The sequence below is a fragment of the Lasioglossum baleicum genome, chromosome 8 (genome assembly GCF_051020765.1).
Source record: "Lasioglossum baleicum chromosome 8, iyLasBale1, whole genome shotgun sequence".
Classification (NCBI taxonomy): domain Eukaryota; kingdom Metazoa; phylum Arthropoda; class Insecta; order Hymenoptera; family Halictidae; genus Lasioglossum; species Lasioglossum baleicum.
Genome location: NC_134936.1, coordinates 560,975 through 705,153, shown reverse-complemented (window position 1 = coordinate 705,153; position 144,179 = coordinate 560,975). Strand labels below are relative to the sequence as shown.

General features: G+C 42.7%; 3 protein-coding genes and 1 pseudogene across 3 annotated transcripts; 2 read left to right on the top strand and 2 right to left on the bottom strand.

The window, feature by feature from the left end:
• The first annotated feature begins 11,375 nt into the window (after positions 1-11,375).
• Positions 11,376-34,651, top strand: LOC143211615 (dynein axonemal heavy chain 5-like). The gene is made up of 6 exons (XM_076429447.1): positions 11,376-11,738; positions 13,157-13,351; positions 15,195-15,333; positions 18,241-18,517; positions 33,988-34,429; positions 34,553-34,651. The coding sequence occupies exons 1-6, from the start codon at positions 11,403-11,405 to the stop codon at positions 34,649-34,651; spliced, it is 1,488 nt and encodes a 495-aa protein (XP_076285562.1). The 5' UTR covers positions 11,376-11,402.
• LOC143211219 (histone-lysine N-methyltransferase SETMAR pseudogene) lies at positions 11,890-12,971 on the bottom strand (annotated as a pseudogene).
• A 1,301-nt stretch (positions 34,652-35,952) lies between the features above and the next one.
• On the top strand, positions 35,953-80,326 carry LOC143211614 (dynein axonemal heavy chain 5-like). Its single transcript, XM_076429446.1, has 7 exons — positions 35,953-37,334; positions 37,907-41,484; positions 41,719-41,945; positions 43,936-44,247; positions 48,902-49,353; positions 56,351-56,645; positions 79,936-80,326. Exons 1-7 carry the CDS (start codon positions 35,953-35,955, stop codon positions 80,320-80,322), a joined length of 6,633 nt encoding a protein of 2,210 aa, XP_076285561.1. The 3' UTR covers positions 80,323-80,326.
• Positions 80,327-134,266: 53,940 nt separating this feature from the next.
• Positions 134,267-137,434, bottom strand: LOC143211223 (uncharacterized). Its single transcript, XM_076428689.1, has 2 exons — positions 135,218-137,434; positions 134,267-135,111 (listed from the first exon to the last, which is right to left on the bottom strand). Exons 1-2 carry the CDS (start codon positions 136,890-136,892, stop codon positions 134,729-134,731), a joined length of 2,058 nt encoding a protein of 685 aa, XP_076284804.1. The 5' UTR covers positions 136,893-137,434; the 3' UTR covers positions 134,267-134,728.
• Positions 137,435-144,179: the final 6,745 nt, after the last annotated feature.

Genomic DNA, 144,179 nt, shown 5'->3' with positions numbered 1-144,179 from the left:
ATGTCGTCCACCGATTTTTTAAACATTTTCACCTCGCTGGGGCCCCAAATGAGAACCAAGGTATGCATGCGTTTGTCACTTGATACGAGACTGTCACGCGCTTGTGTGACGTACGCAACGTATACTTTTGTTAGAAGTGTTGCAGCATTTTAGGCGGATTTTTAATTGTTAATAACTAAATAACGAAGCCGAAATCGCAATTTTTTTATTCTTCATTTTCGTCTTATATTATCGTCGAGAACCACCCCTTAAATTTTCTCCCACCTGTAGGTAAACACCCTATATATATACATGCATATACATTAGGGTGGACCTTAGTTGCTCTTGTGCAAAATTTTTTTAAAATTCATTTGATGCGACCCTTGCAATCTGTTCTACTCGGTAAAAAACTAATTCCCTCCAAATTTCAAGTCGATCGGACAAAGGGAAGACGTGTCGCAACGAGTTTGTTTATGCAAAAAATTTTAATTTTGCGAAAAATGAAAAAGTACACATTTTTTCAATCCCACTGGTCATTAAACACTATTTTAATGTAATATTCTTATTATATCAAAGCAAAAATTAAATTGTTTAATGAATTTGTTTAAGCAAAATTTTTAATATTTATTTTTTAAATATAAAATTTGATCTCACATTAATATAAGGAAAAGTAGAAAAAGACAGTTAAATACTTATAATTAAATATTTTATTTATAGGCCTAATTATAATAAGAGTATAAATAATTTTTAAAAATCTGTACTTAATGTTGTTTTATCAATTTTTGGGTATTTTTCCCTATAATCGGTTACAATTTGTAATATGAATTGTTTTTCTTCTTCGTTTTTGCATAACGTTAAATTATAATCTTTCATTAATTTTACTGCTCTTTCTGCAACGTCATTCACAACTTCTAATTTTGTTATAATACCTATCGCTTCGGTATAATTATTATTAGTTTCCCATAGTGCTGGATCAATTAAAAGAAAATCTGAATTTATATTGAACCGTTTGAAAACATTATTTGATTCAGATGATACGAAATGTTGTATTTCCAAATTCGCAAAATTTTTAATTTCTATAGTCGTTGTCATGTATCTCTTATAATTATTATTATTGTTTACATTTTGTAGTGCTTGCACCATCGATCTTTTTGTTTCTACTGAAACTTCTTTATCAAAAAACGATAGCGCCGCATTCTCCGGTGACAAGTACCATAAATGGTTCACAATTTTTTTTAATGCCACATCGCTTATTTCTTCGTTAACATTTTTATAATGAATTATATTTTTGATGAATTCTAGATCTACACGTGGCGCCATAGCAGCCATTGGGGGGGGGGTCAACTCGCCCTTTTTCCCTCTGTTCCAATAGAAATAATTTATCTTCTTCGATTTTTATCATTTCTAAAGCATTCGCATGGGCGATGTCAAATAAATCGTCCAACGAATCTTTGAATTCTTGTTCCCGCTGTATTTGGATTGCAGTTCGACGATTGACAGATTTATATAATGTTCTCCATTTCTGATAAAGAGACTTCAACTTGTCAATGCTATCCGACGTCTTCTTCACTGGTATTCGTGCTTTCTCCCAAAATATTTCAGTTTCTTTTATAACTAGAGTAGCACTTGCTTTAAGGTCCAGCTTTACTTTTCTCATATTATATAAAAGAACTCGTAACACTTGTCCGTTACTCGGCAATTTTGCACCAATAATTTGTTGTTCGTAGTAGTCCAATATAAACAATTGATCACTACTTCTTGTCTCCATTTTTGCTCACTGTCACACTAACAAATTTCGATACTTCGTGATGCGAATACCTCGAACTCTCGACGTAAAATGAGGTTTCTTTTACTAAGGGACTAAGGGACTAGGAAGCAGGTATAAAACTGGAAATAGAAGGATAGCTCTTTGGAAGGGGTACTGGTTATACCGTTGGCAGCTGCAGCGGCCAGAGCCGAGCGGTTCCCGAGCGTACATAGACAATACAACGACGCGACCGTTTGGCGCGCTCATAGCTCTACTCCGTAATGTAATAAACCAAAAAATTGACAATATTGTTGAAACTTTCAAGTAAAATTTCTTATTATACAACCAAAAGATGATATTTTTATGTTATAACAGTAACTCTTATCATTAAAACATAAAATTTGAGTTGCATGTAAAATTAAAGGGAAATTACTGAAATTTTCAAACTTCAAACCGATTGCGACACCCTTTCCTGTTGTCCAATTGAGTTCTTCTTTTGCAGAACTTATTTTTTTTGGATCTGGAACAGATCTAGGGGGTTCCATAAAAAAAATCAGATGGTCGAAAAATAAGGTCCACCCTAATATACATACATATATATATACTACACATTCTTTCTAATATAATATAATATGCACATATAAAACATATAATGTATAATATTTTATTCATTCTTGTTTTCGGCCTTCCTTTTCCGTCCGTACCTCTCCCATTCCCCTCCTTTCATTCACATTCTCTCTCCAATCTTCCACCTTCCTCATCCACTCTTCCCCATTTCCCTCGTCATCCAACACCTCACACATTCTCTCCTGCCATCCATTCTCCTCGTCCACTCTCATGCACACTTCCCACACATGGTCCCACGTCTCTTTTTCCCATCCACACACTCTACACACTCTCAGCTCATCCTCCAACCAGTATCTATCCCCCCTCATTTCATTTCCTAATCTGAATTTTGCCACCCTTTGCCATCTGCTCTCCCCCCATCCCTTTTTCAAATAACCCGGTAACCCCTCTCCCTTTACCATCCCATACCATTTATTAGATCTTGAGTTTGCTATTCTTTCCCATCTTTCCTCTTTTTGCCTTTTCTTTTCCCTTTTTATAATTTCCTCGCTTATCTTTTCTTTTCTCTCCTCTAACCACTTGTTCATCTCCTCCGTATCCCACCCCCTTTCTTCAAAGAAGTCCCCTCGCTCCTTTTCCCATCCATCCCTTATCCCTCCCTTTCTGTCTCTTCTCCTAATCTCTCCCCAACATATCCTTGCCAACTCCCCCCCTTTTCCCTCCGCTAGCTTTTTCTCGTAACCCCACGCCCTCAATCCCGCCCTTCCTCTTAACAGTTCCCTTTGCAGCTCCTCCCTTACCATGTATCCCGGTGTTGTCCTCCCCACCCCTAATACCCATTTTAGGTACCTCTCCTGTAACTTTTCGATGCCTTCCCTCTCTTTCCACCCCCATATTTCTACCCCATAATTAATTACCGCCCATACTAATTTATCAAATAGCCAAATTCTCCTACCCCAGTCCTTTCCAAATCTTCTTTTTCCTATTCCCCATACTTGTCCCATTATCGCTGCCCCTTTCCTTATCCTGTCCTCCACATGTGCCTTTTGCCCACCATCCCTAGATAATGTGTACCCTAGGTACCTATATTCCCCTACCTTTCAATCGCTTTGCCCTTCCACCTCCATGTCACTTTTTTCCATCTCCCCCCACCCTTTCTACATCTCATCACCTTCGATTTCTCCGCATTCAGTTGCAACTTTTTCCCATCTAAATATCTTTCTAATGTTCTTATCATCCCCCTCATCCCTTCCTCATCCTCTGCCAACATGGCTATATCGTCTGCGTATGCCAACGTGTATACCTTTCTATCCCCTAACCTTACTCCCCCCATCTTCCCTTTTCTAGTTCCTCATCTATGTCTGCCATCAATAAGGTAAACAACAGTGGGCTCAGCGGACACCCTTGTCTGACCCCCTTTCCGTCCAAAAACTTTCCCCTTCCTCCTCCCCCACTCTCACTTTATTTTTCGTTTCTCTTAACATTTCCTGGCATCTCCCCACCAGCCCTTCTCTCACCCCCCTTTTTCTCATCGCCCTTACTAAGGTCTCCCTATCCACGGAGTCAAACGCCGCTTTCAGATCTATAAATAATATTGCTAGCCTCCCTTTTTTCCGCTTCACCTGCCTGTTTATCAGATAATTTAAAACATATATGTTGTCTATACAACCTAACCCCTTCGTGAAACCTGTCTGACTTGCAGGCAGCATCCTTTTTTCCTCCACCTCTTCCCTCAATCTTTCTGCCAGTACCGCTGCATAAATCTTGTATGCCGTTTGCGTGAGAGTCACTCCTCTATAATTCTTTACTTCCCTACTGTCTCCCTTCTTGGCTATTGGTACTACAATACCCTCTGTCCAGTCCTCCGGCCATCCCTCCCCCTTCCAAACCTTATTACATATATTCCATATCCCCTCCTCTAACTCTTTCCCTCCATGCCTCCACACTTCATTTGGAATCCCGTCCCCCCCGGCTGCTTTCCCTTCCTTTAATCCCTTTATTACCCTGGCTACCTCCCACTTTTTAATTTCCTCCTCTTCATCCTTCCCTCTTCTATCGACTCCCCCTATTCTCACCCTCCATGATACTCCTCCTAATACATTTTTAAAGTGATTGTCCCATTCGTCCATCTTTATTCCTTCCTCTATTCTCTTTTCCCTTCTCCTTTCCCTATTCACTACTTTCCATACCTGTCTCTCTGTTCTTATATTCTCTACCTCTCTCTCCCATTTTTCCCTCTCTATTCTCTTCTTCTCCTCGCACAACATTCTATATGCCCTCTTCCTTTCTTTATATTTCTTACCCTCCCCCCCTTCTTTTTCCATTCCCTCAATTCCTCCCTCACCTTCCTTTTTTCTTCTATGCATTCCTCATCCCACCAACCTCTTCTCCTACCTTTTTCTTTTTTCCCCATGGCCCCCACTGTCTCTTTTATTTTTTCCCTTAGTCCTTTCCATTCTTCTTCTACTCCCCCCTCCCCCTGCCCTCTCTCCCCAAATCTTTCTCTGAATTCTTTCCCCTCTTCTTCTGTCCAGTACCCCCTTATTTTCCCACTCCCTCCCCAATCTTTCCTCTTCTTCCCCCCTCTTTTCCCTTTCATCCACACTATCAGTGGTAGATGATCTGAGTCCACCCTTTCCCCTATCTCCAACCTTTCTACCCCTTCTCTTGTTCCCTCATTCCCTAACACATAATCTATTACTGAATTCCCTCTCGCCCCTACATAAGTCCACTCCCCCTCTTCATCCCCTTTCACATTCCCATTCAAAATCCCCCATCCTCTCTCTCCTATATACCTGCATAGATTCTTTCCTTCCCCGTTTACCTTCTCATCTTTAGACTTCCTACTCCCCCTCCCCTCTTTCTCCTCTTCCTCCTCTCCTACTTCCCCCCTTCCCTTCCCGTCCTCGCATTAAAATCCCCCCCTATAATCACCTTTTCGCCTGTTTCCCTGCCCTCCATCCAATCACTTAATTGCTCTAGCTTCTTTTCCAAGTCTCCATTTACATAAACTCCTATCACCTCCCACCATTCTTCTTCTAACTTCACCTTAACTGTCATTAACCCCTCTCTTATTCCCCCTTCTTCTCTTTCTATTTCTATCTCTTTTCTCACTCCCATTAACATACCCCCTTTTGCCCTCCCCCTTTTTTCTACTCTCTTCGCCCATTGTGTTTCCCATATATATCCTCTTGGAAACCTATTCTTTATCTGTTTCCACCCCTTTTCTTCTACCCATGTTTCCATTAATACAATTACATCCCATTCCTCCAAATCTTTCCAGAATTCTGCATCCTTATTCCCCATCCCTGCCACATTCCAAAACACTAACTTGTACCCTGTGCTTTTTCTCTTTCCCCCTCCCCTCTCTCCCTCCCATTTCCCTTCCCCCTTCCCCGTTTCCCTGCTCTTCAAACCAATCTTCCTCTATTTCATTCCATCTCTTCATCCTTCCATTCACTCACATTTTCATGTATCCCACCTGTACGTTCTTTCCTTTCACTCTCTCATTCTGCGCTTCCCTTTCTATATTCAACCTGGCCCTCCTTTCTTCCTCCGTTAGGTCGTCATCTAACCATTCTTTCCTACCTTTCAAATTTCCCTTTCTTTGCATTACTTTCCTTTTTTGTTCCATATCTACCATTTTGACCCTTACCATCCCATTCCCATCCTTGCCTACCTTCCCTAACTTCCCTATCTCTTTTATTCCCTCATCTTTGACTCCCATTGATTCCCATACCTTTTTTACTTCTTCTTTCAAATCTTTTCCTTCTATCTGTATCCTTCTAATTATTATATTATTCCTCTTCTCCTCTCTTTCTCTCCTATCTTGCATGATTTCTATTCTCCTAATTCTCCTCCTATTGTCTTCTCCTAATCCTCCTCCTATCCCTCTTTCGCTATCTTTATTTCCCTCTTCTTTTTTCCCCCTCGTCATTTCTTCTATTCTCCCCTCTACTTTTTCTACCCTTCCCTCTATGCTTCCTATCCATTCCTTTATCTTTTCCCTATTTGCTGCCTCTTCCTCCCTTCTCTCCTCCCTCCACTTCTCCCTTTCCCTTCTCCATTCCTCTATCAACCTTTTCCCTTCCTCTCTCTCCCCCTTCACCTCTTCCCTCAATCTCCTCATCTCCCCCATTAACCCTCTTAACATTTCCTCTATTCCCTTAAATGCCCCTTCCTCTTCCCTTTTGTCTTTTTGTGGTGACCTTTTTGTCGTATCACTTCTTTTGAAAACCGCTTTCTCATCCTCCCCCTTACCTTCTACTTCCCCTATCCCCCTTTTCCTCCCCACGCTGTCTATACTTTCACTGCTAAACCACCGCTCTATGTTAGCGTCCTTCCTAATCTTCCCTATTCTACCTTTCTTTTCTTTATCTACCTCCCTCACCTCCCCCTTGTCTTCCCCTCTTCTCTCATTCATTTTCTTCTATGGTTCTTTCTTTTTCTCCTCCTATTCCTTTTCAAACTTCCCGCTTCCTATTCTATCTGTCCCCTAGTATCTCTATCTCCCTCTAGGTAGCGCCACCTTCACTCCTGTTCTCTTTTCCCGCGCCCACCTGTCAATTGCCACGCGAACCTAACCTCTTACCCCCACTCACTTTTCCCTTCCCTACTACTCTTTCTCCGACTCCCTCACCCTTGGCCCTTTCTCTCCCGCCTATCCCTACACCCTACTCACCCCTCCCCACACTTTTCTCCACTCACACTCTTTTCACTCCACTCTTACACACGGAAATCTCGCTCAATCAATTATGCTCATCAACCTCTCATACGACCGGAAACGGAAGTCTGGAACCTTTAATAGCAACAGCAATTTTCATTGTGACTAATAAGTCACCCTCAATAACGTCATCTAATAGTTTCATTTAAGATTGCAATGTAAAAGAAAATTTCTATACTTTCCTTTGGCACAGCACAATTATTAAAAAAAAATCCTATTATTCCGGTAGGTAAAGTGTTAATTACAAAGTTAAATTATGCCCCAAATCTTACTACTGCTTTAAGAATATTGCTAACGATACCAATAACTGTAGCAAGTGGCGAAAGGAGTTTCACTAAATTAAAATTAATTGAGAACTTTTTACGTTCGACTACTACACAAAATCGTCTTAATGGTTTGGCCATTTTGGCAATTGAGCATGAAATTGCTGATCAAGTAAATTTAAAAGATGTAATAAATAAGTTTGCGGAACTGAAAGTAAGAGAAAAAAGTTTTTGTGATTTTAGCGTAGTTGATGTTAGCTTGTTTTATTTTCAAAATAATGGCATTTTGATTGTTTGTGCAATAATACACATTTTTAATAGCATTTATAAATGTAAAAAATTATATGGTTAACAATTTGTGGCTAGGTACAGATAATTCTTAATTAATTTCTACTGTTTTGCACTGCTTGATTATCAATGTTATGTTATGTTATATGTTTCTTTCTAAAACATGCTCTTTTATTAAAATTTAAATGAAATGATTTTATTTTTATTGAAAAAAGTATGTACCTTTATTTTTTAAATATACAGGGTGTCTCAAAATTAGGTCCGGAGCCGAAAATGGGAGGTTCCTGGGATCATTTCAAGCGACATTTTCCTTTGAAAAAATGTCGTCCGCGGCTTCGTTAACGAGTTATTAACGAAAAACACGGACCAATCAGAGCGCGAGCTAGACGCGTGCAGCCCGGCGCGCCGGCAGCCGAGTGTCGGTGGCACGCCGCGATGTCATAACGAACAAGAGTTTCTCGATTATGTGAATGCTCTCCGATTTCAATGAGCTTTGGATATGTGGTCAAGATCATTATTCTGAACAACATTTCTCTTTAGACTTTTTGGCGATCGGCTTTGGTTTACGATATTATTGTAAAAATTTGTAATTGTAAATCGATCGATGTACTATTTCCTATCCGATTTCGATAATCTTTGGATATGTTGTCAATACCATGATTCTGAACAACATTTCCCTTTACAGTTTCTGTCGATCGGCTTTGGTTTACGATATTGTGGAAAAATTTGTAATTGTAAATCGATCGATGTACTATTTCCTGTCTGATTTCGATAAGCTTTGGATATGTTGTCAAGACCATGATTCTGAACAACATTTCCCTTGACGGTTTTTGTCGGTCGGCTTTAGTTTACGATATTATTGTAAAAATTTGTAATTGTAATTCGATCGATGTACATACTATCTCCTCGCCGATTTCGATGAGCTTTATTTCAAAGGAAAAAGATATTTAAAACATCGAATTTATAACATATTTCAAAGTCATCGAAATCGGTGAGGACCAACATCATCGGCAACTTTACCCGAACGATAGAAGAAGCACAAACTTATTGAATTAAAAACTCACTTATTCAGCCGTAAATCCATTTGACTACCACATACAACCACCACACTTTTACATAATTGTTGAACTCGTAGCACACTTTTATAACTCGTATCGATATCGAACGAAATTACTTACTCCGACGCAGAAAGAGTTCGATGCTCTTCGCAATGCCGCGCGAAACTGTGCTCTCCCAGCGTACAATGTATTCGATGAAGGCGTCGTTTAAAACAAATGAAATCGTTCCCAAGGAGATATTGATTTTTCGAGAATCATATGGCATTGATTTTTCGAGAATCATATGATTCTCACAAACACCGATTCGAAGATTATGTAAAAGTGTGGTGGTTGTATGTGGTAGTCAAATGGATTTACGGCTGAATAAGTGAGTTTTTAATTCAATAAGTTTGTGCTTCTTCTATCGTTCGGGTAAAGTTGCCGATGATGTGGGTCCTCACCGATTTCGATGACTTTGAAATATGTTATAAATTCGATGTTTTAAATATCTTTTTCCTTTGAAATGAAGCTCATCGACATCGGCGAGGAGATAGAATGTACATCGATCGATTTACAATTACAAATTTTTACAATAATATCGTAAACTAAAGCCGACCGACAAAAACCGTCAAGGGAAATGTTGTTCAGAATCATGGTCTTGACAACATATCCAAATATTATCGAAATCGGACAGGAAATAGTACATCGATCGATTTACAATTACAAATTTTTACAATAATATCGTAAACCAAAGCCGATCGACAGAAACTGTAAAGGGAAATGTTGTTCAGAATCATGGTATTGACAACATATCCAAAGATTATCGAAATCGGATAGGAAATAGTACATCGATCGATTTACAATTACAAATTTTTACAATAATATCGTAAACCAAAGCCGATCGCCAAAAAGTCTAAAGAGAAATGTTGTTCAGAATAATGATCTTGACCACATATCCAAAGCTCATTGAAATCGGAGAGCATTCACATAATCGAGAAACTCTTGTTCGTTATGACATCGCGGCGTGCCACCGACACTCGGCTGCCGGCGCGCCGGGCTGCACGCGTCTAGCTCGCGCTCTGATTGGTCCGTGTTTTTCGTTAATAACTCGTTAACGAAGCCGCGGACGACATTTTTTCAAAGGAAAATGTCGCTTGAAATGATCTCAGGAACCTCCCATTTTCGGCTCCGGACCTAATTTTGAGACACCCTGTATATGTACAAGACCACCCGTCCAGGAGTGTTAACTTCCTAGATAACCATATTCAATAAAAATGTTTGGAATAAAAGTTGCAGGGATTAATGGAGGACATATGTCCATGACCTTGTAATTGACCTTCGGATCCATTTTCAAGGTTAATTGGAGGTCAGTACGTGTTTTTAAAATGGAAACCCTTACTTTTGACTACGGATTCTGAAAGAGCTCGAAATTTCACGTTCAGATATGTACTTGTGTCATAGATTAAAATGGCTGCTAGAGGCCATTCAGAGGTCAAATCACTTTTTGGTGGTAAATAAAAGATGACAATAAATACTGGCATCGAGATTGGACAAGGCTTCTGATTCATAAACGTGTCTCCGACGTTAAGCTTGTTCTCCATTTCCAAGGTCATTGAAAGGTCGATTACTGGAACACAACTGCCTGGTGGACGAACATTTACGAATGTTATTGTTCGGGTCTAGTATTCTATAGCAACTCGAGGTCAAGCATAGAGACCGAATATAACGTAAATCGACCTTTCAAGACAAGTATATGAATCAGAAGCCTCGTCCAATCTTGATGCCAGTATTTACTGTCATCTTTTATTTACCACCAAACAATGATTTGACCTCTGAATGGCCTCTAGCAGTCATTTTAATCTATGACACAAGTACATATCTGAACGTGAAATTTCGAGCTCTTTCAGAATCCGTAGTCAAAAGTAGTTGTTCCCATTTTAAAAACACGTACTGACCTCCAATTAACTTTGAAAATGGATCCGAAGGTCAATTACAAGGTCATGGACATATGCCCTCCACTAATCGCTGCAACTTTTATTGCAAACATTTTTACCGAATATAATTGTCTCGGAAGTGTTAACACCCCTGGATGGATGGTCTTGGACAGACTGTATAGTCTTAAGGGGCGGCAATTTGTCTTTTTGTCCGGGGCGACGTAACCGCTAGAGCGGACGCTGCTACAACAGATAGACTTGCGAAGAATTCATTCTTTTGCGAATGAAATTTTCATAACCGAATTAACAAATGTTCAGAAATTCTTCGCAAATCGCTCTGTTGTAACAGCTACAGTAAAATCGCGATTACTATCCCTGAGGGTCTCCACGATCACTCTCCCTTGCCTACCCCTTCCACTGGGGGGCACACCCCGAGTTGGGCCAAGAACCTCGAATTGCCTTGATCCCCGAGCAGTGTAAACATGGTGCGTAATCCGATACCGGGTCGATTATATTGGTGTGAACCACTACTAATCCAATTACAAAACCTCTTTACTTTTCATTATTCTTTTATGGGACTTTGACAAACTTATTTATGGTATTTTTCTAATTAAAATGACACTATAAACACTACATAATTTCTAGTGTATTTAGTGGTTTAATTGACGGTATGGCTGTAGCTCTGTTAATTTGCAAAATTCTAGTCTAATTCTTTGAGAACATAATTTTCGAGATGTTAAGTTGTTTATTTAAACATGTGCTATATATACCATATGTTAAATTATATGATAAATGGTAAGTTATATAAATATAGTTTTCATTCGGTTTTCTAGGTGTTATATTACCCTGGCTCAAGCTTTGTCGATGTCAATGGGTGGTTCACCATGTGGTCCAGCCGGAACCGGAAAAACGGAGACCGTCAAGGACATGGGGAAAACGCTAGCGAAATACGTGGTGGTTTTCAACTGTTCCGATCAAATGGATTACAGGGGATTAGGACGAATTTACAAAGGCTTAGCGCAAAGTGGCTCCTGGGGTTGTTTCGACGAGTTCAATAGAATCGAACTACCGGTTCTGTCTGTTGCCGCTCAACAAGTCGCCGTTGTTCTTGCCGCGAAGAAGGAAAAGAAAAAGCAATTTATCTTTACAGATGGTGATCTGATAGACATGTGCCCTGAACTTGGAATTTTCATAACTATGGTAATCAAAAATCGATACAAAACATAGGGTATAATAATAACCCACTAAAGTTTCTTAGTTACCTTGTCTATGTTTTATTAGGTTGGAAAGAAAGTTCTGGCGGTTTTTAACTATTAAATTTAAATGCACATATCTCGGCTCAACCGAAACTTTATGGATCAAAATAAAGACCCTTGCAATCAATGCACTTTTGCCAACGAGAAACAAGTTTTGTCATTCCGATTGAATAAAATTCTGGAGTTCTGGACGCGACAAATTCGCTGAATGTCGTTTCAGCATCTCTCTGAGATTTGAAACATTTTTCACGCAAGAAGTTGTCGAGGTGCTTAAAAAAGTAGTAATCGGTGGGCGAGAGATCTGGTGAGTATGGTGGATGAGGTAGACTTTCGTAGCCCAATTCGTTCAACTTTTGAAGGGTCGGCCAGGTGACGTGTGGTCGGGCGTTGTCGTGGAGAAGGATAGGACCATTTCTATTGACCAGTCCTGGACACAAACGTTTTTCGTGCATTTCGTCAATTTCGTCAGTACTTTTCAGCTGTAATGGTTTCACCAGGATTCAGGAAGCTGTGATGAATCAAACCGACCACAGACCACCAAACTGTCACCATGACCCTCTTTCGTCGTGGTCTAACCGCTGAGCCGATCGTTTCTTATTGTCATAAAGAATCCATTTTTCATCGCACGTTACAATTCGTCTGAGAAATGCATCATTTTTATTGAGCAAGAGAAGGGCAGACGACACTTCAAAGCTACGATTTTGTTGATGTTCGTTTAATTCGTGCGACAATCATTTATCAAGCTTTTCTGTTTCTCCAATTTTCTGTAGATGGTTGCAGATTGTTGTATGCGTTACGCCCAGTTCAGAAGCAAGCTCCCGAACGTTTGTACGAGGATTGGCTTCAACTAGGGCCCTCAGGTCATCATCTTCAAGGCTCTCGTCACCGCTTCGAAATTTTTTAAACCTCCTTTGTGTAGTTCGTTCGTTAGTGGTCCCAAGGCCAAACGCCTCGTTGATATCGTGAGCAGTTTCGACAGCTTTCCGACCTAGTTTGAACTGGAATAGGAAAATTGTTCGAATCTGCTTCTTGTCCATGTTGTTTTCAATACCCTGAGAAATCGGGGAAACTAACTCGCAAATAAAATTAATAACACATTTTCATAGAGCCCAAAATGCACTAAAATTATATACAAAGTCAATGCAATGTAACACCAACTCAATCGAAAATAGACCATTTAAAATCAAAATAACAAAAACCGTCAGAACTTTCTTTCCAACCTAATATAATAACATAAGGTTTAATGACTCCTTAACAAAGCCGCGGAGAACATTTTCGCAAAGAAAAAAGTTACTCAAAATGATCTGAGGAAACACCTCTTTAATAGAATGAAATAATAAAATGAATAAATGTGTCTTATAGAATCCTGGATATGCTGGCAGGAAAGAACTACCGGAGAACCTGAAAATTCAATTTCGAACGGTCGCCATGATGGTGCCCGACAGACAAATTATTATTCGAGTGAAATTGGCCAGCTGCGGTTTCTTGGAAAACATTACTTTGGCCCGGAAATTTTACACCTTGTATAAACTATGCGAAGAGCAACTTACCAAACAGGTCATTTAAAAAAGAAATATAGTTTTGTTCCAACATAAGGCGAAGGCTTGGAACCGGCTTTCACCGTATTTTGGATCCGAGCATCTATGCAGCTTGACGTTGTTCTCGCATGGACGGAAAGTGAACATGGCCCCTTACCCTTCTGCCCCTCGCCCAACTTGTCTGTCGAGTCCGCCCCACTCTTCCCACTAACACTGAAGCGTACCACGTGGAACAAGGTAAGTTAGCGGTACGCGTCAGTGTTAGTGGAAAGAGTGGGGCGGACTCACAGCAGACAAACTGGGCAAGGGCGAAAGGGTAAGGGGTCTGGCGAGACACACATATGGCAACAGTGTCGCCAGTTGAGAGCCAAACGGCTCTCACACATTCTCCTCCTTTTCCCCTTTCATTATCCCATTCCAGCACCATTTTTCCCCGTGTGAAAATCCGTTTTGATACCTTGGCATCCTGGCGGATGACCAAGGTTATGTGTGACTCTCTTCGGGTGGGGGTCAACTCGCGAAAGCTACATGGGAAGCGCCTGAATCACGCGAGTACAGATCACTTCCCACCTTTCATGCACCCCGCGGGGGAGCATGATCCTAATCTAATTGGGACACCGGACGGAGGGACCGCCCTTGTCCCCATCCGTGAAGCCTTCGAATTGAGCTTCCCGAGCTCCAGCTCGGCCCACTCACAGCTCCCGGTACCGTCGTGCCCCGCTCGGGGCGGGAGACCCGAAAGTCCCCGCCCCGGCCAGGGCAACAGGGTGCCGACGCCGGTAAGGGAGGGTCGTCGAAGGCATATCCGGACACCCCGACGCTTCCCACCCCACCACCGGGGTCAGCTCATCCCCCGGCCCATCCCATTCCAACACCATGCGCACACTCCAACGCCCCTCACTAAGACCGTAGACCAGGCCTGGGCCAGTGTGCCTAGACGGGATACGTTTTTTCGCGCATGCGCGTCCAAAACAGTAACGTATCTATGATGAAGCAATGATGTAGCAGAGCCCTGAGGCAGCTATATCGGCGGGAATGTGCCGGTATAATTGATGGGACGCACAGTGGTCCAAATGGACGACTTAGGAGTGCAAAAATCAAAGAACCAAACATGTAGTAGGCTCCATGGAGATCATATCAATTTCTTAAAATTCTGCATGGCGCTCAAAGTGCCACATTTCCTCGAGAAGCGTACTTTACTGAGGCTGAAAACACTGGCCTGGGCGCGGTTGGCTCGCGGAACAGATGTTTCTGCTTCTCCTCTTCGCTTGGTCGGCAAGTCAGTCCACACCACGACCACTCCGACACTTCCTTTAGCCCTTAGCCTTAGCACGAGCTTCGGGCAAGGGTCTTATGTGCCTGTACATGTTTACATAGTAGTGGTGAGCATCGTGGGGGTGCTCGTGCTGAGGCTAAGACTAAGGCTAAGGGAAGAGTCGGAGTGGCCGTGGTGGAGACTTACTTGCCGACCAAGCGAAGAGGAGAATCAGCAACATGTGTTCCGCGAGCCAACCGCGCCCAGGCCGTAGACCACGGTCGTATGCAGTAGACTGGACTGATCATCAGAGAGGGGGTACTGGTATTCCCCTCGATTTTCTCGACCTGGTGACACTGTACGGCAACCCTGATGAGCACATTTTCCGACGAAATTGGACGTACCGGCACCAACGCATGCCTCCCGAGGCGCGCGAAACGCTCGTGCGTGTGTGCCGAAGTCGGACGTCGATGAAGTCGGATCCACTGTGCGCGTACCCTAAGCCGCGTCCTTATTTCGAAAGAAACATCGTCGTCTTATATCGGAACAAAACTGTATACACAGTACTATTGCTATAATATATAACATATCGTTTCTGTGTGCGAAGGTTCATTACGATTTTGGTCTGAGGAATATACTGTCAGTCTTGAGAACTCTGGGAGCATCAAAGAGAGTCAACTCCAAAGACTCGGAAAGCACAATCGTCATGCGAGTGTTGAGAGACATGAATCTTTCTAAATTGATAGGTAATACTACCACAGACGAGATATAGGAATAGACCTGACACCTTATGGGACTTGGTGTCCATAGGAATCTGAAGTACCGACACCTTAAAATGCCAGTGATAGCAATAATTTTCTTTAAATTATATCCATAATTTGCTATTAACCCGGCTATAAATATTGTGCCCCTAGAAATAATAATAATACATCTCTCTAATTCTATGTATAGAGCAGTATAGAGGTGTTGACACTGAATGGTAACGGGGTGTTAGCACAGACGAGATATAGGAAATGGGGCGTTAGCGCACCGATACCGACGGACACCAAAATGCATTAGGTGTCAGATCTATTCCTATATCTCGTCGGTGATACTACTATTACAATAAATTATTTACCGTCGATTATTTTGTATCCTTTAAGGAGGTACTCTGCGGAGCACGAGAGATAACTAGCTGGAAGGGAACCGGGAAAGAGCCTGACCATTCAGATTGCTTTTGTGTTCCTCTTGGCCCGTTCCCCTCCCACTAGTTTCCTCTCGTGCACTAGACAGTATGTATTTTTCCAGCTATTGTACCTTTTGCATGGGATTTTGCAAACATGTTTACTGGTATTTGAAGCACGTGTCTGATTTTTTTGTAAGCACTGCTGTGGAGATGAGAGAGAAAACAGGGTCTCACTCTGGTCATACATATATACGATGAGCTTTCGATTTTGAAAGACTACTCCTGAATTTTCGTATGCGGGTCATTGCATGCCAAATCGATCACTTTTTGCAGGCACTATCGTCGATTTTGTTCTAACTGAAATATGTTGTAGTCCATGTGAAATTAGGGGGCGTTTAAGTCATCATTTTGCCGGATTCGAATTTTTTTAGAAATGGCAGGCCTTCAAAGTTTTCAATTTTTGCCCATTTCGGCGAAAACGGGCCTCACTTACGAATTTTTATATCAGGAACTGTTTCTCCGATTGAGCTACATTCTTTTGTGTTTTATTTGAAAAGGATTGGTCTATAACAAAATAATTTTTTCAACTTTGACAATCAACTTGATAATGTCGAAAAATTGAAATAAATTATTTTTTTACGTTTTTTTCGAAGATGGACGGCAGTAATTTAAATTTTGAAAAAATATGTTTATATTCCTTGAAGTTTCCCCTTTAAAATGAACCCTTGAAAAAAATGGAGCCATAAAAATTGGCGTCACAATGAGCTGGTAAAGTATGCCGTGCCACTGCTATTATGGTCATTGTCTATACCGCTGGTCTCGAGAAAATACCAACAGACTGTATAGACTAAATAACCCTATTTATACCTGGAGAACAATATTAATAACCACCCTTGGCCAACAACACCTTTTTAATCATGATTTCATTTATACATATTAGTTTTTATACGAATTTTATATATTCTACAAAAAAGGTGTCGTTGCTCAATGGAAACCACGAGAAGGTGGTGGTTTTCATCCATGGGGAAGGGATAAGGAGGGTTTATGGTAAGAGGTATGGATAGGATCATTGTGTGGGGTGGACTTAATGATTATGGAAAAAATAGAAGAAAAACTATTTCTTATATTTTTCCATCAAAATCGATTAACATACACACGAGCGATTAAAAGTGGTGAAAGTCGTAGTTCCACACGACTTTCGATCAGTTTCTGCTTAAAATCCACAGAATCGTACATCCTTCGATGCGTGTCGTTTTTTCCTGCGTCAACCGATTTCGATGAAACTTTCAGAGCATGTGTATAACTAATATAGATCTACAAAACATATATTTCAAATTTTCACACATTAAGGGCCCAAATAAAAAAGTTTTTAGAAATGCCGTCTGTATAATATTTTTGCATGTAACCTTGTAAATCAGTCGGATATACTTACTCGCGACGGACGAGTTTCGAAGGCTACGGTCCCCTCGACCCAGCCGCGTGTCTCGCTCCCTGTGGCGGCCCTAATTCGGACGTCCTCAGGCGCGTTCCGTAGTCCCTATCAGGGTTGCCATCTGCGAGTCTCGCCAGGCCCCTTAAACTTCCTTAGTGGAAAGAGTGGGGGAAGCCAAGGCGGGCTTCGCTGCGCAGCTGGATGAGGGGCGGCAGGGTAAGGGGCCTGGCGAGACTAGAATATGGTAACCCTGGTCCCTATTCGTGTTGCCCTCTTTCCCCGCTCAGATCCTTCCCCCACTCTTAGACTTCATCGTTATAATGTATAGCAGTGGGAAGCTCCCACCACGAGAGCCGCGTGCCGCGCGACGCACGACGCGATGCACACGCATACATTATAGCCGTCGAATCTTGTCCCTGTTCCCTCCCGCGCCAGCACTGCCACCGCTGCCGCCCCACTCACTAACTCTACGGCTGTACGTAGTAGTGGGAAGAGGTTCGATGGTGGGGGATCTTGCTGTTGTCGGAGGAAAATAGGTTGGAACTGCCTGGCCTAGGAGAACTAGGGCCGCCACGCGGAGCGAGACGCGCAGGCCGGGTCGAGGGGGCATAACCTTCGAAACTCGGCCGCCACGAGTAAGTAAATCCGAGCGCTGTTGTAAATTATAATTTTTGGAAAATCTTTTTTGCACATCATTTCATAAACCAATACTTCTAATCTGTACAATACAAATCATTGGGGAAGCGAGTACTAGCGGGAAAGACCCCTTGACTATCCGTCCATCTCGTGGCGAGCGCAGGAATGTCAAACGCCACACACGTTTCAGCCTCTGTATCGGCGCAAAGGGTGGCTACTTCGAAACTCATAAATATATGAATACTAAAAGACTATGTTATTGTTGTCATTATTTGTTTTAAAAATTCGTCAATTTGACAGAATTATAATAAGAAACGTTTAACTCCGTTATTCCTATTCACCTTGTAGTTTCTTTTGTAAAAACCTACTGGTAAATTTATGCTTGTAAATGAGTTACTGATTATCCGTTAATATTTACAGACGAAGATGAACCACTATTCATCTCTCTAGTAGCGGATCTGTTTCCGAACCAAGCCCTCGAAAAAACTGCTTATCCAGAATTAGAAGAAGCAATCAACCTACAAGTTGACGAGGCTGGATTAATCTATCATCCACCGTGGGTATTAAAATTAATACAATTGTACGAGACTCAGAGGGTGAGGCATGGAATAATGACCCTGGGTCCAACCGGTGCTGGGAAAACAACATGTATACAAACTCTGATGAAAGCATTAACGCAGTGTGGTGATGCCCATAGGTATCTCCATTAGTATATGTCCATATATCCATTAGTATCTTATACATCCGCAGAACTTGATCGAATTGTCAAATATAAGTTAACATATCATCTGAAACGAGTTTCTCCAAACAACCAAAAATTTTAAGTTAAGTGATACGGTGCGACAAATTATTTTTATTACCTCCTGATTAATTTAAGGCTAAAAAGCCTATTTCCGACTGAACTCCGCCTGAGAAAATCAAGTTCTAATCTTAGGAATCCACTGGTTCAAAAGTTATGCGTATTTAAAGTTCAGCGATTATGGCCATTTTTGACAGGTAGGGCGGCACCATGTTGGTATTTAGTTAGCGTCGCGCGTCTTCTAACGAGCGGAGCCGCCAATTGGCAGCACAAGTACGTGGTGATTAGAGTGATTAGAGTGATGAATGCTAATATTTATCGTTCCATTTCATTTGATGTTTTACCATTGCGTCAACTTGACACACGATAGACACATTAAGGGGGTAGTATAGGCTGGATTTGTAACTAGAAAGGAACTAGAATCTTACTAGAAAAATGGCTCGAAACATGGGTTTGCGCGCTGTCGGTTTTCGTCCTTATTTCAGAAAATTTTGGGCTGAGTGAGGGCTTATTCTAAAGAGGAAGGTTAAACACACTGCGCCCTGGTTACGAGGTTAACGAGATTATGTTTATAACTAATAATATGAGGGCCCAAAGTAGAGAAAAAATCTAGGAAAAAAACCAGCACATTTCAATGCATTTTTCTGTCTCCAAAAGACTTTTTGACTTATGAGATGACCAGGGCGCAGTGCGTTGAACCTTCCTCTTTAGAATGAGCCCTCACCAAGCCCAAACTTTGCTCAAATAAGGACAAAAACCGACAGCGCGCAGATCCATGTTTCGGACCCAAAATCTAGTAAGATCCTAGTAAATAGCAAATATCTAGCAAATAACTAGAATCTTACCAGATTTTCGATCGAAAAAGTGGGTTTGCGCGCTGTCGGTTTTTGTCCTTATTTGAGCTAATTGTGGGCTGGGTGAGGGCTCATTCTAAAGAGGAAGGTTCAACGCACTGCGCCCTGGTCATCTCATAAGTCAAACAGTCTTTTGGAGACAGAAAAGTGCATTGAAATCTGCTGGTTTTTTTCCTAGATTTTTTCTCTACTTTGGGCCCTCATATTATTAGTTATAAATATAATCTCGTTAACCTCGTGACCAGGGCGCAGTGTGTTTAACCTTCCTCTTTAGAATAAGCCCTCACTCAGCCCAAAATTTGCTGAAATAAGGACGAAAACCGACAGCGCGCAAACCCACGTTTCGAGCCATTTTTCTAGTAAAATTGTAGTAATTTTCTAGTTACAAATAGAGCCTATACTACCCCCTTAAGTTGCAAAAATTGGGAATAAATGAGGGTCAATGTCATTTTACCTTTGCATTAGACAAAATTCGGCAAATTTTTATTTAAATACTAGACGGGAGTTGTTGCTCGCTCGCTTTGCGAGCTCGATTAGCCAATATTTGTGAATATCCGCGTCCGCTATATTAATACCGCCCCCGCAACACCTTACTTGCGAGAAACTCGCTACGTCGCGTTGTCCATCTGGCGGTGACCGCGGTAGTGATGCCGTCGTGGCCCTCTCGCAGCGGTCGTGGTGTAAGTAGTCTCATTTTTTCCCGAATTTTCATGTTTCCGGGCAACTTTTCCAATTTTTTTAATCTAAAAACCTGATTCGGACTACAACAAACATTTTTAAAAAAAATTAGCCAAATCGGTGCAGTCGTCCTCCCGTGATGTTGTGACCAACGAACAGCATTTGATTTTTATTATATAGATTGTAATAAATAATGAGTAATGAGCAATGAATAATAAATAAACGTGTGATTGTAATTAAAAGTCATTCAAATAATGCCAAAAGTGATCTATTTATTATTTCTTATTTGCAAATAAAAGATTATTTCTTATTTGGATTGAGGTGGAAATGAAATAAATAGTTTTTTTGGGTTTTCTCTTATTTCTTGTATTTTGCACTGTCACGTTGCCCTTTTTCGTCGGGTTGTAAGACCCGAGAAAATGACCAACTTCGGGCTATACTGGCACTGAGACCGGGCCAGTGATGACAGATGTGGGGAGTCACGGTGAAATGATGTACCCACCAGTGTGGCCATTTCCCCCTCCAGGCTCTCCACCTTGTCCCCTTCCACTATCCTATTCCACCGTTCAGTCCCTTCGCGCACCCGCAACGTGTCTTCCATTCGCCTCACTCTGCCTCACTCTATTCTCGTCGCGCAATGTGTCACATATTACTCTGGTCATCAGACAGGGGGTACTTGTATTCCCCCCGATTCCTTTTCGATTACCCCTGTCTGGACACACTGGTACCCACTGTCTGATGACGGGGAATGAGCGGGGCGAATGGGAGACACGTTGCACGTGCGCGACGGGGACCGTGGAGTGTGCGTCTGCGTACGGTGCTGGAATCGAATAGTGGAAGTTTAGCCGAGTACGCGCGGTCTGCCCGAGACAAAGCGAGATTCGAAGGTCCGACGATTTCACGAAAATAATAACCGTTCAGGTGCCAGGCACCGCGAGGGCGTCACACGAAACGCGATACGATTCTCGGGTTCGGAGAAGCCGAGCTCGGTATACAGGGTGGGGCACCTAACACTTACACCGAAAATATCTCCGTTATTTTTAGTAATACACGAAAATGTTTCAGGCAGAAAACCGATTTTTTTAATTGGAACGACGTATAACATTATAGCTAATGAAAAGACAAATGCGAAGGAGTTATTCTTCAAAAAGCATAACTTAACGTACGATGACCATGTTCGTACTTAACGTAGTTTACCAGGATTCCGTTGATGTAAACACTCTATTTCATTATTTACATTTGTTTTTGGTTTATTTCGTACACGTTTTTTCTTCTTTACACGTCCAGTTTCTCAAAAGATCAGAATATATTCTTGCACATTGTAATTGAGTTTTGTTTACATTCGCAGTAGACGATTACAATATCACATTTTTCACCGATCGAATACGACATTTCGGAACTGACGAGGCGATCTCGCATATCGAGAACGCCGGATCGCAACGAGTTTTTGTGTGGACATAGCTTACGCACCCTCATGAACTATCCAATCGGTCTTAACCGCCAACGCGAACCCGTTTTCGAGAAAATCGATTTTGAAATGCGACATGTGCATTATATTCCATGAGTGAAAACCTCTTGTCACAGCGGTCAGGGGCCGAGCGGGTTCAGCGAATATCTACCACGAGATTGGTCGGGGTTCGTGTCCCGTGTCAGCATTTGTTATAATTTTTTTTCACTTCCTTTTTCATTTTTCTATACGTGCTCTTCAATATTTCAAATTTCAATTTCAACATCAATTTCAACTCTTCGATTTCAACTTCAATTTTTCAATTTCAACTTCGTCTTCAATTTCCATTTCAACTTCAATTATTCAATTTCGACCTCAAATTCACACATCAACTCTTCAATTTTTCAAATTTCAATTTCAATTTCAACTTCTACGATTTCAACTTCAATTTCAACTCGTCCATTTCAACTTCAATTTTTATTATTTTTATAGTGTTTTAATTGCAATTGTTATTTTTATTACACTTTTTATGTCAATTTCACATGCGTTCTTCCGATAAAGCTAGGTTTAACTTTGAAAAATTTGAGAAATTGAAGTTGAGATCGAAGAGTTGAAATTGAAAAATTGAATTTAAAATGGAAATTGGAGTTGAAATTTGAAAAATTGAAGTTGAAATCGAAGAGTTTAAATTGAAGTCGAAGTTGAAATAGAAGAGTTGAAATGGAAATTGAAGACGAAGTTGAAATTGAAAAATTGAAGTTGAAATCGAAGAGTTGAAATTGAAATTTGAAAAATTGAAAAGCATGTAGAAAAATAAAAAAGAAAGTGAAAAAAAATATTTATAAAAAATGCCGACACGGGACACGAACCTCTTTTTTTAAAATTTTTATTTGCTTAGGAAAATCAATATATACATCAGGCTCAAATAAAACTACTAAAAACAACCTTAAAATAACTCAGTCATCTTATAAAGTAGGAACTTCTTTGGTTCATCGCTTCATAACAGTATTAATGGGGGGATTGTACAATATCGGGGGTTATTCGACATAGTAAACAAGGTTGAATTGTCGAGCGGTAGTTATATCACAGGTGAAAAAAGTTTTTTAAAAACAAAAAACCCTGATTTAGTATTTAATGCAGGCGTGGGCACGGGTGGAGCCCCTCAAACGCCTGCTTCCCCCACCAAGCTTCCTTTCGGTGGCGCTCCTCGTGGCTCCGATGCACGAGGCCTGCGCACTGCTTGCGACAAGCGAAACGCGTCCTTCCTACAATGTCCTGCATAGTAACGACGGATGCTGGTGGGGGACAGTGGGCGCTACGGTGGGGACAGTTTTGCCTCAATTGAGGCAAAATTGCCCACGCCTGATCTAATGTGTGTGTGTATACAGGGTGTTTAGCTACAGGTGGGAGAAAATTTAAGGGGTGGTTCTCGACGATAATATACTAAGACGAAAATGAAGAATAAAAAAATTGCGATTTCGACTTCGTTATTTAGTTATTAACAATTAAAAATCCGCCTAAAATGCTGCAACACTTCTAACAAAAGTGTACGTTGCGTACGTCACACAGGCGCGCGACAGTCTCGTATCAAGTGACAAACGCATGCATACCTTGGTTCTCATTTGGGACTCCAGCGAGGTGAAAATGTTTAAAAAATCGTTAGACGACATTGAACCTACCTACTCGTTAAAATCCACAAGGGCATTTCTAATATCCGCCCTATGGAATTATCGAGTAGAAGGGGTCAATGCTCTTTCACTTTTAAATTCTTACACATATCCACAAATTCTTATCCTCCACTATAATTGTTCATAACACCGTACTTAATATACTGGAATAAACGCTCTAGCACTATTTACAATATCATACACACGCACTACGAGTTTACAGAGAGTACAAGTTTACTGAGGGGAATGTGAGGAGAATGTAAAGTACTGGTAATCCTTTAATGTTGAAACACTGCACATCCGTCACAATACAACTACATTTACTAAAATTAGTATACTCCTCTACTTGCATTTTTAAAGCATTAAATAAATCTATTTCTTTAGTGGTGCTATGGAAAGGGACTAATGCAAGTAGCTTTCATGCACAGAAAAATCAAATTGCACCATACGCACAAAAATTGCTAACTGAGCAACATCGGTTACATCCGTGCTTTCATCCAAACAAAGCGAAAAATACGCACAAGTTTGGATTAAAGTACGGAGCTTGTTTTTTAAATAACTGTCAATATCTACGAAACGTCTGGATACCGTGCGTCGAGACAGTGGAACAGTTTTAAATTGTGCAACAGCCGCATCATTGCCAAAAGATTTGGCCATTTCAATAGCACAATTTTTTATAAATTCCCAATCTGAAAATATTTCTTCGCGCGACCGATTTCCCAAACAACTTTATAAGACGCAATTTTGCTCTCGGAGTCGAAATTCTCGATTGACCCATCGTTTTGTCTTTTAAATGCCTCAAGTAACTGCTTTCTTTCTACTCTGGAATAACTCTTGTATTCATCATCATGCCTTGCAAAATAGTGACGAGAAAGATTACAACCTTTCTTGTCCTTTAAAACGGATTTACAAATGATGCATTTTGCATTATTGTCGGCTTGTCTAACAAACAAAAGGTCAAGCTCGACATCTAATTTTGAAAAAATGTATTTAACAGCAGTTACTTTAGGCATTGTAAAAATTTAGGCAGTACAACTAAATACAAAATACAAAATTATAAAAAAATGCGAGACTATACAAACCAATTTCTACACACAAAAACTACTATAGTATTGTAACGTCCTAACGTCCGTCACCGGACTCCCTCCTTATATTTGCATCACAAGCAAATATATAATTAATTAACATTAATATCTGAGAAGACTCTCATTTGACGTCATCACTTTGGAATGTGATCTCGTCAAGCCCCAGTGATTTTGGAAATAACAATTTCAAGGCCTGCTCACTCAAGCATACGATTCTATTGTTTCCCCCACGGATCCACTGTCTGCTCTCTCAACCATGAAATTCCTCCTATTGTCTTCCCACCACAAATCCACTTGGCAACAGGCCCATAAAAGCCAGGATCGGAGAGCAGAGCGGCATTAGTATTTCGGGAGTTTTCGACAAATATTCAAAATCTTCAGTCAGTAGTAGTCATTCGGTCGAGATAGTCAATCGAGAACAGTTAGTTGAAAATAGTCAGCCGAGAACAGTGTCTCATCAATATAGTTCGAATTATTCAATATCCCGTTGCATTTCTAATCTACGTTTACAACGGTCCAGTACCCACAGAACAGTTCTCATTGATGAACAAATCGGGACGCTATAAATTATTTATAGTTAATACCCGTGGTCTGAGAGAACGCTTCTTTTCATCAAAATTCTCCTCTACGATTCACGTGCGGTTCATACAACGATTTACTTATCAAAGTGGCGTGTGCGTGTGCGACGAGGATAGTGTGCGAGTGAGAGTGAAAATCGCGTATCTATAAGGACCCGACATACTTTTCTCCACCGAATTAGGCGGACTTGGTCTAGCCGTTCGGGCACCCTCCTCATTCACGGTCAGGCGGACTTGGTCTAGCTGTCCGAGAATTCCTAAATCCCGACTCAAAACCTCAACGATCGAATCATCGAATTCAATTAAAATCTCACTCGGACCGGATCTGCGTGGTACGCTCCCCCGTCACCGCGAGTCGCGAACAAAAAGTCGAGAGCGCGAAATCAAATCCTTACCAGTATCCTTCCAACGCCCGACCTCGGACGTTACAGCATAAATAAAAAAAGCACAATACTACGTCTGGCCAAAGCAATAACTATGGGAGAAATTTCGCGGGTGCGAACAAGTGAGTGGGGACATAAAGAATAGCATCTATTTCCCTTTTTGTCTTTCATATGCATTCAAATGCGCGCGCCTACGGCGCACGTTGCCTCCTCGCGGCCACGAGGATGCGAGACCTGCGCACACGATGCTCCTCGCTTCCTCGAGGCCGCGATACACGAAGCCTTCGCGAGATATGCGCACTGCTCGCTACGGGCGAAGCGCGTTCTTTCTCCATGGTAACGGTGGATGCTGGTGGGAGACAGTGGGCGCTACGGTGGGGACGGTTTTGCTTCAATTGAGGCAAAATTGCCCACGCCTGACGTAGATGAATGCTTATGGGGTGATATATATCCCGATTGGAGGCTTTCTTGTATGTCAGGTGGGTTGATATTCATTAGGTCAGTAAGGATTTTATTCTCTGTGTTTGGTATGCTAGCAAAGTAATCTCGTATTAATTTGAGGATGTGGTTGTCAATGCGGGGGATGTCTGCTAGGTTGTATAAAGTTTTGTTATTGATGAAATAGTTGTTATCTGTTTTTCTGTATATGTGTAAAGCGGCTCTGAGGCACTTCCTTTCAGATTTGCGAACTTTTTCCATGGTTACTGCGTTCAAGTTCCACCATATGGGGGCAGCGTAGGTTATTATCGGTCTTACCAGTATGAGATACCGAATTATTTTCGCTTTGTGTGATAGGGATTTGTGGAAGAAAAGTCTGCTGTGTTTTCTGAAGATATTGGTGGCTTTCTGCAATTGTGTGTTTATGTGTATGTTGTACTTAAGGAGATAGTCTAGGTGTACGCCTAAGTATCTGACGCTTTTCTTATGTTGGATAATGAATGTGCTATTGTTGTTCTGTATTGTAATGCGGAAGTTGTTGATGTGGAATCGCTTGGAGCTGTTAAGGAATCTGAGTGGTTTGTGGAAGAGGATGGTTTCACATTTGGATGGGTTTATTTTTAGGTCTTGTACGATATCAGGGTGACTGTCTGCTGTTAGTATTATGAGGTCATCTGCATATGTGGCTGAGTGTGTATTATTGTTAGTGTTGAGATGGAATAGGTTTGTGATGTTGTGGGTGAAAACCTTGTGTGAGACCTTCCTTTATTATGAATGTTATAGTTGAGAGTAGATCTCCGTTCCAAGTGACAAAGCGCCTATTTGTGACCATTCTCCAAATTATTTCGATGAGGTCAGTGGGAAAGTTGAGTTCTTTTAGCGTGTATATTAATCCGTTTATCCATATAGAATCGAAGGCTTTTTCTATGTCTATGAGGCAGGCTCCAACTATTTTGTTATTGTGCACATGGGTGGTGATGTCGTTTGCGATTTTGTGAATTACGTGGATGGTTGAGTGTTTGTGTTTAAACCCAAATTGAGTATCCGGGATAATTTTGTTGTCTGTAGTGTGCTGGATGATAGAGTTGTGTTTGATGGCTTCAAAGACTTTGCTTATGGCCGGGGTGAGGCTAAAATGGGTCTATAGCTGGAGACATCTTCTGGGGGTTTTCCTTTCTTTAGAATTGCGAGGACTTTAGCAGTTTTCCAGCTTTCACGAAAGTATCTGTTGTTTATACAGTTCTTGAATAGAATTGTGCATGCAGTTATGGGTTTTGTGGGCATATGTTTGAGTACTATTGGGGGTATGTCGTCAAGACCTGAGGAACATTTATTTTGGAGATATTTGAGGATGTAATTGGTGCCAAAAGTGCTACAGAAAAGTGAGTTCTCTGGGTTGTTAGGGTTAGTTCCGTTGTTGGAGTCTGAGAAAGATGTGATGGTTGTATTTCTGCTAAGGTTATTTTTGAACGTGTTGATTAGTTTGGTTGCTTCCTCGTCTACAGTTTTTTAGGTGGTGTGGAGGTGTTGGTGTATCGTGGGGAATTGATCTTTTCGTAGTATGGTCCGATTGTGTTAAGGATGTCTATGGGGTCTTGAATAAAGTACTTGTTATCGCGATTTACAAGATTTTCTTTTTGAAAATTGCATCTATTTAAAAGGTTTATATCTTTGTTTTGTCCATCAATTTTTAGTTGCTGTTTGGGTCCGAAGAACTTGTTTATCTTGGGGAAGAAGGATTGTGATTTTTTGTAGTCTATGGATTTGATTAACGAGTTCCAGTATATTGTGTAGGATTTGGCATATACAAGTTTTAATGAGTAGTTAATATTTGATAGTATTTCTTTGAGGAATGCTATATTGAGATGGAGTGTGTTGTTTTGATTGTGTTTATATAATCTGTGTGTGTAGGGAGGTTAATATAAAGGATTTGTATTTGTGAAGTTTTTTGATTTTAGTGGTGGTGTAGTTGAGTATGTTATGAGTAGGCTTATATTTAGGAACTACCTGTGATACAGCGTGTTTGATTGCTGTCTCTATTTCGGTGAGGTAATTTTCAATTTCTTCTGTTGATAAGTTTCTGTTGCGAGGTATGTCCAGGTTGAAGTTCTTGTCCAGTTTTTTGCTAAACTGTTTCCACTTCGTCTTTTTGTAGGTGTATCTGCGATTTTCTTCTGGGTTGATAGTTTCAGCGTTGCTGGGTAGGTTTACTGTGAACACCAGTGCCACGGGACACGAACCCTGACCAATCTCGTGGTAGACATTCGATGAACCCGCTCGGCCCCCGACCGCTGTGACAAGAGGTTTTCACTCATGGAATATAACGCACAGGTCGCATTTCAAAATCGATTTTCTCGAAAACGGGTTTGCGTTGGCGGCTAAAACCAATTGGATAGTTCATGAGGGTGCGTAAGCTATGTCCACTAGGGTGGACCTAAGCTATACTTGGCGAAAAATTTTTATCGAGATACAAAGCACGACGCCCCCCAGAATGGTTCTCTTTGGTGAGAAAAAAATTTGGGCAAAGTTTGAGATCGATCGAAAAAAAGGATCACGTGGCGCATTTAAATTGAAAATTTTGAAAATTTTGAAATTCATCGTAATTATAAAGTATTGTAACGTCGTACCAACGTGTTGAGTTGGCTTTGCTCGAACGAGCAAATTCTCGCCGTATATACATATATGTAATGGTATATATATCCCCTTCATAAAGTCCAAACCGAAAATCGCGTTTAAAATTTGTATACGATGATATGTATATATATGTATCTTACGTGTATATATATTATACATATCCCCGCGAGCGCGAACGTAGGGAATCGGAAAAGACGCAATAGCCACCGGTACAAGCGAACGCCAGCATGGCAACCGCGAGTACAGGTGTACGTACACCTAAACCGTCGTCCCGTTTAAACAGCGAAAAGTATACATTGACGACAACATATTCGTCCGTACCTCGTACGAGTTAGACAAAGGACTTCACGGTTCACCGAATCCCTATGGTCCGCGCTCTCATTATAAATAAGACGAAATCGCGCGAATCGCCCTCTTCTAGTTCAGACCCTCTTCTAGTTCAGACTCTCTTCTAGTTCAGACTCTCTTCTAGTTCCGAATTTCATACAGTTCAGACTCTCTTCCAGTTTCGGAATTCTGACTATCCAGTTCTCTTGCGTCTTCCAGTTCAGTACAGTTCAATCATTTTCTCGCGTTTTCGGACTCTATTTCAGATCACTCACGATACTCAGGTCGTATTGCACCTTACCATTTCTATACTATTTCATTATATTCATATATCATTTGATTCCAAATTGTTATCAGAGCTTGCTCGTAGATTATTATTACATATTTACAGTTATTATTCTTGGCTATTTTGTTGTACGAGGTTACTCGTAAACCATTACTATTATTTTGTTCATACGAGCTTGCTCGCATTATTATTCAAATTACAATTGTTGTTTTGTGCTATTCTGTTGTACGAGCTTGCTCGTAAGTTATTAATCACTATTTCTGTGCTATTTTGCTTGTACGAGCTCGCTCGTGAATATTTGATTATTATTCATTGCTACTTTGTTTTGTACGAGCTCGCTAGCACTTTTATTATAAATTTATAATTACTATTCTGTGCTATATCTTTTGTCCGAGTTTGCTCGCATCTTTCTTTACATACAGGGTGTTTACCTACAGGTGGGAGAAAATTTAAAGGGGTGGTTCTCGACGATAATATAAGACGAAAATGAAGAATAAAAAAATTGCGATTTCGGCTTCGTTATTTAGTTATTAACAATTAAAAATTCGCCTAAAATGCTGCAACACTTCTAACAAAAGTATACGTTGCGTACGTCAGACAGGCGCGCGACAGTCTCGTATCAAGTGACAAACGCATGCATACCTTGGTTCTCACAAATATCCACAAATCCTTATCCTGTACTATAATTGTTCATAACACCGTACTTAGTATACTGGAATAAACGCTCTAGCACTATTTACAATATCATACACACGCACTACGAGTTTACAGAGAGTACAAGTTTACTGAGGGGAATGAGGAGAATGTAAAGAACTGGTATAATCCTTTAATGTTGAAACACTGCACTTTATTGAACTTGATCTACGTCGCGAGAGACTCGCTCACAGACGAAACGGACATCTTGAGGTCGTGTGTGATTTCTGCGAACGGATATCTCCGACGCGTGCGAGACGAATCGTCCGTACAAGCTAGCATCCGTATGCACACTGATTCGAGAGAGCTGATGAGGTCGATGCCAGATCGATAAAACAAATGAAGATCTACAGCAAACTACCGCCCAAACATCGCGCGTTGCTATACCAATACATTGTCTATCCTGTTTTCACGAATTTCGTGATTCTTTCTCATTCTGTCTGTGACCGCGAAATATCTCATGTGTGTGCATTGACTACATTAGCTGTCTTGAATCAGTGTGCATACGGATACTAGCTTGTACGGACGATTCTTCTCGCACGCGTCGGAGATTTCCGTTCGCAGAAATCACATACGACCTCAAGATGTCCGTTTCGTCTGTGAGCGAGTCTCTCGCGACGTAGATCAAGTTCAATAAAGTGCAGTGTTTCAACATTAAAGGATTATACCAGTTCTTTACATTCTCCTCATTCCCCTCAGTAAACTTGTACTCTCTGTAAACTCGTAGTGCGTGTGTATGATATTGTAAATAGTGCTAGAGCGTTTATTCCAGTATACTAAGTACGGTGTTATGAACAATTATAGTACAGGATAAGGATTTGTGGATATTTGTGAGAACCAAGGTATGCATGCGTTTGTCACTTGATACGAGACTGTCGCGCGCCTGTCTGACGTACGCAACGTATACTTTTGTTAGAAGTGTTGCAGCATTTTAGGCGAATTTTTAATTGTTAATAACTAAATAACGAAGCCGAAATCGCAATTTTTTTATTCTTCATTTCCGTCTTATATTATCGTCGAGAACCACCCCTTAAATTTTCTCCCACCTGTAGGTAAACACCCTGTATATTATTGTACATCTATTTTTGGCAATTATATTCTATTCTTCTAAATCTATTCTTTCCAATTTCATTTAGCATTTTCCTTGGTTCTCCATATCATATATGCCACATCGCGCCGATTGGAGTTACCGCTATCATTAAAAGTGTTGTTCCCAGTGACCGTTTAAAGTGTTCGCGAAAGTGTGCGTGCGTGTGGTGTTCCATCGGGTCTGTTCGAATTCAATCTACTCCTCAAATTCCTCAGACTCCCTATAGGCGCTCCTCTTACCGAAAATTGGTGTTTTAATCGTGTACGTCTGAGCCCAGAGGGTGCTCGGTACCGAGAGAACACTAATTCCCTTCGATCGAAATCTCCTGTCACAAATCGAGCAAACCCACGCGTTCGGACGAGTTGCACACACCCACGTAGTGACACTTCGACCACTGGGAACCATCACTACTACCGCGACGCGTGTTAGTTCTACGCGGTGTTCACGACGGACGACGTCCGTCTCGGTTCGCATTTATCCTCGTCTCCGCCCTTTTAACAACAAACACCGGTATCGGGTCCCTGATCAGACGTGGACGTTACGCGCCACGTGGATCTAAGATCGTCCTAATAAATTACTCGGTTGCGTCCCCGTCCGGCCCGCTCCATTCCGTCGGACCGTTCCCGACCCGGGACGTAACAGTATTATATATAGTTGGATTTGTAATTTTTTAAAAAATAAGAATATGGAAAAATTATATGACCTTAATTTTAAAAAAATAACGATGACCTTGAAATTTCGAAAATTTGATTTTTTAAAAAAAAATTTTTTGTGCCATTATATTTACCATATTGAACAGTGCAACTTTTTCCTCTGACATTTTTTGGTATAACCACAAATAACAGAGATATGTAATTTTGTATTGTACTATTGTACTATACATGTGAATGAATATTTTGAATATATTCTATAGAATAGAGTAATAAGGAACTATTTCTTATATTCTAATGTAAGACTATCCGCTTTTAGGATGGGAAGGACAGAGCGGGGCACCAAATTATACGCCGATCAACGGTGAAGCCGCTCGCCAAGAATGCATTTTATTAAATGAACAGACAAACAATACAAAACCTAGAGAGAGAATCCAAATTTGATAACAGTCACTGGAAGAACGGGTCCTCAGACCCGAAGTGGCTGTAAGGACCCGCGCTGTCAGCGTATTTTATGACGCTACCCCTCTGGGTTTTTCCTGAGAGGGAGGTAGCTGTGTGGTTCGCCTGTGCTGCGGACCCTCGACGTTCGATTTACATGTTTTTCGTTATTATCGTTTTCGTTGCGTCAGGATATTGCTGGCGGTAATCTTTTACCATTTGCAGTACCAACTGCTTTTCTTCTTCATTGCGAGCTAAAATTGGATTATAATCCTGCATTAGCTTAACGGCTCTTTCTGCCGAATCATTGACCACAGTTAAAGCCTTAACTATATCTAAACCTAGTTTGTAAGATTCTTCATCTTGCCAAACTATTGGATCTTTTTTTAAAAATTCTGTCAATATATTAAATCTACTAAAAAATTTTCGACTTTCGTCTGATATAAAACCTGAAATGTCCTCTTGCATGTGATCGGCCACATTAGTTGGTAAAATGACAAATTTTTTATAATCATCGCCGCTACTAAAAGATCACTAATTGATCAAGAAACTCTTGTTCCTGTTGATCTTGTATCTGGGATCGTCGTTTACAACTCTTTTGTAAGACCTTCCACTTGTGGTATAATGACTCCAATTTCTCGACGCAGCGACTGTTTAACTGAACTGGAATTCTGGCCTTTTCCCACAACACCTCCACTTCTTTAACAACAAGGTGTGCACTAGACCGAAGGTTAAATTACACTTTCCGCAAATTATAAAATAGCACTCCTAAAACTTGTCGTTTCGATGGCATTAGCGTCAATTATCTGATTTTCATCATGTTCTAATAAGAACAGTTTTTCGCGACTTCTACTCTCCATTGGGCTTCTCAATTTATATAGAAATTGAGTAGTCTTCCTGTATGACTACTGTAACGTCTCGCGTCTGCCAAATCTGGATTGAACGACGATGATCACGAGTCCGATTTTGTAAGTTGAGGTGATAGTTGATCAAAGACAACACTTGAGGTTGTATGTTCGCTTACTCGATACTGATGATTACAGTTCGTTAGCTCAGACAGATCTAATCGGTGGTTCTCAGATACATCTAAATCTTACTACGGTGTGGATGTCGTTTGTTTGAAAAAGCGTGATGATTGGTTGATGGAGTTGAAAGTAATTGGTGGAAAAACTTGTAAGGATAGGAGTAGGAATAGGAGTGGGAGTTTAAGTACGGGTTGTTATAAAATTTATAACGAGGGTTTACATCTGTTTCCCGGGTGTGCGCTTATGAATTTCAAGATAGGTAAAATTGTAAAAAAGTGGACTTAAGGTCCACGGGGTACATCTGGAGGTAACGTAATAAATTATATTCGGTCATAGGTAATAAATGGATATGTTTAAATATCTGTTATTTGTGGTTCTACGAAAAAATGTCAGAGAAAAAAAGTTGCATTGTTTAATATGGTAAATATAATGGCACAAAATATTTTTTTTAAAAATCATATTTTCGACATTTTAAGGTCATCGTTATTTTTTTTTAAATTAAGGTCATATAATTTTTCCATATTCTTATTTAGAAAAAAATTACAAATCCAACGATATATAATACTTTATAGTTACGATGAAATTCAAAATTTTCAAAATTTTCGCCAGTTCCAAGCAGAGAGAGAGAGAGAGAGATCGTGTAGGGACACTATTTTTTTATGACTGCGAGGACCGCGCCGGATGTACAAAGGATGCCGAACGTAAAAAAGGACAGCATGTAAGCACGGACCGCGCTGTTCTTCCTTGCGCCCAAAACTTTCATGGTCATTTAAACCACTAAATAAATACAGTTGAAATTATATCGTGTTTAGTTTCATTTTAATCAGAAAAATGCCACAAATAAATTTGTGAAAGTCCCATAAAAAAATAAGGAAATATAAAGAAGTTTTGTAATTGGATTAGTAGTGTTCCCACATAGTGTGACATAGTGTCAGAGAAAAAACTTCTCCGTCACAATAATTGCCCCACTAAACCAAGCATTTTCTTGTATTACTAAACACAATGGAGATATTTTCGGTGTAAATCTTAAGTGCCGCACCCTGTATATGCATAAAATCCGCGGTCTATTCATAACTAATTACGCCATTGCAGAGAAATGAGAATGAACCCGAAAAGCATAACAGCAGCCCAAATGTTTGGTCGTCTGGACGTAGCCACCAACGACTGGACAGACGGAATATTTTCGGCTCTGTGGCGTAAAACGCTAAAGTTGAAGGAAGGAGAACACGTGTGGATGGTCCTTGATGGACCAGTCGACAGCATTTGGATTGAGAACTTGAACTCGGTGTTGGACGATAATAAAACGTTGACACTGGCGAACGGTGATCGTTTATCGATGGCTCCAACCTGTAAAATTATATTTGAACCACATAACATCGACAATGCTAGCCCGGCGACGGTTTCCCGTAACGGCATGGTCTACATGAGCTCCTCTGGCCTCGACTGGAATCCTGTGGTGACCGCTTGGTTGAAAACTAGGTCGCTTTTGGAGCACGAGGTGTTCGACCAATACTTCACAGACTCTTTCGGGCAGGTAAAACTTGATAACAATTATAGAACTCTTGCGTAACTAGAAATTATTGCCTTTCTCCTATAAATTTGTACCTTTTCCAAGTTTCAAGTTTTAAACTTGAACAATTTCCAGTGTTTTTGACAGGTTAGCGCTGCCATGTTGCGTGTAGTGACGGTCGCGCACAACTTACCGAGCGGATCGGGTAAGCGGCATCACAAGCACGCGTTGATGTTGATCTCGTAGATTCCCAAGCCGGCTTTTTCCGCCCTCCCTCTACCGCCCAACCTAACCACCAACCAATTAATTAAGGGGGTAGGATACCTTCAGATTGTAACTAGAAAATAACTAGAATCTTATGGGTCTGTGCCCAGACGTTGTTTGTACTTATTTGAGCATATTTTGAGCTGGGTGAGGGCTCATTCTAAAGACGAAGGTTAGATGCAGCCACCTGTGCCCCATCATATAAGTCAAAAAAGTCTTTTAGAGACAGAAAAATGCATTGAAATCTGCGGTTTTCTCTAGATTCTTTCTCTACTTTGGGCCCTCATATTATTAGATATGATTTTTATTTATATAGATAAACATAATCTCGTTAAAATCATGACCAGAGCGGGCTGCATCTAACCTTCCTCTTTAGAATGAGCCCTCACCCAGCCCAAAATTTGCTCAAATACGGACAAGCAACGTCTGGGCGCAGACCCATTTTTTCGACTCAACATCTAGTAAGATTCTAGTTATTTGCTAGTTACAATCTGAAGGTATCCTACCCCCTTAATTATCGGCATTACCTGTGGGCTCGGCGCTGCACTCGTCCAATGGCGAGGCTCCGCGCCTGCGCACAAGGTGCTTCTGAGAGAAACGCTGCGGTGAGCTATTACGCTCATCCTGTTCGTCGTAAGTTGTCATAGAAGCAACACGTGTTTTATCCTCGCTCTCATTTCTGTCGACCACGTTGTGGTCAGTTGTAACCATTTGTATAATACTCGTAACATGGCACCTGTGCTATCCGTGACTACACAGCTAATAAAGTGAGCTGTTCGGTGATATCTGTGAACTATCATTCTCCTCAACAATATTCCTTCTGATAGAGTCATACTACGTGAGTGTGTAGGCTCACAATAATTTCCCTACACTGGTGACCCTGAGTTAATCCTCTGTACAATCTACGTGGCCTCTGGCACTTCCTTGTTAGGGACACATATCTGTCCCACAGTGGTGACTCCGTTATAGGAACCTTAACCCCACATACCGCGTGCGTGTGCTGCCACCTAGCGACTCCGCTCGATAAGCGACGCGTGACCGTCACTACACATAACATAGCGACGCTAACCTATCAAAAACACTGACCAAATGAATCAACTTTAGACATTTATAACTTTTGAACCAATGATCCACCAAATTCGAAACTTGGATAACGTAGGAGAAAGGTAAAAATTTATAGAAAAAAGTCAAAAATTACTGGTTACGCAAGGAAAAGAGCAGCCAGCTGAATAATCCTGTATTTAAAAAAAGGTTACGTGCGGTACTCGGTGAACTCGACCTATATGTTTCTTATTATTTTCAAGATTTATTCCTGGAGTACTCAAGCTGTGACGTTAACCATCGACGTCCTTCAGTGCAATATTGTGCAGCAGATGTTGTGTTTCCTGGAAGGATTAGTGCCAGCTGAAACTGTAGAAGAAAAGGACGAGGAGGACGAAGAAGCCGAAGAAGAGAAACGTCAGCCGATGACGGTAGATCACTTGAAGCGTCTCTATGTATTCGCATTGATATGGACTATAGGAGCTCTTCTGGAAACGTCTGATAGGAATAAATATGACTCGTACCTTCGCGGGAACTTCGAAAGCTTAGATCTACCGGTGTCCGAGAAATATCCTAACGCGATGGTGTTCGATTTCTTTGTAACTGAGAAGGGGAAATGGGACACGTGGCACAGTATGCTAACTAACTACGTTTACCCAGAATACTCGTCACCCGATTACAGTAACGTGTTAGTCCCAATACCAGACAACGTGAGAATTCAATACTTGATCGATTTAATCGGTCAGCAGGATAAGGCTGTTTTGTTGATAGGCGAACAGGGCTCGGCCAAGACGGTAATGATGAAGTCTTACATGAAGAAAGCGAACCCGGAAACCACGTTGAATCGGTCGTTCAATTTTAGTTCGGCCACTAGCCCGTACCAATTTCAAAAGACCATCGAAAGCTACGTTGAGAAACGTTTGGGGAACACGTTTGGACCACCGGGAGGCAAAAAAATGTTAATCTTTATCGACGACGTCAACTTGCCACAGATAAACGAATGGGGCGACCAAATCACCAATGAGATCGTGCGCCAGACAATGGACATGAAAGGATTCTATTCGCTTGAGAAACCTGGGGACTTCATCAGTATAGTGGACGTGACGTTCCTCGCTGCGATGTGCCAACCCGGCGGAGGACGGAACGACATTCCCTCGAGGCTGAAGAGGCAGTTCTGTATCTTCAACTGCACGTTGCCCGATGAAGTATCGATCGATCGGATCTTCAGTGTGCTCGGGGAGGGACACTACAACACCAAGAGAGGATTTTCGTCGGAGATTAGAGGCCTCGTGAAGAAAATGGTCCCTTTGACCAGGATACTTTGGAATCGGACCAGAACCACTCTGTTACCGACACCGGCGAAGTTCCACTATGTGTTCAGCCTTCGAGATTTGTCAAGGATTTGGCAAGGTATGGTTGGCACGTTGTCGACCGTTATTGATAAGGAGAACGTACTGATGCTGTTGTGGAAGCACGAATGCTGTCGGGTTTTCAGTGACCGATTCACGATACAAGCGGACAAAAAGTGGTTCGAGGAAGAACTAGTCCGTGTCACCAACGAAATGCTGGGGCAAAGATACGTGGATATGTTGGACCACTGTCCTGCATTCGTGGACTTTATGAGGTACAGTCAGAGACAAAATGACAGGACATCCTATTATAGGTTTTGCACCCCAAACTCATCCTTTTGCAAATCAAATTCAATTCATGTACTTTCAGTTTTTAAAATGGCTACAACGAATATACATGTCTACACACAATTTTCATACATTACAAAGTTAATGAGTTGGTATAGTAAAGCCGCGATATTTATCCCTGAGAGTATCCACTAAAATTCTCCCTTGCCTACCCACTCCACTGAGAGGCATACCCCGCGAGGGGCCGAGTAGCTCGAGCTGCCTCGGTCTCCGGAGCAGTGTAAATGCGGCATATTTACGCTGCTCGGCGACTGAGGCAGCACGAGCTTCACGGCCCCTCGCGGGGTATGTCCCCTAGTGGAATGGGTAGACGAAGTGACAGAGCGGTTTCCTCCGCCGGACTTAAAATGGGAGATTACTGTAGATTTACAAAAATGTACATTTTCTCCCGATATCATATGGAAGAACAAAGAAATGTTGATTGTCCTATCTTTTTGGAAGTGTTGAATTTGAAACGTAACAGATTTAATTGTTCAACTGTCATTATCGTAATTTTCAGAGACGCCCCCGAGCCTACCGGTGAAGAAAGTGAAGATGCCGACGTGGAGTTGCCAAAGGTATACGAGCCAGTTTACGACGACCAGATACTGAGAGACAGATTGGAGATGTTTCTGTCGCAGTTCAACGAAATGCAAAGGGGTTCGGGCATGGACCTGGTTTTCTTTCCCGACGCTATGTTGCATCTGGTAAAAATCTCGCGAGTCATCAGGCACCCGAAAGGGAACGTAATGTTGGTCGGTGTCGGCGGTTCGGGTAAACAGAGCCTGACGAAGTTATCCTCTTTTATCGCTGGCTATAAAACACATCAAATTACGCTGACCAGATCGTACAACGTGGCGAACTTTTTGGAAGACCTCAAGTATCTTTATCGAACGTGCGGTGCCCAGGGAAAAGGGACCACGTTCATATTCACAGATCTGGACATCAAGGAGGAAGGTTTCTTAGAGTATTTGAACAATATACTCAGTTCCGGCGTCATCAGCAACTTGTTCACGCGAGACGAGCAGCAGGAGATCATTACCGAGCTGACGCCGATTTTAAAACGCGAGAATCCGAAGCGGACGATCAACAACGAACTCGTGATGGAGTTTTTCCTTCAGAGGACATGCCACAATCTGCATGTAGTATTTTGCTTCTCCCCTGTCGGAGAAAAATTCAGAAACCGTGCCCAACGTTTCCCAGCTCTGATATCAGGATGTACGATCGACTGGTTTCAGCCGTGGCCCAAGGATGCTCTAATCCTAGTTGCTAAACACTTTCTACATGACTTTGATATTGCATGCACTGACGAAGTTAAAGCTGAGCTGGTGAACGCGCTGGGCTCCATACAGGACATCGTTTCCATAAAGTCCGCAGAGTATTTCCAAAGGTTTCGCAGAGCTACGCACGTCACTCCGAAATCGTATTTGAACTTCATTGGAGGCTACAAGAATATTTATCACAGCAAGCAACACGAACTCGGAGAGGGAGCTAAGAGGATGGACACAGGTTTAGCGAAACTGGAAGAGGCTTCGATATCGGTGGAGCTCCTAAAAAGGGATCTCGCTATGATGGAACAGGAACTGGTCCAAGCTTCCGAAAAGGCGGAAACGGTTCTGTTGGAGGTAACGGAGAGAGCGATGCAAGCGGAAGCTTTCAAGAATCAAGTGCAAAAAGTGAAAGAAAAGGCCGAGCAGTTGGTGGCTTGCATAGCCGAAGAGAAAGCACTTGCTGAACAGAAGCTAGAGGCTGCTAAGCCAGCATTGGAAGAAGCGGAGGCCGCTCTGAATACGATCAAGCCTGCCCACATAGCTACTGTGCGAAAATTAGGTAGACCCCCCCATCTGATCATGAGAATTATGGACTGCGTGCTGATTCTGTTTCAGCGTAAGATTGGTCCAGTAGTGCCAGACAATACTGCACTCTGCCCGAAGCCGTCGTGGGCGGAATCTTTGAAGCTGATGGCTAGTACGACTTTCCTTCTCCAGCTGCAAAATTATCCAAAGGACATCATCAACAACGAGATGGTTGAATTATTACAACCATATTTCAAAATGGAAGACTACAACATGGAGACTGCTAGACGAGTTTGCGGTGACGTAGCGGGTTTGTTGTCCTGGACGAAGGCCATGGCTTTCTTCCACTCCGTTAACAAAGAGGTCCTTCCGCTGAAAGCTAACTTAGCATTGCAGGAAGCGAGATTGAAAGTTGCGATGGAGGATCTTGCCAACGCGGAGCGAGAATTATCGGAACGAGAAATGGCGTTGCAAGCTGTTAAAGAGCAGTACGATTCAGCTGTTGCGGAGAAACAAAGACTGACAGACGCCGCGAACGTCTGCATCAGGAAAATGACGGCTGCCACTGCTCTGATCAACGGACTCGGAGGTGAAAAGATACGCTGGACCGAACAAAGCAGCGAGTTTAAAGTCCAACTGGGACGATTGGTGGGTGATGTTCTGTTAGCTACTGGTTTCTTATCATACTGCGGACCTTATAATCAACAGTACAGAGCAGGCTTAGTATCCTCCTGGATGAACATATTAGCAACCAAGTCTATTCCTTTCACCAAGAATTTGAATATCACTAACATGCTGGTTGACAGTGCAACCATGTCAGAGTGGACCCTTCAAGGTTTACCAAACGATGAATTGTCCGTGCAAAACGCATTAATTGTGACGAAATCCTCGTCGTACCCTCTCTTAGTCGATCCACAAAATCAGGGGAAAATGTGGATTAAGAACAAAGAATGCATGAACGAGTTACAGATCACGTCTCTGAATCACAAATACTTCAGGACGCATCTCGAGGACAGTCTGTCTCTAGGTAGGCCGTTGTTGATAGAAGATATAGCAGAAGAATTAGATCCGGTTCTCGATAACGTGCTGGAAAAAAATTTCATCAAGTCTGGCTCAATCGAAAAGGTGATCGTCGGTGACAAGGAGTGCGACGTGATGCCTGGCTTCATGCTGTACATCACCACGAAGCTACCAAATCCCGCGTACAGCCCGGAAATATCAGCGAAGACGTCGATAATCGACTTCACGGTTACCATGCTTGGTTTAGAAGATCAGTTGTTGGGTAGGGTCATTTTAATGGAGAAGGCAGACTTGGAGGCTGAGAGGGTAGCTCTCTTCGAGTCTGTGATGACGAATCAACGATCGATGAAAGAACTGGAGAGTACGCTGTTGCACCGACTCACATCGTCCGAGGGCACCTTGGTAGATGATGAGGCGCTCATCAACGTGCTTAGAGAAACCAAAACGACGGCGGAGTCGGTGAACGAAAAGCTCAAAGTGTCAGCATTAACGAAGAAGAAGATCACCTTGGCTCGAGAAGAATTCCGTGCGGTCGCATCTAGAGGCTCCATTCTTTACTTCTTGATCGTAGAGATGAGCAACGTGAACGTCATGTATCAGAATTCGTTGAGACAATTCCTAACTATATTCGACAACTCGATCACCAAGTCAACGAAAAGCCCAATTACCAACGAACGAATAAGTATAATTCTCCGTCACTTGACCTACGAAGTATGGGCTTTCACGCTGCGAAGTCTGTACGAGAGGCACAAATCACTATTCACGTTGATGCTAGCGATGAAGATAGATTGCCACAGGGGTACGATATCTCATTCCGAGTTCAACGCGTTCATAAAAGGCGGTGCATCATTGGATTTGAACGCCGTCGCCCCAAAGCCGTTCAAATGGATCCTCGATATCACTTGGTTGAACCTGGTAGAAATCAGCAAGCTGAAGACATTTGGGGACGTTTTAGCCAAGATTGAATTTGGCGAGAGAGAGTGGAGGTCGTGGTACGAAAAAGAGAAGCCCGAAGAGGAAGAACTTCCTTGCGGCTATCAGAAAAAGCTGGACGTGTTCAGAAAGTTGCTTTTGATTAGATCATGGAGTCCGGACAGAACCTTGTCTCAGGCAAGAAAGTATGTGGTCGAATCCTTGGGAAAGGAGTATGGAGAAGCCAAAATTTTAGACTTAGAGGCCACTTGGTTGGAATCGGAAGTCCGAACTCCGCTTATATGCATATTATCAATTGGATCTGACCCTAGCCCACAGATAACAGCGCTGGCAAAACAGAAATCTATTCGTGAGTAAACTGTCTTCAAACTACCATACAGTCGCAGTTAATTGAACGATTGAACTGAAGTTTAATGTCTTTGAATGCAAAACGTAACGAGTACAATAATGTCATCCATATATGCAAACTTTAAGGCCGAAATTTGATTTATATCGTGTACAGACGTTATTCCTTCCAGTCGCTTTTAGTGCTCGATAGGCTTAGTTGGTAAGTATCATTCTCATCGTTCCATTGGTGTTACAGAACTCAGGTTAGTGTCCATGGGTCAAGGTCAGGAATTTCACGCCCGTAGATTGATCTCAGACGCCATGAATACCGGCGGGTGGGTGCTGCTGCAAAATATTCACTTGTCGCTTCCGTTTTGTACGGAAGTTATGGACGCCCTCGTTGAAACGGAAACGGTCAATGAGCTGTTCAGACTTTGGATGACCACTGAAGTGCACGCACAATTTCCCATTGGTTTATTGCAGGTTTCTATCGTATATTGATTAAACAAGTAGAAAACATAAAAGTTAATTGCATGCTGCGTGTAAAAGCCTATAAAAACCTGTAACAGACTATACGACTTGTTGTCCTTCACGTCGCGTCGTATGCAATGTCACCAAACAGAGGAAATTGAGGGGAATGCAATTATCCTCTCTCTACCATTAGCGGGTTAGTTACGACCTTAGATCATATCATACAGGGTATCTCAAAATTCCTTCAATATCCGGAAATGGGAGGTTCCTGAGATCATTTCAAGCGATATTTTCCTTTAAAAAAATGGCGTCTGAGGCTTTGTTAACGACTTATTAACCTAGAAGCGTGTTGACATGGTCAGCCAATTGACAGGGCTAAGCATAAAGTAGATTTATGGGTGAGAGGGGGCGTGCCACGAGTAGGGAGGGATGGTTAACTGCGGCCATCTTGAATGGGGCCACACTGTGGTGCGCTCTATAGACGACTTTAAATACTGGTGTAGCGCCTGTACTACATTTTTAGCAGGGAACAGTACCTTTCACAATACACACTGGCATTTTTACAAATTAAGAGTGCAGATCCGGCTATTCGTCTCGTTAATGCACATTTGGGGGCCCCACGTAGTCACAATCGCTAGATAAAAGATAAATCTAGCGCGCGAGCTCGTCAAAGTGGCCTACTTTTGCGTTTTCGAGGCGTAATTTGCATTATTCGGGAGCATGTAGCGGAGCCGCGAGAAGCATTGGGCAACAATGCTGCCACTGTCAAGAGACACACGTTTTCTTAAATATCGAGAGAAGTGGGATCCCTATAGAAACGGTGGGAAGCTCGCGCGTTAGCGGGGACACATACAATGTCAATGCAACGTTTATTATGTTAAAACAAACGTATCTAAATCAACCGTCCGTCGGGAGCGGAAGCATATCTCAGAAGAAACAGTCCTCTGAAACTACAACTCCGGCATTTTTCCGCTACGTTTCTCATCATTCAGTCGTCAGTCTCCCGGTGATTCAGTCACTGTATCGGTAAAACAGAGGATGAGAAGTGTTGCTGGTAAGTTAGGCTTCATACGAAAACGTTACATCACTATATGGCTGACGATGATGCTGCGTTGGTGTGCTCGAGTGAGAGTGTGTGGCACAGACTCACCGCTCGGGCAGCGTGTACGTGTGCCTTGGCGGATTGGGCAAATGCAAGGGTTCGGTATCTGACAAACCATTTCTCTATAATGCACATTTGAGACCCCTACGTGGTCACAATCGCTAGATAAAAGATGAATCTAGCGCACGAGCTTGCCATAGTGGCCTACTTTTGCGTTTTCGAGGCGTAATTTGTATTATTCGGCTGTATGTAGCGGAGTTAGAGAAGCATTATGGCGGTGCGACAGTGCTACCGCCTATCGTGGCTGTCGAGCGACAGTCACTTGCTGCCGAATAATGCAAATTACGCCTCGAAAACGCAAAAGTAAGCCACTTTGGCCAGCTCGCGCGCTAGATTGATCTTTTATCTAGCGATTGTGACTACGTAGGGGCCCCAAATGTGTATTAGCAAGACGTGATTAGACAGAAGCCGGACCCTTGCAATCCTCGTGTACGCATACAGTTTCTAGTGATGTGTGCGAGTGCCACCATACTCTCGCTCCAACCGGACCAAGCCGGACCCACACCCTTAAGACTTGTCTTCCACTCTACCCTTCCCTTTCTACGATGCTATTCTCCCATGATTCCGCCACGACGCGGTCACGTGATGTGTTTCATCTCTATCGTGCATATGTCACAATGTATAGTGACTAATCCAATACTGGCAGAGAGAGGGTGACTGTATTCTCCTCGATTCGAGTCAATTCCCCTGATCTGGCGACACTGATTACAAGTTGTACAACAGGAGCGCAAACGGTACAGCTGTTGGATGTCGTTCAAACTATCGAAGGAACTGTCGTACAATTAGTTGTACGATAAATCGTATCATTTGTAGGTTGTTCAACAATTAAATTTGTTTCAGATGGCGATCAAATTCACAAACGAGCCGCCACAAGGTATCAGAGCCAGTTTGAAGAGAACCTACCAAGCTGTAACGCAAGATACATTGGATTATAGCACACAATCGCAATGGCCACCTTTACTGTATGCAGTAGCATTTTTGCATACAGTCGTTCAAGAACGCAGGAAATTTGGACCCCTTGGGTGGAATATTCCATATGAATTTAATCAAGCCGATTTTGCGGCCTCTGTTCAATTTATACAGAATCATTTAGACGACATGGATCCAAAAAGAGGAGTGTCATGGCCGACTGTCTGCTATATGCTTGGAGAGGTATGTACAATTAATATAGTAAGATATTTACTGTTTTATTGCGGAACAATAGAATTTTTTCTGTTACCTACAATTCATTGCAGAAAGTACACGTTTTCCACTGAATCTTTACTGTACTCTAACTACAGTGTTTTATCTTTTTAATTGTCCCAGAACTATCCCTGTTACCGCGGTGTATACATATCCCGTGAGGAGCCATGAAGCTCGAGAGGCCTGAGTCGCCGAGAAGTGTAAGGCCGTCCACTTGTAATCGTCCCGTGTGTGGACGGCCTAACACAGGCAGTTCCAACGAGTAGCACCGGTGCTTTTCGAGGCACCTTTCCCGCTCAGACTCTTCCCCCACTCTTAGACTTCATTGTTATGAATAGTAGTGGGAAGCTCCTACCACGAGAGCCGCGTGCCGCGCGACGCGATGCACACGCATACATTGTAACCGTCGAATCTTGTCCCTGTTCCCTCCCGCGCCTCCACTGCCACCGCTGCCGCCCCACTCACTAACTCTATGGCTGTACGTAGTAGTGGGAAGAGGTTCGATGGTGGGGGATCTTACTGTTGTCGGAGGGAAATAGGTTGGAACTGCCTGGTGTAACATAATACAGGTCGGGTATATCGGTATAAGACCAGGAGACCACTACTATTAGTAGTAGGATCAGCCTATAACAAAACTTCTTTATTTTTCAATTTTTCTATGGAACTTTCACCAAGCTATTCGTGGCATTTTTCTAATGAAAATTATACCAAATATTTAAATGTTTCGGACCGAAAAAAGAACAGCGTATGGGAAAGCCTTTGAACCGGGCATGCACATGTTACGGATGACGAACAGGTGTTCAATATCATCTCTGGCAGGAACCGTCCTAGATAAACGAACAGAGCAACCCTAGATAAATCTACATAGCTGTTTAGTTTAGTTTAGGGCCCGAACGAACGCACGACCAACTTGTCGTTGACAAAATACGAATGTTCACTTGAAGGGTACTGACAAGTATCACCCGTCATTGCAGGGCTATATAAGCCCTTGCATTTCTACTCTCGTGGGAGTGTACTGTTGTAATCACGAATTCATGTCGCGTCGTGCTGCATCTTGGAAGTCAATTACCAGTGAGATCGGGCTAAAGTTCCCTTCGAATTCAAGTTCAACCGTATAGATTCCGCGAGTTCGGTGTAAAATCTATTAGGCAGTGATAAAGTTGCTCCGAGACCCCTGCATTGCCAGTGCGTCAACACCGTGCATCTTAGTTTACGTAATATCATCTTTCAATTCTTTCAATTCTAAATTCAATCCATTCGAGACAATTACACAATTGTAACACGAAGTCTTATAGTCTATATATATAAAAGCGAAGTCCTGACTCACCTATCAACGCCCAGGCTAAACCCTTGGACTTAGAAAGCTGAAATTTTGCACAGAGGTTTCCCTTATGATCTATACAAGGGATAAGAAAGGATATTTCGAAATTCAATCCCCAAGGGGGTGAAAAGGGGTTGCAACGTTTGTATGAGGAATATTTTGTTCGTGGTCGGATTTACTTCGTACTTGGTCTTAATGCTCTTTGATATAATTAATCAAACACCTATTTCGGCATTTTAAAAAATTGATCCCCTAAGGGGGTGAAAAGGGGTTTTGAAATCTAAGATTGCGGCATGACATAAAATTAAAACTCTATAGGGGTGAATTGGGGGTTAAAAGGTTTTATATGGAGAAACAATATCAATTTCCGAGGGCATTAAACGGTTTTCTGTGCGAGCGAAGCCGCGGGCAAAAGCTAGTAAGAACATATTTGTGTTCTTTGATAATTAACGCAAATTCATTAAACGCCTAATTATTGTCCAATATCCTAATCAAATAATTGAACGTCCCCACACGATACAATCTTACCGCTCGGATAGTATCAGTTCAATTATACTAGTTACGAGGTTTACTAATTATCCTAGCGACTCCCTGATTTCGCATCAGGTTCGTTCGTGACATTCCAATTGTCCGAACAGACATTTATCCAACCTAGTGGCTCCCCAATTTCGCATTGGGTTCGTCCGCATTCTAACAGCTCCCTGATTTCGCATCGGGTTCGTATGTGCTCTTATCCAACCTCCCAGCGGCTTCCCAATTTCGCATAGGGTTCGTCCGCGTCGTTATACAACCTCCTAGCAGCTCCCCGGTTTCGCATCGGGTTCGTCTGCGCGTCATTCCTAGTTAAATAACAAATTGATACCATATCCCTAGGGTAACAACACTTTGCCGGCCACTCGTGCTGCTCGCGGCCCCTGACTCGTAACACGCAACTCGTAGTTCCAAGAGCAGCTCGTGATCGGCTACTGTTGCAGTTCTCCCCACCCTATGTGTAGCAGCCAGCTCGCGACCGGCTCACGAGCCGAATCGTCCAGTTGTGCATGCCTGCTTTGAACTGTGCCGGCGTGCTGCGACTCTCAGCGACTCTTTCTTTCCCATACGCTGTCCTTCTTTGCGTTCCAAACTTTCATCATTCATTACTGTTGGGGTCTCGCGCACGCCCAGCCGAACGCACACGAGCTCGGGTGAGCAGTTACAACATAACGACTCAGTGCGACCACGCCGTCCCATGTACTCTCAATCATATATTCGTATAACGACATTCAGTTATGTGTACCTTCAGTTTAAACATCCGTACACTCAAGTACTTCTATCAAAGTGTCTTCCTACCAACAAACCCTCATCCTCAACAATTACACAAGTAAATATCATCGGAATTATATCATATTTAGAACGATTTTGATTAGAAAAATGTCACGAATATGTTGGTGAAAGTCCCAAGTTTTAGTATTGAATTAGTTTAGCGGCTGTAAGATGTGTTGTTGGGAAGGAAAAGGAAGAGGAGCGTTTCGTCCTAGGCCCGCTAGAGGACTCATCGGTAAGGCTATCTAGCGGGCCCTGCCTACGGACCTAAGGACTGAGCGGAAAGTAGACTTCTGGATGAGAGGGGGCGTCGAGTTAGCGGGGATAGGGATGGTCGTAATGTGGCCATGTTGTGTTGATGTAGGTTGAATGCTCCGACGTCCCGACGAAAAGATCACGTCGGGGTCACCAATTGTAGGTTGAAGTCCCCAGATGGTTGGAAGATTTCTAGCTATTGGCGCCTACTCGCCGCCTCGACCCAGTGTCGAGGTTATGTTCGACTCTATCACGGAGGACGAAGGAAGTAGTAGAATGATAACTCGCTGCTTAACGGACAACCGTCCAGCTCGGGTGTTGAAGCTCAAGAGGTATAGAGCGGGAGCTCGGCGTTGCCAACGGCTTTCGCCGATCCCCACTCTGGTAACATGGGAGTGGGGGAACACAGCCTCTACATTGAACAACTAGTGTTGCCATCTATATAACGTTGCGGGAACACTTCTCCCGTCCGCGCGTCTCGTTCCCCGTAGCGGCCATAGTGCTATGAGCGTCACGGGGAGCGAGATGCGCGAGCGAAAGAAGTGGGGTTATTCCACGTGCTACAGACGCTTCACTAGTATTTAAAGTCGCCTATAGACCGCACCACATATTGTTCATGTCAAGTTGATACCCCCTCCGTCTTTCCCGATGCCCCCACAGAATTACGCACAGTCCTTAGGTCCGTGGCCCTGCCTTAGACGCTGGGATTTCAGAAGGCGGTTGGAAGGACGGTATATATAGGGATTGGTGACGGATCAGGTACTAGCGTGAAAGATGTTTAACTATCTGTCCATCTTGTGGCGAGTGTAGGAGGTTACCTGCCACAAGTTATGTTTACACTTCTCGGCGACCGAAGCCCTCGAACATCGCTGTCCTTTTCTACGTTCGGCAAAAATCAAAGATTGGTATCCCTGTCCGGTAAATGTCCCTGGCCAGACCCATGTTTTGTACAATTTTCGATAAACTATATGGTTGTCGGAATTTTTGAACTGCTATGTTATACAGAATAAATCTAATCACTGGGCTGAATGATAACTTTATTTACTTTGTAATTGCACTTTCTTTGTGCAATTTTAAACAAAAAAGTTATTTCAAAAAATAATACTGTACAATATTTTTAAAAACCAAGGCGACCTTCATATTCTGATTAAAAAAAATTAAATTAACAACGAAACGAAACCTCACTGTACCCTTCAAAAATATGCAATTTCTTTCTATGGTGAAAAAATACCCAGTAAAAGCCAGATAAAGAGGGCAAATGTGCCCTCAAACTAAAATGACATTTCTTTTCAAATTGCTACTCCTAACATAACGGTAGTTACAGTGGAGACCACTGTTTAATAAATTATGCTGTATTTCTTCTGTTCTGCTTGACAAAAAATTCGGAATAAATTTGAATTTCTTGAAAATTTTTTACTACAAAGTCGATTTTTAAAAAATTCCAAAAACTTGATATTGCTGATTTTGAAGTTATTAGATGACCACGTTTACATTATTATGGTAGTTGCGTCTTATTATGGTTATTAAAGTACATTTTTTCGGATTATTCCGAAAAATTGAAAATCTCCAAAATTCCGAAAAATGCATATTTCTTATAAAAGTTTTAGAGATACCAGTTTTATATAAAGTTTTGTTCCATTCGTTGTAGTAGAATCTATTTTCGATGCCAGTTTAAGGTAAAGCTGTGAATATTATGTTCAACTTCTCTCTCTGTCTCTCTCTCTCTCTCTCACACACACAATACAGGTCCAATATGGCGGCAGAGTCACCGACGACTTTGACAAGCGATTACTGACTACGTTTACACACGTCTGGTTCTGCGATGTACTGTTACGGCCTGGTTTCGAATTTTACCGTGGATACAAGGTACCGCAGACCAGGAATCTTCAAGGGTACATTGATTACATCGATGCTTTGCCGGCGACGGACACTCCGGAAGTGTTCGGATTGCATCCGAATGCGGACATTACCTATCAAATAAATACAGCGAAGGGAATACTAGACACAATCCTTAGCGTGCAGCCGAAGGAAGGAGGCTCACAGGGTGGCGAAAGCAGGGAGAACGTGGTGTACAAACTAGCTAGCGACATGTTGACCAAATTGCCGAAACAATACAACGCTTTCGAAGTGAAAGAAGCGCTTCTACGAATGGGAGCGTTGTTACCAATGAACATATTCTTACGACAAGAAGTCGACAGGTGCAGAAATTCGTATACAATAATGTCTCGATAAATGTGAAAATACATGTGCAAGATATTTGTGAAAAATTCATCCTTACTACTGCAGAGTGTGCCCCTTCAGGGACGTAGAAGTTCAATCGCTGAGAAGTGTAACATGATACGGGATTTTAGGATTAGTGTTCGGGAACCCGGGACTAGTTTGGGTTTAGGAGTGGACTGTATGGAAAATGGATGAAAGGATCGGGTGCGAACACAGACGGGAGTCCGGATTGGGGAATCGCGTGGGAAGCGTAAGCGGAAAGAAGCCGAACGAAAGAATTGGAGACTCGTTGCACGTTAGGTGATGAGACGTGGTTTATTACACGCAATCGCGGAAACGAGAACAAGTCCAAACGAATGGGCGCGGACGGGCGAGCGCAATTGTCGAGGATCCCGTACGGCGGAGCGAAAAGACTTGAGCAAAGGGCGCGATTGACGTGTGACGCGTGTGAACGATCTAACGCAGGCATGCACAGCTCTTTGCTCTCAGAGCAGCTTCCGTGCTCCCAAGTTGCTCCCCGTATGCTCTCAGAGCAGATCGGACGTATGGAAGGGGAACCCACTAAGCGTGACTTGTAAACACGAGAGAAGACGAGTGGGAGGGGCGTGGGGAAGTGGAGAGCGCGCCGGAGTGGTCAGACTACAACAACGTAGACGCCGCCCCACTCTCATACGCTCTTCTTCTCGTCTCCTCTCGTGTTCCGTTTACAATTGGTGGGTTCCCCTTCCATACGTCCGAGCAAGGTCACTGCTCCGACCCTGCTCAGGAGCAGGGTCGATTGCTCCTGCTCCCAAATCGTCCACCTGGGCATGCCTGATCTAACGAATCTCATCAAACGAAGTAAGACGAGCGATTAACGGTGGTTCTCGGTAATCACGTGATCATACATCACGAGTGCGATACCGAGAATCGTCAAAAACATGGGATTCGCGTACAGTTGATCCCCAGGAGCGTAAATCCTGGGTCCGTGTAACGCGGGGAGGTACGAAGGGCCGTATCGCTCGCCCGCGACATTTTAAACTGACTTAATACGACGCTGAATCCTAAACAATTACATACAGTCAGAAGAAAAATTGAACCAATGAGACTATTTTCTTTAATTATTACTTGACAGCGAATTTTATGCATTTATGGCGATATTTGATAGGAGCAACTCGAAAGGGTATATACAAGCATTCAAAAAATTTAAGAACGCCGATGTTTACAGCTTTTTAGTAGGAGTGCGCGGGTTCCCGAATATACGGGTTCGGGTCGGGCCGAAAAAATCGGGCGGACTTGGGCGAGTACCCGAGGCATCTGAATATTCGGATACCTTAATCGTGTCGAGTAGTTTGATCGTTGACCAATCTCGGACGCGATCTTTTTATACTCGTGATTGAACATACGATTCGCAATTCGCACTAGTGCGGTTTTAAATTATGTTGTGTCACGACGGTAACTTTTCCGCCGACGGACAAGCAGCCGGCAACGGGAATTTACAGGCTTCAAAGCCGGGCCACGCTCGGTCGCGCGACACGTGGTCCTCCCGGGACAAACAATCGCTCGCGGATTCGGATCGACAGAATTTGTCGGATCGAAAACAAAACGAAATTCGGGAGCCAGGCACTTTATCGTGCCACGCGAAAACATCGAAAGAGCCGCGAATACCGAACAAGGATCCCGAGTCACCGCGAGGATTGCGCGATACCCTGGAATAGCCGCGAACAGGTTCAGGGTTCCACGTGAGGGAAAGGACGGGGCATTCCCCGCGACAGGAACATTTCTCACAGGAAGAGTAAATTACAAGATTTTGGGCAAATAACTGTCGTTTATTCGACCGTTGGTCACAAGCCACCGGTGGAAACCGGCGGCAGTCAAAAATTTGCCGGCGCGATTAGAAAGGAACACGGCAGATGTTCGGCCGGTCGCGCGTAATTTTCTCTATCGCGTCGAGCTCGGCAGTCACAAAATTCTCGCGTGTATTACAAGCCGATATGGCGCGAATCTGCCGAGCTCCAGTGACGAACGCGGTTCTCTCGTTGACTGGACGGAGGACGCGGCAAAGTCGAAGCAAACGAAACGGGCACGTCGTCCCACCGTGGAACGTCTCGAGGATAGCCGCTAATTAGTTTCCCGCAAAAATCGCAAGCCCCGATATTCGTTTCAACCACAATCGACGGCGTGACGACCCACGGCCTCGCGTGCCTCGCGGGACAGCTTCTCCCGTTCCTTCGGCCACGCCGGAGGACGCGTGGTTCGCGACGCGAAATTGGTACCCGCCAAATAACGTCACCGATCCAACACGAACTGGTCACTCAACAATAATACCGTCGCAAAGACCTGACCGGCACTTACCAAGCGCAGACGAATCGTCCCCTCGCAGTGCGGCAGTCACAAAATACAAAAGATAACGCAATCGTTAAGGTTCGGAATAACGCGACTAGTATTAGCGCAGTCCTACGACCCAGTGACTCAGTTCGAGCCGGCTCGGGAATGCGGAAGCAAGGCGCCCTCCTACTTCCTCATCTATTTCCTCCAGTGCGACACTCGGGACTATCGCGTGGATTTTCGCGACAGCGCCGGATCCCGCTTTCTTGGCCCCTGGCCTCCGACAAATCGCAGATTTTACTGCGGCGATCCTCGCTGGCACGCTGTCGCTCGCAAAGTGATGACCGGAGTCGAGAGGATGTTCATCTCGCGTCCACATTCCTTCATTGGCGCCTCCAGGTTCGCTGGCCTGGGCTCAGTCCTCCCTTTGGTGTTCCGTCACGAGCCATGATCCGCGATAGGTCCTCCGAGCTCCTCTTCTCAAGGTGTTCTCGCAAATTCGGCAGGAAATAGGATCCGGGCCCCTCCTTGGGGTTCGGCTACGGCCGTGTAACTTCGCGTCGCGCCCAGTGGCGCGACATTTAAACGCGATAATTTTGTTCCACTGGTAGTCGGACTTCCCAAGGAGAGCGATCGCAACGGCCGTTTCGTTTCGATACTGCCGGAGGGCGACCGGCCTCTTGTGAACGGTTCGGAGGGACGTAGGCAACACCTGCCATGTCACAGTTGTTACGGATGACAAACAGATGTTTAAGATCATCACTCACAGAAGCAGTCCTAGATAAACGCACAGAACCACCCTAGATAAATCCACATAGCTGTTTAGTTTAGAGTCCAAACATACGCACGATCAACTGGACATTGACAAAATACGAATGTTCTCTCCAAGCGTACTGACAAGTACCACCCGTCATTGCAGGGGTATACATACATATAAGCCCTTTCTGCTCTCGCAGGCTAGTACTATCGTAGTCACGAATCGTGTCGCGTCGTGCTGCATCTCGGAAAGTCAATTACCAGTGAGATCTGGCTAAAGTTCCCCTTCGTATCAAAGTTAATCAATCGTATAGATTCCGCGAGTCCGGTGCCACCCTGCCAGCATAAAGCGCTAACTCTGCTGACGCAGCTGCGTGGTATTCTCCGGGCAGCGTCCGCCCAGCAGAAGCTTCCGGGCAGATGGAAGACAGCTCGTTCCTGGATTTTGCCTCGCCGTAAGAAGGCAGCACGATTATATAGGGCTTGTCGCACTAATATTAGTGCAACATTTGCCCGGCACCTACTCCCCAGTGTCGCCAGTTGAGAGCCAAACAGCTCTCACACATTCTTCTCCATTTCTCCTTCCACTATTCCATTTCAACACCATACGCACACTCCAACGTCCCCCACTAATACCGTAGACTACGCGCGCGCGTAGACCATATACAGGGTGTCCCAAAATTCGTGTACTTCCATGAAATGGGAGGTACCTGAGACCATTCTAAGAGACATTTTCCTTTGCACCAATGTCAACTGCGGCTTTGTTTAGGAGTTATTAACGAAAAACACGGACCAATCAGAGCGCGCCCTGGGCCGCCTTGCCGGCAAGCGAGTGTCGGTGGTACGCCGTGACATCGCAACGAACAAGAGTTTCTCGATTATGTGAATGTTCTCCGATTTCAATGAGCTTTGGATATGTGGTCAAGATCATTATTCTGAACAACATTTCTCTTTAGACTTTTTGGCGATCGGCTTTAGTTTACGAGATTATCGCGAGAAACTTTACTTGTAAATCCATGGGATCGATGTACTACTAGCTCCTATCCGCTTTCAATGAGCTTTGGATATGTGGTCAAGACCATTATTCTGAACAACATTTCTCTTTAGACTATTTTGCGGTTGGCTTTGGTTTACGAGATAATCGTAAAAAAGACAAGAAGCAGAAACTGATTGTATTAAAAACTCACGTATTCAGCCGTAAATCCATTTGCTGCTTCGAAATGTGTGTCTTGAAATTTCTCCACACTCACAATCACTGTTCACATTTGTAAACACATAGTTATGTACTAATAATAATTGCAATATCCCTTGTACTGCTGCACAAATCACAACAATCAGGTAATGCATTCACTAGACCGCGGATTTCATGCATTTGTAGCAAACATGAGTAGGTGCATTTTAATACAGTAGAGAGATTAAAATAATTTCAAAACATCATAGTATTATTTTCAACTTCTTAAAATGATCACAGTGAGAATCAAATATCTGTCTGGCTCCTGTCCCTTGTAATAGCGGCAGCCAATATTAATTTTGCATAAAGATCCGCAGTCTAGTGATTAGTTTAAATATCACTATCAAAAACACAGCTAATAGCAACCGTTAGCTTTGAATTGACAAGTCTTTGGAGATGTTCTCTCTACCGCGGCTCGAACGACACTGATTTGCCGCAAGATTTTTCTAAAGAATTTAGGAAGGGCATTTAGAGTATCGAAATTCGAAATGCACGCTGTAGCACGTTTACGACAACGACGGGACGGTTAGACGAAAAACAGGACGCGAGAAGGACCGCTGTAAGATTTACGGCAAACACATGTTTAGTTTTTCCTGCAGATTGGTACGCAGAGTCGATGGGTAACCGCGCGATCGAAAACGTCATCCGTCCTTTTACCTAGCAAGGGGTAAAAATGTTAGGTCAGCGTAGCATCCCTATTGTCCTATACCTTCCTTAAGAAACTTTCGAAAAGAAGGACAGACGACTTTTTCGAATGGTCACCCATCGACTCTGCGTACCAATCTGCAGAAAAAACTAAATATGTGTTTGCCGTAAATCTTACAGCGGTCCTTCTCGCGTCCTGTTTTTCGTCTAACCGTCCCGTCGTTTTCGTAAACGTGCTACAGCGTGCATTTCGAATTTCGATACTCTAAATGCCCTTCCTAAATTCTTTAGAAAAATCTTGCGGAAAATCAGTGTCGTTCGAGCCGCGGAAAAGAGAACATCTCCAAAGACTTGTCAATTCAAAGCTAACGGTTGCTATTAGCTGTGTTCTTGATAGTGATATTTAAACTAATCACTAGACTGTGGATCTTTATGCAAAATTAATATTGGCTGCCGCTATTACAAGGGACAGGAGCCAGACAGATATTTGATTCTCACTGTGATCATTTTAAGAAGTTGAAAATAATACTATGGTGTTTTGAAATTATTTTAATCTCTCTACTGTATTAAAATGCACCTACTCATGTTTGCTACAAATGCATGAAATCCGCGGTATAGTGATTGCATAACCTGATTGTTGTGATTTGTGCAGCAGTACAAGGGATGTGGCAAATTATTATTAGTGCATAACTACATACAGGGTGTCCCACTGTATCGAGAACGGCAGAATATCTCGGAAGACAGTGTCGTTATCAAAAAAGTGTTCCGACAAAAGTTGTTCGGTATTACGGGCTACGTTACGTGGTATTAATTGTTTTGTTGTGTGTGGAGTGGTGGAGGACATTTCAAGGTCACCTTGATTTTTTTAAATGGAATACTATATTTTTTTCTTTAGAAAATAATAGTGGGTAGTGAGACGAATCCAAAGATGTGCTACATGATATTATTCTGATTTTGATGAAGGTGAAAAAAGCTTGTGTTTACATCCTGGATCGGTCGTCGGCCAACAGCCAGCAGCCGCTGCTAAGTGGCGTCGAATACGTCGGTATTAAATTACTGCGATAGGACTGCGATAGGTTTGTGGGAATCTGTTTGAAAAACAGATTGCAGTCGCGAAAAAGCACAAAAAAATAAAATAAAAAATATTTTTTTTTTAAATTAGCAAAAAAAAAATTAGCACATCTTTGGATTCGTCTCACTACCCGCTATTATTTTCTAAAGAAAAAAATATAGTATTCCATTTAAAAAAATCAAGGTGACCTTGAAATGTCCTCCACCACTCCACCCACAACAAAACAATTAATACCACGTAACGTAGCCCGTAATACCAAACAACTTTTGTAGGAACACTTTTTTGATAACGACACTGTCTTCCGAGATATTCTGCCGTTCTCGATACAGTGGGGCACCCTGTATGTGTTGACAAATGTGAACAGTGATTGTGAGTGTGGAGAAATTTCAAGGCATCTGTGTGAAATAAACATACGAATTATTTATCGATTCGAAAGTGAAAGTTAAATTCTGGATTCGAACTGGAGTCGAACCGTCCAGTTGTAGGTTCACTTTCTGCTCTTCGAGGTTCCGCGACCTTAGACACCCGACTGATGCGGCACTACCTTCCACCACACCGAGTAACCGTCACAGTTGTTCCGGCAATTCGCGGACGATCTATTCAGCAGAAACGCTTGTCGTTTTTCTATTCGACGCTGTAACCGTCGATTCCTTTTAACGATTCCGTCCCCTACATATAAGCCCACATAAAGAAGTTACAAAATACAACTTTTAGTATTTTCTCTGCAGTTCCGACAACTTGTAATTTTTGTAATAAGAGTGTCCCAATATTAGTGGAAGTCACTGTAAATGTATCGTATTCGATGTTCGACTAACGGCAAGATACTATGAAATAGTGTCTGCACACGATATAGTACATAAGTGACATTTCAGTCTTGAAGTTTTCACATGTATCGAGACATTACTATTTCTTCCATCTTTTTTCATAGCGATTGATTTGACAAATTTGTTAATTTCTATAATAGAATTACGAGGGTTATAAAGGAGGTGCGCAGTACTTTAATGAACCTGAAACTCGCCATCGAGGGTACCATCGTGATGAGCCAAGGATTACGCGAATCGCTCGATGCGATGTACGATGCCCGTATACCAGAAAAATGGTTGAAAATATCTTGGGAATCCGCTACACTCGGATTCTGGTACACTGAACTCCTGGAACGAGACTACCAGTTTAGACAGTGGTGCACCCACGGAAGACCTAAGGTTTTCTGGATGACGGGCTTCTTCAACCCCCAAGGATTTTTAACTGCTATGCGACAAGTTAGTTAAAACGAGTCATTTTTGTTAGTGTGAAAGTGTAGAATATTTTACTGATAATTCTCTTTATGCGAGAGGTCTGCGAAAACCCAAAAATTTCGGGTACCGGATGCTTTCGTTGAGTCGGGTCGGGTCGAGTTTTCAAAAGTACCAAATCGACCGAAACAATTCTTGCACCGATCGAAATATCGGGTACCCTGTAAAGTAGCTGGCTAAAAATACAAATCTCTGTATTTCTTTAATGTTTCGCGTAACCGGGTAATCTAAATGGATTTCACATTTTCCTTGCTTGGCTGGACTCCCGATTCATCAATAAGATACCCTAAATAAGTTATTTGTCGATTTAAAAACGAGCATTTGAATTTGATGAGCAATTTGAAGACGTTTCTTAGAATGTTGAGGTGTTTTTCTATTGTATCAGTGGCAATTAAATCGTCTAGGTATATCAAAACTGGATCCTCCCGTAACAACTCTGAAAAAAATGTTATTAATGTATCTTTGAAAAATTCGAGGTGCATTAGTCAAACCAAATGCCATTTTTAAATATTCGAATTGGCCCAGAGGCGTAACAAAAGAAGTATACTTAATTGATGACTTAGCTACTCTAACACGGCGGAATCCATTCCTTAAATCTAGTTTCGTAAAATATATTTGGAGTAGGAAAATTGTCCTCAATGGTTATCTTATTTAATTCCCTGTAATCCACAGATAACCGTATAGCCCCAGTCTATTTCTGATCCAGTAAATCATCTTGTAAGACAGTATGTAACTTTTCGGTAATTATTGCGAAAAGGTTACATACTCTGATCTTGATGAAATTTAAATATGTTATAGATTTCGACATTTTCAACAAATTTTTCCTTTTCTAATATAGGGGGGTCGCTTTTGGTTTTCGAGATATCCGCAAAAAACTATTGCTAATACTGTATTGAATTTTTCGTATCCTTGCACGCTCTGCGGCAACGTAAGCCTGTCCCGGCGCAGTGTTTGTTCACATTTTGCTTGTAAGTACGCTGCGGAGATGAGAGAAAAAACAGGATCTCACACTGACCATACATACAGGGTGTCCCAAAATTCGTGTACTTCCTTAAAATGGGAGGTTCCTGAGACCATTCTAAGAGACATTTTCCTTTGCACCAATGTCAACTGCGGCTTTGTTTAGGAGTTATTAACGAAAAACACGGACCAATCAGAGCGCGCCCTGGGCCGCCGCGCCGCACAGTGGTTCCAAACGCCCAAAAGCTGGCCAAAACCCCAAAAATGAATTATGAGCTAGGACGTTTTTACCCCTTGGGATGGGTACTCTAATAGTGACTCCGTAGTGGGGTAAACGGGAAAATGCTTGCATTTTTTTACCTGAGTTGCAGTCGTAGTCGAAACTTCGCTTTCGTTAGACAGGCATTTTTCACGCGCGTGAGCGTACGTACGAAATATAAGTGCAAAGTGTATAAGTTATATTGGAAGCTACTGATTTTTATACTACATAATGGATACAGTTTGTGGAGGTAAGTTCAATCGTTTTTAGTGCTGAATTGTTAATATTAACCGGTTAACAGTTACACGGAAGGGGAACGTAAAATTTGACGCATACATTTTAAAGATGTAGTGATAAGTTAAAACCTCCACACACCTCCAGCAAATAACTTACATAGGGTCTTAGATTATACTATTATCTTGCAAAATCTAAAATCTTAACAGCCAATTACTGCCATTTCTCACGTACCACCATTTCATATAACTCAATGTAAGCATTTTATTAGCTTTCACCAAAATATCTCGGAAAGTATGAATGATACTAAAAAATGTTTCAAATAAAAATTTTACGGTTTGAAGGAACACATTTGACGATGGTATGCGTTTGACTTATTAGTGACCTTGAAACGTCCTGCGAAGGTCACGGGTCAATTTTTGAAAAAAAATGTTATTTTTTTCATATATTCTTATAGCTGACATTCAGACAATTTCAAAACAATATAATAACATTATTTTGCGTTAATTTGTTACCGAGATATAAACGTTTTAATAAGAGAGCTAGGGAGGAAGCGACCTTTAAGGGACAGACAGGTCTAACAATAAGTAAATTAATTTATAGAAGTAATTAATTAACTTTTTAATTAATTCTTAGACAAAATGTTTCAAATATTGATTTTTATTATTTACTTTCAGGGTCTCGTGATAACGAAATCCGATTGACTAGAAAACAGATTTTTCAAATAATTAAGTGTTATTTGAATAGTGATATTACTATAATATCTGAACACCTTCAGAATCAGATATGCGAACAGCACGGGAAATTAATTGATGTAAATCATGAAACAAAGACCGCATTAGGGATTTTAATTTCTAAAATTAAGACAAAATGGCAAAGTGTAAAGAGAACGGAAGATTTCTTTTTTAGAAAGTTTGCTACGTGGCTTAATGTATCTGTTGCATTCCGTGTACCTGCAGACAGCGACAATCATGCGAACATCATTGGCCGTCCTTCTTTAGAATTTGAAACCTCCAGCGAAAGATCAAAGCGAAGAAAGACAGCAGATATTCGGGCAAATTTTTCAGATGATGCATTATCGTATGTAACTCAAATGAGTTTCCGAGCATCTTCTTGTGCTTTGTGGTCGCAATACGTACGATACACCTCGGAATGCCAATTTTTGAACAGAAGTAACAATTTTTTAACGTATGCGTTCGCCATATTGGATCCGCAATTTTGTTTTTTCGAATTTTGAGTCCAGATTTGTACTCAGCGGACCCGAAAACCATAGTATACTAATTTTTGAACAGAACTAACAATTTTTTAACGTATGCGTTCGCCATATTGGACCCGCCATTTTGTTTTTTCGAATATTGAGTCCAGATTTGTACTCAGTGGACCCGAAAACCATAGTATACTAATTTTTGAACAGAACTAACAATTTTTTAACGTATGCGTTCGCCATATTGGATCCGCCATTTTGTTTTTTCGAATTTTGAGTCCAGATTTGTAATCAGCGGACCCGAAAACCATGGGATACCAATTTTTGGAAAAATTGAAGTACGTTTAGGGGTTTTGGCCAGCTTTTGGGGATTTGGAACCACTGTGCGCCGCGCCGGCAAGCGAGTGTCGGTGGTACGCCGTAACATCGCAACGAACAAGAGTTTCTCGATTATGTGAATGCTCTCCGATTTCAATGAGCTTTGGATATGTGGTCAAGATCATTATTCTGAACAACATTTCTCTTTAGACATTTTGGCGATAGGCTTTAGTTTACGAGATTATCGCGAGAAACTTTATTTGTAAATCCATGGGATCGATGTACTACTAGCTTCTATCCGATTTCAATGAGCTTTGGATGTGTGGTCAAGACCATTATTCTGAACAACATTTCTCTTTAGACTATTTGGCGGTTGGCTTTAGTTTACGAGATTATCGTAAAAAAAGAGAAGAAGCAGAAACTGATTCCATTAAAAACTCACGTATTCAGCCGTAAATCCATTTGCTGCTTCGAAATGTGTGTCTTGGAATTTCTCCACACTCACAATCACTGTTCACATTTGTCAACACATAGTTATGCACTAATAATAATTGCCATATCCCTTGTACTGCTGCACAAATCACAACAATCAGGTAATGCAATCACTAGACCGCGGATTTCATGCATTTGTAGTAAACATGAGTAGGTGAATTTAAGACAGTAGAGAGATTAAAATAATTTCAAAACACCAATGTATTATCTTCATCTTCTTAAAATGATCACAGTAAGAATCAAATATCTGTCTGGCTCCTGTCCCTTGTAATAGCGGCAGCCAACTTTCATTTTACATAAAGATCCGCAGTTTAGTGATTAGTTTAAATATCACTATCAAAAAAACAGCTAAAAGCAACAGTTAGCTTTGAATTGACAGTCTTTGGAGATGTTCTCTCTACAGCGGCTCGAACGACACTGATTTTCCGCAAGATTTTTCTAAAGAATTTAGGAAGGGCATTTAGAGTGTCGAAATTCGAAATGCACGCTGTAGCACGTTTACGAAAACGACGGGACGGTTAGACGAAAAACAGGACGCGAGAAGGACCGCTGTAAGATTTACGGCAAACACATGTTTAGTTTTTCCTGCAGATTGGTACGTAGAGTCGATGTGTAACCGCGCGATCGAAAACGTCTTCCGTCCTTTTACCCAGCAAGGGGTAAAAATGTCAGGTCAGCGTAGCATCCTTATTGTCCTATACCTTCCTTAAGAAACTTTCTAAAAGAAGGACAGACGACGTTTTCGAATGGTCACCCATCGACTCTGCGTACCAATCTACAGGAAAAACTAAACATGTGATTAACATAAATCTTGAATCGATCCTTCTCGTGTCCTGTTTTTCGTTTAACCGTCCCATCGATTTTGTAAACATGCTACAGCGTGCATTTCGAATTTCGACACTCTAAATGCCCTTCCTAAATTCTTTAGAAAAATCTTGCGGCAAATCAGTGTCGTTCGAGCCGCGGTAGAGAGAACATCTCCAAAGACTTGTCAATTCAAAGCTAACGGTTGCTATTAGCTGTGTTTTTGATATTGAAATTTAAACTAATCACTAGACTCCGGATCTTTATGCGAAATTAATGTTGGCTGCCGCTATTACAAGGGACAGGAGCCAGACAGGTATTTGATTCTCACTGTGATCATTTTAAGAAGTTGAAAATAATAATATGGTGTTTTGAAATTATTTTAACCTCTCTACTGTCTTAAAATGCACCTACTCATGTTTGCTACAAATGCATGAAATCCGCGGTCTAGTGATTGCATTACCTGATTGTTGCGATTTGTGCAGCAGTACAAGGGATATGGCAATTATTATTAGTGCATCACTACATATGTGTTGACAAATGTGAACAGTGATTGTGAGTGTGGAGAAATTTCAAGGCATCTGTGTGAAATAAACATACGAATTATTTATCGATTCGAAAGTGAAAGTTAAATTCTGGTTCGTCGACTTGACCGCGCATCCCTTAGGCCTTCTACCACCGGCTGTGCAGTTCGTCGACCTGGCCGTACGTCCCTTAGCTTTCGGTACTGTCGTATACCTGAAGACATCTGTGCAGTTCGTCACCGTGGGACCCAGTGACACACATTTCGAAGCAGCAAATGGATTTACGGCTGAATACGTGAGTTTTTAATACAATCAGTTTCTGCTTCTTCTCTTTTTTTTACGATTATCTCGTAAACCAAAGCCAACCGCCAAATAGTCTAAAGAGAAATGTTGTTCAGAATAATGGCCTTGACCACATATCCAAAGCTCATTGAAATCGGATAGAAGCTAGTAGTACATCAATCCCATGGATTTACAAGTAAAGTTTCTCGCGATAATCTCGTAAACTAAAGCCGATTGCCAAAAAGTCTAAAGAGAAATGTTGTTCAGAATAATGATCTTGACCACATATCCAAAGCTCATTGAAATCGGAGAGCATTCACATAATCGAGAATCTCTTGTTCGTTGCGATGTTACGGCGTACCACCGACACTCGCTTGCCGGCGCGGCGCGGCGGCCCAGGGCGCGCTCTGATTGGTCCGTGTTTTTCGTTAATAACTCCTAAACAAAGCCGCAGTTGACATTGGTGCAAAGGAAAATGTCTCTTAGAATGGTCTCAGGAACCTCCCATTTCAAGGATGTACACGAATTTTGGGACACCCTGTATAAGGGTGAGCTTTCAGTTTTGAAAAACTACTCCTACATTTTCGTATGCGTTGTCGCCCCCCGCCACCTAACCCTAACTAATTCTGATCGCATAATCTTTTCATTCTATACATATAGCCGTCATACAGAATTTAAAATAGTAATAGAAAAATCATGAGACCAGAATTAGTTATGGTTAGGCGGTGGGGGCGGAGAGGGCCGGCCGTAAGGCCGGTCCGGCCACGCATACGAAAATACAATATTCGCAATAGTTTTTTGCAAATATCTCGAAAACCAAGGCCGAGCACCGGGTAGATGTAATGACAAAAGTTGTTCAGAATATTGTCCTTGACAACATATGTCAATGTCAAGGTGATGCGTGATGGGTGGGTGTAGTAGCTCGTAAGCAAACTAGCTGATCGAATCACTCGTTTTTCGCGAATATCTCGGGAACTAAGGCCGAGCGACGGATAATTGATTAAGAAAAATTGTTCACAATGGTGTCCTTGACAATATATGTCAAGGTGAAGGTGATCCGAGTTTGGTCCCCTCATGGGTATATCTACCTTAAATCATTATTTAAATAAATTTATTTATTACCCAACACACTGATTATACTATAATGTTTGTTTACCGAGCGAGAGAACAGTTACACCGAAATTCTCCGTCGAACCTTCATCTTTGACATTTTACCACGGCGTTTGTTTTCGATATGACGCGTCGCAATACCGTCTGAAATTTACTACATCTCTCTGTTATAATCTCATCAAAATGTTCAAAATCGATTGTAAAATTTCATACATACAGGGTGTAAAAAAATTTAGTGTCATGGTTTTGGCAGATGGTTATGCACCTTCGAATCGGTCGAAATTTGTTAAAAGAAATTGCCGCAAAATTGACTTTGACCTTAAAATTCAAGGTCAAATTTGTTATGCTTGTATCGCATTCTACTCACCATGGAAACCAAACTTGTCAAAGGAACCATATTTAGGTCGCAACTCAACCGTTCTCTTATAAAAGAATGTTAAATGTTTTAACGTCGACTTCCGTTCCTTGAGTTGAGAGCTATCATGGTTTATTTTGTAAACGGAACGGATGTAAACAAGTTGAGGACAGTAAAACCGCGTAAACCCAAAAGAGGATGAGGATGAGCACGAGCAAGTGCAATTATATGCTCCTCTTTCCTCCAATGAATACTAGGTCGGCCTGCCCTTCGATGTCCAGGAGTAATAGCAAATTCAAAATCTTGAAAACGTTGGTCCAACCATTGAAAATCCCTTCTGTCTGGCACATTCCTAGGATTTCCTTGTCGGGTATTAATTAAATATTCACGATATATATAGCGAGCTAAGGTGTAATTTCCAAATGCTTCTTCAGTAGCATGAAGCATCTGACGCACGTTATAAATTCTTCTTCTACTCTGCATAACTGACGTCTAACACTGTTCCGGATTAGGAGGGATAGAACGAGTCACTTCACGTCGAAATACACTTTATTCCCCCCAACTTGGGTTCGTTCGAGTTGTCAGCGAACTATGTACAAAACAAGAGATGTAACAGGCCAAAACACAGCTCGTTTGGCCAGAACGTGCAATAAAGAGTTTGAGATGAAAACAGATGAGTTTCACTTTGTTAGGTAGATAGATAGAGATTCACGTGTAGCGCCGTGAATCCCGTTGTTAGAGCGAATCGACTTACTCGCGAAAACCGGTCAACTGACGCGCGACGTTTTCGGTTAGAGAGAGCGAGAACGATTGAAGAACGTTGAGATCGGAGTCGAACAGCTGGCAGTTTACCGTCACCGTCGAACTAGTGATTGGCAGATCGATACAGCGATTAGCCAATAGTAATCCCCTTTTTGGGGTCGATAATCGATCCTAATCGAAGTCCGACGGTGCTGGTCTAAGCTACTGCGAGCTGCTTATCGACTCTCGATCTCGCGGTTACGTGCGGGTCAGCCAATAGTGGGGCGGCGCAGTAAATCGGCGCGTTCACGCTGCCGACACGCTCAACCAATCCCAAACAAACACTCACTACACGAAAGACCAGAAAAGACTATGATTATTGACAGTGGTCATCTGAAAGTTGTGATGTTTACTGTCCTCTATTTGTTCACATCCGTTCCGTTTACAAAATAATGGTGGTCAAATCGAAGCGGCTGTTCAAAGACGATTGTAAGATTTCAAACGAAAAACGTGGGGCGCAAGATAATACTACATACATAGTAAGGAGTGTAGAGAGTATATAGCTACCGCTGAGAAAACTCGCACAACAGTTCATATTATTTGCAGTACATTAGAATTGTTAGTGATTTAGGTGTTCATGCATCAATTATCTATTTCATGCTCCCCACGTTTTTCGTTTTAAATCTTACAAGTATTTTCATAGCTACTAAAATTTCACAATCACAAATTTTCAGGACTATTTGTACGGGGTCAGGAATCTGTATGGGGCTAGAAAAAATTATTTTATACTTTTTAGTCCGATTTAAAAACGTGGTATTTTTAAAAAATTTATTTTTATTTAAATAATTTAAATTCAAAAGACTACATACGTCATGTGGTTCGGCATACTCTATATGCCTTGGGTTGCGCCTTTAGAAAATTTCGTTATTTCTGCGGTAGGACGCACCGTTCCCAGACATTAGCGTTTACTTACTAGTACAACGTCTTCGTACGATAGTAATGGTGTTTTAGCATTATTTAAATTGAAATATCTCCAGAACCACTAACTTTTCGACATGCATAGGTTAGTACTTTTTTATAACGAATGTCTAGCTGCATCGATTGATGTATTAAACAAGCAACCAAGCGAGTAACGAGCATACGATATTGGTTTAATGCGACGCCATATAGCAAACATTTTGATAAGTAGAAAACTATTGAATTTCTCTGAAAACGTATAATCTTCTGTCACGTCGCTTCTTTAATTTTTCGAAAAGAGGTGATCACGAATTTTATCGACACCGAGATTTTATAGGCGGAACGCCGGGCCACGCTCGGCCGTACGATGCGTGGTCCTCTCGGGACAAAATACGCTCACAGCCTCGCGATTCGGTAATCGAACTCTAAGAAATTTCGGGCGCCAGGCACCCGAAGGTGTCACGCAAAAGAATCTTGATCTACGACAAATTAACACGATCTAATTCGCGAGACTGTGGCGTAGTAAACTAAGCTTGGATAGCTAACACGGAATCGATCACGGATCACGAGACGTTCCCCACGGCGCGGCGGGAAGGTTTTCACACAAGAAAAGTACAACGTTTCGGCTATCAATTCGTTTATTACACGACGATGTTAGACTACAATACAACAATAGCCGGCGCGTTTTCGTAAATATCGCGAGAGATGTTATTCGCACGCGCTGATTGCGGTTATAATCGATTCTCTTCGTTGAGAGTTCGGCAGCGATACAATGTTAACCACGCGGAAGACCTGACAGGTCGCTTTCCGACCGAATTCCGATGTTCAATACGAAACTGCTAGAACTGGCCTGATTCGAACTAAATTCGCGAACGCGAATCGAGCACGCGACGGCGCGGCGTCCCACCATGGAACGAGTGTAGGATATTTAGAAATAACGACAGCAACGCTAAATAATGAATCCGCGACTTCGCGTCTCTACTGGCGTCGTACAACCGTCACAATGCGGCCACGCGGCCCCCGCTATCCGACCGGATTCTAATTAGGAGGACGAAATCCTTCACGATCCGAAGGATTCGTACCCCTCGAAAATAATATAGACGACTTCCGTTCGTCTTTCGTGCCGTTATTTCCCGCGAAGCGAATACCGAACCTTTACGACACACTACCCGAGCCAACACGAAGTTTCAACTAGAGGGTTATTGTTGCTCGCTCGCTTCGCTCGCTCGCGAATAGGGTTGTTTTTGCTCGCTCGCTTTGCGAGCTCGCGGATAGGACTGCTCTTGCGAAAGGGTTAGTGGTACGCATGGCTAGTAGTACCTATAGCTATTAATGTTTTTTTTTATTTGGTGTGTGACTCTCCACGAGCCACACAAAGAACTTCCCGATTCGTTAGTTGCAGTATATTATTATCATTATTAAGTGTGCGTTTTAAGAAGATTATACGTTTTCAGGGAAATTCAATAGTTTTCTACTTATCACAATGTTTGCTATATGGCGTCGCATTAAACCAACATCGTATGCTCGTTGCTCGCTTGGTTCCTTGTTATAGCATACTAATGTTGCAAAATAAATTGTCTTAATTAGTTTTTCGCAAACGATACAACTCCTCATTATCCGGGTTTGCAGTATTGATCTTGGTTTTCTTCGATACTGTTAATTTAAATTGTCCCAAAATATATAAACCGCGCTCAATTTTGAAACTCTGCTCAGTGCTACATACAACATTTGTAAAGTTCGCCTTTCTGATTTTTTAAAATCCAAACATACTTTCTCGTATGTTTGTCCCTGACTTTTATGAATCGTAATTGCTTCAGCAGGAACCACTGGAAATTGACTACGTGTGATTTGATATTTTTCCTCACTCGACATATTTACTTGATTCGATATTTTTATTATTGGTGTAAAATTTTGATCAATATTTGCATTTTTCATATAATCACGATAACGAGTTCTTACTTTCACTCCTACTCTGGCCAATTGAAAATCTAACCACAATATAGACGGAATTTTAGTATTTTCTTGAAAAGTAATAAATTTTAATATTCCGCATGTGTGCTCCATTAACCAATCCGTTTTCAACATCAATGTTATTAATAATTATCATATAGTTTATATTAATTTTCAATTTAATCTCAGTTAATAATTCGTTTTGAACTGATTGTTTTTTTAAAGATTGTAATATAAATTTTTTTTTGTACTTTCATCGATATTCTTTGAAAATGTATTCTCGGGAGTAGAGATGATTAACTCACTCTTGCATTGGGATAATTTTCGATTCTTGTAAGCGGAAACATCATCGTAAGGTACAAAAAAAAATTTTTTGTGTAATTACGTTTGTTTCTTCGGTGGAGACTTTCCGTTCTCTCGTATAAATTGCATTGTTGAATGAACTTCTTTCGAAAAAACTAAAAAAAACTAAAAAACTACTCGATTGCATCATTCATCATCCTGATCGCGTTGTTACTTTTTCTGAAAACATTAACGAAAAATTTGATTACATAGAAACGGCCATACGCGCGCGCGCGCGCACACACACACACACACACACATATATACGAACATTTTGCTGAAAATAGTCTAAAACAGTGGTCGGCACGGAGGAGACTCTGCAGGCCGCTCTCGGCTCGCGCCGCCTCCTTTTCCCACCGCACGTCTCGCTCTCCGTAACGGCCCTAGTCCTCAGGCCCGTACATATCCCAGACTGTATGAACTGCGCGTGGCGCATTAGGGCGACACCCGTATCAATAGGTTTCCACATTACCGTTGAGGTACTATTGTCAATGCGTTTTTTTATGTGTTTTCCCCTGTAGGCCTATTCCACTCTGCTGCATGACAATTTCTGAAACTAACTTTGAACAATAAATGCGGAAGAGAGAGAGAGAGAGAGAACTACTTCTTAATTCCATTGCCAAAATTTTAAACAGTCATTCAGACAAACTTCTTCGTGGACGTTTAGATGTACTCGGAATATCAGATATATCAAATGAAAGATTAGATGTCGCGGCTCGCATCGCAGACGATAAAGAAGCGTCATTCAACCGGGTGCGCTTTTCCGATTTAATATTCCGCATTTTATAAAACGAACATACGCACAGATATGTCGATCCGAACATTGAAAAAATTCTCAGTGCGAAATTTCTGAGGAGAGGATATCTTGATTCATTTAATATTTTAAAACATTCGACACTGTTTTCTTCCCTATTCTTCAGAGGAACTTTTTGATGAAAATCGCGAAGTTCCTCTTGATACTCGGAAGCTTGTTCTTCGATTATGGCCGCGAGGGGGTTCTGAAATAGTCTGAAATCATTTTTAAGGGAATCGAAATCAGTGAAACGGTTATCGAAGTATTTGTCAAAGTTATATATATATATATGTACATATATATATATATATCTTTTCCGTGTTTATTGTTCAAAGTTAGTTTCAGAAATTGTCATGCAACAGAGTGGAATAGGCCTACAGGGGAAACCACATAAAAAAACGCATTTACAATAGTACCTCAATGGTAATGTGGAAACCTATTGATACGGGTGTCGCCCTAATGCGCCACGCGCAGTTCATACGGTCTGGGATAGGTACGGGCCTGAGCTGCCTCGAGGACTAGGGCCGTTACGGGGAACGGGACGTGCGGTCGGTGAAAAGAGGCGGCGCGAGCCGAAAACGGCCTGCAGGGTCTCCTCCGTGCCGACCACTGGTCTAAAATGACTGCAATGACCATGAAACGTGAAGATCTGCTAAAAAATCGATTTTCGATTTTCGGGGTCATTACAATAACTTCCCTATACAATCGGGAAGTTAATAATATTGTTACGATGAAGTTGCCTTTCCCCTGAGATATTCTGAAGTTATCACAGAGATCGAGTGAAGTCGCCTGTCAGATCGATATTGCGGTATCCGGACAACGAGTTTGTTGATAAGAAGAAGAGAGATGTTAGATCCTCTCGAGTGATTGAGACGAAAGCACACATTATCGATTGTTCTCCTTCTATTGTACATTTAATAAAGTTATAGTTTCGTTTATTATTATTATGTGTTCTCCGGCAAGACCACGCCGAAGCCTTCGCAACATTGGTGTCAGAAGTGGGATTACGGGAGATAGCACCGCAACAACATCCACTTCGGGAGTAGAAGCGATGATGTTGCAGACGCTTTTCGAAGCCCTCCAGAGGAACATTTCGGGGCAGTTTCAAGAGCAGCAGAAGATCTCAGAACAGAGATGGGAACAGGAGAGGACCCGGTTTGAAGAGACGGAAGCAGCAAACAGGGCCGCTCAAGCTGCGAGGGAAGCTGCCTTGGAAGGACGTTTCGGGATCCTGGAGGCTCAGTGTCAGGTGCTCTCGCAAAATCTACACACGCTTGTACAGCCGCGATTAATTAACTCTACCGAGAACCGTGAACCTCAAAATGAAAATATATCTGTTCTTAACGGGTCTACGTTTCCGGTTCTTCCGCTTTCGCAGCAGGATCCTCCGCGCGATACGGTGGGCGGGTTTCGTAGTGTTTCAGAGTTAGGATATACCGTGAAACCGCCTAAATTCGACGGTAAAGCTTCGTGGGAAGAATATCGGATTCAGTTTGACACGATAGCTCGCGCGAATAGATGGGATGAACCGAGGAAAGCTTTGGCCTTAGTTGCATCTTTGGAGGGCCCTGCTCGAGGAGTGTTGACTTCTCTTTCTGTGGATAAACAAAATGACTTCCAGACGATAGTTTCGGCATTAGAGTTCCGTTATGGGATAAAAAATTTTCGAAATTTAAGTTATGTGAAGTTTCAAAATTACAGGCAACGGAAAGGGGAGTCGATTTCTGAGTTGGCGGCAGAAATTGAGAGGCTTGCTCAAGCTGCATTTGACGAATGCCCTTTCGAAAGTAGGGACAAACTCGCGGCCTCTCAATTTGTAGCAGCATTGGCCAACGAGGAGATCAAGCGAATATTGAGACTCGGTGGTTTTACATCTCTGAGGGCAACGGTTATTAGAGCCCTAGAGATTGAAGCTGTTGAGTCCATTACTGAAACCTCATATAAAAACCGAAACGATCGCTACAAACCTTATTATTTTCCGGAACGAATTATCCCTGGAAGGAGTTGGAGAGAACGGGAGAGCGATCGAAGACCGGAGGAGGCGTTTCGTCCGAATAGGAGCTACCAGCAGAGGTCGAGTTTCGTGAATCGGAATACAACGAATATTAACAGTAATAGAGAAGATCGACCCAGGGAGTGTTGGAGTTGTCGGCAGCCTGGACACTTTCAGAAGGATTGTCCGAAGAGGCAAACGCAGAAGATGGGAAACGCAAAGAAGTCACAGTAGAGGGGGAGACTGTGACTTCTTCTTCTTCTACCCCCGTCGTGCTGAAGACTTACTTGAAGAAGAATTGTACGGCCATCGAGGGATTCATCGATGGAGAATTGACTTCGATAGTAATTGACACAGGATCGAGTGTGAATCTTTTAGGGACAAATAAGTTCAGTCCCAAAAGTAAGCTTGGCGCGGCGGAGGGACTTCCGGAAATGAAAATTGTGTCCATTTCTGGAGAGAATTTACCGATTCAAGACAGGTGCAGATGTCTGGTTAAAATTAACAGTTTTGAATCGGAGGAAGATTTCTTCGTAATTAATATGGCGGAGGAGTGTATTTTGGGAAATGAATTTCTCCAGAGACACGCGTGTGGGCTCGATTATTTGGCAGGAAAATTACAAATAGCTGGGAAGGAGGAGGTCAGCTTTATTGGTCGAGGGATGAAAAATAAGGCAGAAGTAACTTTATTGGCGAAGAAGAAAGAAGTTACTCCGGAGGAGGAAAAGATGGTTTCACTTGTGCCGAAGCATTTAAAAGATCTTTTCCAGCGTTGCTCTACCGTCTTATCTCCGCCGCGGAAGATGGCGTTTGCAGAAATAGCACATGAATTTCAGGATGTGTTTGCAGAAAATCCTGAACATGTTGGAAGTTGTGACGTTGTCCAACATAGAATTGATACAGGAGATTGTGTACCAATCAAACAGGCACCACGTCGCCTTCCTTTCCACCGACGAGACGAGGTTGAAGAGTTACTCGCAAAGATGGAAAGGCAAGGAGTAATCGAAGAGTCGAAAAGTCCATGGTCCTCTCCTATCGTTCTTGTGAAGAAGAAGGATGGAAGCACTAGATTCTGTGTGGACTATCGCCGGCTTAATGATGTCACGAAAAAAGATTCTTACCCATTACCGCGAATTGAAGACACGCTAGATGCCCTAGCTGAATCGTCTTGGTTTTCAACGATAGATCTGCAAAGTGGTTATTGGCAGATTATGTTGCATGAAAGGGACCGTGAGAAGACCGCGTTCTGCGTGGGTAAAGGACTCTGGCAATTCAAAGTGATGCCCTTCGGACTTTGCAATGCCCCTGCCACGTTTGAACGACTTATGGATACGGTATTAAAAGGCCTTTGCGGAAAAATCTGCTTGGTGTATTTGGACGATATAATTGTTTACGGGCGAAGTTTCGATGAGAACATAGAAAATCTGAAGATTGTTTTCGTACGCCTGCGTCAAGCTAAACTGTTAGTGAACCCGAAGAAATGCAATTTCTTCTGTAAAGAGGTGCGTTACCTTGGACACATCGTTTCCGAATGCGGAATAAAAACGGATCCGGAGAAGATAAAGGCAATCCAGGAATGGCCGGTCCCGAAGAATAAAACGGAACTAAGAAGTTTTCTTGGGCTCTGTACGTACTATAGGAAGTTCGTCAGGGATTTTTCTGCCATCGCTAGGCCACTACATCGTCTGACGGAAGAGAAAGTTACCTTTGGATGGTCAGAAGAATGCCAGGAGGTGTTTGAGTGGTTGAAACAACGACTCTCTGAATCTCCGATACTGGCTTACCCTTTGGTAGATGCAGATTTCATTTTAGATACTGATGCGTCGAATTTTGCCATTGGAGCTGTTCTCTCGCAGGTTCAAGATCAAGAGGAGAAAGTTATTGCGTATTTCTCGAAAATGCTAGGAAAAGCTGAGAGGAATTACTGCGTGACTAGAAGAGAACTTTTGGCAATAATCAAGTCTATTGAACATTTTCACCACTATCTGTATGGTCGAAAATTTTTAGTGAGGACTGACCATGCTGCGCTCAGATGGTTACTGTCGTTTAGGAATCCAGAAGGACAAATGGCTCGTTGGATAGAAAGACTGCAACAGTACGATTTCGAAATTAAACATAGGGAAGGAAAGTTGCATATAAATGCAGACAGTCTGTCAAGAAGACCATGCGAGGTTTCGCAGTGCAAATATTGTCATCGCCTTGAAAAGAGAGAGTTGAGAGAAGAAATATGTAACAAGGAAGAACACGTTTACAGGACGATCTGTGAAGATGCCGGTTCAGAAGAATGGAAGAGAGCACAAGAGGACGACGGAGAAATTAATTTCATATTACAAAGAGTAATTGAGCAAAATAAGCCAGATTGGCAGAAAGTTTCTTCATTTTCCCCAGTGACAAAGTTTTACTGGAAGATTTGGGATTCTCTTGAAGTAAGAAAAGGTTTGCTTTTCCGGAGGTGGGAATCCACAGACGGGAAAGAAGCAGTTCTGTTATTAATCGTCCCTAGATGCAAAATCGAAGAAGTGTTACGGGAGTGTCATAACGCCCCATGGGGAGGACATTTCGGAATTCGCAAAACACTTGCTAAGATTCGGCAAAGGTTTTTCTGGCCTGATCATCGTCGGGAAGTTGAGGAATGGTGCCGTCGTTGTGATAGCTGTGTGGCGAAGAAGGGCCCTAGAGAGAAAGGGAAGGGCGCTTTGAAGATTTACAATGTTGGAGCCCCTTTTGAACGAATTGCACTGGATATTGTAGGACCTCTACCAAAATCTACGACCGGAAACAAATATGCCCTTGTCGTCGTAGATTATTTCTCGAAGTGGCCGGAAGTGGTTCCGCTTCCGAATCAAAGAGCAACAACCATAGCGAAGACCCTTTTAACGGATATAATAAGCCGTCATGGTGTACCACTGGAACTGCATTCAGATCAGGGTCGGAATTTCGAATCTAATGTTTTCAAGGAATTGATGAGGATGCTTGGAATTAAAAAGACAAGGACGACGCCCCTACATCCCCAATCGGATGGACTCGTTGAAAGGATGATTCGAACTTTATTGCAGTATCTAACACAGTTTGTTTCAGAACATCAAAAAGACTGGGATGAATGGATACCGACGTTCCTTCTGGCATATCGGACGTCTCAACATGAGGTAACCAGAAATACTCCGGCAATGGTTCTCATGGGTCGAGAATTACGACTTCCTTTAGATCTCTTGAGAGGAAGTAACTACGCTTCTGAGAAGAAGGATGAAGGAACTTACATCGAAGAAACGAGGGCTAAGATCTTGAAAATCCATGATTTTGTGCGTCAACGGATGAAGATTAGTAGTGACAAAATGAAGTCTTGGTACGATGTTCACGCGAATTCAGTTTCATTTAAAACGGGAGACAAGGTATGGTTATTCAATCCACGGCGTACAAGAGGCCGGTGTCCGAAACTCCAATCTGATTGGGAAGGACCGTATGTAATAAAGGATCGGTTAAATGAATTAATCTTTCGTATAATTCGCTCACCTAAAGCGAAGCCAAAGATTGTTCATGTAAATAGACTCGCACGTTACAATGCTTGAATTTATGAGGCAAAGGAAAGGAACTTCGACACTTTTCGCTTAAGAAGAGGACGTTTCATCAAAAGAAGACGGGGGTAACTTTGTTCTGGTACCCGAGAAGACATCAAGAAAGGAGTATTCAAGGTACAAGAGTCAAGAGGAGTGGCGAGGATTGGGCGGAGTAGCTTCATTAAAGAATTATTAATTCCTCCTATCAACGTCCTGCTCAGGGTTTTTGGGTGGTTTTTCCCCTGAGACAGAGGACAAATGTCGGGACGTTTACTGTCTGACTGAGGCCACCAGGGTAAATCACTTAAGTTTTCGGTTATTGACTTTTCAGACAGTGGTTGACATGTCAGGGAGCTGTCATTCTGACGTGAAAAGGTTAACGACTACGTATTGAAGATGCTGGTTAATTAGAAGCGTGAAGGTTGAAACATCTACAGAGGTGAACCTAGTCGCGGACGGGACGCCCGCTTTCTTCGAAGGGGGGAGTAATGTTACGATGAAGTTGCCTTTCCCCTGAGATATTCTGAAGTTATCACAGAGATCGAGTGAAGTCGCCTGTCAGATCGATATTGCGGTATCCGGACAACGAGTTTGTTGATAAGAAGAAGAGAGATGTTAGATCCTCTCGAGTGATTGAGACGAAAGCACACATTATCGATTGTTCTCCTTCTATTGTACATTTAATAAAGTTATAGTTTCGTTTATTATTATTATGTGTTCTCCGGCAAGACCACGCCGAAGCCTTCGCAACAATATATTACGAAAGCCTGATCGGCGCTTACCCTTTATTGCACGACAGCGGATGTTGGCCAGCGATATACTATTCCTCTGGCCAGCCGACGCAAAATACTTTATTTTCTAGCAATAGTTTAGAGCGACTACTTATTTCGAAGAGTTCTAACGACGCAATGATCTTTCACGCGGTGGCCCGGGCACGTGGAAGCAGAGCGTCCCCCACTTCCTTATTCCCATTTCTTCGCGCAACGTTTCGGCCTATCGCTAACAAGGGATTTCGTATTAACGAATCCATCGCGACGGCGTTCGGCTTCCGACAGCGTTCAACTCATCCGGCAGCGATGACGTCCGATTGGCCGCTTCCCGATGACGATCGACGATCGACGTCAGCCAATCCGGTTGCGGTACTGGCTTCATCCCGGACGAGGCGACGACAGGGTAGAGTGGATGATCTCCTCTGTACCGCATGCCCTCGTCGGCGCCTCCAGGTTGATAGTCCTGGGCCTTGACGATCTCTCGTTGTTTTGTCTCGGGTCATGCCGTCTTCCTGCCTCGAGGTGCTGATTCTCGATGGCTCGTTGCATTTTGCGTTGAAAGTAGACTTCCGGATCCCGCCTGGTACCCGGTTTCTTTTGTCCGCTCGGCGGCCGACCTTCATGGCCGTCCTCTCCGAGACGTACAGAGAAACCAGGCGGTCCTACTCTTACAAGGAGAGGCCGCGGCCTTCGGGTCACCGATCTCGTTGAGACTTCGCACACTTATAGATTTCGTTCTCCTGTTTACGAATATATACCATTATAGGGGCAGACGCTCAATAGTTTTTGAGATATTGACGATTAAAGTTTCATTGCTCCCCTTAAATACATATAGTATTCTTTATGGATCACAGCAAGAGACGACGTGGCGTGATAGTAGCGTGTCAAGTTCTCACGCGGAAGACCAGAGTTCAAATCCTGTCATGTGATTCGATTTTTTTAAAAATTTTACTTTATTTTTTATTTATGGAACATTTACCTCTATACAGGGTGTTTACCTACAGGTGGGAGAAAATTTAAGGGGTGGTTCTCGACGATAATATAAGACGAAAATGAAGAATAAAAAAATTGCGATTTCGGCTTCGTTATTTAGTTATTAACAATTAAAAATCCGCCTAAAATGCTGCAACACTTCTAACAAAAGTATATGTTGCGTACGTCAGACAGGCGCGCGACAGTCTCGTATCAAGTGACAAACGCATGCATACCTTGGTTCTCATTTGGGGCACCAGCGAGGTGAAAATGTTTAAAAAATCGGTGGACGACGTTGAACCTACCTACTCGTTAAAATCCACAAGGGCATTTTTAATATCCGCCCTATGGAATTATCGAGTAGAAGGGGTCAATGCCCTTTCACTTTTAAATTCTTCTCACACATATCCACAAATCCTTATCCTGCACTATAATTGTTCATAACACCGTACCTAATATACTGTAATAAACGCTCTAGCACTATTTACAATATCATACACACGCACTACGAGTTTACAGAGTCATGCGATTTCTGCGAACGGAAATCTTCGACGCGTGCGAGAAGAATCGTCCGTACAAGCTAGCATCCGTATGCACACTGATTGAAGACAGCTAATGTGGTCAATGCACACGCATGAGATATTTCACGGTCACAGACAGAATGAGAAAGAATCACGAAATTCGTGAAAACAGGATAGACAATGTATTGGTATAGCAACGCGCGATGTTTGGGCGGTAGTTTGCTGTAGATCTTCATTTGTTTTATCGATCTGGCATCGACCTCATCAGCTGTCTTGAATCAGTGTGCATACAGATGCTAGCTTGTACGGACGATTCTTCCCTCACGCGTCGAAGATTTCCATTCGCAGAGATCACACGACCTCAAGATGTCCGTTCCGTCTGTGAGCGAGTCTCGCGACGTAAATCAAGTTCAATAAAGAGCAGTGTTTCAACATTAAAGGATTACCAGTTCTTCACATTCTCCTCCTTCCCCTCAGTAAACTTGTACTCTCTGTAAACTCGTAGTGCGTGTGTATGATATTGTAAATAGTGCTAGAGCGTTTATTACAGTATATTAGGTACGGTGTTATGAACAATTATAGTGCAGGATAAGGATTTGTGGATATGTGTGAGAAGAATTTAAAAGTGAAAGGGCATTGACCCCTTCTACTCGATAATTCCATAGGGCGGATATTAGAAATGCCCTTGTGGATTTTAACGAGTATGTAGGTTCAATGTCGTCCACCGATTTTTTAAACATTTTCACCTCGCTGGGGCCCCAAATGAGAACCAAGGTATGCATGCGTTTGTCACTTGATACGAGACTGTCGCGCGCCTGTCTGACGTACGCAACATATACTTTTGTTAGAAGTGTTGCAGCATTTTAGGCGGATTTTTAATTGTTAATAACTAAATAACGAAGCCGAAATCGCAATTTTTTTATTCTTCATTTTCGTCTTATATTATCGTCGAGAACCACCCCTTAAATTTTCTCCCACCTGTAGGTAAACACCCTGTATATGTGTATGTTACTAATTTCAAACAATTCGATTTCACGCACAATAATTCTATAATACTACGACAAATACCACTACTGTACATAACAATAACTGGAGAGTATTCTATTATAACTATTCTACTTCTGTTAGTATTATAGAATTATTGTGCGTGAAATCGAAATGATTGAAATTAATAACATACACATACATCGAGGTAAATGTTCCATAAATAAAAAATAAAGTAAAATTTTTTAAAAAATCGAATCACATGACAGGATTTGAACTCTGGTCTTCCGCGTAAGAACTTAACACGCTACCATCACGCCGTCTCTTGATGTGATTTATAAAGAATACTATATTTAAGGGGAGCAATGAAACTTTAATCGTCAATATCTCAAAAACTATTGAGCGTCTGCCCCTATAATGCTATATATTCGTAAACAGGAGAACGAAATCTATAAGTGTGCGAAGTCTCAACGAGATCGGTGACCCGAAGGCCGCGGCCTCTCCTTGTTAGGCGGCCAGGAAGCTAGTCTGTTCTTTCCACTAGGCGGCCGTCCGGCCTTCATGGTCGTCCTCTCCCATTTATCCAGAAAGGCGTCCACGTGCATCCTCTGTCCTCTCCTGAGCTGCTGGGCGTCCGATAGTATTGCTTCGTACTCTCCCTAACCTATGGGCGGCCGTGTGATCTTATCTCGTCCTCCTCCACAGGCGCAGCTAAAGTGAATTGCTCCGCGATAGCCTACCACTATCAGTGTCGCCAAATGAGAGCCAAACAGCTCTCACACATTCTCCTCCTTTTCCCCTTCCACTATCCCATTCCAGCACCATGCACACACTCCAACGTCTCCCACTAATTGTAAGACCGTAGACCACAGTGTCCGTGCCGTAGACTGGACTGATCATCAGAGAGGGGATACTTACTTCCCCTCGATTTTCTCAGTCTGGCGACACTGACCAGTATTTATATTAAATCGTTGCTAACCCTATCAACAACGCGTTACTAAGGGTTTAGAAGGTTCTCGACCATGCAGTCTTCTCGAAGATTCGGCCACGATTCTTCTGTCACTCAGGGTGGTGCCGAGGCGGCCTGACGCGCCTGGGGTTGTCTAGTCCCTCGTCGCGTTACAATGGTTTAATTGACGGTAGTAAAGAAAGAGAAACAGCAACCGCGACGTTCGGCAAAAATACAAAACTTATTGTGTTGTTTAAAATACCAATGCGATAACTAACTTTTTTATTTTCAACTTTCTTCTGACACAACCTATTTCAAGATATTTGTCACATTTTTTAAATTAATGTAAGTTGTTTGAAAACCTCCAACGGACTGTAGCTCCGTTAATTTGCAAAATGCTAGACTAATTCTTTGAGAACATAATTTTCTCTCTTTTAGATAAATTGTAAGTTATGCTTTACATGTACGGTAAATGTGGGCCAAATTGTATCTTGTTTAGTGTCATTTTAACCCAACAAAAACATCCTGTAAACAGGAGCCAAGTTCCTATGGCCGTAAAAAGTTGTGAGATCAAACAAAATACGGCCAAGTTCGTTAGTTTAGAAATACCTCTTGCAATACTGAAGAAAGCGTTCGTAAAAATTAGTTTAAAAGAACGCTATTTAATTTTTAATGAATTACATGGAAGGCTAAATTATTCAAACTTGGCCGCTACCTAACACCTTTTATGGCCATTGGTTTAAAAAGTAACGGCCAATTGTAATTCATTAAAAATTAAATAGCGTTCTTTTAAACTAATTTTTACAAACGCTTTTTTCAGTATTGCAAGAGGTATTTCTAAACTAACGAACTTGGCCGTATTTTGTTTGATCTCACAACTTTTTACGGCCATAGGAACTTGGCTCCTGTTGGCAGGATGTTTTTGTTGGGTTTCATCAATTTTTGTTGAAATTTCATCAAGTATCAAGTAGGTGTATTACTCTTATCTCGGATTCATTAAATCCTAAACATTTTTTATGTTTAAGGTGGACATTAAGTAAATTAATAAATGCATGTTCGTTTTTTACTACCTATTTATACCTACTTAAAACTTTGTCCCGAAAAATCTAAACAACGCAGCGACGATCAAAGGAAAAAAATTATTTTCTAATCTGCAAGACAAAATCCAAATTCAATTTATCGAAGAGTAACACCCTGCCGGTAGTGTTGTATAAAGCTCGAGTCTTCGAAGCTCCAGAGCTCAGTCTTAAAGACTAAGTTTCTAAGGCTACAATTATATAAAGCTTAAGCTTTCGAAGCTTCAACGCTCAGCTCTCAGCTGTTATGTTATGATATTTGTCACAGAGGGCACAACCGCATCCAGGATGTGTATACATATTATTACATCCAGGCAATACAGAAGACTCGAGTCTTTGAGTTTCAAGCTCAAGCATTGAGGACTCCAGTTCTCACAACTCAAGGTTCAAACCTGGAAGGCTCCAGCGTTTACGACTGAAGTCGCGACTCGAGCCTTCAAAGCTCAGGACTCAGAGCTCATATTAACAACACTACCTGCCGGCGACGCTCGGATACATTTGCCCCCCGCCGCTATAGACGATGCTCGGTGCAGTTTCTTTTGTTTACGTTAGAGCGATTGTTTTTTTCATTAGTATTTGTTGCGACTTCGAAGCTAATAAAACGTATACTTATGTAGGTACTTTGGGATTATCCCGTCGACCTCTCAAGAATTAGTTAGGGTTAGGTGGTGGGGGCGGAGAGGGTCGGCCTGACGGCCGGCTCGATCACGCATACGAAAATACAGTTTGGCAAAAATGGTCGACGGGATAATCCCAAAGTACACTTATGTATATGTTATGCTGCTATGTTCTATCTTACGTACCTATTTCGTAATGTTTTTTTCAACCCTTTAAGGTGTAAAATTTCAAACTTTGATAATCTGCCTCCAGTGCCGAGTAAAAAAGCCTCTAAAAAACGGCTAAGTTGTTTCGTGTAAAAGGAGGTAGTGCGGAACTTGGCTGGTGCACTACCTTGCACCTAGATCAGAAGAATGTCCCAAATATATTGGTAAAATTTCAATAAAAGTCAGCAAAAAATAAAGAAGTTTCATTATTGCACTAGTATTGTCTCACCGATTTTCGAATTGTATTTTTCGAGTTGCACGATTAAAATTTTGTCTGTGTATGTCGAAGGAGGTAACTCGGGCGCACAAAGGTTGGGCGCTGGATTCCGTCGTACTGCAAAATTTGATTACGAGGTTCAACAAGGAAGACATTAAGAATCAGCCCCAGGAAGGAGTCTACGTTCACGGTCTATTCCTGGAAGGTGCCTCGCTCGATCGTAAAACGGGCAAGTTGGTGGAAAGTAAACCAAAGGTCCTATACGAGCAGATGCCTGTGATTTACATTTACGCGATAAACACAACTGCGGGCAAGGATCCAATGCTTTACGAGTGTCCTATATATAGGAAACCGCAGAGGACGGACACAAAGTACATAGGATCGATCGATTTCGAAACCGACCATAATCCTCGACACTGGACACTACGAGGTGTAGCGCTTTTATGTGACATCAAATAAAAAATATTTCAGAAAGCATTCAGTTTCTTTACTTGGTCGTCCCATTTTACGACTTAGGGTAAGATCACAGTGGGTCCTACATCAGACAGACTTGGTGACGTCAGCGCCGTCTGGCAGACATTTCAAATGTGTGGGTAGGCCCAGGTAGGCCCGTCTGTGAGACCCTTCTATTTTCGTCCTGCATCGACCGACAGGACGGCCCTCGTTATGGAAACTCGGAGTTTATTGTACCAGCATTTGCTGGCCGTTCCCGGGGTTGTTCTCTATGGAGAGGTTTATGACAGGTCATTACTATTGAGCTGGAAGTCGACACTTTCTCGGACAACGCGTGTTGACACAGTAAAAAATTATGAATTGGACGCGCTAAAAACAGTTTTCTGAAAAATAGCTTCGCCGTCGATCGCCCAATAATGACCCGTCCATTTGCATGCCCAATGTTTTATTGCACGTGGCGATAGCCACTACGCTATCGTACGTCGCACAGTGGTGCAAAATCCCCAAGACGTGGCAATAATTCGTTTATTATGGCAATGTCATTTTGAAAAATCTATGTGTATTGAAATACATTGCAGTATTAATACGTTACAGTATTAATGCAACGATTGTAGATTATAATAGAACCTAAGCACAAACACTGACATTGGAAACAACTGCGACATATAGTATTGAAGAAAAAAAATTTTTCTCATTTCTTTGTTGTTTTTGTGTATATGCGCTCCTTGATTTTCAAAAGTTTCATAGTGTAAATATTATTCAGTGCGGTGAGTACATTACCGCCGGACCTCGTTCAGCGAAGCCTTTTAGAAACTCGGGGTTTACTGCACCAGCATTTGCTGGTGTAGCAAAGTTTTTATTTTTTACAATGACCATTATTGTTAATTGTCCGCGGTTGATCAAGGAATGATCGTTCGGACTTTTGTTGTATTTGAACTGCGAGGTGCCCGCTAATTTACTCGAAGGACTACCTTCACGTTTGAAGGACTAACAAGTTGAAGTGTGTTGAAACTAACTATATTTCGCACTATGTTTCAATGTTACAAATGTTACAAGGTTGAGAAAATAACTGGTCGCCTGCCTACTATACAATGCAAGCGAAAGCGAAGTTGATCGTCTTGCTGTCCAGCTACTTCTAATTCGAAATTCTGAGCTAGCTTCGCCGATGGTTCGGTTCTCCCTTCCCTTACGCGCTAAGATTCCCCTTCCTTGGAAATTAAGAGTGGGAGGAGCCGAAACTAAGGGCTCGGAATGGGCCCAGGGGTATCTGCAAAATAAGGAGACACGTCAAGATGGGGGTGCGGAGAAAGACGCCCGAGTGACGGTTCACGTGTCCCAAAGATGTTGACCAGTGCAGGAAAACCCCAAAGCTGGTAGCTATAAACGCCAGGGGCATACCTGCAATCGAAGCGATGCCAGAGAAAACTAAAATGTCCCCTTTTTATCGACCCGGGTACGGGCGGCAATAACCATTAACGAAATTACGGTGACAGGCCCAAACCGTAGCCAGATGCCCAGGCCTAGTCCCAATCCTAAGGCACAATCGCCGTATTGATTTTACCTGAGCGCTGGCCGCTACAATTAATATAATGTTTTTAGCGCGTCCAATTCATAATGTTGGACAAAGCATGCTCCGTTCTTTACAATAGTTTGTTTTCGGCTGTACCAGCAAATTCTGGTACAATAAACTCCGAGTTTCCAAAGAGCTACGCTGAACGAGGTCCGGCGGTCTGCAACAGCTGTCTTGCCAGGAAAAACCATTTGCATCTTGTATGATTCATCTTGAATCAAGGTAACAAAAATCAGATTGAAGCACTATACATATGCCCCCTAGGAACCATGCAACATTTGTTTGAACATTTTTTTCGCACGAGAAATAGCTTGCGAATTATTTGAGATCGTCATGTTGTCAGACTCACCCTGCAAACTACAAACAGCTGTTAGGTTTGAATTGTTTGTTATTTTGAGTCCATAAAATTGCTGAATATTCTCTAGGCATGCTGAAATAAGGTTCTACAGCGTTTGTCCTAAAATTACACCTTTCACATAGTGAAAAATCATTTTTAATCGGTTTATGTTCAACAAGTAGTCGAATACACTGCCCCGTACGAGCGATTATACCGTTACCGCCCACTAATACGCGATTGCAGGGGGTGGCAAGGTGCCATCTCGTATGGCTCCGAACTAGTGTCATTGTATTGATACGAGCCTGAGAAGAAGCTGTTCAGGGCAGGAGTACGGCGACATGAAAATTATTTGAAGTGAACGCTGTTCGTCTTACATCAGACGAAAATCAAAATCATTTTAACCTCCTCCAACATCGTCCGGCATCGAGGCCCCATGGGGTTTGTCCATTGTTACCCTCCTCGAAGTACCTGAAAAAGATTCGGCTCCCCGTGATTTTGACCATTTCGTCCGGTTTCTGGCCCACTGTGAGCACCTTGCCGGACGAAAACGGACGAAAAGACACCAACACATCCCTCCCGAACGCTCGTCTGTGTGGGCTGATGTCTGATGTAGGACGAAAACGGACCCACTGTGATCTTACCCTTACTATACGAATCATTGCGACTCCAATACCTCGAGACACAATTCGAACCGTAAAGCGGCCCCTAATGTTCAATAATATTGTCAATACGCCCATCAATGATATTGACGAGGTGAATTGAAAGGGCATATTGACCGTTTAGAAGGGGTTCAAACGCATTGATCAATATATTGAAGCATATTGATAGAAATTTTGATTGAAGCGCATTGACAGGAGCCATATTGATGCGCGCATTGACGTTTGGAAGGTTTATTGTCAATATTTCGTCAATCTCACTAGACAATGATGCGATATGGTGCAAAATTTCTCGCGCATGTGCGGACGAAATAGTTAACGTATCTATATTACGATGATGAGGTAGCAGAACCGTGAGGCTATTATACTGGCAGGAATGTACCGAAACAATCTGTTCCGGACAAAAAGACTCTAGGACATGTCCTACGAGTTACAAAATATACAGAAATACACATGTTATACATTCATTTTTCAAAATCAAATCATACCAATTTTTTAAAATTCTGCGGGGTGCCCAAGGTACCCCATTTTATCTACTTTACTAAATATTGTATACAGGGTGAGTTCGAAGAAACAGAACACTTAAATATCTCCGTTACTTTTCGTTGTACAACAAAACTTCTCCGGACAAAGCTACACTGTTTGAAGAGCCACATGTAACAGTGTAAGGGAAAAAATTTTCGAGGTCAATTTTTTATGAGATTTCAAGGTCATCGATATTTTTTAAATGGAATGAGCTGGAATGAGATGGAATGTCCAACTGGACATTCGTTATAAAAAAAAGTACTAACCTATGTATGTCGAAAAGTTAGTAGTTCACGAGATAGTATTTCAATTTAAATAACTCTAAAACATTACTATCGTACTCTAAGACGTTACACAAGTAAGTAATCAATTTCAACTTCAAATTCAACTTCAAATTCAACTCTTCCATTTCAACTTCAATTTCAACTCTTCCATTTCAACTTGAATTTCTACTCTTCCATTTCAACTTCAATTACTACTCTTCCATTTCAACTTCAATTCTTCAATTTCATTTCGTTAATTTCAACTCTTCAATTTCAACGTCAATTTTTCAATTTCAACTTCAATTTTTCAATTTCAATTTCAACATCAAATTTTCCATTTCAACTTCAATTTTTCCATTTCCACTTTAGTTTCAACCTCAATTTTGACTCTCCCATTTCAACTTCAATTTCAACTCTTCCATTTCAACTTCAATTTTTCAATTTCACTTCGATAATTTCAACTTCAATTTCAATGTCAACCCTTCAACTTCAATTTCTCAATTTCAACTCTTCAATTTCAATTTTTCAATTTCAACGTCAATTTCAATATCAACCCTTCAACTTCAACTCTTCAATTTCAATTTTTCAATTTCAACTAACGTCTTAGTACGACAGTAATGGTGTTTTAGATTTATTTAAATTGAAATATCTCGTGAACTACTAACTTTTCGACATACATGGGTTAGTACCTTTTTACAACGAATGTACAGCTGCATCGATTGATGTATTAAAAAATACCTCATTCCATTTAAAAAATATCAATAACCTTGAAATCTTGTAAAACAAATGACGTTGAAAATTTTTTCCGTTACATGTGGCCCTTCAAACAGTGTAACTTTATCCTAAGAATTTTTTTGAACAATGAAAAGTAACGGAGATATTTAGGTGTTCTGTTTTTTCTCGGACTCATCCTGTATAAAGCAAAAAAAAACGCCGCACATACGCGAGAAATCTTGGACCATATCGCATCACGTACAGGCAAAATGGCTCTAGCGCACTGGTTATAGACGATTCCGACGCGTTACAAGAATTTACTACTATACTTATTGCGTTATACCGTGATTGGCCAAAACAGATTACGCATCACGGTATCTTTTTTCTCAATGTTGGACCTAATTAGCTCCAGTAGATAATTAAAGGACGCTTCATCCATGCGGAGGAAATTTGTATAATCGTTTGGTTGTGTCACTCGGAGAAAATTTAATAAATGTTCATGAGTATAAAGTGTTCTCTCTCTCTCAGTTTATACCACTCTTTAGACCAGCCTCTACTTCTTTTTTTTATTTTTGTATTTCACACACTGTCAACATTAAAAGAAACGCCACGTCTGTATTAGAAACCATCTTAAGAAGTAAACCTCTAATTTGAAAATCGCCACGCGTCGCACAGTGGGCTATATGCCCGATTTCAGCGGTCAAAATTCAATATTTTTAAAACTTTACATAAATTGTTAAATTTTTGTGGCTTGAGTTAGTTGAATATCTGAGGAACAATCTCCCATCATTCGTTTTCCCATTCATGTATCCATAAAGCACTGAAATTTATCGGAAGTTTGAAATTCTGTTAACACGCTTTCATTTTTCAACGAATTCACCTATTAGTAATTGTTACCTTATTTACATACACTAACAGATTTTTGTTTTGTAGAAGTTTTTTCTAGCTAAGTAGGGTAACTGCACCAGTGAATGAACATTTAAGAAATTGTTCAGGAAGATATTTTATTTAAAAAAAAAATATGTGAATTAAAGGAATCTCATATATGCCAAATGGCTCCCTATACTTCATTTGTCAAAAATAAAAAAAAATGAACACAAATAAAATAAAATTATTATTATTTTTCTTTATTAAACGTTTAATAAAAAATATAAAAAATACTAGTCAATGAACACTACATTCTAGTAGTTGAACAATGATGGTCCCCAATGAATGAACAAAATTAGTAAACAATATTCTCCTATTTTTTTAACTCTTTAATCACAAAAAATCCCCTGGAATTAATTTTCTTTGGCTCCGTTATCTTTGTTAAAACATCCTGTCTCTTGTACCAAACCGTATCTGGAACCTCTGGCCATTTCCATACCTTTCCTTTTTCACATTCTACCATTGTTGTCACTTCATGAACACTGTTCATTTACTGGGCTATGAGTAATATCGTGGACCAGTGAATAGACACAACGAATTTTTAACGAAATATTCATTTTATAGCTATTTTTGTGATTTATATTCAATATTTAAACCCTCGTACATCTATATTGTTAGTAACTTTTATCTCATGTGTAAAAGAAAAGTATAAAAACTCATGTGTAAAAGAAAAGGTCGTGTATGTATGTAAAGAAAGGATACTTTCTTTAAATCAAAACAGCCGCGCTTCATTAGCCAGCGCGCCAATCGATATATATCGATGCTCAACGAGTGAAATCAAAACATAGAGAGGTGACGTAAGTGAACACGTGTGAAAAGACTAAAGTGACAAATAAAATAAAACTAGAGGGTTATTGTTGCTCGCTCGCTTCGCTCGCTCGCGAGTAGGGTTGTTTTTGCTCGCTCGCTTCGCGAGCTCGCGGATAGGACTGCTCTTGCTAGTAGTACCTATAGCTATTAATGTTTTTGTAACGTCGTACCGACGTGTTGCGTTGGATTTGCTGGAACGAGCAAATCTCCATTGTACATATATACAGGGTGTCTCAAAATTAGGTCCGGAATCATGATCTTTCCATTCTGAACCATTCTGATCCATTCTGAACCATTCTGAACTTGACGGTATTTGTCGGTCGGCTTTAGTTTACGATATTATTGTAAAAATTTGTAATTGTAAATCGATCGATGTACATACTATCTCCTCGCCGATGTCGATGAGCTTCATTTCAAAGGAAAAAGATATTTAAAACATCGAATTTATAACATATTTCAAAGTCATCGAAATCGGTGAGGACCCACATCATCGGGAACTTTACCCGAACGATAGAAGAAGCACAAACTTATTGAATTAAAAACTCACTTATTCAGCCGTAAATCCATTTGACTACCACATACAACCACCACACTTTTACATAATCTTCGAATCGGTGTTTTCGAGAATCATATGATTCTCGAAAAATCAATGCCATATGATTCTCGAAAAATCAATATCTCCTTGGGAACGATTTCATTTGTTTTAAACGACGCCTTCATCGAATACATTGTACGCTGGGAGAGCACAGTTTCGCGCGGCATCGCGAAGAGCATCGAACTCTTTCCGCGTCGGAGTAAGTAATTTCGTTTGATATCGATACGAGTTATAAAAGTGTGCTACGAGTTCAACAATTATGTAAAAGTGTGATGGTTATATGTGGTAGTCAAATGGATTTACGGCTGAATAAGTGAGTTTTTAATTCAATAAGTTTGTGCTTCTTCTATCGTTCGGGTAAAGTTGCCGATGATGTGGGTCCTCACCGATTTCGATGACTTTGAAATATGTTATAAATTCGATGTTTTAAATATCTTTTTCCTTTGAAATAAAGCTCATCGAAATCGGCGAGGAGATAGTATGTACATCGATCGATTTACAATTACAAATTTTTACAATAATATCGTAAACTAAAGCCGACCGACGAAAACCGTCAAGGGAAATGTTGTTCAGAATCATGGTCTTGACTACATATCCAAAGCTTATCGAAATCGGACAGGAAATAGTACATCGATCGATTTACGATTACAAATTTTTGCAATAATATCGTAAAGTAAAGCCGATCGTCAGAAACTGTAAAGGGAAATGTTGTTCAGAATCATGGTATTGACAACATATCCAAAGATTATCGAAATCGGATAGGAAATAGTACATCGATCGATTTACAATTACAAATTTTTACAATAATATCGTAAACTAAAGCCGATCGACAGAAACTGTAAAGGGAAATGTTGTTCAGAATCATGGTATTGACAACATATCCAAAGCTTATCGAAATTGGCGAGGATTCACATCATCGAGAAACTTTTGTTCGTTACGACATCGCGGCGTGCCACCGACACTCGGCTGCCGGCGCGCCGGGCTGCACGCGTCTAGCTCGCGCTCTGATTGGTCCGTGTTTTTCGTTAATAACTCGTTAACGAAGCCGCGGACGACATTTTTTCAAAGGAAAATGTCGCTTGAAATGATCCCAGGAACCTCCCATTTTCGGCTCCGGACCTAATTTTGAGACACCCTGTATATGTAATTGTATATACAGGGTGTCTCAAAATTAGGTCCGGAGCCGAAAATGGGAGGTTCCTGAGATCATTTCAAGCGACATTTTCCTTTGAAAAAATGTCGTCCGCGGCTTCGTTAACGAGTTATTAACGAAAAACGCGGACCAATCAGAGCGCGAGCTAGACGCGTGTAGCCCGGCGCACCGGCAGCCGAGTGTCGGTGGCACGCCGCGATGTCGTAACGAACAAAAGTTTCTCGATGATGTGAATCCTCGCCAATTTCGATAAGCTTTGGATATGTTGTCAATACCATGATTCTGAACAACATTTCCCTTTACAGTTTCTGTCGATCGGCTTTAGTTTACGATATTATTGTAAAAATTTGTAATTGTGAATCGATCGATGTACTATTTTCTATCCGATTTCGATTAGCTTTGGATGTGTTGTCAATACCATGATTCTGAACAACATTTCCCTTTACGGTTTTTGTCGGTCGGCTTTAGTTTACGATATTATTGTAAAAATTTGTAATTGTAAATCGATCGATGTACATACTATCTCCTCGCCGATTTCGATGATGTTTATTTCAAAGGAAAAAGATATTTAAAACATCGAATTTATAACATATTTCAAAGTCATCGAAATCGGTGAGAACCTACATCATCGGCAACTTTACCCGAACGATAGAAGAAGCACAAACTTATTGAATTAAAAACTCACTTATTCAGCCGTAAATCCATTTGACTACCACATACAACCACCACACTTTCACATAATTGTTGAACTCGTAGCACACTTTTATAACTCGTATCGATATCGAACGAAATTACTTACTCCGACGCGGAAAGAGTTCGATGCTCTTCGCGATGCCGCGCGAAACTGTGCTCTCCCAGCGTACAATGTATTCGATGAAGGCGTCGTTTAAAACAAATGAAATCGTTTCCAAGGAGATATTGATTTTTCGAGAACCATATGGCATTGATTTTTCGAGAATCATATGATTCTCGAAAACACCGATTCTTGACAAACGGACGATGCCATGGACGAGATATCTCGTGTATCCTTATGCACACACCGCTAGATCACGTATACGTACGCGAGGACTGCAAGGGTCCGGGATTAGACTTCTGATTTCTGAATAATGCAAAGACGGGGTTTTTTGGTAGTCAAAATCGCTAGATGAAAGATCAATCTAGGGTGTGATGATTCTTAAAAGTCCTACTTTTACGTTTACGAGCAATGGTTTTGCAATATTCGGCTGCATGTTGTCCGTCGAAGAGGCTAGAACGCCATACAGTGGGACCTTTCGTCCAAATCGGAGACAAAATCAAAGAACTTTCGATAGAAATGAGGTAGAGCGATGAAATTTTTTTTAAATTAAAGCTGAAACTTTGCAGAATATGTAAAAAATAGGGAGATTATGGTAAGAACGTTTTTTAACGTTGAGAAAATTCATTAAACATGTAGAATTTCAAGAAATCTATTTTGCAATATCCTGAAGTCGTAGAAAAATTTTGAGACCAGATTTGAAATCAGTGTAAAAAAATCTACGGGAAATGAAGTACAGCATGTTCAGAAAAAAATTTTTCTGCGCGTGGTATTGGAAAAACCACAATTTTCTCGAAATTGTGCATGTTTAACGAATTTTCTCAACGTTAAAAAACGTTCTTACCATAATCTCCCTATTTTTCACATATTCTGCAAAGTTTCAGTTTTAATTTTAAAAAAATTTCATCGCTCTACCTCATTTCTATCGAAAGTTCTTTGATTTTGTCTCCGATTTGGACGAAAGGTCCCACTGTACGGCGTTCTAGCCTCTTCGACGGACAACATGCAGCCGAATATTACAAAACCATTGCTCGCAAACGTAAAAATAGGACTCTTGAGAATCATCACACCCTAGATTGATCTTTCATCTAGCGATTTTGACTACTAAAAAACCCCGTCTTTGCATTATTCAGAAATCAGAAGTCTAATCCCGGACCCTTGCAGTCCTCGCGTACGTATACGTGATCTAGCGGTGTGTGCATAAGGATACACGAGATATCTCGTCCATGGCATCGTCCGTTCGTCAAGAATCGGTGTTTTCGAGAATCATATGATTCTCGAAAAATCAATGCCATATGGTTCTCGAAAAATCAATATCTCCTTGGAAACGATTTCATTTGTTTTAAACGACGCCTTCATCGAATACATTGTACGCTGGGAGAGCACAGTTTCGCGCGTCATCGCGAAGAGCATCGAACTCTTTCCGCGTCGGAGTAAGTAATTTCGTTCGATATCGATACGAGTTATAAAAGTGTGCTACGAGTTCAACAATTATGTGAAAGTGTGGTGGTTGTATGTGGTAGTCAAATGGATTTACGGCTGAATAAGTGAGTTTTTAATTCAATAAGTTTGTGCTTCTTCTATCGTTCGGGTAAAGTTGCCGATGATGTGGGTTCTCACCGATTTCGATGACTTTGAAATATGTTATAAATTCGATGTTTTAAATATCTTTTTCCTTTGAAATAAACATCATCGAAATCGGCGAGGAGATAGTATGTACATCGATCGATTTACAATTACAAATTTTTACAATAATATCGTAAACTAAAGCCGATCGACAAAAACCGTAAAGGGAAATGTTGTTCAGAATCATGGTATTGACAACACATCCAAAGCTTATCGAAATCGGATAGAAAATAGTACATCGATCGATTTACAATTACAAATTTTTACAATAATATCGTAAACTAAAGCCGATCGACAGAAACTGTAAAGGGAAATGTTGTTCAGAATCATGGTATTGACAACATATCCAAAGCTTATCGAAATCGGATAGGAAATAGTACATCGATCGATTTACAATTACAATTTTTTACAATAATATCGTAAACTAAAGCCGATCGACAGAAACTGTAAAGGGAAATGTTGTTCAGAATCATGGTATTGACAACATATCCAAAGCTTATCGAAATTGGCGAGGATTCACATCATCGAGAAACTTTTGTTCGTTGCGACATCGCGGCGTGCCACCGACACTCGGCTGCCGGCGCGCCGGGCTGCACACGTCTAGCTCGCGCTCTGATTGGTCCGCGTTTTTCGTTAATAACTCGTTAACGAAGCCGCGGACGACATTTTTTCAAAGGAAAATGTCGCTTGGAATGACCTCAGGAACCTCCCATTTTCGGCTCCGGACCTAATTTTGAGACACCCTGTATATCTCCTTCATAAAGTTCAAACCGAAAATCGCGTTTGTAACAGGTGTGTTTCGTCGTCGTTCGGTTTCCTCGCGTCCGTGCTCCTTGATGCTGAACTGCTCGCCGATCCAGGGTCCTAAACGACGCGGGGGGTGAACGGCGCGAGGAACGGAATCGGTACAGGTGAAATAACTGACGAGTCGATTGCGGGCAAATATAATTATGCTCGCTGCCTTTCAGACGCGTAAGATACGGTGCCTCAGGATACGGTGCCTCAGGATACAGTGCGCGATGTTAATGCTACGGTGCCCGTGATTTTAGAACGTGCGACCGTGAGAGTGCTACCTGAACCTGTATGTGGTGTAGGACGCATGCTGAATGGATAGGAGTAGAGTTAGATCACGACTGTCGTCGTGGTCTCCCTACCTAGGCCGGGTTTTCGTGGTCCTTCGATGTTCGTGACGCACGGGTCATCGAAGTACCTCCGGACCGTCGTTCAGGGACTTCGGTCAAGGTGACGTACCTTGTCTTGCTCGACTGGCCTCGTGGGCGACTCGCCTGACGAGGGTGACTTTCTAGGCGGTTCTTAGGCGACGTCGAAGGGTGACGCACCACTTCTAGTTCGGCCGATTTCGGGGACGACGCGTCTCACGAAATTTACCGGTGTCTCACCGGGTATGTTCAAGGTGGAGTACAACTCGCACCAGCGGAGAGACAGGATAACTGGACAGATGGTTCTCCGACGAAGTCAAAGGGTGACGCACCACTTCTTGTTCGTCGGCTCTCGGAGGCGCCGCGCCTAGCGAAAGAGACCGGTGACGCACCGGGTGTTTCGAGGTACAGCACGGCTCGTACCAGCGGAACCAGGAGGTTCGCACGGCGAACGACTCGGAGTCGACGGTGAATACGTGGACGACGGTTGCAGGTAGTATACTCAGAACACTGGAATATCGCACGAGGTGATTCCCGGATGGCTACTGGTAGACTCAGGTCATTCTAGTCTGTTCGCGACGGCTTTTATAGGGATGGTTTGGTGGTGAGGAATGGTGGTGCGGTGCGGTATTTTGATGGTGACGTATACCTTCTTCTGAACGTTTTGGAAATTTGATTTTGGATTCCGTTGGACTCCGGGTCTAGGTACGGGGAGCGTGCGGTACAGGTGGTGTTGTGTTGACAGGAGGCCGGCGGTACGTTACTAGGTTCGCGTCGTCGTGTATAACCGGTGGAGGTGTGACAGGGGTTTGTTCGTAACAGGCCTACGTTATGTAGGTAGATTTGTATACAATGATATGTATATATATGTATCTTACGTGTATATTGTGACGTGGCAGCTTTGCTGACGTCTATCCGAACCCTTAACCGAGACCGGGTCACTTGCGAGCCGATGCGAATCGAGGCGAGCGTAGCGATCGATCTCCCTGGAGACAACCGGTTTCCAGCGGCGAAAAATTTATCGCGTTTGAATGTCGCGCCACTGGGCGCGACACGAAGTTTCAGGACCTGCTCCCTTGCAAGGGGAGCCGACACCTATCCGCAGCTGCTAATTGGCGAGAGCCATTACGAGAAGACGCCCGGCCGACCTATCGCGTAACGGCGCTGACGAAGAAGACAACGGGGATTGGACCGAGCTCGGATCCGCCAACCCGGAGATGCCGACGAGGAAATTACTTCGTAGGGACGATCACCTGCCCAACCTTGCCGACTCTCGTCCGGGAACAGCCATGAGAGCTCACCCGGAATAGCTCGGGTCCATCCCATCGCCCCCGCAACGTTATCGGACGCGGCCCCGAGAAAAGGAACAATTGTCGGAGGCCCGGGTCCGAATTCACTGAATTCGGCCCTGCAGCGAGGAGCCACGCGATAGGTCCAGTCGTCGTAGCAGCGAGGATAGATGAGGAAGTAGTGGGGGACGCCCCGTTTCCGCGTTCCGAGCCAACATGAAGTAGGTCACTAGGACGCAGGACTGCGAGTTAGAAGCACGCTAGTTATAATCGCGCTAACGACTAAGTTCCGTGATCGACAGCGAGTATCGGGTTCGAGTGTGCCGTTTGGTAAGTACCGGTCATAATACCGTGTTTTAGATTTGTGAACACTCGTGTTGGCTCGGGACGTCTTTTGACAGGTTCTCTAACCTGGTTGCGCGGGCCAAGTGCTTCGGCGTGTCCGACGACCGAGGAATGCTCGCTCGAACAGGGCGCCGAAGGGTTCGGCGTGTCCGACGACCGAGTCGAGCTTTCTCGAACAGGGCGCCGAAGCAGTGCATCGTAGCGATCCCGAGTGGTTTTGCGGGACGTACGATTTTCGGTTGCGGCCTTTAGAATCTCGATCCTCGGAAGTTCCACGGTGGGACGACGCGACGCGCCCGCTTCGATCTCGCCACGTGTTTGCCGTCCTCGCCTAGTCTTTACGCATTGCGACGCGTATTCTATCGGGACTCGGCGGAAATCGTGCCTTCCAGGCTTGTATTATTCACGCGGAATCCTGTGACCGCCGAGTCCGACGCGAACCGGGAATATTACGCGCGATCGACCGAACAACTGTCGAAATCTATCGAGATCGCGCCGGCAGCCATATTGTTTGCCGCCGGCTCTCGCCGGTGGCCTGTAAACGTTTGTTTCCGACGTAATAAACGATCCTTGTCTGCCGTAAACGTCTCGGTTCATTCTTCCCTGTGAGAAACGTTGCCGTCGCGGGGAATGCCCCGTCCTTCCTCCCACGTGGAATCCTGGACTATTCTGTCGCTATCCCAGGTCGCGCAATCCTCGTGTGTTCGGAAAAGTGATCCCTCGGGTTTGAATCCCGATTGCTTTCGTGTGGCACGTCTACGTGCCTGGCGCCCGTAGGTTTCGTTTGGAACTCTCGAGGGTGAACAATTTCGAATACACGAGTGATTGTTTGTCCCGGGATGACCACGTTTCGCGCGACCGAGCGTGGCCCGGCCACCAGGCCATAATTTCCCGAGTCCGGCCACCGATTCTGTCGAGAAATGGTGAACGGCGTGACAATACAGGGTGTCCCAAAATTCGTGAAAATCCCGAAAGGGGGTGGTTCCTGAGACCATTTCAAGCGATATTTTCCTTTACAAAAATGTTATCCGCGGTTTCGTTTAGGAGTTATTAACGAAAAACACGTACCAATCAGAGCGCGATCTAGACGCGAGTTGCCACAGTCGGCCAATAGACAGTTGGCGCGCCAGGCCGACTATGGCAACTCGCGTCTGGATCGCGCTCTGATTGGTCCGTGTTTTTCGTTAATAACTCCTAAACAAAGCCGCGGATAACATTTTTGTAAAGGAAAATATCGCATGAAATGGTCCCAGGAACCACCCCCTTTCGGGATTTTCACGAATTTTGGGACACCCTGTATATATATACAGGGTGTTTACCTACAGGTGGGAGAAAATTTAAGGGGTGGTTCTCGACGATAATATAAGACGAAAATGAAGAAAAAAAAAATTGCGATTTCGGCTTCGTTATTTAGTTATTAACAATTAAAAATCCGCCTAAAATGCTGCAACACTTCTAACAAAAGTATACGTTGCGTACGTCAGACAGGCTCGCGACAGTCTCGTATCAAGTGACAAACGCATGCATACCTTGGTTCTCATTTGGGGCCCCAGCGAGGTGAAAATGTTTTAAAAATCGGTGGACGACATTGAACCTACATACTCGTTAAAATCCACAAGGGCATTTCTAATATCCGCCCTATGGAATTATCGAGTAGAAGGGGTCAATGCCCTTTCACTTTTAAATTCTTCTCACAAATATCCACAAATCCTTATCCTGCACTATAATTGTTCATAACACCGTACTTAGCATACTGGAATAAACGCTCTAGCACTATTTACAATATCATACACACGCACTACGAGTTTACAGAGAGTACAAGTTTACTGAGGGGAATGAGGAGAATATGAAGAACTGGTAATCCTTTAATGTTGAAACACTGCTCTTTATTGAACTTGATTTACGTCGCGAGACTCGTTCACAGACGGAACGGACATCTTGAAGTCGTGTGATCTCTGCGAACGGAAATCTTCGACGCGTGCGAGAAGAATCGTCCGTACAAGCTAGCATCTGTATGCACACTGATTCAAGGCAGCTGATGAGTTCGATGCCAGATCGATAAAACAAATGAAGATCTACAGCAAACTACCGCCCAAACATCGCGCGTTGCTATACCAATACATTGTCTATCCTGTTTTCACGAATTTCGTGATTCTTTCTCATTCTGTCTGTGACCGCGAAATATCTCATGTGTGTGCATTGACCACATCAGCTGTCTTGAATCAGTGTGCATACGGATACTAGCTTGTACGGACGATTCTTCTCGCACGCTTCGAAGATTTCCGTTCGCAGAAATCGCATGACTCTGTAAACTCGTAGTGAGTGTGTATGATATTGTAAATAGTGCTAGAGCGTTTATTCCAGTATATTAGGTACGGTGTTATGAACAATTATAGTGCAGGATAAGGATTTGTGGATATGTGCGAGAAGAATTTAGAAGTGAAAGGGCATTGACCCCTTCTACTCGATAATTCCATAGGGCGGATATTAAAAATGCCCTTGTGGATTTTAACGAGTAGGTAGGTTCAATGTCGTCCACCGATTTTTTAAACATTTTCACCTCGCTGGGGCCCCAAATGAGAACCAAGGTATGCATGCGTTTGTCACTTGATACGAGACTGTCGCGCGCGTGTCTGACGTACGCAACGTATACTTTTGTTAGAAGTGTTGCAGCATTTTAGGCGGATTTTTAATTGTTAATAACTAAATGACGAAGCCGAAATCGCAATTTTTTTATTCTTCATTTTCGTCTTATATTATCGTCGAGAACCACCCCTTAAATTTTCTCCCACCTGTAGGTAAACACCCTGTATATATATATATATATATATATATATATACTGTGACGTTGCAAGCGTGCGACGTCACTTCGCCGTTTGAAATCGGTCAAACAGCCGAATTACGTGTGGACCGGTCCGACCTTTTTCGGTTACGAAAGCCACCCGCAGGACATAAGAGCACTCCGAGAGGAAAATCTTCCGATTTCGTACACCGTACTAATGCCATCTGTTGTGCGTACGGAGTACGACGTTTCAGGCGACTATCGAAAATAGAGAAAGCGTACGAGCCCGAAAAGGTGCCGAAGGATCAACTACCGAATGAAAGGATGGCCATTACGATCAAATCCGGCGCCGGAAGCAGCAAACAAGTCATCACACACGGGCGAACAAACCCGGAGGCGCCGTAGTGGGACGAAGAGATCCTATAACGAACAGCAGCATTCAAAAGTCCCGCCGCCGTCTCATCCCGCTCAACTAGGGTCTCAGCGTGGGTGGTGTGTCGAATTGGCTGCCGAGGATTATGCGAACCGCTCGCCGTGGGCGAGCGGGAATTCAAATGACGCGGTAAATTAGGTAGTCGCGTAAAGTCTGGGGCCCTAGGACTTTTTCGTAGTTACGATCCTGCGACAACCTAGTTGCGTTGCGTACGGCACCTATCGGAAAATTCGGCAATACGCTCGGAGTGGGGGGAACCAGGATCGATGCGTTCCATCGATGCGGATCGAGGAACCACTGTCGCACAGAGCTCCGTAAAGAGTAGACGTTTTCGCTAATTCCGATCGATACCGAAATACCGAAGTAGTATCGCGTCGCGGGTGGTTTTCAATTCAGCGCGGAATTCGGAACGAGGGACGATCTCCAACGAGGTGTCAGAGGTCCGTCGTGAGCGGCTAGATAGAATATCGTCAACGGTAAGTCGACTGTGTGATTTCTCGATTTGGTAATTGTTGAGGACTAGTAATTAGATTTCTCACATCCCTCTCATATTTTTCTCATACTTTTGTATCGTCCGTATGTTGGTATGATTGCGTCAGTATGTTGGTATGATTGCGTCAGTATGTTGGTATGATTGCGTCCGTATGTTGGTATGAGTGCGTCCGTATGTTGGTATGATTGCGTTAGTATGTTGGTATGACTGTGTGCGTAGCGTGTCTACACGATTTTGTGTGACTTCCCTCTCTCTGCTGTTGACTGTCTGCCTGTATAGTCGTGCTTCTCTTTGTCTGCGTCAGCACGTGTCTGTTAAGTGCAATAATTGCAAGTTTCTCACTGTATATTTTATATATAACTATAACGTTTATTGTCTGAGTGCAATAGTTACCAGTTCCAAAATATATTTTCTATTTTGATAAATTACAAGGTTAATATATTCCTTTAACCTAAACCGCAACAGTAATCGTGGTGGCTCGTGTTATTCGCGCGAGGACGACACGTGTTCGTCTCGTCCTCGGAGATTTCGTAAGAGCCGAGGCGCAGGGCGCCTCGAGCCTTCGCTCGCGTCCTCTTCAAGGACGCTGTGAGCATTCGCGAAGAAAGTTCCCTTAATCTCGAAGATCGGAAGTCTTCCTCCGGAGTTGTGTCGGAATCGAATAGTCTTCAGTTCGGATAGTCGGCGGCGTTAGAAGCGGTTCGGTAGAGCAGCGGTAATTTATCATATTCTCGCGGAGGTCTACGTGTTGTATCGAAATCGTACGGCCGCGGATTTGTAACCCGATTTGATCCGTTGTTTCTGACCGAGGCGTCGCGTCGGCGGAATTACGCGTGACCCGCGGCGGCCTACGCGTCTCGAATCGCGCGTACGGCCGCGGATTGTTCATCGCACGTAGTCAATTCCGTTTCGTTTCAGACTCTCGCGACAGTCTTACGAATTGCGCCGTTCATCCGCGTCTCGCGGGATCTTGTATCGACGAGGAAATCGTATATTGTACCGTAGTACCGTACTTCCGCGATAAAATCAAGATCGACTAACGCGCTCAGCGAACGACCATCTTCCGCTAAAGTGTACAAGGAGCGTGGGCTCCCGGTTCGCGGCCTCGTGGCCGCTTGCCTGTATCTTTTACTTCAGAGACCATTAAAGAAATAGAGCCTATTTCGTATCGTTGATTCTTGACCTGCGAGATCCGTCCTGCCGTGAGGGCTGTCCCCGTTACCTCCTGCGCTCGAACCATCTGGCCGTTCGCGTCATTGTTTCACACCGCGTTTCGTGGAGGCTTGACTCTCGGACTCGGCTTCACCGAGCCCGAGGTCACCATCGTGTTTCGCGTGGTATTTTCTAATACCTGGCGCCCGAACTGTTATCGCGTCGTTCGTTCAAGCCTCCTCAGAATCCCGCTTTTGCACCGAGAGGACCGAGTCCGCACGGCCGCGCACGGCCCGGTCTCAGAGCCTATAAAATCTCGGGGTTGACCGTTTTTCGGCGGCCATAAAACCGCTCGGAAAAAGGACAACGTCGCAATACATATCCCCGCGAGCGCGAACGTAGGGAATCGGAAAAGACGCGATAGCCACCGGTACAAGCGAACGCCGGCATGGCAACCGCGAGTACAGGTGTACGTACATCTAAACCGTCGTCCTGTTCAAACAGCCAGAAGTATACATTCGGCGACAACATATTCGTCCGTACCTCGTACGATTTAGACAAAGGACTTCACGGTTCACCGAATCCCTATGGTCCGCGCTCTCATTATAAATAAGGCGAAATCGCGCGAATCGCCCTCTTCCAGTTCAGTCCTCTTCTAGTTCGGATTTTCTCACAGTTCAGTCTCTCTTCCAGTTTCGGAATTCTTACGATCCAGTCTCTCTTGCGCTTTCGATTCAGTTCAGTCTTTTCTCGCGTTTTCGGACTTCTTCTATTTTAGATCGTTCACGATACTCAGGTCGTATTGCTTCTTACCATTTCTGCTATTTCATTATATTTACATATTATCTTGTTCTAAACTGTTATTCGAGCTTGCTCGTAGACTATTATCATAAATTTATAATTAGTATTCTGTGCTATTTCGTTTGTACGAGTTTGCTCGTAAACCATTATTATATATTCATAAATATCAATTTGTACTACCTTGTCATTCGAGCTCGCTAACATTATTATTATATATTTACAAACATTATTCTGTGCTATATCTTTTGTTCGAGTTTGCTCGCATCTTTCTTGCGTTTTTACATATATTGTTGTGTCATATATATTTCGTTCGAGCTTGCTCGCAAGCCGTCACCATATTCTGTTGCACGAGTTCTGCTCGCAAATTATTGTTATACATCCATTTTTTGGCAATTATACTCTGTTCTTCTGAACCTATTCTTTCCAACTTTATTTAGTAAAATCGACGTTTTAGCTGTTCACGCCTATTTCACCATTATTTCAATACATAAAGACTACATTAAATATGTCGTTGGATTCGTCATAGCGTCAGCTATAACATTATTGAGTAAAAAATGTATAGTTATGAATAAATAATGAAGGTGACCACAATTTTTATTGAAAAAAAATTTTTTTGGAAATTTTTTGTATTGATATTTGTAAAAGACTGTGCACTGATTACTTTTTGTAGGAAACATTTTTTTGTCACACCACCGGAAATGTCTGAAAACTCGTCTGAATAATGAATAATTTGGCCACGATTTCGATCGAACTCACCACTGTGCGCGTGTCACGCTACGCTTAAAGGTGAGCGCATACTAGATGGTCGCGGGAAGGCCAAAGCCGCCGATGGACGCCCAAAGCCGCCGATGGACGTCCATGCGGCAAGGGAGCAGGGCTACCTGCTGTGCGTGGCAGAAAAAAAGGTCTCCGTGGGCTCCCCACCTCTTTTAGGGAAAGGGACCTTTCTTTCAGGGAGCCCTGCTCCCTGCTGTGGAGCCGTCGGCCCGCTAGAGATTTCTTCCCGCGTGGACGTCCATCGGCGGCTTTGGGCGTCCATCGGCGGCTTTGGCCTTCCCGCGGCCTTCCCGCGACCATCTAGTATGCGCTCACCTTTAAACTATCATAACTTCGGGTTCCCGGATTATCCCGGATCTAAATTTTGCACGATCTTTTAGAGGAGATCTTGCCGAAAATGTTCCACTTTGTCAGACCATGGGAATCCCCGGGAATGACAACTTTATCCCTTGTCAAAGGTGAAAAACTTCGACGATTTTCCTTACTTGATTAAATATCTTTTTTTATAATAAATTATGAACAATGATGTTTAGTTTCTGGTGCGTTCTCAACATAGATATACATTCTTCATATAAAAAAAAATTGGTCGCTTAATCTTCAGTAGGTTTTCCAGGACATCATTATGAAGAAAAGGAATTTTTTCGGTGATAAATCGTATCTGAAAAAGTTTGATCTTTGAACGTTTATTGTAACGAGAGTTTTTAATAGCTTTAATTAATATTATCGTTTTCGAATGTAATAGACATTTAAGAAACATTGTGCATTCGTTAAAAATCGATATGGGGACTTTGAGTTTTTAGCCCGTGAACAGCTAGAACGTCGATTTTACCCACTGTGCGCCGCGCCGATTCGAGTTACCGCTATCATTAAAAGTGCTGTTCCCAGTGTCCGGTTGTATAGTGATCGCGAAAGTGTGTGTGCGTGTGGTGTTTCATCGGGTTGTTCGAATTCGATCTATTCCTCATATTCCTCAGACTCCCTATATTCGTTCCTTTAACCCTAAATTGGTGTTTCAATCGTGTACGTCTGAGCCCAGAGGGTGCTCCGTACCGAGAGAACACTAATTTCCTTCTATCAAACTTCCTGTTACGTATCAACCAAACCCACGCGTTCGGACGAGTTGCACACACCCACATAGTGACACTTCGACCACTGGGAACCGTCACTACCACCGCGTCGTGTGTTAATTCTACGCGGTGTTCGCATTTATTCCCGGTTATTCTCGGTTCGCATTTATTCCCCTCTTCGCCTTTTTCAACAACAGACACCGGTATCGGGTCCCTGATCAGACGTGGACGTTACGCGCCACGTGGATCTAAGATCGTCCTAATAAATTACTCGGTTACGTCCCCGTCCGGCCCGCTTCATTCTGTCGGACCATTTCCGACCCGGGACGTAACATTTTTTTTTTATTTGGTGTGTGACTCTCCACGAGCCACACAAAGAACTTCCCGATTCGTTAGTTGCAGTATATTATTATCATTATGAAGTGTACGTTTTAAGAAGATTATACGTTTTCAGGGAAATTCAATAGTTTTCTACTTATCAAAATGTTTGCTATATGGCGTCGCATTAAACCAACATCGTATGCTCGTTGCTCGCTTGGTTCCTTGTTATAGCATACTAATGTTGCAAAATAAATTGTCTTAATTAGTTTTTCGCAAACGATACAACTCCTCATTATCCGGGTTTGCAGTCTTGGTTTTCTTCGATACTGTTAATTTAAATTGTCCCAAAATATATTATATAAACCGCGCTCAATTTTGAAACTCTGCTCAGTGCTACATACAAGATTTGTAAAGTTGGCCTTTCTGATTTTTTAAAATCCAAACATACTTTCTCGTATGTTTGTCCCTGACTTTTATGAATCGTAATCGCTTCAGCAGGAACCACTGGAAATTGACTACGTGTGATTTGATATTTTTCCTCACTCGACATATTTACTTGATTCGATATTTTTATTATTGGTGTAAAATTTTGATCAATATTTGCATTTTTCATACAATCACGATAACGAGTTCTTACTTTCACTCCTACTCTGGCCAATTGAAAATCTAACCACAATATAGACGGAATTTTACTATTTTCTTGAAAAGTAATAGATTTTAATATTCCGCATGTGTGTTTGTGTGTGTGTGTGTGTGTGCTCCATTAACCAATCCGTTTTCATCATCAATGTTATTAATAATTATCATATAGTTTACATTAATTTTCAATTTAATCTCAGTGAATAATTCGTTTTGAACTGATTGTTTTTTTAAAGATTGTAATATAAATTTTTTTTGTACTTTCATCGATATTCTTTGAAAATGTATTCTCGGGAGTAGAGATGATTAACTCACTCTTGCATTGGGATAATTTTCGATTATTGTAAGCGGAAACATCATCGTAAGGTACAAAAAAAAATTTTTTTTTTAAATTTTTTTTTTATTTTAAAAAATCGAAAAAAAAATTTTTTGTGTAATTACGTTTGTTTCTTCGGTGGAAACTTTCCGTTCTCTCGTATAATTGCATTGTTGAATGAACTTCTTTCGAAAAAACTAAAAAAACTAAAAAACTACTTGACCAAAATGGACCAAAATCTAATCAGCTCTAAGTTACAGCGGGGCACATCGATTGCATCATTCATCATCCTGATCGCGTTGTTACTTTTTCTGAAAACGTTAACGAAAAATTTGATACCATAGAAACAGACATACGCGCGCGCGCGCACACACACACACACACACATACGAACATTTTGCTGAACATAGTCTAAAATGACTGCAATGACCATGAAACGTGAAGATCTGCTAAAAAATCGATTTTCGATTTTCGGGGTCATTACAATAACTTCCCTATAAAATCAGGAAGTTAATAAAATAATAGACGTAGGACGAATTGAGGAGAATAGACTTTAATTGTCGTTTCTCTTTCTTTTAGGTAAATAATAAATCATTTTGTATATTTCTAAAAATTTTGTATATACACCATATGTCAATTATTACCTCTTTAATAACAAACTTGGTTATTCTCCTAAAAGTTCTTAACATTATCCTTTGTCTTATAAAACGACAATTGTAGTCAACAATAGAAAATGGCCAAGCTGCAATTTGAATTTACAATAGTAGCCTCTCCAAAAGATGAGAGATCAAATGCACTAGCGATTACCACAATCAGAACAGAAGATGGGAAAACTTATATTTTGCAAGGAGATACCAAATATACAGGGTGTCCCAAAACTCGTGAAAATCCCGAAAGGGGGTGGTTCCTGAGACCATTCTAAGAGACATTTTCCTTTGCACCAATGTCAACTGCGGCTTTGTTTAGGAGTTATTAACGAAAAACACGGACCAATCAGAGCGCGCCCTGGTCCGGCGCGCCACGCCGCGCCGGCAAGCGAGTGTCGGTGGTACGCCGCGACATCGCAACGAACAAGAGTTTCTCGATAATGTGAACCCTCTCCGATTTCGATGAGCTTTGGATATGTTGTCAAGACCATGATTCTGAACAACATTTCTCTTTAGACTTTTTGGCGATCGGCTTTAGTTTACGAGATAAGTAACTTGTAATTGTAAATCGATCGATGTACTATCTGAACTATCTCCTCTACGATTTCGATGAGCTTTGGATACGTTGTCAAGACCATGATTCTGAACAACATTTCTCTTTAGACTTTTTGGCGATCGGCTTTAGTTTACGAGATAATCGTAAAAAAAGAGAAGAAGCAGAAACTGATTGAATTAAAAACTCACGTATTCAGCCGTAAATCCATTTGCTGCTTCGAAATGTGTGTCACTGGGTCACTCGGTGACGAACTGCACAGATGTCTTCAGGTATACGGCAGTACCGAAAGTCAAGGGACGTACGGCCAGGTCGACGAACTGCACAGCCGGTGGTAGAAGGCCTAGGGGATGCGCGGTCAAGTCGACGATCCAGAATTTCACTTTCACTTTCGAATCGATAAATAATTCGTATGTTTATTTCAAACAGATGCCTTGAAATTTTTCCACACTCACAATCACTGTTCACATTTGTCAACACATAGTTATGCACTAATAATAATTGCCATATCCCTTGTACTGCTGCACAAATCACAACAATCAGGTAATGCAATCACTAGACTGCGGATTTCATGCGTTTGTAGCAAACATGAGTAGGTGCATTTTAAGACAGTAGAGAGATTAAAATAATTTCAAAGCACCAATGTATTATTTTCAAATTCTTAAAATGATCACAGTAAGAATCAAATATCTGTCTGGCTCCCCTGTCCCTTGTAATAGCGGCAGCCAACATTCATTTTGCATAAAGATTCGCAGTCTAGTGATTAGTTTAAATATCACTATCAAAAACACAGCTAATAGCAACCGTTAGCTTTGAATTGACAAGTCTTTGGAGATGTTCTCTCTACCGCGGCTCGAACGACACTGATTTTCCGCAAGATTTTTCTAAAGAATTTAGGAAGGGCATTTAGAGTGGCATTTCGAAATTCGAAATGCACGCTGTAGCACGAGAACGACGGGACGGTTGGACGAAAAACAGAATGCGAGAAGGACCGCTGTAAGCTTTGTGGCATTCACATGTTTAGTTTTTCCTGTAGATTGGTACGCAGAGTCGATGGGTAACCGTTCGAAAACGTCGTCTGTCCTTCTTTTAGAAAGTTTCTTAAGGAAGGTATAGGACAATAGGGATGCTCTACGCTGACCTGACATTTTTACCCCTTGCTGGGTAAAAGGACGGATGACGTTTTCGAAGAGTTACCCATCGACTCTGCGTACCAATCTACAGGAAAAACTAAACATGTGAATGCCACAAAGCTTACAGCGGTCCTTCTCGCATTCTGTTTTTCGTCCAACCGTCCCGTCGCTCTCGTGCTACAGCGTGCATTTCGAATTTCGAAATGCCACTCTAAATGCCCTTCCTAAATTCTTTAGAAAAATCTTGCGGAAAATCAGTGTCGTTCGAGCCGCGGTAGAGAGAACATCTCCAAAGACTTGTCAATTCAAAGCTAACGGTTGCTATTAGCTGTGTTTTTGATAGTGATATTTAAACTAATCACTAGACTGCGAATCTTTATGCAAAATGAATGTTGGCTGCCGCTATTACAAGGGACAGGGGAGCCAGACAGATATTTGATTCTTACTGTGATCATTTTAAGAATTTGAAAATAATACATTGGTGCTTTGAAATTATTTTAATCTCTCTACTGTCTTAAAATGCACCTACTCATGTTTGCTACAAACGCATGAAATCCGCAGTCTAGTGATTGCATTACCTGATTGTTGTGATTTGTGCAGCAGTACAAGGGATATGGCAATTATTATTAGTGCATAACTATGTGTTGACAAATGTGAACAGTGATTGTGAGTGTGGAAAAATTTCAAGGCATCTGTTTGAAATAAACATACGAATTATTTATCGATTCGAAAGTGAAAGTGAAATTCTGGATCGTCGACTTGACCGCGCATCCCCTAGGCCTTCTACCACCGGCTGTGCAGTTCGTCGACCTGGCCGTACGTCCCTTGACTTTCGGTACTGCCGTATACCTGAAGACATCTGTGCAGTTCGTCACCGAGTGACCCAGTGACACACATTTCGAAGCAGCAAATGGATTTACGGCTGAATACGTGAGTTTTTAATTCAATCAGTTTCTGCTTCTTCTCTTTTTTTACGATTATCTCGTAAACTAAAGCCGATCGCCAAAAAGTCTAAAGAGAAATGTTGTTCAGAATCATGGTCTTGACAACGTATCCAAAGCTCATCGAAATCGTAGAGGAGATAGTTCAGATAGTACATCGATCGATTTACAATTACAAGTTACTTATCTCGTAAACTAAAGCCGATCGCCAAAAAGTCTAAAGAGAAATGTTGTTCAGAATCATGGTCTTGACAACATATCCAAAGCTCATCGAAATCGGAGAGGGTTCACATTATCGAGAAACTCTTGTTCGTTGCGATGTCGCGGCGTACCACCGACACTCGCTTGCCGGCGCGGCGTGGCGCGCCGGACCAGGGCGCGCTCTGATTGGTCCGTGTTTTTCGTTAATAACTCCTAAACAAAGCCGCAGTTGACATTGGTGCAAAGGAAAATGTCTCTTGGAATGGTCTCAGGAACCACCCCCTTTCGGGATTTTCACGAGTTTTGGGACACCCTGTATAGCTAACCACACAGATTTAATGAAAACGGAGAATTTCGCAAAGGTAAAGAATAGTTCAAAAAGAAGTCATCAATCAAGAAAGGTCTGGATCAAACTAACAGAGAATTTGAAAAAGATTTATACAGATGAAGAAGGTAACATACAATTTTTAGATGAATATTTAGAAGAAATAGAAGGAAAAGATACAGCTGAAGAGAAAAATGATAACCTGAATAGGATTGGTGAGGACTGGGGTTACTCCGAAATAAAAAGACACGCGTAAATTGTGTGGTTTAATGTATGAGTCGTGTTGCACACTGCACGGACGAAAGGCGAGTGAGTGATCAGAAGAAGGTAATATACAAAAAGAATAGAATCGCGTGAAATAAAACACGATCAAAACAGTCGCGGGGAAGCGGCCCGCCTCCGCCGCGCACGCATCAGATCACACCGAAACAAACGCATCAAGTATGTGTGTCACTCCAACACTCCCACTACTTGGACGTTTTGTGCACGCGTTCTAAGATGTTCGTTTCTGTGCGCAATACATTAAATTTTTCGTAGCTTAGCGGCTTCGTCAGTATGTCGGGCATTGATCGTGGGTGCTGACGTATTTCGTATCGATCTCGCCATTTCGCAATCTCTCGCATATAAAATGATAGCGAACATCGATGTGCTTAGATCTACGATGAAACTCCGGGTTTCGAGACAATCTTATCGCGCTTTGATTGTCCACATTTAAAATCGTAGGCCGACACATCCATGCTCGATATCTGACAATAGTTTTCGCAGCCATACCACCTCCTTGGTCGCCTCGCTCGCCGCTATGAACTCAGCCTCAGTTGTACTCATGCTGACGGTCGCTTGTCTCTTCGAAGACCACGCTATACATCCGCCGTTCATAATAAAAACATACCCGGTTGTGGACCGGCGTGTGTTGAGATCGGCGGCATAGTCCGCATCGGAGTATCCGACAAGTGTTCGCAGCGAAACAATAGCCCAAAATTTTGGGTTTCCTTGATGTAGCGCAGGATTCGTTTTACTGCGCGCCAATGAGACTGATCGTGTTTATCGAGGAATCTGCTGGCAACGCCTACAGCATACGCAATGTCAGGTCGAGAAATCATTGCTAAAAATAATAACGATCCTACAACTTCGCGATATGGAAAATTGAACTCGGGCTCTAGAGGGCTGACTAGCCTGACGTGAGGATCGGCCGGTATCCTAATGGGGTTTGCATCTTCCATGTTAAACTTTTGTAGCATTCTTTTAATATAATTCGCCTGACTTATGAAGATGCTATCCTTTTCGCGTGAAATTTCCATTCCAACAAAAACCTTTAAATCGCTCGCGGTTATCTTGAACTTTTCTTTGAAAACTTTAACTAATTTTTCCAAAGTGTCCGGCCTTTGAGCTAGCAACAATCCGTCGTCGACATACAATGCTAAATAAGCTTTATCGCCTTCAAAAGAACCTACATAGACGCATTTGTCGGCGCTGCTTTGCGCGAAGCCCATGCTTTTTATAAAATGATCGAATTTATCGTTCCAGCAACGTCCGGATTGTTTCAAGCCGTAAATCGCTTTATTTAGCTTTAAAACGAGGTTCTTATTGTTGTTATATGTTTAGACCGTCGGGGACGCGCATGTAAGTGGTCTCCTTGAGATCACTATTTAAATAAGCGGTACTGACGTCAAATTGTAAAGCGCTCAAATTTTTTTTGGCTGCTATCGCAAGAAGAAGACGCACCGATTCGAACCGTACTACAGGTGAGAAAATCTCGTTATAGTCTACCCCCGCTTCTTGCGAGAAGCCTTGTGCACACAATCGTGCTTTATAGCGCTGCATATTTTCGCCGCCTAAATCTTTTATTCTGAAAACCCATTTAAAACCTATTGGTTTTCGCCCTTCGGGTAGCTCAACGATATCCCAAGTCTTATTTCTCGCGTGAGTATCTAATTCTTCGTCGATCGCGCGTTTCCAAAGCGCGGAATCATCGCGGCTTAACGCTTCTTTGAAGCTGGTTGGCGGATCGTAAATGACGGTGCACGCTTGGTATCGTTGCGGTGGGTTTATCTCTTGGCGCGGGCGTAAATTATATTTTCGTGCGTTCGCTTCTACATTTTCGGGTACATCGGTTTCAGGCGCGTTCACGTTACTATTATCGAGAGGTTCGACAAGCTGCGCTTGTGCATCATTCACCGATGGTTCGCGATTGATCTCATCGGAATCAATAGAAATCCGCACGTATTCTTCGCTCGCGGTATTCGGTAAACTCTCGTTAAAAATTACGTTTCTCGAGATAGTTATACGCCCGGTTTGAGGATTAAACAATCGATAATTTCCAGACTCGATTTCGTATCCTACAAAAATGAGTTTCTGAGACTTGGCATCCCATTTCTTTCGAAAAAGATCGGGGATGAGTGCGAACGCGTCACATCCGAACACGCGTAGGTGCGATAAATTGGGCTTTTTCTTAGTCCATAGTTCGAACGGCGTAGCTGCATTCGAACGTGCACTCAACGTTCTGTTCAGAACATAGACGGCCGTATTCACGGCTTCAGCCCAGAGACGCGTCGGTAAATTTCGCGACAACAACATTGTACGCGCGCTTTCGAGGATCGTTCGCATTTCGCGCTCCGCGCGACCGTTCTGTTCGGGTGTGTACGGTGGCGACGTCGAAAGCTTAATTCCTCTAGCTTCTAAGAGATTCATGACGTCTTTATTCTTGTACTCTAGCCCGTTATCCGACCGCAAAACTTTTATTTCTCTGCCGAAATGATTTCTGACTCTATTTAAATACATTTTTAGCGCTTTGAAAGTGTCGTTTTTGTGTTTGAGAAAATACACCGTGCGATATCCGGATGCTTCGTCTTTGAATAGCAAAAAGAATTTCGCTCCGCCGACGGACGTGTTTTGCATCGGGCCGCAAAGATCTGAGTATATGATTTCACCAGGGGCGACATTTGTGCTTTTCTCAATCTTTTTGAAAGGCAATTTAAATTGTTTTCCAAACGGACAATCTGCGCAAAAGACTGCGTTTTACCAACTACGGATACGCCGGAGACAATTTCGCGCTTTAGCATATCATTAATGCGATCGCAATTTACGTAGCCCATGCGTTCGTGCCACAATTTTATCGGTGCAGCGGATGCATAGTTCGCTTCGTGTTTTACGCTAGGTATTATTAAGAACTTTATCAAATTATTCCGCTGCTTAATTCCTTGCGCCAACAAAACTTTGTCTTTTGAAAAAATATTCGCGTGTTCTTGATCGAAAAGATTGAACATTCATTCGATGTACATACACCCGTAGAAAATAAATTCTTTTTAAGCGAAGGGACATACAAAACATCGTTAATAACACCATCAAGCCATTCGTTGCCAACTAGCCTTTTTATAAAAATTCTACCGCGTCCTTCCACATTCACGTTTGTTTCATCGCCGAGGTAAACGCGCTCGCCGCGACAAGGCACGAGATCGTGGAACCACTCCCGACGGCACGAGAGGTGACGCGATGCGCCGCTGTCCAATATCCAAAACTCCTTGTCATCTGTTTCACGCAAACAATTGAGACTGCTCCGATTCTAAAATATTCGCGTCGATGTCCGCGGGGTTTTTACGACTTTCGGAAACCACAAACGCGCTGAAATTCGCGGTATTTTCTGGGCTCGACCGACTTTTTCGGTCGTTATTCGAATTTTGACCCGCGCCTTTCGATCGCTTTTTAGAAAAACAAAAACGCGCAACGTGACCCGGTTTTTTACAAAAATTACATGTCATGGGTTTCTTACGCTTATCCGCATTGTTGCCGCTGAACCGATGGTTGTTGTTCCGTTCCCTGGAAATGCTGACGGCAGCGAGAGCGCTGTCTACGCTGTCCATGGCCGTCATTCGGTTTTCTTCTCTCAGCAATCTCTCCCGTAGGTTCGCCAGCGTCTGCTCAGCCGGGGCGACGCTCTCCCATGCCGAGACGAAAGCGTTGTATTTGGCCGGCAACGTGCTCAATATCTTTGCCATGACCATCGTGTCCGAAACTGGCTCGTCGATGTCCTTGAGTTGTCGGGCGAGATTTTCCACCTTGGCTACGTGTTGTGGTATTGAGTCTCCAGTTGCAACGCGGTACTCGTGAAATTTCGTGGTGAGCGCCAACTTATTCGAAGCAGTTTTTTGTTCATGTATGCTCAAAAGTTTGTCCCACATTTCACTTGCACTCAAACACGTCACAAGGTACTCGAGCTGGCTGTACTCCATAGACGCGGATAGAAAGAACATGGCTCTCGCGTCTCTCTTGATCCACGTGTTCGTCAGCACCGAGTTGTCGTTCGTAGCCGGGTCCAGCTTTACTTCTCTCTTCCACGATGTTGAGAAGGTCGTGGGCAACGAAGACAGCCCGCATCTGGAACTTCCAGAGCTGATAGTTCTGCCCGTTGAACTTCGAAATATTTCTCAAATCTGATGTGTCCGCCATCTTATTGGTTTGTTGCTCGAAAAGTTAGTTTCTCAAAAGCAGGCACACAAAAAAAAATACACGACACAGAAAAACTTTTCACAAAGCGTTGTTAACAGTAACCAAAATTAGAACATGGACGTCCTGGGCCCATAACCTGTTGAGGACTGGGGTTACTCCGAAATAAAAAGACACGCGTAAATTGTGTGGTTTAATGTATGAGTCGTGTTGCACACTGCACGGACGAAAGGCGAGTGAGTGACCAGAAGAAGGTAATATACAAAAAGAATAGAATCGCTTGAAATAAAACACAATCAAAACAGTCGCGGGGAAACGGCCCGCCTCCGCCGCGCACGCATCAAATCACACCGAAACAAACGCATCAAGTATGTGTGTCACTCCAACAAGGATATTAGAAAAATTAGTAGAATCGTCACAGAAAAAAGATGACAAAAAAAGTTTAAAAAATATTGCAGAAAAGTATATGATTGAAAAGTTTACAAGTAGGAATTCAAATGCTAAACAATGGATAGAAACATTTGAGAAAGAATGCACACGGGTCGATATTACAGAAGATGAATCGAAGATAGAAATATTAAGATTATTTCTAGATAAATCTTGTTTAGATTGTGGCATTCTGCAACATTAACTAAACTATCAGCTGCAGCGAAATGGAGTGAATGGAAGAATAGATTCCTAGAGACTTTTGCAGACAAAGAATCGAACACGGTAACTTATGCCTTGGGGCATTTAAATATAGGGAAGGATCACTTATTGACTATGCAATAAAAAAAGAAAAGCTTTTGTTAGACATGAACAGAGAAATAGATTCAGTAACACTAACAGTCTTAATAGCAACAGGACTGCCGGAATTTATAATGAATAAAATAGATAGAGAATCGTGCACAAATTCAACAACACTATTCACTGAAATTAGAAAATACGAAAATTTAGTGAATAAGAAGATCTTTTCGAAAAAGACAGATAGTTGAACTGAATACAAGAAGAGAAATGAAGTGAAAAGACCATGCAAAACATGCGAAGATCTGAATAAAGGAATTAGATACCACCCACAAGAAGCATGCTGGTTCAAAACACAAGAAAAAAATAAACCGAAGGTAGTAGGACATAATTCCGTAATAGAAGTAGATTTAAATACAGAGTCAAAAAACGAACAATCACACCATTGATCAGATTAAAAATGTTAATAGAAAATAAACTAGAAGTGAATGGGACATACGACTCAGGCTCACAGATTTCGCTTATAAATTCAAAACTGATTAAAATAATGGAAGAAAAAGAGGATGTGAATAGAATATATTTAAAATCGGTCAATGGTGTAAAGAGCACAAAAGGTTTAATAACTATAAAAATAAAGATTCTAGATATAGAGAAAAACATAAATATATTTATTGTTGAGAGAGAAGACTTTGAAGACTTCATCATAGGTCTGGACATGATAAAAGAGTTTAAATTAATACAAAATGAAAACTTGGAAATAAAACAAGTGAAAGATATCAAGTTAAGAGAAATAGATAATACAACTAATGAACATATTCAGTGAATTTTAATGAGCACGTAAAAGAAGATGAATTTCAGATAAAAACAGAACATTTAGATAGAGAAAAGAGGGTTGAAATAAAGAAAATAATAGAAGAATATAAAAGGATATTTGCAATAGATAAATATGACATCGGCACTGTACAAAATTATGAGGCACGAATAGATTTACTAATTGATAAATACTGTAGCAAAAGGCCTTACAGATGCTCGATGGAAGACAAGAAAGAAATAGAAGAACAAATATCAAAATTCTTAGAGAAAAACCTCATAGAAGAATCATACAGCCCTTTTGCAGCTCCAGTAACGCTAGCATTTAAAAAATATGAAAATAGAAAATCGAGACTCTGTATTGACTTTAGAGATTTAAATAAGATTTGTAGGATCCGACATAATGGTAGGAACAGGTTCTCTCTCTCGTATCGCAAGGAATAGGAATTGGGATTTCTCCCTGAACAAAGAATATATTTTCCAATTAGTTTCATACATCGAAGGTTTTCGTAAAATTTACAATAAACCTTTGAAGAAGGTTAGCAACGAAAGATTAAAATAATTTTACTAATAAAAGGTTTTCCCAAACAGGCGTCCGGTTTATTTCAACCGTACTCTCCTATTGGGAAAACGACGACGACTCGGATTCACCCGGTGTCCTCTATAAGCTCGACGGCCGGCCTTCATAGCCGTCCTCTCCAAGACGTACAGAGTAACCTGGTGAACCTACTTTCAGGCGGCCAGGGAGCTTTTTTTTTTTTATTGTTTATAGTATAGGGTGTTTAATACTTTATGTACATGCCCCGGGATCATCGCAACCCCGGGGTGTGTGGGACTCCCTCAGCTGTGACCTTGAAAATGTCAAGGAGCACGTGCAATGCCCTGGGTGACGCTGTGCGGGGTAGTGCGATACACAGTGTCACGGGGTATACCCACTAACACTCACCCTACACTGGAGATCCTCCACTTACCATTGGGATGGTCCGACCGGAACTATCCGAAGATTATACTTCAGCCTGATCTGGGGTTCCTCCGTTGTTGTTGTCCGACTCTGTGTCTTCTTCTTCTTCTGTGGTGACTCTACGTCATCTTTTACTTCTTATGGGTCGACTCTAAGTGGTCTTCTTCTTCTTATGCGTCGCTATCTCTTCTTTCTTCGTATCCTGTGGTCCTATTTGGTTGTTGCGTTCGTTTCCGTGTGTTTGTTGCGTGGTTAGTGACTATTTTCTTTATTGTGTTTTGTATTACATGTACCACCGGTTTCCCCTTCTTGTATCCTTTCTGTAGTCCATTTAGTCTGTGTTATCTGGCGTTCTATAGCCGTTTCGGTTTTCCTTCCGAATTGGATATCTATCATCTATATTTTCAGTGCTTATTCCGTGTGCGATGTGTTCGTTGTAGTTGGTTATCCTTCTACTATGTTCTGTTTACTTTTAATATTGACGTTTCTATTTTGCATTAGCGTTTTGCCCTCTGGTGTCTGTAAGATCTATGTTTACTTCGTTTTGATTGGTTTGCGGTTTTACGGCTACCATGTTGTCGTTTATGTTGGTGGTGGCGTCATCTTGTACTTCTTTGGCGTCTGTTCGCACGTGTTTCGGTTGTTGCAATTTGTTTGCCTGTTTGTGTGTTCTGAGATTGTTGGTCAGCGTTTCGTATTTGGCGAGGAGTTCCGGTTTAGTTGGTTCCTGTCGGTCCTGTTGCAGTGTTATTGCTAGTGTGGTTACTGTGTCTGCTGTTTAGTTCCTCGAATCTTTTCCTGCGTTCTTCTCTCTGTCTGTTATTTTCTGTTTGTTGTTTATCCTTCATAATGTAGCTGCATAGGTTTTGGAATTCCTTCCAGACTTCGTCGGACTTGTGGATAACATCAGAGAATTTTTTGATGTCGTACGGGTGGGTAATATCATGCTTTTTGCAGAATTCCTCTCTTTCCGCTTTCCATCTGGGACATTCTGTTAGTGTGTGTCTTGGTGTATCCTGTGCGTCGCATTCGAACCAGCATTTGTCCGTAGCGCATCGGTTTATTTTATGCAGGTAGCTTGCAAAGATTCCATGTCTTGTGAGGAGTTGTATCGTGTAGTGGTTGATATTTTGACGCTGGACGGAGAGCCATTTTCCCATGTCCGGAATCCACTCATAGAGGAGCTTAGCTGAGAATTCTTTATCCCATTTCTCCTGTAGGTTTCTGAGAGTATTTAATCTCTCTTTCTCTCTGTCTTTTCCTTTCTCCTTTTAATTGATCCTGGCGGTCTTGTAAGATTACTGTTGTCGGTGTTGTATTTCCTTGCGGTGTTCCCTCGTTGGTTGTCCGTGGTGTGTTTGGTTGATTGTTGTGTTCGTTGTTTGAAACAATTTGGTGTTCTACTATCCTTCTTCTGATGTTTCTTCGAGTTCTCAGAGCTGGACCTGGTATTCTTGACTGAAGGTGGGTGTTCGGCGGTTCTGATCCCTCTAGGAATTGAAGTTCCCATGTTGCGAGCTTGTGTCTCTCTGTGATTGTCTCTATTATGTTCGGGATTCCAGTAAGTATATTCAGGTATATTAGAGGGGTGGTCCTATACGCTCGCATCACTCTTACTAAAGCCAGTTTTTGCGATTGTTGTAGGAGTCTGCAGTTCCTCCTAACCTCAATGGCCTTGGCCCATGTAATTGCGGAGTACATTACTATGGATTCGAACACGTAATAGTACAAGTATCGAGCCGGTGCTCCTGGACCTCCTATGTTCGGTGTCAGACGTGCTAGGTAGTTTGCAGCGTTTGTTGCCTTAGACGTGCTCTTCTCAACTTGCGTGAAGTACCTATTATTTTTTTCGAGGTAGATTCCAAGGTATCTGATACTCTCTGCTGGTGCAATGATTACGTCCTCTCTGAGTTTGATTTCAAACGGTGAGTCTATTCTCTTTCTATTTAGTAGGGTCATCTCCGTCTTTTCCTTCGCTAGCACTAGTCCTTTGGTGCCCATCCATCTTTCTATTGTATCTATTGTCGTTTTGATATCGTTTTTCATTTTTTCTAGATTTCTACTGGAAACCAATAGTGCTGCGTCGTCTGCGTAGGTGATGATGTTGACGGTTTTGGGTATTTCCAGTTTGTATATGTCGTCGTATGCGATGTTCCACATCGGTGGTGCTATTATAGCCCCCTGAGGCACTCCGCGGTGAATCTCTCTTTTAATCGTGTAAGATTTGTTTTGTGGTTCGCAAATCAGCGATCTATTTGACAGATAATTGAATAAGATTTTCTGTAGGTTTGCAGGGAAACCTTTCGTTGTTATTGCATCTCTAATGGCCTTCCATGTCACCGAGTTGAACGCATTCCTGACGTCCAATGTTACGATCGCTGTGTAGTGTGCTTTCTTTGTGGCAGCGTCACGGAAGTTTGTTGCTGCAGTGATGGCATGAATCGTGCCTCTGTTCTTACGGAAACCAAATTGGTTTTTGTGCAGCGGATTAGTCTCCAAGTGTTCTTCCATTCTGTTTTTGATTAGTCTCTCCAGTATCTTTGCCCAGGTGCTTAGTAAGGCAAGTGGTCTGTAGCTGCTTGGTACGCCGTCCGGTTTGTTCGGCTTCTTGATTAGGATCACTTTTTGTACCTTCCATTGATTGAGGAAGTATCCTGTTCTTAGGCACGAGTTCATGATTTTTGTGATCAGCTGTGGGTTCGCGTGTACTATAGATTTACATATAGGCGCGCTCATATTGTCTCTGCCGGGTGCCTTTTTGTTGTTGAGGTCGTTTGTTATTTTCGTGATTTCCTCTACTGTGACTGGTCTGAATGCGACTAGCTTCTGTGTGTGCATGTCGTATGTATCGCCGTTTGGCTGTGTTATGTATGTTATTGGAACACCGATGGAAGTATCAGGATTTTCTGGGTCCATGATATCTTTATTTCTTCTTTGTAGACATAGCTCTGATTTGTCTTCAGGGAAGAGTGCATCTAGTGTTGCTGAAGCGGCATCTTTGGTGATGATTGGTGCCTGTTTCTTCTCTTTGATCAAATTTCTGATTATCTGATAGGGTTTGCCCCATGGGTTGTTCTTCAAGCTGCAGATGAATTTTTCCCAGGACTGTGCCTCGGCTTTCTTGATTTTATTTTGAAGAGTCAGTCTGTTCTTGCAGTACTTTACCCTGGCTGTTGCCACTTCCGGGTGCTCTTTATTTCTTCTTTTCTTTAGAATTTTTAAATATTTCCTTCTGGTGTTATTTGTGAGGCTTCTTAGTCTTTTTATATCTTCGCACCACCAGTGGTTTTCCTTTTTATTCTGGAACATCTTTGATCGGACTAGAGTTTTGCTACAGGTTTCGTTTATTGTTGTTTGAAAAACTGTGATTTCCTGTTCTATTTTACTATAAATTCTTGTTAGGTCGTTTTTGTTGTAATAGTGATCTAGCGTCTTGATTTGGCTTAGTCTCTTTATAAGCTCAGCGTGTAATTTCACCTTGTTTTTTTCTGTGAGCTTCCATTTTGTCGGGTCTAGTAGAGATCTACGTGGCAGATTTGTTACTGAGTCCATTATGTATTCGATGTAAAGGTGATCCGATTCTGTATTTTCTTTGAGGATTTCTGCTCTATTGAATTTTTTGTAGTTTGCCGTAGGTGCGAAGGCGATGTCTATTTTAGAATTTCGTCCGTTTCTGTTGAAGGTGTAGGTAGCTATGGTTTGTATTACTTTGTAGTTATTTTCGTGGATTGCCAGGGCCAGGTATTTTCCTCTTTGGTCCAGTCTCTTATCACCCCATTCCGGGGAGTGGGCATTGAAGTCCCCGGTGACTACAAAGTTATTGTCAGTCCTGTTTAGGAGTTGTGTGAAGAGTTCGTCTACTATGTGTTTGTATTCTTCGAATTTGCAGTTGGGTGAGATGTACGTGGAAAAGTAGTAGGTATCTCTTATGTAAACTGCTACCCAGTGGTCTTCTATGATGTTCCGGTCTTGGTAGTGCCAGATCGTGGATCTATACCCGACTTGGACTGCTGCAGTGTTTTTCTTATTGTATATCCATTTTCTATTTTTTATTGTCGGTTCGGTAATCGCTATCACGTCGTATTCCATATGGGATTGTTTGATCTCAAGGTTTGTTGTCGCTCGGTAGGTGTGATTTAGATTTATTTGTAGCAATTTGATCGATGTTCCAGCACTGCTCCTTTTCCCTGTTGTGCTTCCATTTCTTTTTTCTTTTGTCTCTATTTATGGTTTCCAGAATGAGCCGGGTTGCTTCTTATAGGTTTTTCACATGCTCTTTGTAAGACGGGCAGTTTAAAGAGCCTGTAACATGTAGGCATTTGTTTTGAGAATATCCATTTTCCTTACAGAGTCTGCAGCTAGGTGCATTAGTGCATTTTTCCACAAAATGGCCTTCTTCGCTGCATTTTCGGCAGACTATATAGTTAGCTGGTTTGTTGCAGTTTGTTGTTTGATGCTCGAGAGAGTGGCATCTGTTGCACCTGTTGATGTTGGGAAGGATCTTGATTTTTGCGATAGAGTATCCTAATCTCAGCCTTTCTTTGCTTGCAATGTCTATCTTTTTGTCCGGGGTAGGGAATCTGACAATGAATTTTTGAAGTCCGTTGTTGTTTGTGTATTTTTTAATAATTTTTATGTCTGTAGTTTTGCCTTTCAACTCTAAGTATTTGAACAATTCTTTCTGTATCTCGTCCTCTGTGATGGAGGGTTCTACACTGTCTATCTCTATTGTAGTGTTTTGTACTTTTTTGATCACCGGGTACAAGTTATCGGTGGCTGCTTCTACTTGTGCTCTGATTTTTTCTGCGTTTGCGTTCGCCGTGATTTCTATAAGAAGATTACCTTCTCTCGTTTTCCTGACGTTAGTGATTTCCTTGGGATCAAGTGTCTTTTTGTTTTTGAGTTCTGTAAGGATCTCAGCGAAAGTTTTATTTTTTTCTTTTCCGTTTTCCTTTTTATTTTCGGCGTCGGGTGTTCCTATTTTAGTGTTAATTATTATGGCATTGTTTCTCTTGGAGGCCTGTATCTCAAGTTTCTTAATTTGTTTGCCCTTCTTTTGTTCTGGTCCGTCTGAAGTGGAGGGCGCAGACTTCCTGGCTACGTCCGCCCACGAAATTTTGTTAGTGTTGTTTGTTGGTGTTCTGTTAGTTGCGTTTGTATCTTTGTCTGTTACCTGTTTAGAAGACGTTTCTGTATTGTGGTTCGGTTGGCCGAATATGAACATATGTGAGTTTTTAGTTGTTTCCGTTTTCGTGGATCTCTTATGTTTACGTGTCTGTGTTCTGAATCTGTCTTTTGCGGGGGTGGCTTCATCGTTCGTAGTATTGGTTTCATTGTCTGCGTCTGAGTCTCTTGTTTCCGTTTCCTCGACTCTCCGTATTTGTTTATGGATTCCTCTTCTGTCTGTCGGGGAGTCCCTCTTTCTTTTAGTCTTTCCTGTTTTGTCTTCTTTTGTTGACCTTATTTCCGCCGAGAGGTCCAGAAGTCTCTTTACTTGCTTCTTTTTATTTTCAAAGATGTCTTGTACCTCACGGTCTTGTGCTTCGAGTGTGTTAAGAAGCTTGTTGGTTTGTTTGATCGTCTCTCTCATCTCACTTACTGTTATAGTTGTCAGTAGTTTTGTACTTTTCTTTGTGTATTTGGATTTTTGTAACTCTCTTTCGATTGCTAGGAAGTTCCTCTGTAGGGTGTGGATGCTGTTGACTACCTCAGTGACGTTTACATTGACTTCGTAATTTCTCATCCTGTACGTTCTTTCTTCCTCTGTACCGGCTGTTATGTTAGAAAGCCGGGGGAATTTCTTGAGGTAGAGGGTCCCCGATCCTGTTTCATATTTCCTAATGATCTCGTCCGAGGTGAGCATTCTGTCTACTGTTTCGGTATCTGTGTCTGGCTTATTGTCGTTGATTTCTTCCTCTTCTGTCGTTTTTGCGTGCTTGTTATCTGTTCCTTCCTTTGGTTCTGTGTTCTGTTGATTGTTGGTTCCTTGTAACCCTACGTTTCCTCTTTCGAGTTCATCTCTAAGGTTCATTTGTTGTTGTAATGTTGTAACTTTAGTGATTTTTGGGGTGTTCGTTTTCTTTTCTCTGTTCTGGTTTGCCTCCGTTCCTTTGTTAGTCGGGTTGTATATTTTTGACAGTATCGGTGTTTTGTAGTTCTGCCTGTCCGTTTCCTTTAGCTTCTCTTCCACTTCAGAGAAGACCTCTAGTTCCGTAGTTTCACTGTCTGGGTCAGATTCTTGAGTGGTGCTAAATTTCTTTCCAGGGTCTGATTTTCCTCCTTGTGTCTTGGTCACCGTTGGTTTTTCGCTTGCCTCTCGGATGGTAGAGCTCATTAGTTCCTTGATTTCTGTGGGGGTCATGCTTCCTGAGAGTATATGTAGGCTCTCATCGCTAAGGGAGTTTTGTATAAGTTTTCTAATCTTTTCTATGTTGGATCCTGTGCCTCCGGGGTCTTCCATATTTCCTGCCTAATATATTTGTGCTGTTCCTTCTGCTTTATTCTTCCTTCTTCTGCCGTATTCTTTCTTCTGTTTTAGGTGTCTGTCTTTACTAGGTGTTGCTGGAGTGCAACTCTATGGGCCTTTACCAGTTTGTTATTTCCTCTTCTTTCGGGTTACTATCCTCTCTTAACTCCCCGTACGATTTTGTGTTCCTCTTCTTTCCTCCTCTGTCTCGTTCGTTTCTGTGCTCTTCTTGATATGTTGTTTATGTTCGCTTGTTATTTAACTGTATTCTTTTGTTTAATATTTGCGCTATAGCTATTCTGTCTTTAACTGTTGTGTCTTTTGACAGGTTTCCTAACCTAAGTGGCAGTTCACTTTCACAAAACTTGTTTATGCTTAGTTTTTTTTTTGTATTTTATTAATAAAGCTCTGCCTTAGTCTAATCTAGTCTATTAATCTTATTGCTACGTTAAATTAATCTTATTGCTACGTTAAGTACTAGTGTTGATTTCGCTATCAAAGTCAGTTTTGCTCCGAGTAAAAACGATCGATTGAATTGACCACTTCGACTGTTTTTGGGGATTGATTAATTATTTAGCAGTAATATTCCTGAATTACGGGTTATTTGGTGCTTTGTGGGCCCTGAGGATGAATTATTTTTAGTATAATAATACTTTAATTTCTGATTCTGTTTGTTTTTTTTTTAATTTGCCAGCGGCCGTTGGCCGCTTGGAATCTTTAGTTGCTGATAACTTTTAAACTATTAATTTTTTTGTTGTAATTTTTTCAGCCAGTGTGTAATATTATTAAACGTTCTTACCCGTCACAAAATTTTCCACTTTTTGAGCTTTTTTATCACACTTTATGTATCACAAGCGCGGAGCCGTTATAAGCCTGTCAGCCATTCACACTGGACACTGACGCCTCAGGCGGCCAGGAAGCTGCCCTGTTCTTTCCTCTCGGCGGGCGGCCGGCCTTCATGGCCGTCCTCTCCCATTTATCCAGAGAGGCGTCCAGGTGCAACCCCTGTCCTCTCCTGAGCTGCCGGGCGTCCGATAGCATTGCTTCGTACTCTCCCTAACCTATGGGCGGCCGTGGTCTTACCTCGTCCTCTCCCACAGGCGCAGCAAAAGTGATTTCTCCGCGATCGTCTACCGGTATTTATACTAGTCGTTGCTAACCCTTGTTTGGGCGTTGTTAGGGATTTTAGAAGTTTCTCGAACATGCGGCCTTCTAGAACATTCGGTCGCGGCGCGATTCTTTTCTTAATCTCAGGGTAGTGCCGAGGCGGATTGACGCCCCTGGGTTGTCTCGTTCCTTGTCGCGTTACAGATTATAATACCACAGGCACAACACCATTTCCGATAATAGACGATCTGATAATCCGTACTAGGAACTGCAAATATTTCACAACGTTGGACATAAACTCGGCTTTCTGGTCCATACCATTACGAATTGAGGACAGAAGTAAAACGGCATTCGTCACGCAGGAAGGACATTTCCAATGGACCTGTCTGCCATTTGGCTTGAAAACATCTCACGCAATTTTCCAACGGATCTTAAGTAATATACTAAGAAAGCACGGACTAACAAAATTTGCAGTAAATTATATCGATGACATCTTGATACACTCGCCAACATTCGAAGAACATGTGAAACACATAAAACAGGTATTACAAGCCATTACAATAGAAGGTTTCAGATTGAAGTTCAAGAAATGTACATTTGCATCGGACTCAGTGAAATACCTTGGACATGTGATTCAAAATAACACCGTAAGACCACTAAAAGATAATTTAATTTCAATAAAAAATTTTCCAATTTCAAAGACACGGAAAAATATCCGGCAATTTTTGGGAAAAATAAACTTTTACCATGAATATTTACCAAATAGTACAATAATTTTAGATACCCTGCACAAGTTATTAAGAAAAAACGAAAAATTTACATGGTCTGAGAAATGTCAGATTGCGTTTAATAGAATAAAATAAATATTATGAACACAACCAGTATTAGAAATTTTTGATCAAGAACTTCCAATTATATTAAACACGGATGCGTCAATAGAAGGGATCGGAGCTGTATTAAAGCAGACACAAAGGGATGGAAAAAATAGACTGGTAGCATATTTCTCAAAAAAGCTAAACGAAACACAGGAGAAAAAAAACGGTTCACGGTATACTCAGATCACAAACCTTTAGAGAACATGAACATAAAAACACGAACAGACGAAGAACTGGGGGACCTAACGTATTACCTATCACAATACGATTTTAAGATAAAATATGTCCCAGGAAAGAAAATTTGGAAGCTGACTGTTTAAGTAGAAACCCGGTTCTAGAGCCAGAAGAAAATAAAGAAGAACTACTAAGAGCAGTTAATTTAATCGAAATAAACGAAATAGTAAAGGATCAAGAAGAAAATAAATATATACAAGAGAACAAAATAAAACTAATAGAGAAGAATAAAATATTTTACAAAAAAATAAAAGATAGAGAGAAAATAATATTATCTGAAGACTTTAGCAAAAAGATGATAAAAAAACATACATGAGGAATGGTGCCACATTGGCATCAGACAGATGATAAGAATGATTAGCTCAAAATACACAGCAAGAAACCTAACAAGAAATATAACAAAAACCTGCAAAGAATGCAAAATATGCCTAGAAAATAAATCGAGAAGTCAAGGAAAATTTGGTCGGATGTCATTCCTGGGCCCTGCCACAAAACCATTTGAAATAGTGTCAATAGACACCATCGGTGGCTTTGGAGGAAATCGATCGACAAAAAGGTACTTGCATTTACTAGTAGATCACTTTACAAGGTACGCATTTATAACAACTTCCAAAACACAAAAGGCGAACGACTTTATCAAATTAGTTAAAAAGGTAATAGACACAGACCAAATAGACATGATTTTAACAGGTCAATAACCAGGTATTAATTCGATGGAGTTTAAAGAATATCTAGAAGAAAACAATATAAAAATAGTATTCACTGCAGTAAACGCACCCTTTTCAAATGGTCTGAATGAAAGGTTAAACCAGACAATAGTTAACAAAATAAGATGCAAAATTAACGAAAACGAAAATAAGAAGGCTTGGACAACAATGGCACACGAATGCATAGAAAGATACAACGAAACGGAACACTCAATAACTGGCTTTGCACCAAGGTATTTACTGGATGGTACGGATGTAAGCATCATACCCAAGGAATTGAAAAAAATCGAAGATAAGGACACCTGGTATAGGAATAGAAAAGCGGCTTTAGAAAATACTATAAGATCACATAATTATAATAAGAAACTACATGTTCGCATTCGCTATATCTTCGTATTAACTTAAATAAATACCAAATAATAATAATAAACACACAATATACAATATATATATGTACCAAAATAAGAAAACAGTATACACATGAAATTTAAATAATATACAGGGTGGGACAATAACTATGTCCACTTTGCATATTGCCTTTATTTGTAATGTAACAACCTGGTTTCCGTCGTCACGTCGGGAATTTCCTGCTTCGTCAATATAGCTCGCCGCTCCAGAGTTCGATGTTCGACGAGAGGAAAAATGTCGATGGGGAACGGGACGTGGTACACGGGTTCAAAATAACGACACTGATGTTTTCACTGACATGCTCGCTGCCGACGAGGACACGCACGCGGGTTCTTCGGAATCGCGTTTCCGCGGCGTTTCACGCGATAACCGCGACGTTCGGGTACGGATACGCGTTATTCTCTTGGGCGCGTACGTCGCGGTTTTCCAGTACGGGACGCGTTACTTTCTCGGGTACGAGCGCGCGTATTTCGGGACCGGTAATTGGGAAATCAGGATGGTATGAGAATTCCCTGCCCGAGTCTGGTCATTCGGATATGTGACGTGGCGGTGCGCCGTACGCCATAATCCTCTCGGGTGGTTCAGCGACGACGAGCGACGGTTCGTCGTGCTCGTCGTTCGTTTCCGTCGGCGGTACACCTTAACGGACTCGCCGGTGGTGCACCTTGGCAAGAGAAAGAGTGACGGTACGTCGTGCTCTGGCTATGCTACAGGAAACAGGGCATTTTAGGAAGGAGGAGGGCTCCCGGCCTGAGTCTGGTCGGTTGGATTTCAACGTGGCGGGACGCCGTGCGTTTACGTCCTCTCAGGCGGTTCTACGGCGACGAGCGATGGTTCATCGTGCTCGTCGTTCGTTCTCGCCGACGGTACGTCGTGACGAGGTAGCCGGTGGTGCACCTTGACTCTTTTCGAGAAGCTGTACGCCTTACTCTACCTTGGTGGAACGTAGTTCGTCACCGTCGGGATGCCTCCCTGGGACAGGGACGTTGGTTCACAAGATGGCGGTACGCCGTACTCTGTCTACATAGTTCGGAACTGCCAGGAATACTTACTGGAGAGGACCGATTCAACTCGAGTCTCGATTGCGAAAAGCTCCCACGGTCGCGTCGCGGCTTTTCTGACTATTCGTTCGATGAAGTCGGGTGACGGTGCGGCGCTAAACTTCGCGAATCTTCTACTGTTCTCGATCGCGTGCTAGACAACCGTTTCTCGTCCTTTTCCGTCGGTACTGTGTCGTCGCGCGGTCGTCGTGTCGAGCGTGACGCGTATCGGTGGTGCGCGCCGGTTCGGATCGGTTTCTTTCGGCTCGGTTCGGTTCGCCTCGGTGCGCCTTGATACCTGGTTCTACTAGTAACAGGCCTGCCCGTTACAGGTCTGTTACACCCCCCTCCTCCTTTATAACAGTCGAGCGTGCGGCAGCGAGACTTCTTTATTAATTCAACAAAATACTGAACTGGTGATCACATAATCCACAAATCATCTTCTCTACTCATAATGCACAGGTGCCCGTTCGTACAGCAACATTATCCGCTACCTTATAGTCTACGTACAAAAATACTTTTCGGTCCCCGGTTTACGGCATCCCTAGCTGACCTGCGCTGTGTTAGTCCTAACCTAGGTACTATCCTCTTGCTGAGGATTGAGGAAAAATAGAACACCAAAAAAAAAGTTTGTCCTGCCGGTATACGGCGTAAGAAAAGAAAAAAAAAAAAAAAAGACGCGTACAAACTGTGTGTGGCGAGGATCAGGATGCCGGGGCGGTGTCCCCGCATTGCAAGAAAAATGAACAGTACCTTCCACTCTGCCTTAAACGCGTTTTCGATACCGCGGGGTCACAGCGCGCGTCCCTCCTACGGGCCTACTTGCTATTATCATAACTGCTTATAACTAACGGGAACTTTCCGTGTCAGTGAAAAAAAACTTTAACTCAACACTTAACTTAAACTATTGTATCACGGTGCGGGTTGGTGGGGCCGCGGTACGCGTTGCCTCCCTCTGGCCTGGCACATCCCGGTGCGGGTTTTCCCGAGGTCGCGGTACGCGTTACCTCTTACCACTTGCTCTGTCTGGCTGGTGCTGGCGCTCGTCGCTGGCATCTCCGTAGACGTCCGGTCCTGTCAAAATGTAGCTTCCATCTTTCTTCTCCGAATTCCGCCCGGAATTGCTTGGTGGCTATGAGTGCCACTGGCACTTCCACCCGTCGGCCGTTTGGCAGTTGGAACCACCGCATATCCCCACTTCTATGTCGGCCGTGGTAGCGTATGGCAAGCAGGGCCCTTGGCGCCCTTTGCCAAGGAGTTACCGGATGGCCGTCGTTTCCTGGTCTCTCGTCCATTTGGACCTCCGGGAAGGTGGTTCTGGTCGGCGGTTGGCGTTGCCGGGTTCTCCGCGTGCCCCTGCTAACGTTGCTGCGGGCGGCGACAGCCCCTAGTGGTGTTGGCGGTGGTCGTGCTGCTTTGCGTCGCCACTCCGAGACCGGCCATTTTTCCGGGTTCGGTTTGTAATCCTGTCGTGGGTAGCGTAGTGGCGGGGTTCTGGGCGAGATGGACAAACACTCCAGTTCGCGCCAGATCGGAACCGGGAGATCCACCGGCCCTGGTGGCAGTTTCCTCGGGTATGGTCGCGCGCGGATCGTCGCGGGCCTGTTACAGTATGCTCCAAACAGTGGGGCCTCTCTAGTTGGCGGCGGTGCTTCGGTCGGGAGGGTCGGTGGCGGTGACTGCGGTGGTCTGGTGTTGGTCACGCTGTCCGGTTTGTCTTCCGACCAGTGGGTCAGCGGTGGCGGTGCGACGGTGCGACGGTTCTTTGCCGGCCTCGAGTTAGGCTTAGCCCTCCTCGTCGTCTCCACCGGTGGCCACCATGACGACGTTGTTGCTGGCGCGGGCAGGTTCACGAATGGCTCGTGTCCGGCTAGTACCCGGTGTTCCTCGATCGTCATCGTCCTGCTCGACTCGGTGGACGCGTTACTCGCGTCGGAGCTCGTTCGGGGCCGGATTTTTCCTCGTTTCTCCGCCGGTGTCCAGGTGACTGGCCGTGTCCCCCTGGTGCCGGCCTCTCCTTTGTCCTGGTCGCCGCCCGGCGTGCCTGCGAAACTAACCGTCGCCGTGGTCGTACCTGCCGATTGTCGCCCTGGGGTCACTACCGGTCGGGGTCGTGTGGCGGTCCGGGCGATCCCCATCTCTAGTGACAGCGCTTCGGTGCCGGTGGTCGGTGTGTCCGGTGTCGCTGCCGTTGTGGTGTTCACGGTCGGCGGTGCCCGGGGTACATCCGGTGTTGTCGGTGTCGTCTGGGCCTCGCCTGTGGCCGGTGGCGTCTGGGTAGCGTCGAACGGCTCTCCGGTGGTGTCCGGCAACGTCGGTTGCGGGGCCAGGTGCTCCGGAGTGACCGGTGTCCTCGGACGACTGTCGCCGTCCTCTATGACGGCGTACAGTGCGTTCAGTTCCGCGTGGAAATCGTCCTCCATGTTGCCCAGCTGCTTGGGCCCCTCGTCTGTTGGCCTGTGACAAAAATCAACACTCTCTATTATCTTCCTCGGTCGACCGCGTCGACGTGGGGGCGGGGTGGCCCTGGTGATATCCGTCGGCACCCTGTTCTGCTCCGCGGAGACAGTTGACCGTGGGTTATCATCGGCTTCCTCATCGTGCCCCTCTGGGCCCCCACTGGGCTCGGTTTCGGGCTTGAGGTCCTGCACATGTATGTGCCGGACCCAGCGTCGACTCGTGTCTCGTAGGACGACGATCACCGGCGACACGATTCGGCCGACCGTGTAAGGGCCGCTGAATTTCGGCGCTAGCTTGGCTGCAATACCCGCTCCTTTATCGGACAAGGTGTGTTCCTTCTTCCACACCGTTTCTCCGACTGCCGGTCTCCAATCTCGTCGGCGTAGATTATAGTAGTGCTCCTGCCGGCCGAATGCTTGTGCCAGGTGTAGCCTTGCTAATTCTTGTGCATCTCGGAGGTTCTTCCAGCGTTGCTGCGGTGTTGTCGACGTTTCATCGGGTGCTGGTTGTCCGGGGATTCGCAGCTCTCGTCCCTGGTTCAGGTATGCCGGACTGTAGCCGGTGGCCTCGTGTTGGGCGGTGTTGATCGCGAACCTGGCCTCGTCTAGCTTCTCGTCCCACCGGTTGTGGTGGTTACCGGTGTACTGTGCCAGCATTGTTTTGACTACTTTGTTTGCCCTCTCGACGGGATTGCAGTGGGGGGCGTACGGCGGTGTCCTTCGGTGTTCAGTGCCAGCTGCACGCAGGAGTGCCGTGAACGGCTCGCCTATGAATTGTCGGCCGTTGTCCGAGATGATTACCCTCGGCGCCCCGTGACGTAATATGACGTCCTTCTGCACGGCGGCGGCGACCGCTGTGCTGGTGGCTTTTCTGAGCGCCGTGAGTTCCACCCACTTCGTGAATCTGTCTAGTGCGACCAATAGCCAAATGTGGCCTTGGCGGGACCTGGGTAGCGGTCCGACTAGGTCGACTGACACCGTGTGCCACGGTTGTGTTCCGGGATTCGCGTGTAGGCGTCCTGGCGGCGGCTTCGGCGGAGTCTTATATCGCTGGCAATTGTTGCAGTTTCGCACGTAGCGTGCGACTTCTCTGAACATTCCCGGCCAATAGAAGTGTTTGGCAACCCTTACTATTGTCTTGGCCAATCCTAAGTGTCCCGCGGTCGGGTCGTTGTGGAACTTCTTAAGTATTTCCCCCCGTTCTCCTGTCGGTACGCACAGTTTCCATGCGTTGCCGGGTTCCGGTTCGTTGTAGTCCAACTAGTGTAGTATTCGGCGGTAGAGCTTCCCCTCTCGGATCTGGAATTCTGGTACGGCGGCGGGGTTCCTCTTCACCTCTTCGACCTTCTTCGTGTACCACGTGTCCCTCCGTGGCTTCGGTCCGAGTAGGCTAACGCCAGGTGTGTGCTCGATTCTGGACAGCGCATCGGCAACGTGGTTCAGCTTCCCCGGGCGGTACTTGACGTCGAAGTCGTATTGCTGCAATTCGAGGGCCCACCTCGCTAGTCGTCCTGTCGGATTATCAATCTGTTGCATCCATCGGAGTGCCTGGTGATCGGTGACGACGGTGAAGCGGTACCCCTCGAGGTACGGTTTCATCTTACGGATGCCCCAGAGTACTGCAAGGCACTCTTTCTCGGTGGCGCTGTAATTCCTCTCTGGCTTATTCATCGTGTGGCTGGCGTATGCAATGACCCGTTCTTCAGTGTCGTCGCCCTGCGTGAGTACGGCGCCCAGACCGTGGTCACTGGCGTCCGTTTGCAGCGTAAACGGTCGTGTGAAGTCCGGGCATGCGAGCACTGGGGCCGTGACCAGTTTTCTTTTCATCGTTTGGAACGCCCGTTCCTCGGCCTCGGTCCACTTCCACTTTGCGTTCTTCCGGGTGAGCTGTGAAATCGGTTCCATGATCTCCGCGAAGTTGGGTACGAATCGCCGGTACCATGACGCCATCCCGTGGAAGCGCCTTACTTCGCGGATCGTTTTCGGCGCCGGGAATTGTGCGATGGCACTTGTCTTCTCCGGATCGGTACGGATTCCCTGTTGGTCCACGATGTGTCCGAGGTACCTCAGGCTGCTGACGCAAAACCGGCACTTCTCCGGGTTTAGTCTAAGGCCGGCAGCCCGGAGCCGTCGGAACACTTCCCGTAGATGCTCCCGGTGTTCTTCGAGGGTGGCACTGACGATAATGATATCGTCCAGGTAGGCGAATGCGTACGGTTCCAACTCGGGGCCGATGATGCGGTCGAGTAAGCGTTGGAACGTCGCGGGGGCGGAATGCAGGCCGAACGGCATGACCCTGAACTGGAACAGGCCCTTTCCGGGCACTGTGAAAGCAGTGAGCGGGCGGCTGGTGGCTTCCAGTGGTACTTGCCAGTAGCCACTCTTCAGGTCTAGTGTCGTCAGGAATTTTGCTCCCCGGAGTTTATCGAGTGTGGCCTGTATGTGCGGTAACGGGTAGGCGTCCTTCTCGGTTCTCTCGTTGAGGCGGCGGAAATCCACACAGAACCGCGGTTTTCCGTCCTTCTTCTTTACCACCACCACCGGTGAACTCCAGGGGCTACTGGAGGGTTCGATGACCCCTTCGGTTAGCATTTTTTCGACCTCTTCGTTAATGACCGCTTACATCGCCGGGTTCCGAGGCTGGTACCTCTGTTTGAGTGGGGTCTCGTCTAGTAGTTTAATCCGGTGTTCGGTCAGGGTGGTGCGGCCCGGGACGTCGTCGAACAATTCCATTTCGGCGCCCAGGAACCTTTCGAATTCGTTTCTGTCCGCTTCCTTGGGGACCCGCAGACCCATTTCCTGGCATGGTTCCGCTCTGCAATCGGCGGGCCATGAGGCAACGTTTAATGGCGGTTTCAGTTCCAGCTGGAGTGCTGCGATGGCCTGTATGCCCAGTAACACCGGAGGGCCCATGTTCGGCAGCACTGTAAAGTCTTGTAACCACTCGTACCCTTTGGTACAGAACGGCAGTTGAATAACACCGGTGGGTTGCATTTCGGACCCGTCGGCCAAGCTGATGTCGTTGGCCGGTGTCGTGGGTCGACGACCTTGTTGCATGGCCCAACCTAGCACCTCGGCGTTGATGCAAGAAATCTGGGACCCGGTGTCGAGCAGAGCGTCGATCTCCCGACCGCAGATCAGTATTGGTAGTAGTGGGCGCGGCGTGTATTTTATTGTGGGGGCCGGTATTCGCCCATCGGTTGTGGGCCCCGCACTCCGTTTCCCGGCGGGTGACACTCGCGGGTGAGCACGCCGTCGCGTCCGCAGCGCGAGCAGAATTTCCGGTATTTATTCCGGCACTCGAATCGTACGTGTCCACGCTGTTTACAGCGCCAGCAGTGCGTGACCGGGCTGTAATCGCCGGGGTTTTCCGAGGTTGTCGGGGTCTGGTGCATCATGGGCCTTGGGTTCATGGTTGCGGTCGGCCGATTCATATTCCGTGTGCCTGGGATCTCTGGTGTTGCTCCGGCCGGCCCGAGTGTCGTGGTGGCTACGGGGTTTGTCCCTGTACGCTCCATCTTAGTTTTCCGTTCGATCGCCATCTCGATACGTTGTACCTGTCGTAATAAATCGTCCAGGTCGGTGAGACTATCGCTGCTGATCAGCATTGCGTAATCCGGCAGCATATTTTCGTATGCTGTTTCCAGGTGTTCGTCTTTCGGAATCTGGGCTCGCCGCAGTTTCGTTAACAGTGCATTTAGGAACAGGTGGAACGGCTCCCCGGGGCGTTGTATTCGGGCCCGTGCCTCGCGTTCCTTTTGCAATCGGGTCTGCAGCGGCGTGAAAAAGGCCAGAAATTTTTCACTGAACACTGCCCATGACGCGATCTGGTCCTCGTTGTTCCGGTACTAGTCTTGGGCGTCTCCTCTCAAGAGTTCGGGAATGCCCAGCAGCAAGTCCCGATCCGATAGGCGAAACGTCCTTCGTAGTTCGCTCACGCGTTCCAGGAACGCGTACGGATCCTTTCCGTCGGTCGTGCATCCAGATTTACGCATCTGGATTGCCCCGAAACTGTCCTCCTCGGCCGTGTCCACATCGTGGGTTCTGTCCTTCCGCGACGTGCCCGGCGTGGGATCGTTCTTCTCGGTTGCCATATCGAACAATTGTTCAGTCTGTGCACGTATGATCTCGTCCCAGCTTCGTTGAAGGCCACTCTGTCTGTCCGGGACCGGTAAATTTCTTCTCTGGAGCTCGGCGGTGATCCGTCGTTTAGTCGGCCGTAACGAAAATTTCCGCATACCCGCCGTATTCGTCGAATCGGCACGTCGACATCGCGTAGTGTCTCACTTTCTCAAGAGATGTCGCGCGCGGTACTCTCTGGCGGCCGTTCCGCGGTCCGTTCGCGATCCGGTATCACTAGATGTCGCACTTGTCACTTTTTACTTTTGCCGAACGGCGGCCGGTTAACCTCACTTTGACTGGTTCACACACGCCAGGTCCCTGTTCGGGCGCCATGTAACAACCTGGTTTCCGTCGTCACGTCGGGAATTTCCTGCTTCGTCAATATAGCTCGCCGCTCCAGAGTTCGATGTTCGACGAGAGGAAAAATGTCGATGGGGAACGGGACGTGGTACACGGGTTCAAAATAACGACACTGATGTTTTCACTGACATGCTCGCTGCCGACGAGGACACGCACGCGGGTTCTTCGGAATCGCGTTTCCGCGGCGTTTCACGCGATAACCGCGACGTTCGGGTACGGATACGCGTTATTCTCTTGGGCGCGTACGTCGCGGTTTTCCAGTACGGGACGCGTTACTTTCTCGGGTACGAGCGCGCGTATTTCGGGACCGGTAATTGGGAAATCAGGATGGTATGGGAATTCCCTGCCCGAGTCTGGTCATTCGGATATGTGACGTGGCGGTGCGCCGTACGCCATAATCCTCTCGGGTGGTTCAGCGACGACGAGCGACGGTTCGTCGTGCTCGTCGTTCGTTTCCGTCGGCGGTACACCTTAACGGACTCGCCGGTGGTGCACCTTGGCAAGAGAAAGAGTGACGGTACGTCGTGCTCTGGCTATGCTACAGGAAACAGGGCATTTTAGGAAGGAGAAGGGCTCCCGGCCTGAGTCTGGTCGGTTGGATTTCAACGTGGCGGGACGCCGTGCGTTTACGTCCTCTCAGGCGGTTCTACGGCGACGAGCGATGGTTCATCGTGCTCGTCGTTCGTTCTCGCCGACGGTACGTCGTGACGAGGTAGCCGGTGGTGCACCTTGACTCTTTTCGAGAAGCTGTACGCCTTACTCTACCTTGGTGGAACGTAGTTCGTCACCGTCGGGATGCCTCCCTGGGACAGGGACGTTGGTTCACAAGATGGCGATACGCCGTACTCTGTCTACATAGTTCGGAACTGCCAGGAATACTTACTGGAGAGGACTGATTCAACTCGAGTCTCGATTGCGAAAAGCTCCCACGGTCGCGTCGCGGCTTTTCTGACTATTCGTTCGATGAAGTCGGGTGACGGTGCGGCGCTAAACTTCGCGAATCTTCTACTGTTCTCGACCGCGTGCTAGACAACCGTTTCTCGTCCTTTTCCGTCGGTATTGTGTCGTCGCGCGGTCGTCGTGTCGAGCGTGACGCGTATCGGTGGTGCGCGCCGGTTCGGATCGGTTTCTTTCGGCTCGGTTCGGTTCGCCTCGGTGCGCCTTGATACCTGGTTCTACTAGTAACAGGCCTGCCCGTTACAGGTCTGTTACAGTAACAATATGAAAAAATGTCATGGACAAAATTTGCGCGGTATAGAAGGGGACATGTTGTGACATAAACATTTTCTGCGTGGGCGGAGGCATAGAGGAGATTTCAAGGTCACCTTGATTTTGTTAAATGGAAAGACCTACTTTTTGTATCATGAATCGATAGACTATCGAATTCTGAGTAAAAATGTATTGACCTATATATGTCTTAAATCTCATGTTAACGAGATATTACCGAAACAATTTTCTTTCTTCTTTTGATAGTATCTCGTTAACTATTAGGTTTGGGACATACGAAGGTTACAACACTTTAATACTTAGAATTTGATACTCTATCGATCTATGGTATGAAAAAAGGACATTCTGTTTAAAAAAAATCAAGGTGACCTTGAAATCTCCTCTATGCCTCCACCCACGCAGAAAATGTTTGTGCAACAACATGTCCCTCTTTGAACCGTGAAACTTTTATTCTTTACAATAACTATTTTAAAAAGATATTTTAATTTTAAATGATTACACTTTTCGATAGTGTACATAAAATAAACGAATGACGGTAAAATATTGATTATAATTCGCAGTACTTGATTGAAAAATAGCTACAAACTTTACAATCTAATACGCTCCTCTTTATGGACAAATTTCGCACTCAAAACATCCGTTTCAGCAAAAAAGGTATACAGTACAAAAAGTAGAAATCTCAAGCTTAAAAATGGTTGTTTTTTCATAAAATTTGGATAAATTTTAGCAAAGTTACAGCAGTTTCAATATTGAGCGAATTTTGAACTAGCTGTGGCCGCTGAAATCGGGCGTACAGCCCACTATGCGGTGCCCGTGCCGTAGACTGGACTGGTCATCAGACAGGTGGTACCTGTATTCCCCCCGATTTCTTCAGTCTGGCGACACTGGTCGTATACGTATAGCTCCTTACCATTTTCTATTTCGTTCAATTATCACTGTATCTTTCATATTTCTATTTCAATTTCACGCTTATCCTTGCCATTTCATTTTCTATTTTGTTATATTCGCGATTTATTACCGGTATCGCGTTATGAAGTTTACGATATCCATTTCGACACTACATTTATTACATTTATTTCACTTATTCTGTTACCACATGCATATTACGTTTGTTTCGTTATTATGGTTGTATCATTTCTTTGTTTTTTCGGTAATTATTTACAAAAGCACTGCGTACTCCGATTTGGATCAAATTTTAGTATGTTATAAATTTCGACATTTTGAACAAGTTCTCCTTTTCCAATATAGGGGGATCGCTTTTAGTTTTCGAGATACTTGCAAAAAACTGTCGCGAATACTCTATTGAATTTTTCGTATTCTTGCACGGTCCGCAGCAACGTAAACCTGTTCCGGTGCGCTGTTTGTTTACATTTTGACGCTGTAGAGATAAGAGAAAAAATAGGGGGGGGGGCGGAAAGGGCCAGCCTGACACCACACACACCCACTCATTGCTTAACACGCACCCAGTGTTTCTAAAAAGAAGGTTCTCATATTATACAATATAAAATCAACTGAGCTTTCAATTTTCAAAGACATCTCCTGGATTCTTGCGTTGCATCTGTTTATTTTGTGTTTGCAAAGACATTGTGGAGATGAGAAGCGACAACACCACACACACCCACCCAGTGCTTAACACGCACCCAATGTTTCTAAAAAGAAGGTTTCCGTTAAGAAATTAACATTTGTGCAAATTTTCAATATCATATTCGTAATCAGCATGTGAAAATACGTAAGAATCTAGAGTATAATTTAGAAACAGTGGGTGCGTGTTAAGCACTGGGTGGGTGTGTGTGGTGTCAGGCTGGCCCTTTCCGCCCCCCCCTGTTTTCTCTCTTACCTCTACAGCGTCAAAATGTAAACACACACAAACGCCGCACCGAAACAGTCTACGTTGCAGCGGAGCGTTCAGGAATACGAAAAATTCAATACAGTATTCGCGACAGTTTTTTGCAAATATCTCAAAAACTAAAAGCGACCCCCCTATATTGTAAAAGGAAAAAGTTGTTTAGAATGTGTTGCTGCATAACATATTTGTTTGTGATGAGAATTGTAGGAGGATGACTAGGACTATCCTGACGAGGATATACACTGAGTGACGAACACAAAGAACTGAGCACATTCTCGATTAACTGTCGACCAAACCAGATTTAATTTATTGTCTTGCACTGGTGGTTGAGCACGCCATAACACGAATGGTGTATATAAATATTCGTTCGAAAGTTGTCGAATCCGTGAATCGAAGAATCCGCATGTATTTGTAGACCGAGAATTACGCAGAAGCGATAAGCGCGTGTTGTTTCCTACGATGTGTCTCGATAGACTACCGTGGTCCGCTGTGTCGAAGACAATCCTAAATATTATGGAGATGAGCGGTCGACACGCAGTTTTTCGTCGTCGAGGGCGACGCCGAATTGTATAACGACTTTCGCGGAATTGCAATTAGCGGGGAGTTCGAATACTAAACAATATTTAAAGGGCCTAGCAGACTAAGATAGGTGCAGCGGCCCCAGCCGCAATTTTATTGATATTGTGCGGAAAACAATGGTTTTAGGTTGAAAGATAACCCCCTAAAATTTTAAGTCGCTAACCCTTCGTATAAGGGTGATATGAGGGTAAATACCCTTAACTGTATCATTTTTTTCTCGGTTGTTAATTAAGGTATTCGGATAAAAAAAATACGAAAATACTCGAACTTACCTCTTTCATATCATACATTTTTTTCACCATTGTGATCAAATTATTAAGGGTAGAAAAAAATCATTTAATTTTTTAGGGGTGGGAATTGCAAGCAACCCTTCGAGTGACCACTTCCAAAAAATTCAAGAACAACGTTCTGTTGCTTATCTAACGTATAAAAAAGTTTCAAGATGGTCGGATTGGTGGAACATAGTTAAATATTGAAAAATAAATGAAGTTACGTCATTATAATGGTATAATGTACAGTGCAGTGTTTCTTACGCGACTCCAATTAATAATTCTTATCAGGATATTAAGTCCCTTCTTGATCAATTATTTCTTTTTAAACGCGACGCATCGTATTACATTCTGTTCTTATCTTTCCGAATTTATTGATAGACATTACGTAAGTGTAAATGAGAATTCTAGGAATCATATTATACATAGATTTATTCAATCTTCGTCACTATTTTCCTCAATAACCGGTACTGTATGTGTTACATCAAATATCTTTGTTAATATCTCCGATGGCTTTACAATTTTCGATTTAAATCGCCCATGAGACAAATAATAAATAATTGTAGCGACATGAGAACAGCAACCCACTGTTCTGTTGCCATTGGCACAGTCACATGTATACCGTTTAATAGCGGCATAACCAATCGAATGTGGTACATATTCAATGTAGCATTGATAACATTTCCGACTAATATGCCTCGAGGGAACTTTCACCCTTATAATATTACTAGATTCTTTTAAATATTCAATATTTAAAATGTTATCATCCTTCATTAATTCCGCGAGATAGCATACTGCCTGAGTTAATTGATATGTACCTGCAAATAATATTACATAAGTAGTATATAGTTTTATATGTGGTTATATTATACATATATAATACAATACGGTTAAATAATAGTGTTAAAGCATGTACTCTCTTACCTGTAAATAAGATTTTCAAATCTTTCTCAGTCATTTCCGGAAAATCCATTACAGCGTTGTCAGTTATTGGTGTAAATGGTTTTCTACGGCGACTTAATTGTTTTGCTTCTACTAACTCCTGAAGCGTGTTTGTTTCTAGCCGTTGTTTCTTCATATGATCAATGATTAGATCTGTAATTTCTGGATCGGTATCTAGTCTTTTACCAAATTCATTGTGTAGAAAGGATGCTATTTGACACAATGATTTAAGACGAGGTAGGAGTTTATTATCCATTTTGTGGTGGAATAAACGATATTTTTGTGCAATATCACCATGGACGGCTTCAACAACCCATCTTATTTTGGTTACAAAGCGTGATGAATTTGCTTCTGCTGTTGTCAGTTGTGCCTGATTTCCTTTACAAGCTGGCATTAAAACATTATATCCTTTACTTTTCAGATGTTCGACAACATCGCGAAAACCACGGTCCACAACGCAAATATCATTCGGTTGTAAAAGAGAACTTATTCCGTTAGGATCTTCTAATAAGATTTTCATGATTGATGCATCATTCATGGTACCATTAAATGGTCCTGCTGTGTCAATAACGTATCCATTTGTCGTACAAATTGTAAACGGTTTACATAATGATGTTTTCTTTTGTCCAGAATACGATTTCCTTTGATATACATTATTTTTACTCTTTTCATGTCTAACATATGTTCCGTCAAAAATTACTACTAATTGAGAATCTTCTATTTCAAAAAGTTTCCTTGGCGCGTACGCTGTTTCATTTAAAATGAGATCGGCTCTAGATTTTGCATTTATTCCGAAGTGTTTTCCTAAAATATCCTTTTCAAATGCGGTAATTATTTGGTGGAAATATTCTGACACCTGTTGTGCATGTTGCAGACCGAATATATTTTTAATCATTGTATTAGAACAGCCACTTCTGAGTTTGAATAAAAATATAATTAATGCTTGTTTCACAGTTCGTGATTCACTGTTCCTCAAACTTTTCAACATGTTTTGTAGCTTTTCAATATTGTTCGAATTAAGACCAGTGAAAGCATGAAGTTGTTCCTCAGTTATGGAATCATTCGATATGTTATCAAATACAGAGGAATCCACATTCCGAGCCAACTGATCCAAAAACAAAGAAACTTCTCCAGCTTCTATTACACTATACATAGAATGGATACGTAAAGAGCAAAGCTCGTCAGTGTAAAATCTTTTTCTAATGATGTGTGTAGAGCAACACCGGTCGCCTTTCGGAATAAAAATCCTTTTTTGCGTAAACGCCTGGAGGCGTGCTTCTAAGGGTATGACAATCAGTTTCTTCGTTGATCGACATAAGATGCAGTATCTATGAGTCGATACTACTCTTTTAAATGGCAGTTCAATCTTACTTGTCAATTCGGGATCGTTTCCAGTTTGATTATCTGAATCTGTTGCAGAATCATTATTGTTGCTCTCAGTTCTGTGTTGGTTTTCTGTTCTGTGTTGGTTTTCTGTTCTATAAACAATTAATCGGCATTTGTTACAAAATGCAGATCCAACAGTCACAGTTCCATCACAGTAAGCCTGATATTTTGCCGCTTCATCTTCTGCAGATATCCTTTTTATTCTCCCAACACCTTTCTTTAAGGAGACATTACACTTAATGCACTTATTGACACTATTGCTCTCAGACATTTTGTACGTGTATGGATGGATTGGATCTATATTTTGACCTATCTCACACCCTTCAATTCTAACTTGGACACTTAAACCCGCGTTAGATAACAATTGAACTTCAAGTGTTTCAATAAATGTTCATGTATATCTTCTATAACGACCATACAGAGTTGCGACTTATAAGAAGTGTAGTATCCAGAAAAATGAATTTATTAAATCGATTACAGTGCGCAAAACAGACTGCTTGCGACGCGTAGCCACACGCATTATATTAGGAGTCCTCTCCTCTAATTCGCGATCATCTATTATCTATTCGGCCGAGGATCGTCGATATTGCCTTATATGGTCAAAAAATGAATAAATGCCCATTCGAGATGTTCCGTCGTCTTGACAACGCATAACATACGGCGGACCGTCGAATGTTTCGAACAGCGGAGCGTTCTGGAACGTTCCTACAGAAGCATTACCAAAAACTGAGAATTCGAAAGGGAGGATATTAAGATTCCTAGAATTCTCATTTACACTTACGTAATGTCTATCAATAAATTCGGAAAGATAAGAACAGAATGTAATACGATGCGTCGCGTTTAAAAAGAAATAATTGATTAAGAAGGGACTTAATATCCTGATAAGAATTATTAATTGGAGTCGCGTAAGAAACACTGCACTGTACATTATACCATTATAATGACGTTACTTCATTTATTTTTCAATATTTAACTATGTTCCACCAATCCGACCATCTTGAAACATTTTTATACGTTAGATAAGCAACAGAACGTTGTTCTTGAATTTTTTGGAAGTGGTCACTCAAAGGGTTGCTTGCAATTCCCACCCCTAAAAAATTAAATGATTTTTTTCTACCCTTAATAATTTGATCACAATGGTGAAAAAAATGTATGATATGAAAGAGGTAAGGTCGAGTATTTTCGTATTTTTTTTATCCGAATATCTTAATTAACAACCGAGAAAAAAAATGATACAGTTAAGGGTATTTACCCTCATATCACCCTTATACGAAGGGTTAGCGACTTAAAATTTTAGGGGGTTATCTTTCAACCTAAGACCATTGTTTTCCGCACAATATCAATAAAATTGCGGCTGGGGCCGCTGCACCTATCTTAGTCTGCTAGGCCCTTTGATAAAAATCGGAGTACGCAGTGCTTTTGTAAATAATTAACGTTTTTTCTTTTATATTGTTCATATTTCTACATCACGTTACAATCGATTTGTATCGATTTAGATTGGTGTAATTTGTAATTTCTATCGTGTATCATTCTTGCAACTATTTCGTTAATATACCCTGATTGATTATTTACATGCGTTTCATTGTTTGTTTTACATTTATTACGGTCGTCACGTTACCATATTTTGACTATTTACGTTTTGCATAATTATTCATTTTTCATTATTCCCGTCGTTGCCCCTCTCAACAGACTCAGGTATCGGTCCTGATAAGACGTCGACGTAAATATGTACGTGCCACGTGGATCGAAGATTGTCCAATTAATAATTCCGTTGCGACCCAATTTTGTTCGGAATTTCCGGATCCGCCGGAAAAAATTTTATTTTGCTCGGAAACATTGTCTGCAGAAAATTGGCTATAACTTTTTATCCGTTAACGCTATCATTATACTTTCTGCGGCGAAAATATAACTGGCAACTACATAAGGGTGTTTAGCTACAGGTGCGAGAAAATTTAAGGGGTGGTTCTCGACGATAATATAAGACGAAAATGAAGAATAACTAGAGGGTTATTGTTGCTCGCTCGCTTCGCTCGCTCGCGAGTAGGGTTGTTTTTGCTCGATCGCGGATAGGACTGCTCTTGCGAGAGTGTTAGTGGTACGCATGGCTAGTAGGGCCTGCAGCTATTAATGTTTTTTATTTGGTGTGTGACTCTCCAAGAGCCACACAAAGAACTTCCCGATTCGTTAGTTGCAGTATATTATTATCATTATTTTTAGTACGTTTTAATAAGATTGTACGTTTTGAAGGAAATTCAATAGTTTTTTACTCATCAAAATGTTTGCTATATAGCGTCGCATCAAACCAACATCGTAGGCTCGTTGCTCGTTTGGTTCCTTGTTATAGCATACTAATGTTGCAAAATAAATTGTCTTAATTAGTTTTTCGCTAACGATACAACTCCTCATTAGCCGGGTTTGCAGTATTGATATTGGTTTTCTTCGATACTGTTAATTTAAATTGTCCCAAAATATATAAACTGCTCAATTTTGAAACCCTGCTCAGTTCTACATACAACATTTGTAAAGTTCATTTTTCTGATGTTTTAAAATTCAAACATACTTTCTCGTATGTTTGTCCCTGACTTTTATGAATCGTAATCGCTTCAGCAGGAACCACTGGAAATTGACTACGTGTGATTTGATATTTTTCATATAATCACGATAACGAGTTCTTACTTTCACTCCTACTCTCGCCAATTGAAAATCCAACCACAATATAGACGGAATTTTAGTATTTTCTTGAAAAGTAATAAATTTTAATATTTCGCATGTGTGTGCACCATTAACCAATCCGTTTTCAACATTAATGTTATTAATAATTATCATATTGTTTATATTAATTTTTAATTTAATCTCAGTTAATAATTCGTTTTGAACTGATTGTTTTTTTTTAAAGATTGTAATATAAATTTTTTTTTGTACTTTCATCGATATTCTTTGAAAATGTATTCTTGGGAGTAGAGATGATTAACTCACTCTTTCATTGGGATAATTTTCGATTATTGTAAGCGGAAACATTAGCATAAGGTACAAAAAAAAATTTTTTTTTAATTTTGAAAAATGAAAAAAAAATTTTTTGTGTAATTACGTTTGTTTCTTCGGTGGAAACTTTCCGTTCTCTCGTATAAATTGCATTGTTGAATGAACTTCTTTCGAAAAAAAATAAAAAAACTAAAAAACTACTGGACCAAAATGGACCAAAATCTAATCAGCTCTAAGTTACGACGGGGCACATCGATTGCATCATTCATCATTCTGATCGCGTTGTTACTTTTTCAGAAAACGTTAACGAAAAATTTGATACCATAGAAACAGACATACGCGCGCGTGCGCACGCACGTACGCACGCACGCACGCACACACACACACACACACACACACACACACACACACACACACGAACATTTTGATAAAAATAGTCTAAAATGACTCCAATGACCATGAAACGTGAAGATCTGCTAAAAAATCGTTTTTCGATTTTCGGGGTCATTACAATAACTTCCCTATAAAATCGGGAAGTTAAAAAGATTGCGATTTCGGCTTCGTTATTTAATTATTAACAGTTAAAAATCTGCCCAATAAGCGGCAACTTTTCAACAGAGGTGCACGTTGCGTACGTCACACAGGCGCGCGACAGTCTCGTATCGAGTGACAAATTCATATGCATACCTTGATTCTCATGTGTGGCCCCAGCGAGGTGAAAATGTTTAAAAAATCGTTGGACGACATTGAACCTACCTACTCGTTAAAATCCACAAGGGCATTTCTAATATCCGCCCTGTGGAATTATCGAGTAGAAGGGGTCAATGCCATTTCACTTTTAAATTCTTCTCACACATATCCACAAATCCTTATTCTGCACTATAATTGTTCATAACGCCGTACTTAATACACTGGAACAAACCACGCATATGCTCTAGCACTATTTACAATATCATACACACGCACTACTAGTTTACAGAGAGTACAAGTTTACTGAGGGGAGTGTGTGTGTGTGTGTGTGTGTGTGTGAGGAGAATGTGTAAAGATCTGGTAATCCTTTAATGTTGAAACTCTGTATGTACTTTATTGAACTTGATTTACGTCGCGGAACTCGCTCACAGACGAAACGAACATCTTGAGGTCGTGTGATTTCTGCGATCGGAAATCTTCGACGCGTGCGAGAAGAATCGTCCGTACAAAGTAGCATCTGTATGCACTATGCACACTCAGTACTCAGTGTCGCCAGTTGAGGCCGAACTTGGCCTCAATTATTCTCCAGAGTTGGGCATTAATCGATTGAAATTTTAATCATGATTGATTGATTAATTTATACGATTAAGAAAAGAAATCGTCGAAAAATCGGAGATTGATTCAATCGATTGATTTAATCGTCAATCGTTGATTAAAAAAAGGAATCATCGAAAAATCGGATGATATAATCAATTGTTGAAGTTAATCGCCTCACGGTCTATCCATAAACTGTAATAAGGAGGGAGAGAGAGACAGAGAGAGGGTGCGGGAGAGGGAGAAATAATAATATATTTCAACAAAAACATGGTCGTACCTTTCCAGGAATAATAACTTCAAACATAAAAGCACGTAAACAGAGTTTGTATAATAGACCAAATAACAATGCACCTAAACTCAGTTTACATCTTTTTCAGTATTCATACAGTTCTGATTACGTATTTTATTTCGAAATTTCAGCAGTTAATCATTAATCAATTATTCGCAATTAACGATTAATAAGTATTTAATCGTTAACCACAATTTTTTAACGACTAAACGATGAGATTAATTGTTAATTGCGATTAACGATTGAAGTAGAAATTTAGTCGTCAATCGTTGATTAAATTGTTGCCCAACTCTGTTACTCTCCTCTTTTTCCCCTTCCACTATCCCATTCCAGCACCACGCGCACACTCCAACGTCCCCCACTCTAAGACCGTAAACCACGGTGCTGCCCGTGCCGTAGACTGTACTGGTCATCAGAGAGGGGGTACTTGATTCCCCTCGATTCTGGCGACCTGACGACACTGTGCACAATAGTCCAGTCAACGAAAAGTTGTAGAGGGAAATGGAAGGAACACAATTTTTAACTTTGGGTCTTTGTTTGGACTAGTGAGGAGGTAAACATACTAAAAGTTCCCACTCCTAGATGGTGAGCGGGGTGCAGGGGGGCACGTATAAGGTCCCCTTTTTCGGTTTTTCGCTTATATCTCGGAAACTATGCGTCCTAGCGATAAGACCATTCCATACAAAATTAAAGCTGACAAAATGTGTCACAGGATTGATTGGATTCAGTTTTTGGCTATCTCGCATAGTTTTCGATATACCCGCGCTCAAAGTTCACGAATTGTGCAGAAGCTAGTCAAGTAAGGCAAAAAACGTGAGACAAAAATTTCTTTTTCACAATTAGTGAACTTTGAGCTCGTATATCTCGGAAACTATGTGAGATAGCGAAAAACTGAATTGAATCAATCTTTTGGCGCATTTTGTCAGCTTTAATTTTGTATGAAATGGTCTTATTGCTAGGATGCATAGTTTCCGAGATATCCGCGCTCAAACTTCACTAATTGTGAAAAAGAAATTTTTGCCTCACGTGTTTTGCCTTGCTTGACTAGCTAACTGTTGAGCCCAATTAATGAACTTTCAGCGCGGTTATCTCGGAAAGTATGCGAGATAGCGAAAAACTGAATCCAATCAATCCTGTGGCACATTTTGTCAGCTTTAATTTTGTATTGAATGGCCTTATCGCTAGAACGCATAGTTTCCGAGATATAAGCGAAAAACCGAAAAAGGGGACCTTCTACGTGCCCCCCTGCACCCCGCTCACCTTCTAGGAGTGGGGACTTTTAGTATGTTTACCTCCTCCAAACAAAGACCCAAAGTTAAAAATTGTGTTCCTTCCATTTTCCTCTACGCCCCCCTTATGAGCATTCATTGACTGGACTATAATGCACACCAGTGATGCCTGATGAGGGGAGTCACGCGAAAAATGATGTACCCCCTCTCTGATGACGGGGAATGAGTAGGGCGAACGGGAGACACGTTGCACGTGCGCAATGGGGACCGTGGAGTGTGCGCCTACGCACGGTGCTGGAATGGAATAGTGGAAGGGGTAGGAGGAGAGTACATGAGCGCACTGATGCCAAGGCTGTGGTACTGTGGTACTAAACCATACCCCCACCATAGCCTACTATTGCCCCTACGTTGTTTTCCAACGTGCCCGCGCGCTACACTCACCAGCGTATCGCTCTACTGTATCCGTAGAGGTACGCTGGTGAGTTGGTGAGTGTAGCGCGCGGGCGCGTTGGAAAACAACGTAGGGGCAATAGTAGGCTATGGTGGGGGTATGGTTTAGTACCACAGTACCACAGCCTTGGCATCAGTGCATGAGCGCCGTTCGTCGCTCATTCTGGCATCACTGATGCACACTGATTAACACTGAGGGTCTGTTCCGTTGCTCACATTAGGCGCATGGGTCGCATTCAATATGATGCGCGCGTTGATATCGTTCCGTTGCGTGATGCGCGCTTGGCAACTGTTGGCAACGGAACGTTTTTCCATGCATTTGATGCGAATAAATCAAACATGGCTGCCTCCAAGAGTGACGTTTTTCCATGCATTTGATTCGAATGAATCAAACATGGCTGCCTCCATGAGTGACGAAGTGTTATCTGCATTAACGTTATTTTTGTTAAATAAAAACATTAAATACGAAGAAGAACTGAATAATTATAGTGATTTTAGTGATACTATACCGATATTATTGATAGTGATAGTGAAGATGAAAATTGTGATACGGAGTTAATTTATTCAATATTAATGGTTGGCGAAACGCGAGGAGAAATGGTTGTAACCGAAAAAATAGAAGATTTTGTCGAGCGAGTTATCCCTGGTTACTCCAAAACAGTATTCAAAGAACATTTTCGGTAAGTAACATACATATTTGTTTTAAAAATAAAAATGTTTTTTGTTAATTGTTTACTAAAATGATTACATTTTTTAATAAATGTTATATCACGTTATTTTAGAATTTTTCCTGAAACTTTTGAAATGGTACTGAGAATAATTGGTCCAGCATTACATGCATTTAATAATTCCAATTGTAGCCATAGCGATAGGGATTAACAGGATATGCTGGACAAATAAATTTATTTTGGAATTAGGAATATAGGTACAGGAAGGTGAAGTATATAAAATAATTCAATTGCTCTCTCGAATTACAGAATATGTAAACTCTCTCTCTCTCATCCTTTCTCTCACAAACGACTATAAGGTGCTCTGTCCTCTCTCGCTCGACAAGGCGTCCAGGTATTATCGCCGTACTCTCCTTGACGAGACGAGCGGCCAGGAACACTCTCTCAACCTCTCTCGCTCAAACGTCTAAAAGGTACTCTGTCCTCTCTCGCTCGACAAGGCGTCCAGGTATTATCGCCGTACTCTCCTTGTCGAAACGAGCCAGGAATACTCTCTCGTTCCCTCTCGACAGGCGTCCAGGTATTATCGCCGTACTCTCCATGTCGAACGAGCGACCAGGAACAGACTCCCGTCCTCTCCCGTTCTCCCGGCA

What these genes read in the sequence shown, in the direction of transcription:
- LOC143211615 (XM_076429447.1), top strand. Translation starts at nt 11,403, where the DNA reads ATGTCAATGGGTGGTTCACCATGTGGTCCAGCCGGAACCGGAAAAACG. An exon ending in GAATCTTTCTAAATTGATAG is followed by an intron (nt 15,334 to 18,240) that starts GTAATACTACCA and finishes TAATATTTACAG; the next exon opens with ACGAAGATGAACCACTATTC. An exon ending in CAGTGTGGTGATGCCCATAG is followed by an intron (nt 18,518 to 33,987) that starts GTATCTCCATTA and finishes ACGCCATTGCAG; the next exon opens with AGAAATGAGAATGAACCCGA.
- LOC143211614 (XM_076429446.1), top strand. Translation starts at nt 35,953, where the DNA reads ATGTTTCTTATTATTTTCAAGATTTATTCCTGGAGTACTCAAGCTGTG. An exon ending in GCATTCGTGGACTTTATGAG is followed by an intron (nt 37,335 to 37,906) that starts GTACAGTCAGAG and finishes CGTAATTTTCAG; the next exon opens with AGACGCCCCCGAGCCTACCG. An exon ending in TTACGACAAGAAGTCGACAG is followed by an intron (nt 49,354 to 56,350) that starts GTGCAGAAATTC and finishes TTTCTATAATAG; the next exon opens with AATTACGAGGGTTATAAAGG.
- LOC143211223 (XM_076428689.1), bottom strand. Translation starts at nt 136,892, where the DNA reads ATGTCTGAGAGCAATAGTGTCAATAAGTGCATTAAGTGTAATGTCTCC. An exon ending in TTTGAAAATCTTATTTACAG is followed by an intron (nt 135,112 to 135,217) that starts GTAAGAGAGTAC and finishes TATTATTTGCAG; the next exon opens with GTACATATCAATTAACTCAG.